We start from the raw sequence: 123,730 nt of genomic DNA, 5'->3' as shown, positions 1-123,730 counted from the left end.
TAGACTTAAAGATGACCTGGAGCCAGTGGGTCTGGCGACGAATATGTAGCATGGGCCAGCCGACTAGAGTATACAGGGCGCAGTGGTGGGTGGTATAAGGCGCTTTGGTAACAAAACGGATGGCACTGTGATAGACTACATCCAATTTGCTGAGTAGAGTATTGGAAGCTATTTTGTAGATGACATCGCCAAAGTCGATATGAGTCTGGAAGGAGAGTTTACAGTCGAGCCAGACATATACAGAGAAAAGAGTCGGCCCAAGAATTGAACCCTGTGGTACCCCCATAGAGACTGCCAGAGGTCCGGACAACAGGCCCTCCGATTTTACACACTGAACTCTGTCTGCGAAGTAGTTGGTGAACCAAGCGAGGCAGTCATTTGAGAAACCAAGGCTACTGAGTCTGCCGATAAGAATACGGTGATTGACAGAGTCGAAAGCCTTGGCCAGGTCGATGAAAACGGCTGCACAGTACTGTCTTTTATCGATGGCGGTTAGGATATCGTTTAGTACCTTGAGCGTGGCTGAGGTGCACCCGTGACCACCTCTGGTAATTGAACAGCCTGGTAATAGGGGTTGCAACAATGGTGGCGGATCATTTTAGAAAGAGAGGGTCCAGATTGTCCAGCACAGCTGATTTGTACAGGTCCAGGTTTTGCAGCTCTTTCAGAACATCTGCGATCTGGATTTGGATGAAGGAGAAGCTGGGGAGGCTCAGGCAAGTAGCTGCGGGGGTGCGGAGCTGTTGGCCGGGGTTAGGGTAACCAGGAGGAAAGCATGGCCAGCCGTAGAGAAATGCTTATTGAAATGTTCGATTATCATGGATTTCTCGGTGGTGACAGTGACGCCTAGCCTCAGTGCAGTGGGCAGCTGGGAGGAGGTGCTCTTGTTCTCCATGGACTTTACAGTGTCCCAATGACCAAGGCTGCACATTTTCTTGGATTAGGTCTTAGTTATGGAATCCATTGATAGTTTGAGTAACCCAGTCCACGTTGACCATGAGATGAACTTATTTGAAAGGACATGCTGACAGTAATAATAGCCCCTTCAATAGTAACAGATTATTGTTGTAGCTCATGGTCTTGTCTATATTTCTTAGTGGGGTATTTTCAGCGCAGCGGTCTAAGGCACTACATCTCAGAGCAAGAGGTGTCACTACAGTCCCTGGTTCGAATTCAGGCTGTATCATATCCGGCCGTGATTGGGAGTTCCATTGGGCGGCGCACAATTTGCCCAGTATCACTGGGGTAGGCCGTGATTGTAAATATGAACTTGTTCTTAACTGATATGCTTAGTTAAATAAAGGTTAATATATATATACTGTATATATATATATATATATATATATATATTTTTTTTTTAACTGACCATGTGAGTGTCAGCTCTGAGTGACAGTGTAGGGCCAAAAAGTATGTTCTCTTCGGAAAACCAAAATGTAATATACTTTCATAGAACACACTACAAGCAGGTATTTATTTTACCTTTATTTAACTAGGCAAGTCAGTTAAGAACAAATTCTTATTTTCAATGACGGCCCATTTATAAAACCACTCAACATATTTCTCATGTTTCTGTTTTGTTTTGATGAACAACATTTAAAAAGTTTAAAAAGTAAGACGATGATTTAGTTTGCAAAAGTCAATGAAATACAGTCCTGGAGACAAATTTTAGGTTAGAAACTGTATTATGTAATAAATATGTATGGGTAGGAACATTTCCATGGACGCAGGGTTCTTCATTAATGGGAGCAATTTGTAATTTACTGTATGCATTTGTGCATTTGGAAAGTAGTCAAACCCTTTGACTTTTTCCACATTTTTGTTACAGCCTTATTCAAAAATGGATAAAATAGGGTTTTTTTCTTCATCAAACTACACACAATACCCCGAAACGACAAAGCAAAAACCGGTTTTTAGAGATTTTTTGCAAATGTATAAAACTGAAATATCGCATTTACATAAGTATTCAGACCCTTTACTCAGTACTTTGTTGAAGCACCTTTGGCAGCGATTAAAGCCTCGGGTCTTCTTGGGTATGATGCTACAAGCTTGGCACACCTGTATTTAGGGAGTATCTCCCATTATTCTCTGAAGATCCTCTGAAGCTCTGTCAGGTTGGATGGGGAGCATTACTGCACAGCTATTTTCAGGTCTCTCCAGAGATGCTGGATCGGGTTCAAGTCCGGGCTCCGGCTGGGTCACTCAAGGACATTCAGAGACTTGTCCCAAAGCCACCCCTGCGTTGTCTTGGTTGAGGGCTTAGGGTCATTGTCCTGTTGGAAGGTGAACCTTCACCCCAATCTGAGGTCCTGAGCACTCTGGAGAATGTTTTCATCTGTACTTTGCTCCGTTCATCTTTCCCTCGATCCTGACTAGTCTCCTAGTCCCTGCCGCTGAAAAATATCCCCACAGCATGATGCTGCCACCACCATTATTCACCGTAGGGATGGTGCCATGTTTTCTCCAGACGTGACGCTTAGTATTCAGGCTAAAGAGTTCAATCTTGGTTTCATCAGACCAGAGAATCTTTTCTCATGGTCTGAGTCCTTTAGGTGCCTTTTGGCAAACTCCAAGCAGGCTGTCTTTCACTGAGGAGTGGCTTACATCTGGCCACTATACCATAAAGGCCTGATTGGTGGAGTGCTGCAGAGATGCTTGTCCTTCTGGAAGGTTCTCCCATCTACCACAGGGGAACTTTGAAGCTCTGTCAGAGTGACCATCGGGTTCTTGGTCACCTCCCTGACCAAGGCCCTTCTCCCCGATTGCTCAGTTTGGCCAGGCGGCCAGCTCTAGGAAGAGTCTGTTGTTCCAAATTTCTTCCATTTAAGAATGATGGAGGCCAATGTGTTTTTGGGGACATACTATGATGGAGAAACATTTTGGTACCCTTCCACCGATCTATGCCTCGACACAATCCTGTCTCAGAGCTCTACGGACAATTCCTTCGACCTCATGGCTTGGTTTTTGCTCTGACATATACTGTCAACTGTGGGACTTTATATAGACAGGTGTGTGACTTTCCAAATCATGTCAAATCAACTGAATTTACCACAGGTGTACTCCAATCAAGTTGGAGAAACATCAATGATGATCAATGGAAACAGGATGTACAGTTGAAGTCGGAAGTTTACATACACTGAGGTTGGAGTCATTAGAACTTGTTTTTCAACCATTCCACAAATTTCTTGTTAACAAACTAGAGTTTTGGCAAGTTAGTTAGGATATCTACTTTGTGGATGACACAAGTAATTTTTCCACCGTTTGTTTACAAACAGATTATTTCACATATAATACACTGTATCACAATTCCAGTGGGTCAGAAGTTTACATACTCTAAGTTGCTGCAGGAGGGACTGGTGCACTTCACAAAATAGAAAAATTTTGTGGATATATTGGAGCAACATCCCAAGACATCAGTCAGGAAGTTAAAGCTTGGTCGCAACTGGGTCTTCCAAATGGACAATGATCCCAAGCATACTTCCAAAGATGTGGCAAAATGGCTTAAGGACAAAAAAGTCAAGGTATTGGAGTGGCCATCACAAAGCCCTGAAAGCAATCCTATAGAAAATGTGTCTCTAGAACTAAAAAGGTGTTTGCGAGCAAGGTCTACAAACCTGACTCAGTTACACCAGCTCTGTAAGGAGAAATGGGCCAAAAATTCACCCAACTTATTGTGGGAAGCTTGTGGAAGGCTACCTGAAATGTTTGACCCAAGTTAAACAATTTAAAGGAAATGCTACCAAATACTAATTGAGTGCATGTAGACTTCTGACCCACTGGGAATGTGATGAAAGAAATAAAAGCTGAAATAAATCTCTCTATTATTCTGACATTTCACATTCTTAAAATAAAGTGGTGATGCTCACTGACCTAAGACAGGGAATTTTTACTCTGATTAAATGTCAGGAATTGTTAAAAACTGAGTTTAAGTGTATTTGGCTAAGGTGTATGTAAACTTCCGACTTCAACCTGAGTCTAATTTTGAGTCTCATAGCAAGTGGTCTGAATACCTGCGTAAATAAGGAGCACACTAGATATCTGTTTTTGCTTTGTCATTATTGGGTGTTGTGTGTGTAGATTGATGTTTTTGTTTATCCATTTTAGAATAAGGCTGTAACGTAACAAAATGTGGAAAAAGCCAAGGGGTCTGAATACTTTCCGAATGCACTATAACATAAACAACAAGCAATTGTCTGTGTAAACTGCCCTAGAGAAAGCTAAGGAGCTCCCAGTCATTAGAAACAGGGGACAAAAACAAAGTAAGACTGATGCTGTTTGATGAGACTACTGTATGACATTGAAGACAGAAAAACAAGATCCCTTTCACTTGCGTCCACAGTGGAGTGGAATCTGATCTATGAAGAGAATTATCAAACCACCCTACCCCTCAACCGTAAAGAGAGGAGAATGTAACCTAATAGCTGCAGAAGCTGCTGCCTCATGGATCAGAAGTGGGTCAAACGGTCCGCATAACCAACTTTTCACAGCTCCGACATTGGCACCGCCTGCTGCATCCCAGGGAGCAAATTGAAATGCAGCTGGTGAGGAGCAGTGTTGGAAAAAGTACCCAATTGTCATACTTGAGTAAAAGTGAAGATACCTTAATTGAAAATGACTCAAGTAAACGTATCAATAATTTCAAATTCCTTCTATTAAGCAAGCTAGACAGCACCCTTTTCTTGTTTTTTTTTTAATTTACAGATAGCCAGGGGCTATCTTCAACACAGACATCATTTACAAATTAAGCATTTGTGCTTAGTGAGTCCACCAGATCAAAGGCAGTAGGGATGACCAGGGATGTTCTCTTGATAAGTGTGTGAATTGAACCTTTTTCATGTCCTGCTAAAAGCATTCAAAATGTAAGTCCTTTTGGGAGTCAGGGAAAATGTATGGATTAAAAAGTACAATATTTGCATTAGGAATGTGGTGAAGTAAAAGCTGACAAAAAATATAAATAAAGTAAATATACCCCAAAAACAACTTAAGTATTTTTATACCACTGGTTAGGAGTGAAGCATGACGCAGGGAGGGTAACTGTGACAGTATGAAAAGTGAGAGGGAGAGCAGGCTCTCAAGTGCCAAGTAGCTCCGACAAAGGGCCTGTCTTTTCAAGAATAAGAGTGCAAGTTTTGTAAACAGCTTATATGTTAAGTTACAAAGGCAGGTGGAAAGAAATTGAACACATTGCTTGTGGAAGCCATTGAAGACCCATCTTTGATAGGCTATTTCTCTTCAGGCTTTTGACAGCCTTCAGGGTTGACTTTGTCAAGAGCCACAGGCTCAATCTGTCAACCCATAGATTATCTAACCAGCCTTCAGTTAGCAACATAATTCACAGAGGCCCGGCCACAGGATCTATGCAGTGCACATAGTTACTACACTCTAGTGGTGAAAATCTGAAAAATGATGACTAAAAGAACCTCAACTTTGATCAAGAAATAAAAGATGCACTCTCTACTCTAGAGTGCACAACTTTCACCTTTTCTTTAAGTCTAAATATTATAAAAAACAAATGAACAAAAGTTAACCGAAAATGTTTTATTTATTTACATGCGAGTGGTAATATTGTTACAACAATACATAGACAAGAAAACAGATATATCTAGAGCACAAAACAGAGCAACATTAGAAAGGGCCATGAGATATTTACTAGGGATGTGCAGCTCCCTAGTAAATTCGAGAGCCCATGTATCTAGATACGCATCTAGATACATAGACTCTGATATGATACAGGAACGATATGTTTTAGTCATACATTATTTGGTGTGATTAGCAGTGGTTCCCAAATGTTTTAAAGTCCCGTATCCCTTCAAATATTCAACCTCAAGCTGTGTACACCTTCTCGCACCAGGGTCAGCACATTCTCAATTTTGTTTTTTGCCACACACACACACTATAAGATACATTTATTAAACATAAGAACGAGTGCGTTTTTGTCACAACCCGGCTCGTGGGAAGTGACAAGGAGCTCTTAAGAACCAGAGCACAAATAATAATATAATAATCAATAATTTTGCTCTTTATTTAGACATCTGACATATAAAACTTAAATTGTTCATCGAAAATGGAGAATAACCCCCCACAGGTTAATGAGAAGGGTGTGCTTGAAAGGATGCACATAACTCTGCAATGTTGGGTGGTATTGGAGAGTCTCAGTCTAAAATCATTTTCCACACACAGTCTGTGCCTGTATTTAGTTGTCATGCTAGTGAGGGCCGAGAACCCACTCTCACATAGGTATGTGGTTGCAAAGGGCATCAGTGTCTTAATAGCGCGATTTGCTAAGGCAGGATCTCACATAGGTATGTGGTTGCAAAGGGCATCAGTGTCTTAATAGCGCGATTTGCTAAGGCAGGATACTCTGAGCACAGCCCAATCCAGAAATCTGGCAGTGGCTTCTGATTAAATAACATTTTCACAGAAATGTTTGTTGCAATTTCAATGAGGCTATCTTGTTCAGATATTGGTAAGTGGACTGGAGGCAGGGCATGAAAGGGATAATGAATCCAGTTGTTTGTGTCATCCATTTCGGGAAAGCACCTGCATAATGGCGCACCCAACTCACTCAGGTGCTTCGCTATATCACATTTGACATTGTTCGTGAGCTTAAGTTTGGGGTCCTGTGTGGCTCAGTCGGTAGAGCATGGCGCTTGCAACGCCAAGCGTCGTGGGTTCGATTCCCGCTGGGGCCACCCATATGTAAAAGTAGTGGCCCCAGCCGACTTGTAAGTCGCTTTGGACAAAAGCGTCTGCTAAATGGGATATATATATATATATATATTTTAAGACCTTTAAGTTAAAAACCATTGAGGTGCACAATAAATAAGAATAAAATAAGATAATAGGGTTGATCATGTTCCATATCAAAGGCATTGTTTGAGGACACATCAATGTTATGGCCTCCCGCAGCTGTAAGTCCCAATCACATTGTCCAGGTTGTCCACACTTCCTTTGTGGTTCTAGTCCAGGATGATGGCTGGCTTCCTGTCCCCACCATCACTGATCTCAGCTGTTTTGTGCAGTTGCTCAAAACTAGAGTGGTTGTGAAGGCAAACTTTGATGAGAAGGCCTCTCTCCCCCTTGTTGCGAGAAGTGCAGAGGGTAGCTCAGGCTTGTTCTTTTTAACTGTGCCAATCATGGTGATCTTCCTCTTCAAGAGCTGCTGGCTGAGTTCATAAGAGGTGAATAAATTGTCACACATGACATTGTACCCCTCAGTCCGTCTGTCACATCAAGCACAACCCTCATCCCCTGGTTCTCATTTGCACTAAAAAAATCATACAATGATGGAAAGACCTGTGTGTTGTCCTTGTTCATACAGACAGAGAATTGCGCCAACTTCTTAACCATAGCCTCAATTGTGTCCCGCACATTGAATAAAGTTGCGGATAGTCCCTGTAATCCTAGATTCAGATCATTCAGGCGAGAAAAAACATCACCCAGATAGGCCAGTCATGTGAGAAACGTCATCATCATGCAAGCGGTCAGACAAGTGAAAATTATAGCCAATAAAGAAAACTTTAAGCTTGTCTCTCAATTTCTTTTTTTTTTAAGTGTCAATACTTTGCCCCTTGATAACCAGCGCACTTCTTCTGTATGTTGTAAAAGCGTTACATGGTTGCTGCCCATGTCATTGCATAGTGCAGAAAACACGAGTTCAGGAGCCTTGCTTTAACAAAGTTAACCATTTTCACTGTAGTATCCAAAACGTATTTCAAGCTGTCAGGCATTCCTTTGGCTGCAAGAGCCTCTCAGTGGATGCTGCAGTGTAACCAAGTGTAGTCGGGAGCAACTGCTTGCACACACGTTACCATTCCACTATGTCTCCCTGTCATGGCTTTTGCGCCATCAGTACAGATACCAACACATCTTGACCACCAAAGTCCATTTGATGTCACAAAGCTGTCCAGCACTTAAAAGAAATCCTCATCTCCTGTGGCCTGGTTTCCAGTGGTTTGCAGAAGAGGATGTCTTCCTTAATTGACCCCCATAAATGTAATGGACATATACCAGGAGCTGTGCCAGGCTCGCCGTGTCTGTTGACTCATCCAGCTGTAACGCATAGAATTCACTGGCTTGCATGCGAAGAAATTGTTTCAAAACATCTCCTGCCATGTCACTGATGCATCGCGAAACAGTGTTTGATGAAGTCATTGTCTGTATAGTTTTTTGGGCCTTTTCCCCCAGCATTGTCCCAGCCATATCCACAGCAGCAGAAATAATTAAGTCCTCCACAATAGTATGGGGCTTGCCTGTCCTAGCCACTCGGTAGCTCACCAAATAAGACGCCAAATAAGCCCCTTCTTATTAATGGTATCTGCTGCTTTTATACATGTCTAACTACTCAAAAGTCATCTCAATTCTCGCTCAAAAACTCCCGTGGCTGATTTTACAAATTGGCATGTTTTGTTTCTAAATGTCAACAGTGAAGGTTTCATAGAGTAGTGAGATAGTACTTTTGCACACACAACACACTGTGGTTGAGGAAAGGCACTGCTCTAAATATAAGTGAACCCCAAATCAATGTAGTGCTCATCATATTTGCGCCTCTTCGATGGTCCAACGTCCCTGTCTGTTGTTCGGTGCTTTCCCGGGTAAGGGGGCAGTAGCTCTTCGGCTGCATCAAATTCACATCTGTCAGTGTCCATGCTAGCTGGGCTAACAACAAATTTAGAATTACTGATGGTAGCATTGGATGTACTCGTGGAAACAGAACAATTTGTGTCATCGACAGGTGCAGGTGTAGTACTGCTGGTAGTGGCAGTACTACCAGTAGAGCTGGTATGTGTCTATGTATGCGGGCCTTACTTCTTTAACCATTTATCAATATTTGAGCAAATGGAATGAGCAGCAGCTACGTTTGGCTACATACGGACAGTTAGTGGAATTCCCACGAGAGTGTAACGGTTAATGTGATTGGATGTTAATTATTTGACTGGGCTACCTGTATTTGACATTGTGTTGTTATTTCGCTGAATAGTAGACTGTTTAATTTTATTTTTGGCAGTGAAACAAGGCTACTCAGGTGAGAGAAAAACCTCAAATGGATTGTTTGAAAATGCAAAGAATTTTATATATATATATATATATATATATATATGTTTAATTAATTGTTGAAAATGTCAATCACATTTTTATTTGGCAAACCCCCAATGGCATTGTGCTTACTCCAGTTTAGGAATACCTGGATTAGGGAAATTAATTGATGGGATTCAGTTCTATACAGTATTTTTGTTGTTGTTGCATAAACATATCAAATTTTCCATTTTAAAGTCATATCTGATAATGATTGGAGCGCAGGAGCTGGGCCTCTGAGCTGACTTCTATAAACTGAGAGGCCCTCTGTTAGTGTCTGTGTGTCAATGGTATAGGCACATGAGCTGAGCCATAGGGCAGACATCTACCAACCCACTATCAGACTATTATCTGCAATCACCATTACCCACTCATTAACTTGTCATTTCGTCAGATAAAACATGTTGAGCAATAATTATCTTTACAAATTAGCATGGCATTTAATATAATGGCAATTATTGTATCATGCAGCATTGGATTTTATCCTACTCAAAAGCAAATGGTTTAGACCATTTAGAATTTTTCTGGAGCGCTTATGCTGCGCTCTGACCAATGAATGTGACCATGCGCATCCTTTATGAAAAGACTCTGTTCATGTATAAATGACCAAATACACTGATTGGGTAGTTTTTCTTTAAATAAACTATTTATTATGGGGACCCGAACAATCTAAATAAAATCAGAATGATTGAAAACCCCACTCAGCAGGTCGATGCGAGTTGTGTGCACCCCAGTAGACTACGCAACCCCAGTAAAAAAAACAATTCTACAGCACATTTGGTAACAATGACCCGGCAAATTGCATTGGTTGTCACTCAACTAATAAGACCCTACGATATGACACTGAGAAAGCCATTTTCAAAGCCTCTGAACGTTGAAGGTGCCGCGGTGATGTCCGAACAGCCCATTAAGAACATGGAGAGGCCTACTTCTAGTCAGCGCAAGCAGCTGTATCTACCTGACAGTCATATGCAGTTACACGCATAAAATTTCAATAGCCCACTGAACTGAAGGAGAGGACGCATCAACTCAGTCACACAACACACTGTGGTTGAGGAAAGTAGGGTAAAACTAACCTGTCTCACGACGGTCTAAACCCAGCTCACGTTCCCTATTCGTGGGTGAACAATCCAACGCTTGGTGAATTCTGCTTCACAATGATAGGAAGAGCCGACACCATAAGAGGTATTTTTGGAATAAAACAATGAGTGAAAAACTTTAGTGAACTGGCAATTGTAACATTTGAAATCGGTTTTCTGACCGATGCATGCTAAATTTGGATTGGTTTGGGGTCCTGCAGAACCATGCACTATCATCTTAAACATTTGAACCAGGATCAATGCACACTGAATTGTTAAATTCCTAATATTTACATATTAGAGGTAAGGGCGCCCCTTTGGTGACCATGGAGAGAAACAACCACTTCCTCGTTGTCAACTAGAGAAGATGGTCAGACGTACGGACTGGAGGAGAGGAACTCCAGCCACTCTGTCAGAGAGGGGGTCTTCTTGGGAGGCTGCAAATTCAAACATACATGTCTCACATTGTAACGGAACAGAATGTACAAATCAACATCACTTATATGGTTGTTTGTAGCTGTGGATTAGAAAATAAATAAAAAGAAGACCCCAGAGGGTAAATAATTTCAAGAACTAAATAATTAATGTTTAAGCGTAGATAATAACTTGAAGAACAAGGGCAGTGCTCCATCTTTGCATAAATAAAGTTTTTCCTAATACCATTTCAATGGGACTCAAATGCCTCAATATATCAATAAACAAGTACTGGCGATGAATGTTTTACCTGTAGGACAGCGTTGTCGACCAGTTTGCCATCCCTGCGTACAGAGATGAGTGTAGCTGTGCCTCTGGAAGGGTAGCCCTCCTCCACCTCCAGGTTGCACACCCTAGAGGCAGTCTTCAGGAACACTAGCAGTCTCTGGCCTGGACGCCAGTCTATAGCAAACCTACACACAGGGGAAATTGTCACCATGTGAAAAACAGGTGTTTAAGAACGCAAGCAGATTGGACGTTAGAAAACTTCATGTGTCATTGTGCTTGAAATATGAAAAAAGTCCACAGATATGAATAACCTCTCACACAGTGTAATTCTTGCTTAGAAGTGTTGGAGTATAAGCAACGTTATGAACATAAACAGTGTTCTCGTGTGATTGAGAATGCATGGGAAAGGTACTCAATATTTGTTGACAACTTCTACTCACCTTCAGTAGAACTGAGTAGTTCAGAAGTAATATTGTGAAGATATACTATCGGGGGTCATTAAAAACATTGTCTTTGATGGGTTCTCAGCTTAGCTAGTTATGGTTTTTGAGTGCTACTCCGCATGTTTTCGTTTGTAGAAATCTCTGTTGATCTGATCGACTGTATACAACTGTTTTACATAGATTTTTGTAAGTGTGTGTGTCTTAATGATCCCTCTCCAAAAGAGAGGCAGTGAGATATAGTCAGACGACTGCTTTCAATGCTTTAGATCACATGGTAAGGCAATTCAAACAGTTACTGGATTCAGTCTCAGAAAGAAACATCATTCTACTTCATCATTGAAGATCAAGGGTCTCACTTCTATCATCGCTGACTGATCTTTGTAGGCACTGTGTGTGTGTGTGTGTATATATATATACCTGGAGTGTAGGGCCTGGATCTCAGCCAGCATCTCTCCCTGGCTGATGTAGCACTGCAAGACCTCCAGCAGGGCAGCACTGAGGTGAGAAAGGCGACTCTTCATGGACTCCACTAACAGCCCTGTAGTACCCTGATACACCTTGAGAGAGGGACGGGGGACAAATTGGGGGTTGTGACTAATGGCGTCAAAATGTTGTTCTTTTCTCAATAGGTGCCAAAAACTGAGAAATATTGTATCGATATCTTACTTGGCTAAATCTAACAATGATTCCTATCTAGGAGACAGGGCCAGGTAAGCAGCTCAGAGGGAGCTAAAGAGAAGAGTTGTAGGAACTAGGATGGAACCGGACAAGGAGCTACGGAAAAGAGCTGTAGGGACCGGAAACCAAACCAGGAGTATATTCATTAGTCACTCACTGTAGCAAAGCGTTTTACAACGAAAACCGATTACACGAAGCGGAAAACTTTTTGCAACTAAAACGAGAGTTTTTATTGGAAAAATTCAGGAAGGTCCTTCCACATTTTGTTTGCTAGCGTTTGGTTCATAGTGAATAACACCCAGGTCAGAAGTCAGCTGTGTTGTTTACCTGGAGGTAGAAGTGGTCATCAGGGCTCCAAGTGACAGTCAGTCTGAGAGGCTCCAGCTGGCCAGAGGAGGAGGATCCACAGGAGCAGGGCCTCAGTTCCACACACAGCTCCGAGGACCCCACTGACAACAGCCTACACTGCATCACTCCTTGTGTCTCCTCCACATAGCCCTGCAGGCTGGGGAAGGGAGACAACAGGGGACAGAGGTGAGTATGGACTAGAGCAGGGCAGTCAGGTGCCCATCCTAATTTGGAATTACCAAGGGTCTAGGTTAGGGGTTCTGGGTTGATTTTAGACTGGGCAAATTTTCACCTCTCTCATGTTCATTATGAAATGGTAAATTGAATGAAAGTTCTAATACATGAGTCAACAACATGGAAGTGTGGTAGCTCAAGACTAAAGTCAGGGGAAATTAGTGGTGGTAGAGTAAAAATAGGACATGTCTCTGCAAGGATGTATGATTGGTGGATAGAGCTGCTTGTTACTCACGCATCTCTCAGGTGCTGCCAGTCAGCCGAGCGGGCCAGTGTGGCGCCGGTCTCCACCCTCAGCTGGGCCAGCTGCACCTCACATACACGCAAGGCATTGTGGGCCGTCTTGAGGGACTCCCCCATCTGCAGGCTGAGATCTTTCTATGGGAGAGATGTGGAAAGACATTACACATCCAAAACATGGCACAGGACTAATACAAAGTAACCATACGAAAGACCACATCCATCAAATGCCTGCAAATTGTGAGGACTGTTGCTCTCTTTTTCAAAAATGTGGAAAGTCACTGTACAGACTAAAGTGTATGTGTGTGTCCGTGAGTGTGCATCATGAGGGCGTGTGTGTATACCTTCTTCTCTAGTGCTATGACCAGGTTTGTCAGTCTGTCCCGTTTGTGGTGCAGTTTGTCCATCCTGTCCTGTAAGGTGCTAATAAGTGTCTCCACCTCCTGGACTCCCTCTTTATATTCACTCTTCAGGACCTTCCAGCGTCTGTGAGCATCGTTGCCTGAACACAGCAGACCAGTCATTTACAAAAGTACTACACTGGGGTAGACCTGACCCCTCCGAATATTATTACATGGTACTCGGAGGCCATGGAAGTAAGGATATCTTGAGTAACATGATAGCTGATTATGTGTTGGGATTGTCTCTGTGTGTTACCGGGGTTTGGGGGGCAGGGTTCATTAAACAGCTGGTCAGTTGTCTCCAGTCTCTCCAGAAGCTGCATCATGTCATCCAGCACAAACAACTGTCTGCACAAAATCTTCTGTTTGCTACGACTTTCCTGAACAACAACACAGATAGTACTTATAAAACGTAATTAATGCAATGCATATGTTTTCTTTGACCATCTCCAACATGTTGACGAGTTGTTTGGCCAAGCATTTCAAAGTGTCTAAAGTGGGTGAGGTGTTAACCTACTCACGGTTAGGTAGGGCACCATCAACTCCGCTCCCCCACCCTCCTGATGCTCTGCCACATCGTACAATTCCAAATGTAGATGGTCGCATCTTTCAAGTAACCTGAAAACGATGGTTCAGAGTCAAACTCCGAATTGCTATCTAACTAGCAGCTAGCTAGCTTGCTTGTCTAACCACTCACATCATCTTGACAGTTATTTTTAGGGATTTATAATTAACTAACATTAGGCTATTATATGAAGCCTAATTTAACGAAAGGCACGATATTATGGCATAAGGTTGAAATACATTGCATAAGAGTATTCCATTTGATATTAATGCTTAGGCAACTTACGCTTGAACAGCCTCAGTAGCCATTTTGGTTTTCAAAATTGAGCGGCCGCCGTGCAACGTGGAATGTGATTGGATAGATTATTGTCCAATTAGATTGAAAGTAGTCCGTGAGTGAAGGAAAAGGGAGCGGCTTCTCTCATAGCCATAAAAGGCAACATGTATAAGGAAGTCTATGTGAAAGTCAAGAAATGGTCTGATTTTTCATTTTCCAAATGTATTTATTACGAGCACAGGCTCCTGACTACCGAACTCAACAGTACTTTAGACATAAATACACACCACTGTGTTGGTCTTAAACAGGTATGATTAGTGACATTTCAATCAGGAAACTACCAAGCTAGAACATTTGGTTCCTTGGAAGCTGTGGGAATGTAAGTTTTCGGTTTCACATTGGTTCTGGGAACAAAGTCATACATTTCCTGACCGGTAAAATTGAAAGGTTTTAAACGTTGTGAGAACGTTCATTTTTAGGTTGCAGGTGGGTTCTGACAATGTTTTACATGGTTCCCTGAAAGTTTTCCTGGGAGGTTTTCTTAACGCTCTGAGAGTTGAAGCTATAGGTTATTTGGAGGTTTTAGAATAATTTCCTTAACTTTCAATAACACTGCTAGCTTAGTTTGGGTTAACTGTTTTGAACTCCAAGCACAGATAGGACACATGGAAATTATTTTGCTTAGGCATTAATCATGCAAAAATGTTCATTTTCAGTGATGCTCAAACCTATGATCTTCTGTTCTCTATCCATGGAATTAGTCCACAGCGCCACCAGGATGGAGCGAGCATGCTATGTGTATTCTAACATACCCCATTACAATGGAAACAAGCATTCATTAAGATCAGGTGTCACCAATTAGTGTGCTCAGCCAACACACGTAAACACACTTAATAAGACCGAGGATAGAGAGAGTTTTGTTGGAGCTGAGAATGGAATGTATATCTTTTTAAATAAAATTTTTAGAACTTCTTTTGAATGTTACTAATCTTTTCTTGTGTTTTTTATGGAAAGTGTTCTTAATGTTCTGAGAACATTAATTTCAAATAGAACCATGAGGAGAAAAGTTGAAATTCCCACTTAAGAAACCTATGGTTCTCAGAACGTTATGTGCTAGCTGGGTATCTTGTGCCCAGAAAGTTGTTGGAAGGCTGTATGCAAAATAACCATAGAACAAACATGCTCTCACCAAGCTCTAGGAAACGTATGGTTCTCAAAACGTTATGTGCTACCTGGGGATTTTTTAATAAGAGGGGGGCCAATAAGAGGGGGCACTGCTAAATTCATAAACTGTAAAACTAATTTAAAAAAAATATAGGATCTTGATCTAGCCAAGTGTGTACCCATGATACAATTATTCAGTGTCATTTCCTCAGAAAGTAAAGAATTTTGGTAAACTCCTGCTGAGTGTCTCCAGATATAGGCTTAAGTATATTTGTTAATACCAGTGTTTGAGGTTGCTTCTAAGAAATTTCAAGAAATTTCAATACCTAAAGTGCATCCTCTTTGCAAATATTTGCAGAAAATGCAGATATAGTCATGGAGTTCCTAGACTCATAATCAATATCTTTGATTGGAATTTCAAACTCTAGATCGAGGTATCTGATGTGACATGATACAGTGTTCCACTCATGGAAATATAATACATTATTCTAGTTCTGTGGATAAATTGTAGTTTTTCTGTAAAGACCACAGTGGGTGAAGAAGGCACTGTATAGAGTTAAAAGACAACACAGAAAACAAGACAGAAGCGGGTTCCGGTTTTCTCGTCTTTTAATAACACATATCTATGCTCTCTTTTGTTTACAAGGAGTTTAAAACAAGTCTTGATGAGAACTAAATAAACCAGGCAGGCAGAAGTTGAAAGGTCAAGGCCCCAGAGGTGGAGGAGGGCTGGCAGCAGAGCAGAGCCCGATAGATGGGCCTCTCGCTCTACATGTCCTCCTCCTCCAGCTCCTCCGGAGACTGACCAGCTAAACAGGTCCTTTCTTTTCAAATGAATCATTGAAAATTAAAATAAACAATTCAATCGTTTAGACATCATGCTGCTCTGAAAAGGATTCACTGAGTGTTATTGTGTTGCAGTTTACAGAGAGAGAATCCTAATGCATCCAAACACAAGAAATACAATCCTATGTCATTTGAAAAAGCAATCAGAAAATAAATCAAACAAAAAAAAGATGAAGAATTTTGAGGCTAAAAACATGTCTAATGAAGAACAAAAATGCAACTGGATAATTAAATCTTGTTTATCTTGTTTTTTGGAGAGAAAAAATACTTAAGTTTATCTCTCCCCTTGAATTTTTCCATTTCATAATCTTTTCAAAACAACTTCTAACAGAGAAAACAAAATCATCTTTGGAAGAATTTAAAGTTATTTTTCTTTAATAGACTGAACTGCAGTATATGGAGATGCTGCCACCTAGTTATTTATTCATTTACTTACTTTTTATTTCAGCATTTTCAAATGTTAACCTTTTGGTTCCTTTTTTAATTTGACCTTTTACCAATTTTTTTCTGAAGAGGTAGATCAATTCTTTTTTACAGGGTTACAGGTATCGTGCCCCTTGATTCTGGAAGTGAAGACAAAGGGAGAGATGGTGGAAGAGGGGCAGAGCTAGAGGAGGAGGGTGGGACACTGGGTCTCAGGGCCCCAAGGTGAGGGCCCATGGGGGAGCTCGTTATCCGAAGGGAACACGGAGAAATGTGGAACAGGCACAGAGTGTGGTGTATCTACTGAGGGACAGTGCCCTCAGGTTCTCATTCAAGAGAGGCCGAATAACCCTGCTCCACCAGAAGAGCCACAAAGGGTTTAGTTTCCCATGTATTCACTTTGTTCCAATCCTCAGTGCCCCCTTATCACTCAAACCAATATGTCCCAGGCCTTATGGGGATGCCCACAATAAACCCAGTCACTCCCCACACATAGTCCTCTCCCTCCCTGCTCCTGCACCCCACTTCACCCTCTGTATTTATTTTTTATTTTTACAGGCCCAACAATAAGCCAGAGAGGTAAAATGAAAATAAAAAAGTGAATGAAAGAAAATACTGTAACATGCACTGTTTGCTCTTGTCTGGTTGATAAAAAAAACAATCTTATGGCTAAGTCTTGAGGTAGCGTTCCCAGTTATGTGTGAGGTTTGTTTCATCTTTGTAGCACCCATCTATGATGTTTCGTTTAAGTGAAGACCAGAGTCTACCAATGAGGAAAAAACCATTGCGGTGTGCATCTTTGTTTCAATAATCATAGCCATCATTGAATCTGTCATCAATATGCGAAAGCTACAAGCTTTGATGGGAAGTTTCAAAAGAGTTTTGTCATATTGTTGTGGGTTTGTTTTGTAAGTGGATAATCAATAGTCCACATGCCAAATGTTGACCATGAATATAGCTTGTCAACATATCACTCAAATTGCATAAAAATGGACTTCAGTTCAGACATGAGAGGAATTTTGTTTGTGGACACAATCGTGAGCCATTCGCTTTGCCACAGACAACGAGCATGGATTTCATGTTATAGTGCTTCAAAGTGTGAGGGCTGAAGAGTAAGCCACTCAGTGAACAGACCAGGTGTCATCCATTACAGATAAAACCAAATTCTTATTCTTTCTCTTTTTGAGTACAAAAACTTGTGTTTGGCACAGTTATTACTTACATCATGTAATGCGTTACATGTTAGTATTTTGTATTTATTTAGTAGCTGTTTAAGAGTCCTGTGCATTAAAAAACATGATCAGAAAAAAATGTAATCAACAATTTTTCCAAACTAAAGCAACGGAAACAAATTGAAGAAAGTATATGTAATACATCTAGAAACGTCTGAACAAAAGTGAGAAAACGAACACAATCGAGGCCAGCGTAAGAGAGAGTGGAGGACTCTGTAGTTCCCCTCAACTCCCCAAAATTAAATGATTTTAAAAAAGGTCCTCCTAGTCCTGTGAAGTACAGAAAAGTACAAATAAAATCATGGTAGTAAGAGTGTGAGTAGAAGGATCTTAAAGCAGGGTGGTGAAACAGTGAAAGAAGACAAGAAGGGAGGTGGTTAAGTGTGTGATGTTAAGTCTACTTTGACTGGACTATGGTATACAGTTGCATTTCCAGTGACCAAACATAAATAGGCAATTCCTGTATGTCAAACAAGGGTACGCTATTTGTCTGTCAGTCTCTGACATGGTAGATAAGTCCCTCCCCCGCTTTTCACAAAATATTGGCCCATCTCCTGTTACTCGTCTACGCCTCCGTTACTAAATTGCATCAAGTTTTAAAAAGCCCTGGAGGTTCTCTGTCATTTCAATATTTAGTTGTTTACATTATTCAATTAGTGTAACAGTATTTAACCAGATGTCATGTCCAAATAAAGCTTGCTGAATACAAAAAAAAGATACAAAAAAAAAATGGCTGCAGTCTGAATAATCCAAAATAGTGTGTCTTGTTGTTTGTGAACAGAGCTCTATGGGTCGGAAAGAGACTGAAACTTCTGAGGAGCATTTGTACCCCACATGATGATGGAGTCATATGCTCGTTGCCAAGGAGACCTCTAAACATGTCAAGTCAGCTCTTGCCATGGCAAAACAAGAAGTTGCCCGTCTCTTGAAAAACAAAAATGGAAGCATAAACAGTAGAATAGACTTTCACCTGTCAATGGTAAGAAAGTATGTTTCAAAGCCGCTGGCCAGTCTACTGGATGTGTTAAATGAGTAGCTCAGGCTGTGGAAATTATGCTATCTGGCAGTGTCAATCAGTGACCTGGAAGTTTTTACTCTTCGGCTTTTCCATCATTCCTTCATCATTTTCCCTCCATAGTTATTTCAAAAAATACAAAAGTCTGGTGATCGGTTTCCTTTTACATCTTATGGACAGGTTGAATCTATTTATTTTATGCATTTTTTTCAACTTCCTTGTTTTTTGCTCCCATTTTTAAAAGGTTTTTGAACACCCCTCTGTCTGTTGAAAGACCAACCGAGTCCATAGGTTCTCTTTCTACTTTTTTCTGCTTTTTTTTTTTTACACCCCACCACTTCCCCCACAAAAAAATGTAACACTTAAAACCAATTAAAAAAAAAAAACACTAACACACCCAAACCCACACACGATCACACTCAAAGATCAAGATCATGAGAAATGGGGAGGGCTGAGGCTTATTGGTCAGTGCACAGAGCTAATAAATATTCACATTCAGTGTTTTCAGAGTAAGGGGACAGATCGAACGCCCTTCAGTCTTACATCAACATTTCTCTGGCACAGCACAAAAGATGGAGTGCAACATGTAAGTAAACATTCTGCGCATTAAGATGATGTCATCATGAAACAGACAAGAGGGCCTCGGATACACAGTGGTCAAAGTCATATCATGGGAATTCTGCCTCAAAAACCTGTCCTGTCATGCTGTCAGTATTCTAGTTCAGCAGTAAAACAAATGATAGCTTGTATGACAAACATATATAATCATAAATAACCTTTTGACCATGTCAAAAACATAATTACCGGGACCTGATCATAACCCACACCCATGGTGTGGTATGGACCAAAATGTGCCCAGAGACCCTCTTGACTAACAGCGCCATTCCCCATTGGCCAATACTCTGATTTTAAAGACTGAATGCTCCAATCATACTTCAGAAGAGCCAGAGGCTGCCCCCAAAGCAGGCATGACAACACATGACATGGTCCTCTATCACCTGGCCATTGTTGGCTGATTTCACTTTTTCTTCTGGGGCATCACCTCTGGGTCATTCTGATTTTCAAAATAAAAGTCACACAAAAAAAACAGAAAAAAATAACCAAAGCAACAAGACAAAACCTAAAAAAAAGTTTTTTTCTTTCCTTAAAAAAATAAAAAATATTCAGGACTATCAGCTTTATATAAAACACCAGCAAGCAAAAAAAAAAGAAGTTAGGAATACTGAGGTAACAATACCCTGAGGTAGGTTTTTATTTTTATTTCATTTTATCTAATCTTTTCTAGTAACGGTGAGAGCGCCCCATGCTTCTACCCCTCCTTCATTAGGTGGGGTCTGGAAGCGTCACCAGCAGGCCTTCAGCGGAGGGGAGAGAGAGCGAAAAGAAGCCATTCCCCACTAACTGTTATTACCTTTCCATCTAGAGGAAAGGACTGTGGTTCAACTCACCTGACCCATGCAGTCGTGGTCCTCAAAGGCCGCTGTGTGTACTGTTTTTGATTCCATCTGGTCTCCTAACTAGTTTGTGACCACAGTAAGTATGGGTTCAGTCCTGCTTGGTATCAAATTAACCAATGGATTTAGTTTTTGATGTTTTTTGTAGATCCAATAAAACAAAATCCAGAACACACAGGAGATTCCAAAGAACCGGTTTCGGTCTAAATTGGGTCTGAGCATGAAAAAGGCAATGAGCAAAATCAAATAAGACCTCTTCTCTGTCATTGCAGGACTGCTACATATCTGGCTCAACTGTCCACAGTATTTCTCCTTGCCCTCAATTCATTCTCCCGAGGGACCGGGTTAACTCACATATCATATATATATAATATATATAAAATATGCCGTTTAGGCGTGGGCCGCTCGCCAGCGAGCATGGCTAGCTAGTTAACGGTCGTTCTCGTCCGCGTCTCGGAGCTAAGCCTCTGCAATAGAACTGCAGGACTAGCCGCGGCCTCCACGCACTTACTGATCTCTCACTGCTCTGACCACCAGACGCCTATCGGGACCTTAGGAACAAACAGTGCCTCGGAAACGAGGCAGACCTGAGCCTCGAGGCGACCCCAAAAGGCAAGGTGATCGAGGGCAGCATTTCATTACATTTCATGAAGATTCTATTTACAACCTCATATTTTATTTTTTTTCCTTCGTAGTTTTCTACGAAGGAGTCAAAGAGCAGTGTTAACAACTGCGGCCCCTCTGCTGAACTATCATTGGCTGACGAAGGGTCACCTAATCCATGACCCCGCCCTCACTGCAATGGCTTCCCCGCCCCCTCTCCCGGTTCCCGATCACATCATTCTATTAATAATACCTCTGAATAAACATTTCTATACATATATCTTGATCTTTAAAAAAAAAAACACCCTTAAAATATAGGACTGGCTGGAGATGGTTAAGAGCTCAGTGTGGGTTTAGTATCAAGTAGGCTGGCACATCCAAGTGTGATCAGGGAGAGTAGTCGCTCTCCATATGAGGAGAACCAAATGCCCCCCATTGGTGTGAGAGAGACCCTCTCTGAAACACAAAAGGAGGCCTCTACATGCCACATCCTCCAAACAACTCACCATTCCTAGTCAGTCGCTCTGGCCTGGCATCTGGTCTCTGTTTTCTCTAAGTTTACTTTTCCCCTCTTTTTTCCCCTCTCTAAACTTTGTCATCTCTCAGGCGTTTCCTCTCTCCGACTCAGTTTGACTCGCATCTCTCCCTGTCTATCGCTGGGTCCGTGTGTCGCTCTCTTTTATCCGTCTGTTCATCTATCCCCGTCCGTTTTTCTGTCTGTCCGTCCGGTAAGGTCCCTCTGCCCCGTCACTTTCTCTGAGGCCGGGGCTCTTGTGCCAGTCCCTGGGAGGGCCCCATCTCAGACAAGACCGGGCCGGGGTGTGGCCCCTGGCGCTCCCCCTGGCGCTCCCCCATGCCTCCCTTCTGCTGCTGCCTGACCTGTGTAAGAATGTCCCTGATCTTCCTTTGGGCCAACTGCAAGAGAGACAACAACATATGAGCAAGTGAGGAGACGGAAGTGTACTGGAGAAACTGTTGATGGAAATGATGAGGAGAGGTTGGGGCCTCTTCAAATCTCGGTAGGTTCTATATCTATAGGCAGCTTATGAAAGAGAGTGAGGACTAGGAGATCCTCACCTGGCTTGCGTAGAAGTGGCCGATGATCTTGACAATAACCTGGTCATTCTCGTCGGGGGTCTGTTCGCGAGGGACCACCACCTCAGCTGCAGTGAGGTTCTGTAGCTCATTCACCTGAGGAATAAGAATGTTTTGTTAGTGATTTGCACTTAGTTCAAACTAACATGACTGTTTATAGCGAGTCGTGGTCCTATGCTCAGTTGTTCTAGCTCAGGAGAGGATAGCCACAAGGAAATATAGGAACAGAATTGACTGTAATAAAGGGTACAAGCTATGCCAAAAAGAGAACGGGATGGAACCAGAGAAGGACTCAGAGAAGACCCTCTACACTCACCGTCTTTCCGCCTTTCCCGATGACTCGGCCGGCAGCGGCAGCAGCTACCTTGATGTGCGTCTCCAGCTTCACTTCCTCCTTTGGCCCAAAGAAGTTTTCCTCCTTCAGTTTACCATAAATCCTGCCCTGAGCCTGAGGTGGTCGACAAAGAGTCAAACGTCAGTTTGACATCGAAAAGTAACTACACCCTATGGCTTGACATGTGACTTCAACAGGGATTTGGAGAGGAAGAAGGAGAGGAAGAGTGTAAGGCTAAAAGTAGGATAATACAGGTTGCAGAAGAGGAAATGGATGGAGGAAGAGAAGGCAGGACAGGCAATCAAATCAAATCAAATGTTATTTGTCACATACACATGGTTAGCAGATGTTAATGCGAGTGTAGCGAAATGCTTGTGCTTCTAGTTCCGACAATGCAGTAATAACCAACAAGTAATCTAACTAACAATTCCAAAACTACTGTCTTATACACACAAGTGAAAGGGGATAAAGAATATGTACATAAAGATATATGAATGAGTGATGGTACAGAGCAGCATAGGCAAGATACAGTAGATGGTATCGAGTACAGTATATACATATGAGATGAGTGTAAACAAAGTGGCATAGTTAAAGTGGCTAGTGATACATGTATTACATAAAGATGCAGTAGATGATATAGAGTACAGTATATACGTATACATGAGATTAATAATGTAGGGTATGTAAACATTATATTAGGTAGCATTGTTTAAAGTGGCTAGTGATATATTTTACATCATTTCCCATCAATTCCCATTATTAAAGTGGCTGGAGTTGAGTCAGTGTGTTGGCAGCAGCCACTCAATGTTAGTGGTTGCTGTTTAACAGTCTGATGGCATTGAGACTGAAAAACAGCTTCTGTCTCTCGGTCCCAGCTTTGATGCACCTGTACTGACCTCGCCTTCTGGATGATAGCGGGGTGAACAGGCAGTGGCTCGGGTGGTTGTTGTCCTTGATGATCTTTATGGCCTTCCGGTAACATCGGGTGGTGTAGGTGTCCTGGAGGGCAGGTAGTTTGCCCCCGGTGATGCGTTGTGCAGACCTCACTACCCTCTGGAGAGCCTTACGGTTGTGGGCGGAGCAGTTGCCGTACCAGGCGGTGATACAGCCCGCCAGGATGCTCTCAATTGTGCATCTGTAGAAGTTTGTGAGTGCTTTTGGTGACAAGCCAAATTTCTTCAGCCTCCTGAGGTTGAAGAGGCACTGCTGCACCTTCTTCACGATGCTGTCTGTGTGGGTGGACCAATTCAGTTTGTCTGTGATGTGTATGCCGAGGAACTTAAAACTTACTACCCTCTCCACTACTGTTCCATCGATGTGGATAGGGGGGTGTTCCCTCTGCAGTTTCCTGAAGTCCACAATCATCTCCTTAGTTTTGTTGACGTTGAGTGTGAGGTTATTTTCCTGACACCACACTCCGAGGGCCCTCACCTCCTCCCTGTAGGCCGTCTCGTCGTTGTTGGTAATCAAGCCTACCACTGTTGTGTCGTCCGCAAACTTGATGATTGAGTTGGAGGCGTGCGTGGCCAAACAGTCGTGGGTGAACAGGGAGTACAGGAGAGGGCTCAGAACGCACCCTTGTGGGGCCCCAGTGTTGAGGATCAGCGGGGTGGACATGTTGCTGCCTACCCTCACCACCTGGGGGCGGCACGTCAGGAAGTCCAGTACCCAGTTGCACAGGGCGGGGTCGAGACTCAGGGTCTCGAGCTTGATGACGAGCTTGGAGGGTACTATGGTGTTAAATGCCGAGCTGTAGTCGATGAACAGCATTCTCACATAGGTATTCCTCTTGTCCAGATGGGTTAGGGCAGTGTGCAGTGTGGTTGAGATTGCATCGTCTGTGGACCGATTTGGACGGTAAGCAAATTGGAGTGGGTCTAGGGTGTCAGGTAGGGTGGAGGTGATATGGTCCTTGACTAGTCTCTCAAAGCACTTCATGATGACAGAAGTGAGTGCTACGGGGCGGTAGTCGTTTAGCTCAGTTACCTTAGCTTTCTTGGGAACAGGAACAATGGTGGCCCTCTTGAAGCATGTGGGAACAGCAGACTGGTATAGTGATTGATTGAATATGTCCGTAAACACACCAGCCAGCTGGTCTGCGCATGCTCTGAGGGCGCGGCTGGGGATGCCGTCTGGGCCTGCAGCCTTGTGAGGGTTAACACGTTTAAATGTTTTACTCACCTCGGCTGCAGTGAAGGAGAGTCCGCATGTTTTCGTTGCAGGCCGTGTCAGTGGCACTGTATTGTCCTCAAAGAGGGCAAAAAAGTGATTTAGTCTGCATGGGAGCAAGACATCCTGGTCCGTGACTGGGCTGGTTTTCTTTTTGTAGTCCGTGATTGACTGTAGACCCTGCCACATACCTCTTGTGTCTGAGCCGTTGAATTGAGATTCTACTTTGTCTCTATACTGACGCTTAGCTTGTTTGATAGCCTTGTGGAGGGAATAGCTGCACTGTTTGCATTCGGTCATGTTTCCAGTCACCTTGCCCTGATTAAAAGCAGTGGTTCGCGCTTTCAGTTTCACGCGAATGCTGCCATCAATCCACGGTTTCTGGTTTGGGAATGTTTTAATCGTTGCTATGGGAATGACATCTTCAACGCACGTTCTAAAGAACTCGCACACCAAATCAGCGTATTCGTCAATGTTGTTGTCTGACGCAATACGAAACATATCCCAGTCCACGTGATGGAAGCAGTCTTGGAGTGTGGAATCAGCTTGGTCGGACCAGCGTTGGACAGACCTCAGCGTGGGAGCTTCTTGTTTTAGTTTCTGTCTGTATGTAACAGGGTTATATTGGTGATTCCCCTTGCCACTTTATTGTTAAGCCAATGGGTTTTTGGTTTGAGTTTGTCTTGCCTTCACCTACTCAACATGGCATCTTATTGGCTGGTTTGCATAGCTTGCTTACGAGGGGGGATGTTCCAGTTAGAATCGTCCCAGTGAACAAGCACCAGTGGAGATTGGGGATCGAGTATTGCTGGCTAACAAGGGGGAGCGGGGAAAGCGGAAGCTCGCTGACCGTTGGGAGGATACTGTCTACCTTGTCACTGGATTGAATGCTGACAGTCACACTTTTAAGATTCAGAACAGCTCCACTGGACGGGAGAAGACGGTACCTGATAATGCCAGTCAACTTTCTTCCTCTTCCCCATGCTGCTGTTGAGGAGGGAACAGACATGTCTGGATTAACAGAGTCTGAGGACATGAATGACAGCCTTGTGGTCTCAGCTGCCATGGACACTGCAGTGGATGATGGTGCTGAGTACAGAACCAGAGTGTGGGTGTCAGAGTTGTCTTCTGAAGGAACAGGTGACACAAGCCTGGAGGGTGATGTGCGATCCTTGGATGCTCAGAATATTCCACCTTTGGATTCTGTGGATGATATACTGCAGCTGGAAGGTATGCCTCGATCAGAGAGTCTTCAAGAATCTGACCGAGACTGTAACAGTGTAGTGAGTGAGCTAATTGACCAGTCTGCTTACGATATCCGTACTGACCTACCAAACGCGGACCATTCCTCACCTGATCAGTTACGTACTGACTGTGTTGACGGACACACTATTGCAACAGTACACAACACTGTTACCCCTTATGCAGTTGAAGGTAGTCGGGGGCATTTTAGGTCAAGGGCAGGAAGGCTATTTAAACCAGTGTCAAGACTGATTGAGATTAAGAATCAGCAGAAAGTTATCTCTTGAAGGTTAAATATGTGAATAGAGGGCCAATGGTATTGACATCTTTTATTTGTTTTGCTTTTACATCATTGTGACCATGATTAGAGGTTGCAGGATGGTAATGTGACGGATATGATAAAGTCTATGATGGTTTATTTTATTACTTGGATGTTTTAAAGTCACCGAGTGTACTTAACATGTGACAGGCATGTTTACCTATGAGGGCTAAGGGGATTGATCAACCGCTTTTCACTCTAATTCTCAAGGAGAATAGTCTAATGACTGGAATATTTAGTGACTGATTTAAAGCAGGGTTTGCATCCTTGATATACACAGCTTTACCTTTTAGTTCTCTCTATTAGGTAGTATTTTTTTTCTCTGGATTATTCTGTACATATGTTGAGTGTCTCTGTATCTGGTATGTTTGCACAGTGCCGTTTTGCATTTTGTTATTTTTCTTGGCAAGTGGAATTCAGTAGGGGGGAGTGTAACAGGGTTATATTGGTGATTCCCCTTGCCACTTTATTGTTAAGCCAATGGGCTTTTGGTTTGAGTTTGTCTTGCCTTCACCTACTCAACATGGCATCTTATTGGCTGGTTTGCGTAGCTTGCTTACGAGGGGGGATGTTCCAGTTAGAATCGTCCCAGTGAACAAGCACCAAACCAGCGTGCGTGAGTGCAGAGTTGGATGGTGAGACGTGCATCGCATGACATGCAATTTTGTGCCGTTCCTAACAGAATAAAGCTACATGACTGGTGCTACATATTGGAGTTCCATGTCGATGACTGATTGTACACAACGCAAGAAGAGTACTGTTACATGTAGGCAGGGATCAGCAAAATGGAGTCGTGGTCAGCTTTTCCGAAAGGAGGGTGGGGCAGGGCCTTATATGCATCGCGGAAGTTAGAATAACAATGATCCTAGGTTTTGCCAGCCCTGGTTGCGCAATCGATATGCCGATACAATTTAGGGAGTCTTGTTTTCAGATTAGCCTTGTTAAAATCCCCAGCTACAATGAATGCAGCCTCAGGATGTATGGATTCCAGTTTGCAAAGAGTCAAATAAAGTTTGTTCAGAGCCATCGATGTGTCTGCTTGGGGGTGGAATATATACGGCTGTGATTATAATCAAAGAGAATTCTCTTGGTAGATAATGCGGTCGACATTTGATTGTGAGGAATTCTAAATCAGGTGAACAGAAGGATTTGAGTTCCTGTATGTTTCTGTGATCACACCACGTCTCGTTAGCCATAAGGCATACGCCCCTGCCCCTCTTCTTACCAGAAAGATGTTTGTTTCTGTCGGCGCGATGCGTGGAGAAATCCGCTGGCTGCACCGACTCCGATAGCGTCTCTCCAGTGAGCCATGTTTCCGTGAAGCAAAGAACGTTACAGTCTCTGATGTCCCTCTGGAATGCTACCCTTGCTCGGATTTCATCAACCTTGTTGTCAAGAGACTGGACATTGGCGAGAAGAATGCTAGGGAGTGGTGCACGATGTGCCCGTCTCCGGAGTCTGACCAGAAGACCACCTCGTTTCCCTCTTTTACGGAGTCGTTTTTTGGGTCGCCGGCTGGGATCCATTCCTTTGTCCTGGGTGAAAGGCAGAACACAGGATCCGCTTCGCGAAAGTCATATTCTTGGTCGTACTGATGGTGAGTTGAAGCTGATCTTATATTCAGTAGTTCTTCTCGACTGTATGTAATGAAACCTAAGATGACTTGGGGTACTAATGTAAGAAATAACACGTAAAAAAAAAAAACTGCATAGTTTCCTAGGAACGCGAAACGAGGCGGCCATCTCTGTCGGCGCCGGAAGTAGAGTTAAGCAGAGACCACACACAAAGAAAGATGCAAACAACAAGAGGGCTCCCAGTTCTGAACACTGATATGAACACTATGACAAACAGGGGCTGAAAAAGAGATTGTCTGATCATGCTCCCATTCTACTGTACCTTGAACTGGGCCTCAGGTGGGCCAGTTACAATGACCATCCGCATCTTGGAGTCAGGAGCCTCCGCTGGGGCAATCTGATGGGGAAAAGATATGAAGGTCAACTTAAACCACATATATAGACGTCTTTGGCACATGGGGATGTGCGAAGCTTACTTCACATGGCGCCGACCGGCAAGACGTTTATAAGGAGGGCGGTCACGTGTGCTAGCGCAGCAGAGGTCCCTAGTTTGAGGCAGGTATGGGCCGAATCAGAAAGAAGTGGTACTCGCTAAGCAAGCAGTGTGACGTCCTTTACAGAGACATGATATGTACAAGTATAGGTGTCTCAGAAAAGTCATTGTTTTTCTCGAATCAGTTTCAGAGCGGTGATGAAATGCACTATTTATATCCCGCTCGGTGCATTATCTTTCCTCATTGACCAATTTCCGTGTGTGAGTGAATGTCTGTGTGTACCAGTAAATCTCTCACCTTGATTGATGCTCCAGCGAAGCGGCTCAGCTGTTTTATATGCTGTCCCTTCTTGCCAATAATAGCTCCTACCGCCTGGGCCGGGATGTACACATGGACTGTCTCCTGCTCAGGGGCCTGTAGGGTGACATGAAACAGTTACAACTGTGTCACTACATGACCACAGCCCAACCAATATCTGAACCCGCTGATCTAGAGGTTATTACCACACCACAACGCAACCCTGAGGCAGACCGAGGTCATGTTTGTGAAAGCTAGCATCAGCGTTTGCAAACACAGCTAACTCAACTAAAGCTCACTGACTGGAACCTAACGGGCTTAGATAGAAGCCTGTGCACTTACCCCAAAAGAGCCGTAGGGGGATGCAGAGTTGCCTGATGGGGGAGGGGGCATGGAACCGGAAGGGGGGAAAAGTCCAAGCGCTCCAAGGTTCAGTCCGGGAATCAGATGAGTCTGTTGCTGGAGACAAGAAGCAGGTAAGTGCCAAAGGAACTGATCTGAGAGTGCATGATAGTTTGAGTGCATGTGACAATTACTGCATGTGCGTTTCTCCCTACGAAAGTCAACAGATACAGGTGGAAACCTAAAGTGCCAGGGGCAGGAAAAAGATCTGTGAGAGACCATTGTGTTTTCAAGAGAATTGGAGGCCAGTAACTTTATTGAGCATTGACTCACATTCATGGCGGCCATGTCATTGTCATAGGCCTCGCGCACTTTCTTCATGATCTCTGTTTCGGCCAGACAACAGGCCTCGATGGGTCCCTTCACTGTGATGGTCCTCTCTGGGTTGTACACAGTCAGGTCCTGGAGTCTTCAGACAGGAGTGGAGGGAAGGAAGAGACAGATTGGGAGAGGTGAAAGAGAAGAATAGGAAAGAGGGAGAGGTCAGGTGGAAAAGGAGAACGATAAGAAACAGGAAGAGCAGGTAGAATGAGAAATAAGAAGCAGAAAGGTGATGGGGAGAGGAGCAGAGGGAGAAAAATAACAAGGAACGTTGTTAATCAACCACAGTTGATCACTGGAGACTACAATAATGAAGAAACAAGTCAGTACATTTAATCAGTCATTGGCTATAGTCATATGTTTCCATCACCACGGTGCATGATCTTTCCTAATTGACCATGGCAGCTCTACATAAACATACCCAGGGACCTGGGACCTGTGTGTTTCATGATGAGTGTTGAGTGTTTGTATGTTTTTAGATGTGTGTGACTGACGGGGAGATTGTGATCTTGGTGTCGGTGTCCTGCTCCACTTTCTTCAGGTTGCGCCCCTCCTTGCCGATCAGTCGGCCGACAAAGTTATTGTGAGCCAGGATCTTCAGGGGTACTTCTTCAGCACTTGAGAGGACAAGGAGAACACAGTATGAGATTAAACACAGAAGAAAATCAAATGTACCGTTTCCTAACTGCATGCTTAAACGTCCACCCCTAGCACAATAGGAGATACCGTTTTTCTTTATGGGAAAAGTTACGAAATAGCTGGAGGGTCACTTTAAAGTTTGACAGCTGCTTCATGGACACTGCACTCACGTCTTGGTGTCCTTAGCCTCCTGTTGCATGATATCCAGGATCAAACGGCAGGCAGAGGAGCAGCCCTCGGGGGTGGAGTGGATGCTGATTGGCTTCTCAGCTGCGCCGGCATTCTCTTTGCGATGGACGTCGATTCTAGCAGCAGGGACAGAAAACTCAGGAAAGTCCTTTTGGCCATACAGTGTTGTGTTCACAATCAGGTGGGCTGGGCACTTTTGGTTTGTTCAAATTCAATCGAAAGCCCTTTGGGTTGTGCAACGCTCCCAGTACATTTTCATAATCACTTTCAAAGCCTTAATAACAAAGATGGGATGTAGTAAAGCTTCATTTCAGTAATGGCTTTGCTCTGTCTATTCTTGCAACAAGTCACCAGTATGGCCTGACTTGCACTCACTTGATCTGGTTCACTGGCACTGTTACTACTATATTGGTCAACTCATATTGGTACTTACTTGCTCTGGGTTTGTTTGGTGATGTTGCGGATGGTGGCACCCTCCTTGCCGATGATGGCCCCCACGTATTGGGTGGGCACCAGGAGTCGGAGGGGGATGTCGGCGTGCTGGTGTTTTGAGGGCATGCCTGAACCCGGGGAACCGCCACGGGGGCCGCGGGGCCCGTAACCGGGGCGACGACTATTGTCTGGGCCGTGTTGGGAGTCGACATCCGACGTCTCATCTGGGATGTAGGAGACACGCAAGGAATTGTTCTCAAACTCGTAGCCGTTCAGCTTCTGGATAGCCCTGGGAGAAACGGGTAGATGTTAGATTTCACATTTAATTATACATCGACAATATCAGAAAAACTAGAAATGGTCATTTGTAAGGATGACGAAAGAGAAGAAAAGAGTTCCCGTGGTTTGTGTCTTTCACCCATGAGGTTTTCTGAATAGCTTTCTATAATGATTATCTGTTTTTACTCCCCAAATGTTTTTTAACTGGACCTCGAAAGCCAAATGTCTCAAAACAATGCTTTTATTAAGGGAAATCTTCTACTACGGCCAAATTCATCGGCTGCATGTGTGTAAGTTCATCTTTAATATCTTTGATCATTTTTCATGTTGCAGGGCAGAGCAATCCCCAACTGCAGTCCTACTATCATACCACTAGAGGTCAAGCGAGTGATATACACACTATATATACAAAAGTATGTAGACACCCCTTCAAATGAGTGGATTTCAGACACACCCGTTGCTGACAGGTGTATAAAATCAAGCATACAGCCATGCTATTGCCATAGACAAACATTGCCTGTAGAATGGCTTCACTGAAGAGCTCAGTGACTTTTAACGTGGTACCGTCATAGGATGCCACATTTCCAACAAGTCAGTTCTGCCCCGCTTTAGCTGCCCTGGTCAACTGTAATTCTGTATTTTTTTTTATTTTACCCTTATTTTACCAGGTAAGTTGACTGAGAATACTTATTCATTTACAGTAACGACCTGGGTAATAGTTAGGGGAGAGGAGGGGGGATGAATGAGCCAATTATAAGCTGGGGATGATTATCTTTCTATTCTGGTTAGAGACAGTTTGCACTGTTCTGTGAAGGGAGTTGTACAGTGTTGTACGAGATCTTCCGTTTCTTGGCAATTTCTCACATGGGATAGCCTTAATTTCTCAGAACAAGAATAGACTGATGACTTTCAGAAGAAAGTTCTTTGTTTCTAGCCATTTTGAGCCTGTAATCAAACCCACAAATTCCGAGGCTCCAGATACTCAACTAGTCTAAATAAGGCCAGTTTTATTGCTTCTTTAAGCAGCACAACAATTTTCAGCTGTGCTAACATAATTGCAAAAGGGGTTTCTAATGATCAATTAGCCTTTTAAAATTATGCACTTGGATTAGCTAACACAACGTGCAATGCCGGGATAGTGGGTTTGATTTCTGGGACCAGCCCTTTGTAAAATGTATGCACTCATGACTGTCCCTTTGGATAATTGAGTCTGCTTAATGGCAATCCATTATATGGACACAAACACATCCAGATAAGCAAGGTGTGAAAGGATATGGACTGGGTACATTTGGAAGTAGAGATGTAGAAAAGATCATGCACTATGGGAGACTTACTGTCTGGCATGTTCCCGAGTTCCATATGTGACGTTGACCACAGCAGTCTCACTGTCTGTGTTCACTAAGAAAAGGAGCCAGAGTGAGAGGAGAGGAGAGGAGGGAGAGAGAGATAGAGAGAGAGGGAGGAGGGGAGATTGCATAAGTCAGAGGATATAAACCCACCTCCTTGTCAGACCCATTTCCTGAGAGTTAATGATATTGATTGACCTACGACAGAGCATGGGATATCCCATTGATCAAATCTGATTCGCTGACAGAGAAGGACTGAGAAGCAGCGATTTACCACTGACATAAAGACTTCACTCTTGCAGGGTGTCCTGTAGACTGGTATACTCAAGCTATTTCTTAATGAGCTGCATTCACAAAGGGAGGTGCTTGGACGACAGAAGGACTCTCAGAACTCTGACCACGCCCCTTATTCATAAAGCGCCTCAGAGTAGGAGTGCTGATCTAAAATCAGTTTTGCCTCTTAATGATTAAGATTACCTGGACAGGTAGGACCTGATCCTAGATCAGCACTCCTATTTTGAGACGCTTTATGAATATGCTTTTGTTTTGTAGCTCAGATGGATAGGGAAAGCAGATCCGGTCAGGACTCGATAGAAAAGAGAAAGTGACATTTTTGTAGTGCAAAAACATTGTGCCAAGTGCAAAGAATACTGTGAATCTCCTTATAATCTTTCCCAGTGAGTGTGTAAAGGAAGCCTTATCATTGGATTTGTAGATCAGATGTTCAGAGCGAAGTCTGACCGGCTATGAATAGAACAGAATAACTTTATTTTTTCCCCAAAGGTAACTTCAGTATCTTACCTTGTTCGCAGTTCTCAACGGTCCCATATTGGGCCAGCAGACCATCCAGCACCTAGGGTGGGGAGAACACAATTTCATTATAGTTGTGTTCCGACATTTCCACCTAAACTGAGTTTCTCCAATGTTCTCCTATTTGTCTCACTTCCTACATCAGTCTGCATCATTTCAACCTCCCACTTCATTGATTAGTGCTACTGACTGGAGAGAGACATTTCCCTGGTCTAAATCAGACACTGATGTCCTGTGTGGCTCAGTTGGTAGAGAGCATGGTGCTTGCAATGCCAGGATAGTGGATTTGATTCCCGGGACCACCATATGTATAATTTATGCACTGGTATGACGCTTGGATAAAAGGCATATCTGGCCATCCAGAAGCTTGGTTTGACTGCTCTGATGTAATGAGTCTTCAACATGGTTTCTTAGTCTGACATTGGGTCTATTTTTTTTTAAACTCCTTCTGGCTCATGTTTAAGGCTATAACATGGATGGAGAAACGTTACCCTCGTGTGGCCAGCTAGGGAAGGACATACTGCTATGCACGCGAGCACTGGCAGGATAGAGTGGAGAGCGAGAGAGAAAGCGAAAGAGCCCCCCGCCTTAGCAGAGACATGTGGCCCGTCTTCGTCCAGCTGTCAGCGGTAGCGTGCGCCGCTCAACACCCACCATTTATTTTTAAACCTTTATTTAACTAGGCAAGTCAGTTAAGAACAAATTCTTATTTACAATGACGGCCTTGGAACAGTGGGTTAACTGACTTGTTCAGGGGCAGAACAACAGATTTTTACCTTGTCAGCTCGAGGATTCAATCTAGCAGCCTTTTGGTTACTAGCCCAATGCTCTAACCACTAGGCTACCTGCCGCCCCCAAAATAAAGCCGCCCCACAATAAAGACACAAATACACATACGAACACACACAATCATGTCCGCAGCCATAGTCAATCTAAATGCCTTTTTACTCCCCTAACTCACTCAAATCTCAGATGGCTACACAGAACATCATGTTCTGAACAGATTTGTCCTGATTACTTACCTATGCTGTAGCACGGACTAACCTATGCTTTTCCATCTAAAACAGATTGAGAGACACTAACGGACCCATTGATACATTTTCATATGGTGAAACTATGCTATGGTCAAACCTGGGGCACTCACCTCCCACTGCAGGTGTGGAGGAATGTTTCTGATCTGGAGTTTCCTGGTCCTAAAAGAGAGTGAAAGAGAGAAATAGAGAAATACTATTTGAAAATATTAAACTCAAACATGGACGTAAAACATTCACATACTTCATGCAGTCAAATGGATTTGGTCCAACTATTGCCTGGTGTGTGGGTCTAATCCTGAATGCTGATTGGTTAAAACCGCATCCCAGCCGGTGTCTATTCCACAAGTTACCACTGGCTAAATCTATGATGTTAAACTGCCTACTTACTCTGTTCCATCTGACTGTGCAATACACTGTCTCATCTCCCCAGTCAGGCAATTTATAAACTTGGATCTCCACTATAAAAAGCATCTAGACATTACCTCACATTTCTTTTAGACTAACATTTAGTTTTCAACAGCGGACAAGACAGACAAGCAGGCAGCGTTTCTCAGCCAGTCGAAATCATGAATCGGCTGGCATCATTTTGATGGATATAAACAACCGTCAATTGAAATAAGGTCAAATGAAGTGCAGCTGGTTTGCAGTCTTTACAGTTTGAAGTGATTGTGTTAGCTGTGTTGTTGTCTAGCTCCGCTGAACAACAGTGTCCTGACGAGTGAACACGTTTTTTTTAATGCCAGGCGAAATCGTGCCTCATTAGCACATTGCTATGGATGTATCCAAACAACTGTCACTCGAAAACAGCTTAAACAAATGCAAATGCAGTTACTTTGCTGTAGTAGTCGGCTAGCTAGCAAGCACGGGATGAGAACGTTGCCAGCCAGTATGGCAATGGCATATTTAGAACGAATGGCTGGGTTGCGTCTCCCGCAACCGAACCACCAGCCGGCTTGAGTAACAACCCCAGATTTGTGTCGGGACTATATCTTGTGGAAGTATGAAATAGTATGACTAAATTCATCAAAATAATGTTTTTATGGAAAATATGTAAATCATTATTTGAATGTGTTGGTAACCCATTGTATAAAAGTGATAGTACCCTCAAAGCCGGTGTTTGGAGGATATATTGGTAATAACAACACCCGTGCCAATATAGCCTCCAAACACCAGCTTCTCGGGCATTATCACTTAATTAACCATCCAATTCTGATTTTTTTTTATTGTAAACCTACATGGAAATTTACCAAATATTTTTTGGTCAAACCTCATTCTTTATTTCATTGAATCAGAAGCATGATTGGGTTCTCTGGTTCGCGGTTTAGCATCGTAAAATACCAGTGTATCTCAGAGTTTGCCTGCAGCGACTGTGAGAGGAAAGAGCATCGGTGTCACTACTCCATATGTTTTATACTAGTTCACAAGTACAACTCCAATACTTTGAGCCTCTCAACTGAGAATTCTGTGACCATAAAAAAAACGATGAGCTCCATTGTACTGACCGCCAATGCACCATTGAAAGTTATGACAAGCTGTCAGAGACAGACAGACACACACACACACACTCACACGGTTGGCAGTCTTGTGTTTCAGGTCTTAACATCCTGGTTCAGTACACATGAGCGACGCTGAAAGTGTGCGTGTGTGTGTGTGTGTGTGTGTGTCTCAGCTCATCAGCATCTGCCAGCTTGCATATCCCGCTGCCTGTTGCTGGCTTGGACTCAGAGAGAGAGAGAGCGAGAGAGCGAGAGTGTTTGTGTGGGTTGGATGGACTGAGGGGTGTGTAGGGAGAAAGAATGGGTATATTGAAACCGGACACTGACGACAGATTTAGTACTCTGCCAGCTGCCCTGGAACGTTCCCAACACATGGGCACAGAGAGAGAAAGAGAGAGCGAAAGAAAGAGAAAGAGAGAGAAAAACTATGAGGGAGTATAGTAGAGGGAGAGAGCGTGTGAGGTTGGCATTAAGCGAGAGAGAGTTGACTGCAGGGGAACGCATGCGAGAAAGGGACAGAGTGTGACAGAGCGCAAACAGGAGCGAGAGAGAAAGAACTGCAGCAGGGGGAGGACAATCTCCATAACAACATCAAGGTTCCCCAAAATACAAGAATAAACAAACAAGCTGAATAACTTGTATATTGAACCACACAGTACCAAAGTAGTATTTACAGATTTATTCAAAGATTTGGCCACAGAGAAGGCAAAGTGGAGGAGATCAGGGGAACATAGTGAGGAGATAAAAGAGGACAAGGAGGGGTAGCAGGTAGGTAATAGTAGCCTATCAAATTTTCCTGCTTCAACCCCTTGGAATCTCTGACTGGGAGTAGAATGACGTCGCCCCTAGATGTACGGTCAGTTTTCACATTTTACACCAGATTTTAGAGGGTAAGCTGATGCTAGATCTGTGTGCCTAAGGGCAACTGAAACACAGAGCTGGCAATTGGTTGCCAGCATCCTGATTGAAACTCTAGAGGGAGCTCTAATGATCTAAGTGAGAGGTGAGGTGTGTGTGTGTGTGTGTGTGTGTGTGTGTGTGTGTGTGTGTGTGTGTGTGTGTGTGTGTGTGTGTGTGTGTGTGTGTGTGTGTGTGTGTGTGTGTGTGTGTGTGTGTGTGTGTGTGTGTGTGTGTTGGAGAAAACGGGCGCCAGGGATCATAAGGGAGGGGCAGCTCACAGCTCTGCTGGTTTGTAAAGGGTTAATATGTTGGAATCCCCTTGTGACCTCTGAACCTAAGTTTCTACACCCAGGAGAGACACAACCCAATAAAAATTCCCTGCCTCGCCTCTTGGGCTCTGTGCAACAAAACATATGGAAGGACCAATGTAAGCTCATGGGCATCAGGGAAATGACATTATACACATATATTACCATAAAGCAACCCAATACAATCATGGCACATGTTGTTTTCCAGAGCAGAAACATTCCGAAAGGTTTCAGGGCTTTTTGATGATGAGGCTAAGAGGTTACTGTTTCCTGTGCCACACCGTTGGATGGTAGTTCAGCAACGTGTTGAATGTGCTGTAACAATTAAAGCACTACTGACTATTTAGTCACATAGAATGGTTCAGTTACTCGAAGGTCACCACAGTCTTGAAAACAAATGATTTTGTCCGTTTTTGGGGAAACTTGTGCAAGCCACCAAATTAACAGTCAACATCATGGCCGTGCTTCAGGCTTCACCACCCACGGTAGGCTATTTGTGAGGGGAGCACGTGAGGGGGACAGGTGGGCCTTTGAACTGGTACTTCTCCTCCTCGGACGAAAACCCTTCTTCATTCATCAAAGTCTCTGTCCCGCAAATCAATACATCAATAGAAGTAACCATCCACCCAACCCCCACATCTACATAGCCCCCCACCCAACACTTAACTCACATTTGCTCCTTCAACCCCCCTCAACCATCAGCCCCACACCCACACCAACTGTGAAATTAAATTAACCTAGACAACACTGAACGCCGACTCCCAGGCATCTCATTGGCTGACGCCATGACGACGGGGGAGGGGAGGGGAAGATGGATGAGTGGTGAGGAGACAATATGGTTGCACCCGTTCATATGTTGTTGTTCTTCCCTTCAGGGGTGGTCTTCCCTCCACATGCTCCTAACCTCACATAGCAAATACTCCAAAATGAACAAACATTTAAAATTCCTGAAAAACGAATCTCAGCTGAAGCTTAATGAATGTTTATGTCTGTGTTACTGACTTTGTCTTTGAGGTAGCATCTAACGTACATAGCTTGTGTTGGTACCAACAGGACAATGGGAGAAAGAAGAGGGGCCGGAATGCTTAGAAGCCTCAAGCCTACAGCTTTATGCTGGTGGGGTCAAAAGCAAATGTCTTTAGTCTGATCAGGAGACTCCATTGGGGGTGAGACCATAGCATTGTCACATAGGAGGGGCATGCAGGTGCTAGCTTACCATGTGAAAGAATTGAAGAGAGAGAGAGAGAGAGAGAGAGAGAGAGAGAGAGAGAGAGAGAGAGAGAGAGAGAGAGAGAGAGAGAGAGAGAGAGAGAGAGAGAGAGAGAGAGAGAGAGAGAGATCCATATACATGGTTGAAAATGAGGAAGAGGGAAAATGAGGAAGAGGGTAAGTGTGAGGGAGCATGTTTGCGCAGACCTGTGAATGAGAACGAAGGTGTGTTTGTATGTATGTAAGTGTGTATATGTTGTACAGACACTGGTTGGTTATATAAGGGAAAATTGACTTGAAGGAGGTTTCGAAAGGTCCTAACTGAATGGCTTGACCCTCTGTCCCCCATTATACTCATGTCCTCAATTTCGGTTCCACTGTACTACCTCTCCTTTGAAGATCTCTCCCGCAACATTTCACTCAAGGATAGGCCTCCACGGCAGGGGTACCCAATTACATTCAGCTGTGGGCTGATTTTTCAGTGGATGGTCAAGGGGCCGGAACATAGTTATAAATAATTGTACACTGCAAATTGGTCCGCAAAAATCCTAAACAGACTTTGGGATATAATCACATATCCCTCTATTTATTTATGGGAATATTTGGGAACACATTTCCTAAATTATAATCACTTTGAGCTCACTACTCACAAGTTGTTCTGGATAAGCGCGTGTCCTAAATTACTCAAATGTAAATGTAAATTCAATATAATTTCCTGAAATTGTATATCCAATAACGAAAATTACATAATATATACTATACACACTACCTGTCAAATGTTTTCGAATACCTACTCATATCAAGGGTTTTTCTTTATTTTCACAATTTTCTACATTGTAGAATAATAGTGAAGTCATCAAAACTTTGAAATAACACATATGGAATCATGTAGTAACCATAAAAGGGTTAAACAAATCAACGTGTATTTTATATTTGAGATTCTTCAAAGTAGCCACCCTTTGCCTTGATGACAGCTTTCCACACATTCTCTCAACCAGCTACACCTGGAATGCTTTTCCAACAGTTTTGAAGGAGTTCCCACATATGCTGAGCACTTGTTGGCTGCTTTTCCTTCACTCCCTGGTCCAACTCATCCCAAACCATCTCAATTGGGTTGAGGTCAGGGGATTGTGGAGGCCAGGTCGTCTGATGCAGCACTCCATCACGCTCCTTCTTGGTAAAATAGCCCTTACACAGCCTGGGTGTGTTGGGTCATTGTCCTGTTGAAAAACAAATGATAGTCCCACTAAGCCCAAACCAGATAGGATGGCGTATTTCTGCAGAATGCTGTGGTAGCCATGCTAGTTAAGTGTGCCTTGAATTCTAAATAAATCACAGACAGTGTCACCAACAAAGAACCACCACACCATAACACCTCATCCTCCATGCTTTATTTGAGCTGTTCTTGCCATAAAATGGACTTGGTCTTTTACCAAATAGGGCTATCTTCTATATACCGCCCCCCCCCACACACACACACACACACAGTTCCACAAATGAACTTTTAAAAAGGCCCACCTGTTAATTGAAATGCATTCCAGGTGATTACCTCATGAAGCTGGTTGAGAGAATGCCAAGAGTGTGCAAAGCTGTCATCAAGGCAAAGGGTAGCTTTGCATGTTGATTTGTTTAACCCTTTTTTGGTTACTACATGATTCCATATGTGTTATTTCATAGTTTTGATGTCTTCACTATGATGTAGAAAATAGTAGAAATAAAGGAAAACCCTTGAATGAGTAGGTGTGTCCACACTTTTGACTGGTACTGTATATTTATTTATTATATTTTTATTTTGCTCAGAAACCTTAGGGGCAAAAATAAAATCACCTGTGGGTCGCTTATTGGAGAACTCTGCTCTACAGTGTCATCTCACCATTTACTAAACAAACACAACCACAATACTAAAACCTTCACACTGAACCACAAATGTATAAAAAAAAGCCTGTTCCATGCCAAAATCAGGCCCAATTGCATAGCACACACACCCTCAGGTAATTTTACATGGGGGTAAGATGTACACAACCACACACACGCATACACAGAGGAGGTGCAATTTTCACAGTGAGCTGTTACACAGGCATGCATGTCGCCCTGAGTGGCTCGCCTCCCCTTCCCATCAGACCATCTGTTTAGCATTGGAAAGGTCCCTAGAGCGCCCCCCACCGGTGGCTCACCGATGCATGACGGGCCAGTCTCAGCCGCGCTGGAGGACTCGGGTGTCCTCCCGGTGGAAGGAAAAACAATGAGAAGCATTCCATAGCCCATAATCATAAACACACACCCAGACGCCCACACAAAACACACCAAGTCACACACCCTCCAAGCAGATTAAAAACAAGCACACACACACTCGTCCACACATGTACACATTTGAACATACATCAGAATGAGTATTGTAAAAAATAAAAAATATATGTTAAGTACAAATTAACAGCCACATAATCACTTAGGCGCCACACATTCACGTTTGAACACACAAACGCACACTTTGTGTTCTGAAAACACCAACACACCCACACCACACGCACCAAGTGCATACAGACTTTGTAGATGCCCCTTGATTTACAAAATACAGTCAAAAACAAACAAAGGCACACCATAAATGTAGGTCCAAACACACTAGCGAAAATAAAAGGGCACATAGACAAAATACTCATGATCATACTAACATACTGTAAACACCTACCAACACAAATACACACATACAAACTGTGACTATGTCATTCACTTTTAAACTTAAGTCAGTGGGTGGTTGACCTAAGTAACCCTTACTGTCCTTTTCATTTGAGAGTATAACTACAACAGACCATGGAGGTTTGAAAATGGAGGCCAAAATTAGTTTTAGGGAAGATGGCGTAGCCGTAGAATAATGACAATAACACAACAGCATTACATATACAGTCTACTACACAAAGGGGCCCACGACAACTCAACCCACTCAGCAGAATGAAAGAAGTACACACACACGCTAACACACATACACACACACACACACACACACACCAGGGTAGCTGCAGACTCCCAAATCCCACCAAATGAACTATGTGTGGCCCATTGCGAGGTGAAAGGTCAAGCAGGAAATGGAGAACACAGGAAGTCTCAGTCATGTAGCCCCACTTTGCATTTTCTTTTTATCCAGAGCTACTTCCTGTCTAATTTCACCCTGTCGGTGGCTTGGCCAATCAGCAACCAAGCTCTGAGGATGATGGGGGAGTGGGGAATGAAATGCAGAGAGAGAGATAGAGAGAGAATAAAAAACTATAGGCTTCAAAGACAGCAGCATGCATTCTCTCTCTCTCTGTGCACTGCGCCCCTCCCCCACATGCACACACCCCCACTCAAAGCTAACTTCCTCTCAATGCATGTGGAGAGCAGAGGAGAGGGGCGAGAGATGGAGGAAGGGAAAGGGGTGGGGACTTCAAAAAGGTGCCTCTTAAAAAAAAAACAGGCTACTGATTAACGGCTCCTATGTACACTCTTTTTGGTTCTAGGCAGAACTCTTTTGGGTTCCATGTAGAACCTTCTGGGGAAAGGGTTCTACCTGGATCCAAAAGGGTTCTACCAGGAACCAAAAAGGGTTCTTCAAAGGGTTCTCCTATCGGGACAGCCGACAAACCCTTTAGGTTCTAGATAGGACCTTTTTTTCTAAGCGTGTATAGAGCAGTTGGGTAAGGAGATTAAGCAGCGAACTGCCAAAGCCCTTCAGTCAAAATGTTAACGTCTTCTTCCTACAGCTGTGATGGACCTTATGCGTTTAGACAACATAACGCATAGACTTTATCCGGGTTTTTTTTACAATCAGATGCTTATTTCATTGCAACTATCAGGTGAATTTGACAATAAAACATTACTATGATTATTCAAATAAAAAGTAAAAATGTATTATGAATTCGTGTTTTGATTTCACATTAAAAAAAAGACCCGCCTGGCAACATTGACATTGAGAAATTATTTCAACACACAATTATTAGGGCTGTACCCATAACCAGTGTGTTCGAAACGGTGTATTCTACAAACGGTGCATTCAGAATGCCTACCGTTTCAATATAGGCATCAAACGTTAAATTCAATTCTGTGTTTGTTTTGAGCGATCGTTCAACATTTCAGCTTAGCTGAATACACCTCACATCCCTAATAGCCATTCTCTGATGCCTACGCCCTTCAAAAGAGGTAGCAGTGTTTCACAGGGATGCAAACAGAACTCTAGCCTGAATTTCAACCCTAAAAGAAACCAAATCCACTCTCACCATACAAAGCTCAAAGACTCAAGATAATAACTATTACAACAAGGCCATACAATAGCAAAGGATGTAGCCTGGCAGCACCATAGCTTGTGCTCAGAGAGAACGATAGTGCTAATTGTGAATTGCAATCACTTAATTGAAAAGCTAAGCTAATTCCCATAATTGACCTCAGTAATGTTAGGTTGTCATAGAACGTACACCCTAAAGCTCCACACTCATCCTTCAATTGTCCCACATTACATCAATTTGGTTGGTGGACACAGTTGTTGCACCTTCATTATGATCATTTTACACAAAAATACCAACAACTTGTTAATAGTAATGGAATAGTAAGACAGATGCAGATATGGCTTATTACACAATCATACCTTGAGATTTGGTAGTATTGATAGGGATACAAACAAATATCTATTTAAAAAAATACTTCAAATCATTCATCTCTCATCTCTTATTTCAGCAAAATTAACAAAGTTCAACATGTTAAAGGAATGTTTTTGATTTCATGCTGTTTCTCCAAAGTGTAGTGATTGATTTAGCAGGCCTCAGGAAAGCCCTACAGATGTAGGATCTTAATTTGGTCACCATGTTGCTGGAGAACCTTCCTGCAATGCAGGACATTTTAAACGTTGAGTGCATTTGAGGTTTAAGTCTCCAGAAGTTTGTCATTTCCACTTTGAAATGTCAGACTTGAAAAGGCATCAACCCCTACAAAAATGTCCTTTAATTATAATCCACATAATAATTCACATATCCCGTTGCTGCAGGATTATTTTCATTCTGTAACAAACTGGATCAAATTAAGATCCTGTATACACTATACACTATACGGTCAACAGCCTATCCATCCTGGGAATGGTGGTCAAGAAAGCTGATTGTGTGTGTGTGTTTTGTGTGCTGTGTGCTGTGTGTTGTGTGTTGTGTTTATGGGGTGGGCTGGGAATCTGCAGGATAGCAGGCCAATGGTTAAGTTCTAAGCTGATTATACCGAATGAGGTAGAGAGAGAAAGAGAGAGAGAGATTATGAGCGGACTACAGAAGTAAATGAAAACCACAACACAAAGCCTAGTTAAGAAATTGGATCAGTGTCCACCTTGCTGTTGGTGAAGATGGGAATAGGCGAGCGACACCACAAAAACAACCACCTTTACACACACACACACACACTCACAAACACACATACACACACACACACACACACACACACACACACACACACACACACACACACACACACACACACACACACACACACACACACACACACACACACACACACACACACACAGACACACACACAAATCAAAATGTATTGGTCGCGTACACAGATTTGCAGATGGTATCACAGGTGCAGCGAAATGCTTGTATTTCTAGCTTGAACAGTGCAGTAATACCTAGAAATTTAAAAAGAAAACGATAGAAGCTGCTTCTCAGTCTCTCGGCCCCAGATTTGATGTACCTCTACTGCCTCCTCCTTCTAGATGGTAGCGGGTGGCAGTTGTGGATGGTGCAATTGCCATATGGCTCTCATTGGTCCTGTCTTGTGAACTGCCTTCCAGGAGTCATGGGCACCAACAACATCCTGGTATGGACCTCATGGAATCGTCGTCAAGATGGTGCCGACAGACACGGTTGCACTGTTTCCTGCTCCTAGCCAACTTTTCAGTATATATATCGCCATCTTGACGACAATTCCATGAGGTCCATACCAGGATGTTGTTGGTGCCCATGACTCCAGGAAGGCAGTTCACAAGACAGGACCAATGAGAACCATGGAGCTAAGTACTCAGAAAAAGGTAGTGGATGTGTGTTTATCACAATTCTTTGTGACAAAAAAAGCTTACTACCACCCAAGAAGCTCTCAAGATAGCATGGAGGCTAAATGACTACATCAACATAAAGTGCAAGCAATGAGCACTGACACGAGACAAGAGTGTGGTAATCTGAGCCATTTTCTATATTTAGTATCACTCTGTCAAGCAAAATATAGTATTCTTTCTAACAAAGATATCTACATATATTTCAGTGTGGTGGGTATCCTTGGAAATGATCAGAATTCATGTAAACATTACAGTTTTAAAAACATAGCTTGTCCAAAAAAGTGGTCTCTTGGCACAACTTACCCTGGGAATGGGGTAAGTTGATCCACAGAACAGAGTAAGCTAAGCCGCCTACAAATTTCTGTACTGAATGAAATATTATCACTACTTTTTTTAAACCATGACAATCTTTATTTCCCAAACACAATTCAACACAATCACAATCACTTTTTTTGTCTTTTAATCATTATATGCATCTTTTAACACAGGCTTAAAACCTAACAAACACTTTCTACTTTTTAAAATCACTTTTAACATTGGCCAGGCTCTGTTGTTACCTCATATCCCATAGATAAGGCCTTGCATTACACCTGGGAAGAAAACACTTCAATTTGGTTAACTTGCCGTTGGCTCACCCATTGGCTCAACTTACCGGAAGGCAAAAACGTGGACTATATTAGCACACACATCTACAAGGATGTACTTTCATGCTAGGTTAAGGACCTCATATTGAAGCTTATAGAGACCCCAACCGAACAGTCTTAGAATTATCTACTTTGATATCTTGCTTACCACTTTTTCCATGTGGTTTCTTTCTTCATAGACTCCATGAAATGATGACGTCTTCCCAAATATTTGGACAAGTTTTTTATTTTGTTTATGGTTTCCTAGAAACAAGGATGGCTTAATTTACCCCTTTGGCTCAACTTACCCCAGTCTCCCCTACACCATATATTTACAACCCTTCCTCCCCCTCCCTCTCCCCCCACTTGACCCCCCTTCCCCCCTCCCCCCTTAGAATACCTGATAGCTGCCCCCACCTTCCCTTTTTCCCCCCTCATCTCTTTGCTCCGCGCCTTGCCCTACAACGGGGTGAAAGGTCACTCCGCTAGCCAGGCAATCAGGAGGCGCCGATGCAACATTAACCCCAAATGTGCAATGGACTCTGATGGGGAAGAGCCACCACATACACAAGGAGTCGGACCTTTCTGAAGCTATAGCAGGCTGTCTATGTCACTGCCTACTCCTGCCTACTGCTCGTATTCACCTAAATCTACAGCAGACCCTACTACTAGAACATAAAGCTATACTCTTTTAATCACTCGTCTCTCTTTCTCCTCGCTTGACTGCAAGTTGCTGTGAGGGGGAAGAAATCTGTTCTTCCATTTCATCATTTCTTAGAAATCCTTCAAATAGCAACCTATAGGGATTTGAGTCATATGGAAATGCCCAAAACCTGACATGCTAACAAAAAACAAACACAGGGAGATCTTGCATAAGTAGGTAGTCTGTTGCATGAAGAGAGAACAGAGAGCTGGTGGAAAGACTGCCGCTGTCGATACGATTACAATCTTCACCTGGTGCATTACACTTCAAAAACAGCCGTCATGGAAAAGAGGCTCCAAATTTGCCCGTGTGGAGAGAATTGCAGAACAACAAAAGGGGGAGAAATAGCATGCAGCAGTCTTATTTTCTCAGGGTGCTCTAACGGTACTTATATAGAACGTATTGAAAAAACTACCGAGTGGGAAGACTTAGGGAAATGGTTAATCATCCCAAACGCTACAACTGTGAACTGTAGTAGGCCTATATGAATAAAAGGAGAAAGTACCCACCGGGCAGAAATTGGTTGAATCAACGTGGGTTTTAGCGTAATTTGTCAACGTATTGGGACGTGGAACCTACGTGGAAAATACATTGGATTTGCAAAAAGTCATCAACTTATGTTTGGGGGTGAAATTTCAACCACAGAATTATGTCATCATGGTAACCAATTATCAACATAGACAAACCTTATATAAAACATTTGTACAATTTGTACATGAAACAGCGTCAGATCTTCAACGTTGTATCCACTATAAGAAAGAAAAACTAAGCTGGGCAGCAACTCCTACTGGAGAGTTGATCTAACTACAGCTAGGAATTTGGTTTCCCATCTAGGCTTTTAACCAAGCCCAGCCTTGCTTAACTTTGATATTCATCACTAACTACTACCAATGTGCTATCATGATAATGATTCATTAGATATCTCTTAATAACCAAATAGATTCACTGTTGCTATCGAAGTCATTCCAAAGGGAAGGTTTAACAGAGCAAATAAAACGTAACCATACTCTTTATAAGTCATATGTCATCAATGATACTATTTAGGCCTATACACACTGAACAAAAGTATAAAATGCAACATGCAACTTTTTCAAAGATTTTACTGAGTTACAGTTCATATAAGGAAGTCAGTCAGTTAAAATAAATAAACAACGCTCTAATTTATGGATTTCACATGACTGGAAATACAGATACGCATTTGTTGGTCACAAATAACTTAAAAAGAAGGTAGGGGCTTCTTTTTCAGAAAACCAGTCAGTATTTGGTCTGACACCCATTTGCCTCATGCAGATATCCTTCACATAGAGTTGATCAGAGTGTTGATTGTCGCATGTGGAATGTTGTCCCACTCCTCTTCAAAGGCTGTGCGAAGCTGCTGGATATTGGTGGGAACTGGAACACGCTGTCGTACACGTCGATCCAGAGCATCTCAAACATACTCAATGGGTGACATGTCTGATGAGTATGCAGGCCGTGGAAGAACTGGGACATTTTCAGCTTCCAGGAATTGTGTACAGACGCTTGCGACATGGGGCCGTACATTATCAGGCTGGAACATGAGGTGATGGCGGCGGATAAATGGCACAACCTTTGGGCCTGAGGATCTCGTCATGGTATCTCTGTGCATTCAAATTGCCATAGATAAAATGTAATTGTATTCGTTGTGCGTAGCTTATGCCTGCCCATAACCTTAACCCGCCCGCCACAACGGGGCACTCTGTTCACAACGTTGACATCAGTAAACTGCACATTTTAGAGATGCCTTTTTATTGTCCCCAGCACAAGGTGCACCTGTGTAATGATCATGCTTTTAATCAGCTTGTTGTCATGCCACACCTGTCAGGTGGATCGATTATCTTGGCAAAGGAGAAATGCTCACTAACAGGGATGTAAACAAATTTGTGCACAACATTTTAGAGAAATAAGCTTTTTGTGGGTATGGAAAATTTCTGGGATCTTTTAATTTAAACTCATGAAACATGGGACCAACACTACATTCATATTTTTATTCAGTGTAGCATTTGCAAAATCATCAACAGCTATTGTTTCAATTCAACCCAGGGTTCAACTAAAAATAGACAATAAATAGGCCTAGGATTTCAAGCTTCGTTTGATGTCAAATGTAATCTTCAAGTTAATAATGAATATGTTGGATTCTCATCTCCAATTCAACCAAAAATCAAAGTTAATGAATAGGACTAAATCAAACCAAACTTTATTTGAAGTGCATTTAACGTTTGATTTGATTTGATTTAGTCCTATTCTTTAACTTTAACTTTTGCTTGAGATTGGGAATGTGAATCCAATATATCAATTATTCATTTGTATACAAACTGGAATTAAAGTCAGACTAAGTCAGTGGCACAAAATATACATCTCCTTCAAATGCAAATATTTGGTTGTGTTGAAAACAAAACGCAATTCTGAATCAGTTTTGCTATTATGTAAATAGCCTATTAACTTGTCGACAAGTTAACAAATTATATGTTGTTTTCACGTCTCCAACGTAACCAAAATGTTAAAGAACAGGATTAAGCCAGTGGCTCAGATGGAACTATGTAAGCATTACATAAATCTCCTTTAAATGTTTATATTTGCGTTGTCAACCTAACACAATTCGAAATGACTTTTGTAACACAGTAAATAGCCTCAAGTTAAGGCTATCTTACAAACTAATGTAACCGTTTGTATTCAACCTTAAATGAGTGAATCATCCATGGCCACGTTTTAAGGTTACTGTAACTATAAAAGTATCTACGGAACCACAGAAGATATGCATGTCCAAGACAGCATGCAAAGGTCGCAGGATCTGTGGAGATTTTCACAATATAAATATCTGTGCGGAATCATGAACAGCATTGATCACTTGCACTATGTACTTTTAATGTAATCTCAACTACAATCCAGGTCATTTGGTTGTGCTATTAGATGAAGCGCGGTGATAACACATTAAGTTGTTGTATAAATACAAAATATCTGAGAGTGTATTCCTATTTCAACTTTGTTGTGCTTTGAAATGGTTGAAAGTGCCCTTAGATGACAACTAAACCAAAAATGAGACATTCTTTTTTTTTTGGAACTTAGTTGTGCTTTTAGATAGTTGAGAGCATAGTGATAACATATTGGGAATTGAACACACGTCTGGCTCTCTTTTTGAGTGGGTGAATAAGGGTTGAAATGTCATTGATTAATGTCTCAACCAAACATGTCCCACATTTCCACGTTGAAATGACATGCTGTGCCCAGTGGGTTGTGTCAGTTCAAAAGTATCTTCACACTATGCCCAAAAGGAAGGAGATGGGCACTTTCCAGGTATGAATCAAAGAAAATCGAAAGTCGGAAGTCGGAAAGCGAAACCCGAAAATCGTCCATCATCTCTAGGCACTCAAACACAATAAATGGTTGGCTTTCGTTGAAATATGCACGTCGTCAACAGTCGGTTTCTATCTACAAGCCATCAGACTGCTGAACAGTCAAACTGGACTGACCACCTGCTCTGATTCTTCGCACCATAGCACACATGCGCTCACTCACGTACACACCCACACATACAAACACACACATACAGTACATATACATTCATGCTACACACACACACACACACACACACACACATCACAACTGCTGCTACCATACTGTTATTAAACTGCGAAATTCATACACATACCCACTTTCCCCAATACACATGTAAATATTGGACTATAAATTGTGCCTTCCTGTATTATACTTATGCAAAAATGTATGATGTATGATATTCTACTGCCATTTACTTTACGTTTGTCTTCTTATATTTGATTATGTGTTATATGTCTTGCATTGTGGAGAAGGAACCTGCAAGTAAGCATTTAATTGGATTTGTACCACGCACTTCCTTACACAAAACTCGTAACTGAAACGCACTATTTGAAAATCCTATTTGAGGATGCAATCTCAAATTCAAACAACGTACAGAGCAAAAACAATGGCACTAAGAGATGATTGGAGCTCTGTGCTCATCAGTGACAGATAGGCTACACGAATGTCAGAGGAGCTGACAACTGTTTTGATAAATGATTGATAGAAATGCATCACATGAATTGCAATGTAGAATTATTTGCATAACAAACCAGGGATTGTACAGAAGCGAGATCACACTTCCAATATGGCTCCACAGCAACGTTGTTAACCGACTGAAAACTACACTTGCATGGATTGGTTATGCTCGTTGAAATGTTTCTTACTAAGACGCTAACTCACATTTTTCAAAGAGCAGAGAACAGAGTGAGGGAGAAACTAAAGCAAAAAAAGGCAGCTTGCAAGTACACATATTGAAAAATATGAAAGACCCACAATGTCTGCTACAGGAGCAGCTATTACGTATGAGAGACAAGAAGATAAGTAAATATTTAATGGGGACTATCTAGCAAGCATAAAATCAGAGATGAATATTTCATTGTTAATGTGAAGGTGCAAAGGCAACCAAATATCGTGACAGTGTACGCTGGTTCGACTGATCTAGCTGCTAGAGCCTGAAGTGACAATATTCCTCAGTGTGTCATTCAAAGACAGACACATGAACCCTTCTGTGGATGTAATACTGTACTTCATGCTTTAAATAGCTAGGGTGTGCAAGAGAGGGAGGGAGAGAGGGAGGGGGTTGTGAACGAGAGAGGGGGTGGAGAAGAGCGCAAAGAAACAGTGGTAGGGGAGAGGAAAATCTCACAAGCACTTGGTGAGATTTCTTGAAGTCAACTGGCAGCAGGCAGTCAACTGGCAGCAGGCAGTCAGCTGGCAGTATGCAGTTAACTGGCAGCAGGCAGTCAGCTGGCAGTATGCAGTCAACTGGCAGTATGCAGTCAACTGGCAGCAGGCAGTCAGCTGGCAGTATGCAGTCAGCTGGCAGTATGCAGTCAGCTGGCAGTATGCAGTCAACTGGCAGCAGGCAGTCAGCTGGCAGTATGCAGTTAACTGGCAGTATGCAGTCGTCAACTGGCAGCAGGCAGTCAACTGGCAGCAGGCAGTCAGCTGGCAGTATGCAGTCAGCTGGCAGTATGCAGTTAACTGGCAGTATGCAGTTAACTGGCAGCAGGCAGTCAGCTGGCAGTATGCAGTCAACTGGCAGTATGCAGTCGTCAACTGGCAGCATGGATGACATGTTCTTTAGACACGCTGAGCTTCAGTCTGCTTGGGGATACCACTGCTTGGTATTAAATAGTACTAATTTCAGGTACTGGAGTCAGATTTTCGAGTCAATATTCTACAGAGTTTGAGTCTAAATTCAAGGTCCTGGTACTCACGACAAGTGCACACCTACCCAGCCCAAAGCAAGTGGATAAGTATTACGTAATGAAAAGACAATGAATCATTGCCTTACAAAGACACTACAGTAGCAAGAATCGCCGGGGGAGTTCAAAGACTCGGGCAACCTCATTGGCCCGAGAAAACCAACTGAGAGGGATGAATCTCTTCTAATCAAAAATGTATTGATATGTCACAACACATTTCCTCTGTGGTTGTATAGTATCGGTGGATGGGCTGACAAGGCTACTGTGATGAGCAGTGGTTGAAGGTAGAGGATTGATTCCCCTGGTACTGGCCTGGTCCTGCTCCCTTCGCATATGAGTATTTCATGATTCACGATTAAAGACGGATCAAAAACAAACAAAACAACGTATTTTGTTTGTTTGAATATACGGTGCCTTGCGAAAGTATTCAGACCCCTTGGATTTCATTGTGTTCTATTGTGTTCAAAAGTGGGATTAAAATAGATGTAATTGTCCTTTTTTTCTGTGTGTCAACAATCTACACAAAATACTCTGTAAAGTCAAATTGGAAGAAATATTATTTCAAAAATGTTTTAATCAACTTAAAGGTCTTAAAATATAGTCATTCAATAAGTATTCAGCCCCTTTGTTCAGACAAGCCTAAATTAGTTCAGGAGTAAAAATGTGGCTTTAACAAATCACATAATAAGTTACATGGACTCACTCTGTGTGAAATAATAGTGATTGACATGATTTTTGAAGGACTAACCCTTCCTCTGTTCCCCAAACATACAACATCTGTCTGGTCCCTCAGTCAAGCGTTGAATTTCAAGCACAGATTCAACTACAAAGATAAAGGACCTTTTAGAAAGCTTCAAATAAGGGCAGTGATTGGTAGATGGGCAACAATAACAAATCAGACATTGAATATCTCTTTAAGCATGGTCAAGTTAACAATTAAATTATGCGGTGAATTATATACTAAAGCACCCAGACACATCAAAGATACAGTTGTAAGATACATCAAAGATACAGTACACTTCTGAACTGAGCTGCAGGACAGGAATGAACCTGCGCAGGGATGTTACCTTGAGGCCAATGATTATTTTAAAACAGATACAGAGTTCTGTGATGGTAGAAAACAGAGGATGGATGAACAATATTGTAGAGACTCCACAATAATGACCTAAATGACAGAGTGAAAAAAATGAAAACAAATAAATATACAGATGTATGCAACAAGGCACAAGTAATACTGAAAAAAAAATAGCAAAGGAATACATTTTTTAACCAGGCAAGTCAGTTAAGAACAAATTCTTATTTTCAATGACGGCCTGGAAACAGTGGGTTAACTGCCTGTTCAGGGGCAGAACGACAGATTTTGTACCTTGTCAGCTCGGGGGTTTGAACTCTCAACCTTGCGGTTACTAGTCCAACGCTCTAACCACTAGGCTACACTGCTGCCCCATTGTTTGGCCTAAATGCAAAGCAGTATGTTTGGGGCATATCTATCAAACACATCACTGAGTAACTGCCTCCTTATTTTCAAGCATGATGGTGGCTGCATCATGGCATGGGTATGCTTGTCATCAACAAATACTGGGGAGGTTTTCAAGATAAAACAAAGTGTGATGTAGCAAAGCACAGGCAGAATCCTCAAGGAACATTTGCTTCAGTCTGCTTTACACCAGAGAATGGGAGAGAAATTCACCTTCCAACAGGAAAATAAACCTACAACAGAAGACCAAATCTAGACTGGAGTTGCTTACCGAGAAGACAGTAAAAGCTCCTGAGTGACCAAGCTACAGCTTTGACTTAAATCTGCTTGAAAATCTATGGCAAGATTTTAAAAATAGCTGTCTAGCCATGATACCCAACATTTTGACAGAGCTTGAAGAACTGTGGAAAGAATCATGGGCAATCCAGGTGTGCAAAGCTCTTATAGACTTACCCAAGAACACTCACAGCTGTAATCGCTGCCAAAGGTGTTTCTAATATCTATTGACTCAGGGAGCTGAATACTTATGCAACAACTATATTCTAGTTATTTCATTTCTATTAATCTTTGAAAAAAATGTTTCTTCCACTTTTACGTTAGGCTACAGGGTATTTTCTGTCGATTGTTGACAACAACAAAAAAGTACAATTAAATACATTTTATTACCACTTTGTAACAAAATCAATTGTGAATAAATCCAAGGGGTCTGAATACTTTTGCAATGCACTGTACTTGTAAGGCACTGTAGCTTCCTCTTCTCTGGAGATCCCAAATATGCCATGGCATGATAAGATTTGTTTCTAACCAGGATTTTATCGAAACAAAACTCAATCAATTCCAGAAAATGACCAAATCTTAACTCGGGTAAAGGATACTATTTTCTTTGCAATCAAGCACCCAATGCCATTCTAGGTTTTTTTAAATCGCTTGATTGAATTTGTTGATTTGTTCCAGTACACAACAAGACCTTCAATCTAATCAATCATGTTATCTTCGAGTCCCATATATTTCAGAATCATAAAAGCTCCTCATCTTTGGCAACCATGATTTTGACAATGCCATAAAAAACAAATGGACTAATAACACATTCATAATACATTCAGCACTAAAGGAACAGGACAGTTACAGGGATACAATAATAAACATATTATTACTCAGATACAGCATGAACATTCTATTAGGCATTAATAGCCTAACACTTCATGACAAGGACAATTATTAATGACCAATGGTAGGTTTATAATTAAGCAATAAGGCACGAGGGGGTGTGGTATATGGCCAATATACCACAGCTAAAAGGGCTGTAGGCACGGCACAAGTGCCAGGACACAGCCCTTAGTCGTGGTATATTGGCCATATACCACAAATCCCGAGGTGCGTTATTGCTATTATAAACTGGTTACCAGCCTAATTAGGGCAGTAGAAATACATGTTTTGTCAAACCTGTGGAATATGGTCCGATATACCACAGCTGTCTGCCAATCAGCATTCAGGCTCGAACCACCCAGTTATTAATGTTGCCTATACACTTTTACAATATGATTTAAACTAGTGTACATTACTGTTGAGGTAAATTATGTAACTTAACCATTAAATAATATGCCTACTTAAATTAAACTCTATGCAGCTGTTTATTATCATGTGTATTTACTGCTTATGAGTCAACTTTGGATGTTTTCTAAATATAGTCAAGGTAAGGTGTTACTGACTATTAAGCTGCTGTAAACAATAAAGCCTGGTCATCAACATTTGTGTATATATCTGTTGTGTGTGTGTGTGTGTGTGTGTGTGTGTGTGTGTGTGTGTGTGTGTGTGTGTGTGTGTGTGTGTGTGTGTGTGTGTGTGTGTGTGTGTGTGTGTGTGTGTGAGGAGAGGTCAGTCCTGACAGTTTGAGGCCCCTGGAAGCCTCTGTGTTTTTGGTGTCATCTCTCTCACGCATCACAGTTCTGCACCTCACACGCACACACACGGATGGACTGAGGAGAAAAAAAGCTCTGCTCAACTGAGGAATGTGGGGCTTCTGCCATGGCAACCAGCAGGGGTGGGCACATAGGTCATCTCCTGCATTATCACGTTAGGAGCCCCACCTTCTTCCCTCCTCCTTTCCTCCCTATATCCCTCCTCTCACTCACTCACTCCTCCCTCTCCCAAACGCCGAATTCCACAGTTCCCGAGCCCAAAACAAATCTGGTTAGGTTTTCGATCCTAGCTCATTCCATCGCAGCAATGGCGGTTTGACCCGAACCATACACCGCAACCCTTGACTCCGGAGTGGTTATGGAAAGCTGTAGTGTAAGAGTTTAGGAGGGGCCAGAGGGCTGGCATGGTCAGGGGGTAGCACTAGCAGTAAAAAATTGTACTGTTCGAAGGGACCGCAGCTTCAGCTGAGGTACAGCCGCCATAGCGGGGGATGGGCTTCCCCTGACTTAAAATAGCCCGCGCAGGGTATGTGGAACACCATCAGACAGTCAGCTGCACACTAAGGCTCATTTTTCACACGGCTGCCTCTGGCACTCCTCTTACATGACATCATATATATTAATAGGCTATACATGGATATCATATTTGAGATTTTACGTAATTGCTTGAATCAAAATACCACACAAAAAAAACACACCTCAACCAACAATCGCCCGAAAGCGTGAGATGGATAGCATCTGATATGCAGGCGTTTTGTTGCATTTTCAGAGTAATTGAGTCCCATTTGTGCGTTCGCCACTTTATTACAGAGTTGTGGCTTGCATACACTAATCCTATTCTATTGCAAAATGTTGAAGTACAGATGTAGGATTTGATCACTGGTTTGATGCTGAGAATTTTCCTGCATAGCAGGAAATGCAAACTTATAGTCTATTTGAGTTTTAAAAATGTTCTTGAACGTTTGAAATTTCCATTTATAAATTTCAGATTCGATTTGCCCTAACGAAAAATGTATTAGTCCCTACAAAAATGGCCATTATTATAATCCTCATAATAATTAACATTTCCCGTTGCTGCTCAAATTAAGATCCTACATATGTTAATACACTGTGCACATGAATCAATGATGGGAATCGCAGCCAAGGACCTTCTCCTTCACTGTTGAGTCTGCTCTACAGGTCTGGCCTACACAGTAGAGAGCGCATTCGCGCCATCGCCTGGAATACGTGGGGTGGTCGTTGCGGTGGCTGGTATTGGGAGAAGAAGCTGAACCTGCGAGGACAACAACTCTGGAGTTAATTTAGCAGTGGAGTCGGAGAGACGTGCCTTCAGTCTGGCTCAAAGTTCATGCTTTTCTCCACAATGACCCGTTCGCCATGAGACGATGGCAGCCGCAAGATCTCCATTTTGTGTGGCACAGTAGCCTAACAGTGCGTAATCTCCACGTTGTAGGCGAGACATTGATCACCATCGAGTACATTTAGCCACTGTCACTTTATTAACACGTAACTTATGAATATCTATTTTCTGTTATACCATTCCGATTACTAAAAAACACTTATATAGCCTATATTTCCATTCTGATAAGAGCAAGGTTGAGAGAATCTACCCATCTACCTACTACGCATGCAGGGCGATGAGTGCCTTTATTTGTTTCCAACATACGATATGGAATAATAAATCAATATTTATGCATGACACAGTTGTTAATACTATTCCAATGCATGTTGTCTTTACACTGTAGATGTGCTACTGGAGTCTGGTCACTTTATGCCCTGTGCATATGGTCAGTAGGTTGAGTGGAAAAACGGTGAACATAGGCCACTTTTTAGGAGAACGGAGAGTGAACCTACTGTAGCACACTACGTAGTACAGCTATGCCTTGATGCTGTCTGCGCCTCTCGCTCACCACTCCCTCGTGCGCCATTTTGTGCGCAACAGTAGCCTACATTTTATGCACTGCATGGGTTCGAGAGAAAGTCATGTCCACTTCACGGCATGTAAAGTAAATTATTAACTTTGATTGAAATGATTCCATATACTATATCTCAAGAATAGTCTATAAGCTACTCGTTTAATTACTTACAGTTTGATCATTAGAAAAAAGGTGTCACTCAGATTTGGGTTGACGTTATTAAGAAGAGGAGGGTCAAATGTATTAAAATGTATTCATTTTGGTAGGAGCAGGCTACCGAGGTGGATGACCTTGCATTTATTTATCTTTCAAAGCGTTGTCCCTTTCTCGGTAACCCACCCAATTTGACAGGCTCCGCCATATCACCTGAGGCCCTTATGCCCATATAGACCTATTGATTTGATATTTCTATGCAATATTAATGCCCAAATGATTGCCAATTAATTTATATTGATCTAAAAATCAACAAAAAAACACTGCTATAAGGTTTAAAATGTATATTCGTTCAACAGTTGATTCAGTCAATTGATGGTCTAAAGACAAACGTCTTTAGAAACCTGTATCCAGTTTTCGCATAGGCACAGGACTACTTGTCGCCAACAATAATCTCGAGTGTCCAAAAAGCAATAGAGAGATTTAAGGCTGCTTGACTGAGGCCGTAGGCCTAAACATTCCTAATTCATTAGGCTACATGGTCTATAAACTCATAATCAGAACCGACGGCTATTTGCCTTATTTGACTCTCTGTCCATATTCCATATTTGCCATGCAAGAACCCAGCGGGTAAACATCTGAATCAGACAGATATTGGGATGAATTCGCGGTCACTTGGTTAATGAGAATGCATATGTTTAGAATATAAACACAACCACAAGACTGCATATAATTTGCGGCGGTGGCAGTTCATAAACACTTACAGGGCTCTTAGACACACACATGTCGGTAAAGCCGGATTTTCTAGTTCACTGCGAATGACACCACCCTGGATAAGTCTGAACCATGTGAGCCAGCAAGTTGGCAGCCATTTTTATTTGACAACGCCCAATTACCACAATGAAAAACAGTCACATGTGGCAGAGCAGAATATACCAGAACACTTAGAAACATCAGTGACAGCAGCGCAATTCATGTGGGCGTCACCTTTTGAAAAAATGTATATGGATGAGTGTCACGTTAAGAATTCGTGGCTAGGTTCCTGTATGGGTAAAACAAACGCTTATAAAGATAAGATATTATTAATAACGTACACTAAAAAAAAACAAACAGCTGACATTGTATCACTGTTGTTTAAAGGTTAAACAATAGCAGTTTTATAGGCTATGCAACCATATTCGAAGGCATGCACAACATTGTAAATCTACATATTATGAATGCACGTCTGGCTATATTTCATTCGAAAGCAAGGACTGTCTATTACATTCTACTGGGGATGCAAACACTCCTGCTCCTCTCTCTGCCTGCCGGTGCCGTGGCTACACCCCCCCCCCCCCCCCCCCCCCCATCGCTCAGCTGCTAGCGCTCGCTCTACAGCCTAGCGCTGCTGTTAGGAGGAAAACCTGCCTTCATTCATAAAGTCTGTAAACTACTCGAGAGTACTACAGCATCGTGGAAGAGGCGGTTCTCCGAGAAGCTGCACCGCCCACATAGAGAAGAGAAAGGGAGGGGAGGGGGAGAAGATATAGAAGCAGTCATTGGATAGAAGAAAGGAGGGAGAGTGTGGCTACAATGTATGCCAGAGAGCACGCCTGACGCACACAGGGGGTATATAGCAAGGGTTTGGCTATGCTGGTGATATCGAGCAGTGACACATTTCTGATACATGTGAATTGTTTTCGACGAGTGCCAGATGAATCGTTGCTACAGTTGCCGTGGACGATTTGATTCTCGTCGCTGCACTGTTCAGGAGAAGCCAAGCCTAATAGCGTGCAGAATAGAACCACGTAGGCTACTTTGCTATAACGTTTGACATGACTCATGAAGCAGAAACCTAACCGCACATCCTTACATTCGCTTTTAATTTGATGTCGACATGACTGCTGGTTCTAAAGAGATCGAGATTAAGGGAGTGTTTAAATGGTTAGCCTAGATTTTATATGCATTATAGCCTATACATTAATTATCAAAGCCTCATGGGTCCTCATAAATGTGCAAAATGTTTTTCTTAATTGCAACCATAACGTAGCATAAATATGACAACAATATGTTCCATCTGAATCCAAACTTTAGATCTATGTTGTCAAAAGTTAGAGCATTCATATGGGAATCGCACTCATTTTGCATGCAAGCATCATGCCAATGATCGCAAACAAATAATTAAATACTAAGGGAGAATGCCTACCTGTTGAACGAATTCTAGTTAACATCAGTATTATATAAACCCAAATAAAGTGCAACAATTCTCAAGTTTATCCACATTGTTTTGCCAGAGTAACAACTTTAGTGTAGTCAACTCATTGCTATCTAATCTACACTATGAACAGAACTTCTAAATCTTTGAATTCTCTAATGAGAAATGTACATATTTCCAAACAAAATTATTTAAGATAAACAATTCTTCCCCACTAATAATATAAAGCATTACACCGAAGAAACAATTACATGACGAAAACACTGGTGAACATTTGTATATTTGCTCACTCTACCTAGTTGTATTTATTTTATTTTTTTCCTTTATTTTACTAGGCAAGTCAGTTAAGAACAAATTCTTATTTTCAATGACGGCCTAGGAACAGTGGGTTAACTGCCTGTTCAGGGGCAGAACGACAGATTTGTACCTTGTCAGCAACCTTTCGGTTACTAGTCCAACGCTCTAGTCTAACCACTAGGCTACCCTGCCGCCCCAATGTACAGTACGTAAACGTTGTCTAAACTCAGATTTCTGTATTCTGTCTCTAAATGCTGTCAATCACTAGTAGCACCATATCACCAAGTAACATTCCGAGTATGTGTAAATGTACTTGGAGAATGAAGGTGATTCAGATTCTGAGAGAACTTATATACACCTAGGCCTACTGCTATAAATCTGATATCAATCACTGATAATTGTCTGAACTTAAATTTTTAAAAATTAACTTTGAAAACTGAACAGCACTAAAGTTGATGTAACGTCAAATGGTCATTTTGTTGCTTTATTATACATCAAGATACATTATATTCTTGGCTTAACTCTGAAGTAAAACAACTATCAGAGTAACTTTAGGATGCACAGTGAATAACATGAATATATGTGAGAATAGAGAGTGAGAGGAGACAAACATTACTCCTAAATTAGAAAAATGAAAACATTATGAAAAGCCAGTTGTCTTAAATCTGATAGTGTTAAAGCATTGTGCCCACACCCTAATGAAATCACAATGTTAGCACTGCAATGTTCCGAATTCAAAACCACTCCTTTACATCTCAATTAAGCCCAGAAACATTTACAACTAATTAACATATCATACTCAAAAAAGTTATTACATATCTTTACACATAAATTAAATTAATTGAATAACAAATTCAGATCCATAGAGTAATAACAGACATTCTATTGTATTATACTCAATTCTACAGTAATATTTCCAGTTCAATTTATAGGACCCTGTCCAAACGGTCAGCATTGGGGTAAAGCCTGCCCATTGCCAGAATGTCATTTTCTATCAAGTACACGTCGTGGTAAGTGACATCCAATTGACCACAAAGTTCTATGCCAACAACACCATCATCTTTAGTTAACTATAAACTTGGTCCAACCAGAAGCCTTCTGTGAGTTCCACTTTAGAAGAATAGAGAAATTATTCTTCCAATTTACCTTTAAAAAGGCAAATAAGGATTTGGACTAAATAAGATTTTCCTACTTTCAGAGAATTTAGAGTCCTGGATCAAATTGGAACACTTCAAAAGGAACAACGTGTGAGGTAATCACTGACTACAATGCTCATGTACCTCTGTTTTTCCCAGTCACATATCAACAGATGAACAAAAATAAACACTTCAAATCTGCCTCTAAAAACATCGACCAAAATATCCATATTCATCAATATGACCACAAACAGTTCTCATAATCTTACTTGAAAAATCTGCTAAATGTAACAAGCATCTCCAACTTCAAAGTTCACTTTGAGAGATTAAGAGAGAAAGGGAGAGAGAGAGAGAGAGAGAGAGAGAGAGAGAGAGAGAGAGAGAGAGAGAGAGAGAAAGAGAGAAAGAGAGAGAGAGAGCAAACTCGAGCCACAATGTTCTTGTGTTTCAAAAACAAGAGGGTGGTTTCTTCCTCGGGGGGTGTGACGTCAACCCCGACTTTGTTTTGAATCAATGAACCCCAAGTACCTATAGAACGTCCAGAATGTGGGGGCCAGTCCACCCTATATGCAACTGACTCCTTGGAACAGCCAAGGCGCCCCACCCCCGCCCGTCCTTCCTCTGTTTTGTCCCCTCCTCATGTGCAACTTCTAACACACAGCACAACGCTATGGCTGCTGCCCAAAACATTGATAGAGGAATGTCAGGTAATGATCATTGCTGATCAACATGGCAAAGATATTTGGGCTCTGGATTCTAGTAAAAAAAATATTCTTTTTAAGAAGCACTAGAGCTCAACTCTGTTAACTATTTGTTATGTTTGGTACAGTCCACATAGCATTAGAGGAGAGAAATAACGAGTTGAAACTAATACAACTAAACTAGTTATAAACTAGTTGACAAATAACATTTATGTCAAGCATTTTGCTCAATACTTGAACATTGACGCAAGGTCACACTGCGTCATAATTCCATTGCATGGTTTCAAGTAGATTGCAAATCTTTCTTTCACATTTACTTGAGGTATCAGAAGTCCTTCTAAGAAATGATACAAACTGCAGGGAGTCTCTGTACATGTGTGTTTAATCAACGTTCAACGAATCTATCAAATTCCCAGACTCAAAATATTAACATTTACATTTTAGTCAATCAAGCAGACGCACTTATCCAGAAGGACTTACATTTAGTGCATTCATCTTAAGATAGCTAGGTGAGTCAACCACATATCACAGTCATAGTAAGTACATTTTCCTCAATAAAGTAGCTATCAACAAAGTCTTGTAACAGAATTATTACTAGAAGTGAAGAGGAATTGAAACACATTCAAACTCACTATGCAGAGATCAATCAACACCTTGGTTAACAAACCTACAGGTAACTGCCAAAATAAAGAAAACACCAACATAAAGCGTCTCAATAAGGTGTTGGCAACTTGTGGTGGCCCCAACACCCTATTCAGACACTTTATGTTGGTGTTTCCTTTATTTTGTGATTTGAAATGTGTTTCAATTCCTCTTCACTTCTAGTAATACTTCTGTTCCAAGACTTTGTGGATAGTTACTTTATTGAGGAAAATGTACTTACTATGACTGTGATATGTGGTTGACTCACCTAGCTATCTTAAGATGAATGCACTAAATATAAGTCCTTCTGGATAAGTGCGTCGACTGAATGACTAAAATGTAAATGTTAATATTTTGGTGTTTTGTTGATGGTGGTGGAAAACACTGTCTCAGCTGACGCTCCAGAATCTCCCATAAGTGTTCAATTGGGTTGAGATGTGGTGACTGAGATGGCCATGGCAAATGGTTTACACCATTTTCATGCTCATCAAACCATTCAGTGACCTCGTGCCCCGTGGATGGGGGCATTGTCATCCTGGAAGAGGCCACTCCCATCAGGATAGAAGTGCTTCACCATAGGTTGAAGTTGATCACACAGAAGGGCTGTGTATTTATTGGTGTTTACCTTTCCCTCTAAGGGGATGAGAGGACCTAAACCATGTCAGGAAAATGCACCCCACTCCACAACCAAGCCGCCAGAACCCTCATTTACTCAAGTGTTTCCTTTATTTTGGGAGTTATCTGTATATGGATAATGAAGACAAGGATTAAATGTTGACCCAATGGCATCCCAACATGCCAGTCATTTTAATTAGACCCTTAACTGAAAACCCTACAAAAACAAGTTTTATTCATAACATCGGTCAGTGTGTTCAACCTCATCCTTTTTCGTATGAGACTGAAATGACGCCTGCGACCACAACTGGGGAGGAAAAATACAGTCGTGCATTCTCAAATAGCAAAGCAACCAAACATGTTTGCTGGACAAAATCAAATCAATATGGAACATATTTCAATAGATCTAGATCTCATCGCTCCTCGATCTATGTGCTCAGCAACTCAGTAAATACATCTCAATCACGAAATCCAACACCACACTCACATCCATGTGAGTATGTGTCCTGTGTGTGACATGGCACACACTCCCAGTATGATGAAGTGACTAGTATGAGGTGGCTCACTCAGGGTTTGGGGGAGGGGGGTTGAATAAGGGTGTAGGTTTGTAAGCTGCCCTCGCTCCCTCTGCCTTGTAGTGTGTGTGTGTGTGTGTGTGTGTGTGTGTGTGTGTGTGTGTGTGTGTGCGCAAGTGCGTGCGCAAGTGCGCACGCAAGGATATAGCATGGCCGTACCAGCACATGCCTGTTTGGCAGACATGTGACCTGGAGGCTCCATTTTAACTGATTCCGAGTCAGAGCTGTGAGACTGAGGGAAAGAGCGAGAACGAGAAAGAGGGAGAAGAAGCGATAGAGGGGAAAAGAATGGAGGGGAGAAAATGGGTCTTCACTGGGCTCTGTAAGGCCTCATAAGAGAATAATAATAATAATAAAATACTTACATATCATTTGACACACCCACTTCTTACCACCTTATATCCACATTTGAATTGCAGCAGAGACATGTCTATATCAATTTATCCAAACACTTATCTTCATACATCTAAAGTAATCATCCTCACTGATATTAGACTATTTCTATCTTTCTCCATTGATGTTGCCCTCTAATTAAACACATTTTAAAGCTTGACATAGGCTTATTTTTGTATATATTCAAGTATTTCCTTAATACTGCAGTAGGCTAAATCAGGGTCACACAGAGTGTTTCTTGGTAGTCTTAAACAAACATAACCACCTCATACACATGGCTATGGGCTTAAAAAAAGAAGAAGACCTGTACAATTTCAGTTCCTGTCTTGAAGTGTATAACATTGTATAACCGTTTGCATCCCAATGTTTCACTTTATATACATTACAGAAGACTGAAATAAAAGAAAAGCGTTTGACATAGAAACATTGGATTTTTGGAGGAAAAAAAAAAAGTGTATTAATTATGAAGTTATTACAAATGTTAATAACATTCCACCCATGAGGCCACTAGGTCTTTAGACTGCAGGAAAGGGCTACAAAAAAACTCTTAACTGTCACCAAGGTCCATGGATCTGGTTAAGGAAACCACATTAACACATCACTGTTAACAAATATCAAGCCATCCTTGCACATCACAACCTTCTTAACTGTATGGGAAGGTTTATATGAAGTAGTCTGGTCATTCAGTAACTAGTTGAGTTGTGAAAATGGTGATGACTTCTATGCACTGATAGAACATGGCAATACCGAGAGTGTTGACCTGTGAACGACAGAGCTATTTGGTCACTAAGACATACTTTAAAATATAGATAAATGACCCGTAACCCTATACTCAGTTCAGTCACAATTATTTTCGTTGTCTCAATAATTGGCCATTTTGGATGTCTAAAATAACAACGCTTTCTCACCTGTGATGCAGCAAAATAATTAGTTTATAAACCATAGTTTAGTAAGGTTCAGTAACACTTTTATATGTGATGTCATATTACATACTTTAAAGACATGTTTTATTTTTCAATTCAATACTATGAAAAATGTCGTTAATATTTCCTTCATTCATTTGAAGACAGTTTTCAAAAAGTACCAACAACTTCTCCATTGAGCGCAAACATGTTACCAGCATTAGATCATTACTCATATGAAAACAATATTTCATAAATCAATAGTTATTCATTACAAAAAGGTAAACATTCCGATTAGAATCCAAGAACCCCATTGTAAGTTAATATAAGAACATAAACACAATTATGAATATTTGGCCTACACAACTCCACAATCCTTAGATCTTGCTTCTACGGCCACTACCATGAATCCTATCACGTTCCCACTTCAAACTGCAGACAGTCTTTCAATAACTTCATTGAGCTATTCAAAATGTATTATGAAAATGGAACAAATTCTCAACAGTCCATTAACTTAGAAAATGTAGAAATCAACTTGCCAAAGGACATGCTGTCCACAAAAGCTTTATCTTCCTCAGCTCTTTAATGACCTTGTACAGTACATACAAGATGTGCACTGGAATTTAATCTGTTGCTTGTCCTTAACACATTTTACAGCACCTATGCTTTCCACACCTGGGATCTGCAAACCCCCTTGTGAGTCAATGATGAGAGCAAGGCTCTGAGTGGGAATCCACTCATATGAAACAGGATTTGGATGTTAAGACATACAAACTATGGTTTTTGATGTCGTTGAAAATGTATAGCAATTGGCTGACAATATAGAGCTCCTCTACTATGGAACCCATGGTCTACACCACTGAGAAGTGGGCCACGGATTTCTGAAGACAAGCAAAAAATACCCTCTCTCTCCCGAACGAAACCTTCCACATCTCCGGCACTGTGACACCCGCAGAAAGGAGATGGGAAAACAGTTGCTAAATCCACACGAGGAGACGCAACACCTCTTAAAGCAGAGCAGAACAGCAAGGGGACTGACTGGGGAAGCTCCGCCCACTAGGCTCTCTGCTCATTGGTGTCCAAGTGTACAGGGAGCACTCTGGAACAAAATGGCTGCCCTGGCTGATCAACCAGGTGGATGATGAAGCACATTCATGACAAACAACATTTGGGTCCTTTATGAGAAGAGGCGATTAAATGCAACAGAGCTACTGAAAAGGGACTCTTCTCCTGCTGTGAACCAAATCTAAGGAGAGGAAGATCGTTGACACTACACAAATTGTCAACATCGTTGGCTATGAAATGAATAATCAACATCTTGGCATTTAATATTTATCCATTCAAAATGTGGAAACACATTCAAACGTATTTGTGAACTAATGAACATATACTCAAGCAAAAAAACTACACAAATAATCAACACCAGAATAGCCCAGGAAGGGCCCCCTGAGTGGCGCAGTGGTCTAAGGCGGCAGGGTAGCCTAGTGGTTAGAGCGTTGGACTAGTAACCGGAAGGTTGCAAGTTCAAACCTCAAAGCTGACAAGGTACAAATCTGTCGTTCTGCCCCTGAACAGGCAGTTAACCCACAGAATTAGTTCTTAACTGACTGTTAAATAAAGGTAAAAAAAAAGGCACTTGTATCGCAGTGCTAGCTGTGACACTAGAGATTCTGGGTTCAACGGGAGACCCATGTGGCGGCGCACAATTGGCCCAGCGTCGTCCGGGTTTGGCCGGCAGGGATGTACTTGTCCCATTGCACACTAGTGACTCCTGTGGTGGGCTGGGTGCAATGCACGCTGACACGGTTGCCAGGTGTATGGTGTTTCCTACGACGCATTGGTGCAGCTGGCTTCCGGGTTAAGTGGACATTGGGTCAAGAAGCAGTGCAGCTTGGTTGGGTTGTGTTTCAGAGGACGTATGGCTCTTGAACTTCGCTTCTCCTAAGTCCGTATGGGAGTTGTAGTGATGAGACAAGACTGTAACTACCAATTGGATACCATGAAAAAGTGGGAAAAAAATAGAAGAATAGCTTGGTCACTTTGAAAGGAATAATGAACATCTTGGCATACAACATTTATCCATTCAAACTGTGAAGTAATTCATGCTTAAATTCAACTGTTAAGATAAATTAAGAGCAACGTTTTGAGAGAATAAATGCTATGATGTCATGTAAATTTTCAAGCAAAACAAGTGTTTCTGTCTACAACGTGGGCCATGAACGTAACGTGAATTACATGTGAAAAAAATCCAGCAATCTTTTGATGATGCCCAAATGTGACTACATTAAAACTCTCTGCAGCACATGAAGTGGTAAAAACATGGTAATAAGATTTTAACAAGATATTAGTTTCTCCCCAATGAAAACATTACTTCAATATCCTTTGATTTAATAAACAGAACTAAAGATAAAACCAGTCACACCTTTTGTAATAATGTATCCAGTTGGAATTTTCACACGGTGAAATGAAACAAGACACGTGGCAATGGATGCAAATTATGACTGTCTATCAGTCCAATGGATGCAAATTATGACTGTCTATCAGTCGTTTGTTCTGACTGTGGCCAAAGGTGCTGAGAGATGCGGAGTACTGTATGCCGTTTAGAGCTGCAACCCGGAGGCTTATCTTAGCTTCCTTTGGGTTTGCAGATGCAGAATAATACAGAGGCTCTTCCCTGTTCCCTCTGGCCTTGCTTTTTTCCCATATCTTCTCGGAAGGATACAAAGGAACAGGCGTGATAGACATAGCACTGATAGACAATTTCATAACAAGCCATCATAACAAGGCAACAAGACAAGCTTGTCTGCATTGAGTTTGGGAAGCCAAAGTCTAGGAGAAATCCAATAAGGATGTTTGACCTCCAGACGGATTCAATTTGATGAGTCAAACTCACAAAAATGAAGGAGATTGCACAAGATGCACACCCATAACGCTATTCATCTTTTAATTTTCTCCACATTTAGAGGGGAGATGGTATTCAGTGTTAAAGGAGCCTTTGTCCTTGAATACATTTTTACAGTTTGGTCATTTAGCAGACACTGTTATCCAGAGAGACTTACAGTCACTGCATTCAACTAGGTAAGACAACCACATATGGGTCTTTCCACAGACCACAGCAAACGTACTGATAGTGTAATACATTTTAATACAAAGTTACTAAATACGAGGATGTCAGTCGGATCTAGCTGTTACTGTGTCAGGTTAACTTATTTACAAAAAGCTGCATCATATTGGAGCAGAAGCTATATGTTACAACTTAAAGAGAGGACATCTCCCAACCGCAACAGTTTATATGATAGAAAGAATATTTCAGAAAAATGTGCCTTTGACAATGTGCCCTTGGTACACATATTTCCTGTGAAGTTTGCAAAAACTCTAAAAAAGCAACAACAAAAAAACGATAGAGCACTGTGACATTTGTACAGCAGTCAACTTCAGGTTTGAAAAGATCCACATGGATAGCAAGAGAGGGACTTCAATTACACAGAATAACTCTGCCACAAGAACCACTGACATAAAAAAAACTATAGCTCCTTGATCTTACATTTCTCCCATTGCAAAATATATTTTTAAGTAATTAGGTCTAAGGGGCAGTGCCTGCCGTCTCCCTACCCCTTCATGAACACACACCCCTCCCCTCCTCCGCTTTGCCCCGGGGGAAACTTTGGGAGTGTTTACTGTGTTCCTCAACCATCCGAGCCTCCAGGGAGGCCAGTTCACAAGGCACACAAAGAAAGGTCAGGGGTGAGGGGGCAGGAGGCCCCTAACACAGGGAAGCACTTTTTTGTGTGTGGGTGGGGGGGGGGGGGGGGGGGGGCGTTCTGCTAGACTGAGCGAGGCTGAAGACTTTGTATTCCAGGAACAGTGAGGTAAGTAAGTAAACATCCGCTGACTGTGTTACGCAGAGTAAATAAATGTGATAACTAAAAACAAATCAACAAACGCCCCTTAGTCGTGTAAGCTCTTCAGATTCAGGCCAGACATCACAAAAGGCACGCTTACTTTCAGTTCTACTCCATTCATAAATGTTCTATATGGCATTTATTTAACTCTACGTTGATGTTTTTATTCAAACCAAACTGTCTGTATAATATCATAAAGGAGAGTAAAGGACCGGATTTAACTTAACAAAGTACTTTAAAGTGTATGGGCACAACCTAAAGCATGAATCAGACTGAATTGTATCACTGTGGGAGGCCGTTCCTTCTCTTGCTCGGACATAACTGGTACCTGCTTCGTGCCGACCCGGTAGCAATGAACCTGTCGTTTCTACTTGTAGAATCGTAATGCTCATCAGTGGCCAACAACTTGACTTTAAGCCAATCAGAGAGCATAAACCCCCACGTGAGGAAGCCAACCGGAGTGACAACAAAAAGGGAAAAAATAGGGCATTTTACATCCACGGTTAAATGTCATGAGCCAATCACACTTCATATGCAATGTAGCTTATGGGACGGTAACTAGCGAAGTGCACTAGTGCAATGCACACAACACAAAACACTTCCTCCAAGCTAGATAACTAGTATAGACACTGTAATTAAACCACAATGGATTTGTTTACATGAAACAGCTGCCTGTGTTAGCTGCCGTGATAGGTCAGTCTGCTTAACTAGCTATGCTGTGCTAGCTAGAGACTATGTTAACATTATCTAGCTAAATATTTGGCTATGGGCTGGCACTGGCAGTAGGGGATTATGATCTTATCATCTTGTTAGGTAGTTATCTAGCTATGGTTTCTATAAAATAGTAACATTAGCGCAGCTAGCTATATAGCTAGCTAACATTGGAATCTAGACCATAAAAGAAGCAACACACACGGACATGTATTGCCAAACAGCGCTACTGCCACCTTCTGGTTTGGAGTATTTTAACACGGCTGAGTGGCTGACGACTTCAAGGTCTTTGCTGGATGAACACAAAAGTGATTGACTGGCAACACTGTTCAGAGGTGCTAATTACTGTCTGAAGGCAAATGTTTGACAAGCCTACCACAGTGTCTGAACTATAAGTGTCAACCCGTCTACTAAATCCATGAAAAACACATTTAAAAAATGCATCATAAATGCCCACTCAATTTGTTATTATAGTTAACCTGTGCATTCTGTGCTTATCTGCCCCGTCAACTGCCCTTTCTATGCAGCTGTTTGGTGCAGAGCCACCCCTGGAGAAATACACTCTCAAGGAGGCTCCTTCTGGGTGACGTGCCCTTGGATGGGTGGGATGGAGTGGAGTGGGACGGTGAGACGAGCCTCCGTCCGTCTACACAGGGACAACTCAACTCTACCCCGGGGCATCCCTGCTGTGTGTGTGTGTGTGTGTGTGTGTGTGTGTGTGTGTGTGTGTGTGTGTGTGTGTGTGTGCGTGTGTGAGAAGGGTGGGAAGGGTTGGTTTCCCTTGCATTTCAATTGTAGCTCGGGAAAAGCCTGACTCTCACACATGGAGACAAATCCATTTTGGCTGCACACTGACCCCAGCCGAGGGGATCGCTCCTTTCCTTGCTCCACCGCCATATAGGCTCTCCCATTCAACACAAAACCCAAAGATATCCTATTTTTTTCTGTCCTCTCCCTCTGCCTTTCTTTCTTTTCACCCTTGGCTTCATCCAGGTCAACGGTTCACATTTTTACCAAGATTTATGAGACACGTTGCCAAACCCCCTGCATTTTTTCCACAGCAGCCATGGTTGGTTGATGTGTGTGTGTTGAGAGGGGGACAGGGTTGGGGTGGATTTAGAGGCTAGTGGTGTCCATGGCAAGTCCAAAGCTGCGAGAAGATCTGAAGGGAGTAGGACTCAACCCCTTTAAAAACAGGACAGATGGTCCAAACCAGAGAGGGGGAAGAAGACACATTAGCAAGGGGTTTGGGGGTTTCTTAAAGGGACGGTGCACATTTTCCCTCAGCTAGACCCCTCCAACAGATTCCCTTCCCTCTTTCCAATACATGCACACAGAAATGGACACGTCTCTCTCGCCATCTCCACAACCCACACAAACCCCCACTGGATTGTCTTTCCTTCTGAAAGCCCATAAGGAAGTCCTTCCATGCAGCGTCCCTGCCTTTCCTCCCTCCACTATAATCGGCAACTGATGCCCCGGAAAGAGAGCGAGCAGCTAATCATATGACCCTGTAGAGGAGCGCGCGTTCATGTATGCGACAGCTCTCTTTCTTTGTCTCACTTTTTCTCATTCACTCACTCACTCAGATGATTGCACGCACTCTTTCTCTCATTCTGCCTGGCTGGCAAAAAGTTGTGTATCCGGAATGTAATAGAGTGCAGAACATGTCTTTCTACTCTGGGTGTGTGAGAGGTTGGGGTGTGTGTGCCAGCTGTGAGTGGATGTGTGTGTGTGAGAAAGAGCAAGAGAGAAGGAAAGGGAGGGAGCGAGGGACTGCCTTTTTGTGTGCTGCAGCGTCAACGGCCTCTCGGCGCTGCACACAGGTGTTCCAGCCAGCTGATTGGTCGCACCCCCTCTCTCCCAACGCCCCCGCCTTTGGTAGTAGAACAATCGTAAGAGGAAGAAACAGTGAGTTTGCTGGTTGCTGGCTTGAGACAGGCAATGGGAGCAATACTACAGCACTACTAGGGGTTTGATTGATGCAGATCAAGGACATTTCATACGTGACACATATTTCAAGGAAGTTTGTTTGCAACGCGGGAAAGAAAAGAAAAACAATAGGACCTGTTTTTTTTTTACATCTTTCAATGTACATTTCAAAGTATTTTCAAACATTTTCAATTAAACTTTGTGAAACATTATTTGAATAATCATATACTGCACTTTTCCCTCATAATAAAATCACCCTTGTAACCTTCCCCCCCCCCCCCCATTTAACCCTATATATAACAACAAAGACCACCACCCAACTTTAAAACTGTAAATATGCAAATATGTTTCTTGCAACCAATAAGAGGACGAACACAACTAATACATTCAGTTCCAAATCTATAAAACCCAGAGGACAACGTCTTTTGTTCACATAAGCGCAACAGTAACAGAAAGCCATACTGGATGGATAGGAGGCAAATGGGAAGATAATTACGGAATAGTTAAAAATATACATATATATTTACAGTAATGAACGCAATAAGGAGTACAGGGGGTATGCTTTCTTTTTCACAAAGCACTCCAGCAACTACCCTGCTCCCCAAATACAGATGTGCCCAAAGCGTTCAATTGCCAATCGCTGCATCCCACTGGGCATAGACAAGTGGCCTGGAGGCCAGCAAACACTGGTCATGATGTCACAATAGGACACCAACCTTTCTTTTTTTTGGTTTCAGGTTCTCTCAGGGTGGTGATTGGTGATACTAAAGGGGGGTGCGATGTGGGAGAAGTAGTAGGCTATTTTTTTTACCAGCACCTGGCATTTAAGAGGGGGTCTGGAACGTCCCTTTGTTTCAACGTCTCTCAGAAGTGTAGGCACATCATAATAGGCCCACCACATCATTGCAAACGGCCATGCTCGAGCTAATTTAGCATTCCTCATTAAGCTTAAAGCAGTGAAGCAGGGCCATGAGTTTGTGTGCAAGTGTGAGTGGAAGAGGTGTTGTGCACACAAAAGCTGTACACACCCACATTAAAAGAGTAGTTCACTATTTTGCAACTTCAGCTAACACAAGTGACGCTTTTATCCAAAGTGACTAACAGTCATGCTGGTATACATTTTACATATGGGTGGTTCCGGGAATCAACCCCACTATCCTGCCATTGCAAGCACCATGCTCTACCAATTGAGCTACAAATGGCCATGTGAACATGTTTTTCTTAAAAGTATTTGCAAATCACCTGAAATCAGTTCAAATCAACTCCATACTTGGTTTGATGTTCCTTAAAGGTGATTTGGCCATTTAAAAATGCTCACATCCTCCTATCCCTTCCATTGATTGTTAGCTTGGGGTGGCTAAAGTTAGCTGAAGTTTGTAGTGTCTGTTTAATAAAGAGAACTGAACCGTGGATTACAGTTTCTCCTGGCCCATAGACTACTTCCAGGGTGTGGAAGTATCTAACACCAAGTTGTAAAATAGTGAACTACTCCTTTAAATCTGAAAATTCACAACAACAAAAAAACATAATGTTCCACAGTTGCTTTTAAGAGTTGTGGCAAACTATGCCAAAAATAGATAACATTTAAAGCTGCAATATGTAACTTTTTGGGTGACCCGACCAAATTCACATAGAAATGTGAGTAACAGATCGGTCATTCTCACTGAAAGCAAGTCTAAGAAGCGGTAGATTTGTTCCATGTGCGCTATTTCTATGCTTCCCGTTCTTAAGTTTAATTTTTGGGTTGTTTACTTTCTGTTTTGTACACCAGCTTCAAACAGCTTAAAATACAATATTGTTTGCTATTGAAAATATATTTATTAGCGGTTTAGATGGTACAATGATTCTCCACACTTGCTTGTTTTGTCTCATAAACTGAAATCAGATGAATTATTAGAATTTTAGCCACCAGGAAATGGCGGAGCGATTTCTACATATTACACTTTTAACTTCGTCTCAAACAATGTCTCCAATTTTTACTTAAAACATCAGATACAAACTAGGAGTTGTCACAACAGCTTAATTATCATAGTGAGTAAGCATTTCACTGTGAATCTACACCTGTTGTTTACGAAGCATCTGACAAATAACATTTGATTTGGTAGGACATTTCAACGTAAATACATTTCTAATTTATAGTGTATGTACTTATGTCAGGAGGGACAGAGTGATGTCTGAAGATCCTTCCTCTATCACCCCTCCCCCTCTCACCTTTCTCTCTCGCTCCCTCTCTCTCTGACACACAAACACAACTCTACATCGTACTCTAGGTTCTACGTCACTCGCGGGCTTTAGCCCACCTCAATACTTAGGACGCTGCAGAACACGACTTGTGAAGATATATATTTGTGTTAATCAACAAGGGTGGCAACGTAAGCCAACACAAAGAAACAATCGTAAATACACAATCTAGCTTGAATATTTGAGAGTAGTCTAATTTAAGCACCAGTATGCAGAAAACAAACGAGATCAAGATAATATGTTAAAGTGACTTCAAATAGCCCTATTTGTCCAAATTAGTGTTTTTACAGTAGGCGAAATAAGGTGGAACAATGAGTTGGTGTTGCACTCAAGTCACGTGGTTGCTCTAGAAGAGGACTGAGCCAAATGAGCAGAGTTTTAACCATTTTCTAATACCTCGTAAAATGACCACTTTCTTCAAATGATGTTTGTCATTAAAGCTCCCATGCCCGGGCTTCTCATCAAAATCAAATGAGGCTTTGCGTAGCATATTCACTGGAAATCTAAAACAACACAACTCGGCATAAGCTACTGCAGTAGCGTTTACATAATTACCAAATAATTGATAGGCCTATTTATATGTTCGGGTGACAATGAGGGAACTATAAATATGTATTTGCCTGAATTTAAATTCCTAATGCTTGTTTTAACAGAATTTGGCCACCGCTAGTTGAGTTGTTGCGGCCATTTTGAGAGTCAGCAAGATATTAGGCCTCGTCGGAACATTCATTTTAAGCTTATGTTTAACTTCATGGTAAAGCCTACAGATGCCCAAGATCATCAGACTAGAAAACGTAAACAGTTTTGCTACATTCATAGAGAGGAGTGAGTGCTTTGCAGCTGTGAATGAACGAACGAAAGAAAAAGGGCACCCATTCACGATGAGGTTCGCCATTTTTCCCACTCAAGTGACGTTGGGTGACTTCTCTCAGTGGGGGTGACCACGTGTTGTGTATCACCAAAGGTAGGCCTCTCCAGTAACACTGAAATGTAGGGTATTTCATGGGCGAAAACCTCAACACAACTATATTTATCTATGCCATTTAAGGTTGGTAACTTAGGACATATAGCCTCGTTCAAATTGCCCATAGGCCTATGCATTTGTTATTCAGACAAAGGTTATACGATTCCTATAGGCATCAATTAGTGTAATAATTGTTTTTCACTTAAAGGCAAAAAAATCCACCAATGAATGACACTTGAATGGTAGGTTATAAAACATATTTATATTATTATTGCAATACAGCCATGACTTTTCCTTGTCAGGGCTACCGTCTATTACAGACTTGTATGTAGTCTATACGTTTACATCAGCCTACATACATAGCACTTTTACTGATAGGGCCTAACATATGTTTGAATATATTTAGTAGATCAAAATAAATTGCCTTTGATTAAATGTCGTTTATTAAAACAAAAGGCACAAAAAGGTACCCCTACACCTGAATTAAAAACGGTTAGCCAAACCTCACAACTGTTAGAGCCTAATCTCAAACCCGCTCTTTCCTAGACTAATAATTTAAAAAATAACCTAAGTGTGTTAAATGTAAATGTGTTAAAAGGTTAATGGTAGTGAATATTTTTGAAACTAAGCTAAACTTTCGTAATATGTAACTGGGTCAACTGTAATGGAGGGAGGGCTCAATGTCCCCATTTTGTTATAGCGTCTAAATAGATAGGATAAATAACCTAGGCTACTGAAATTATTTTTGATCGAACGGTCCATTGAATTATTGTGAGTATTGCATTACATTTCAGCACAATATGTGTTTACTTCCATACACACATACACATGTATGTTTAATGTCAAAATACGAATTGGACCAGAGCAAGAATAGGCATTGCCTATGCATGTACATATAACCATGTATTTTCTACAGGCCTACTTCGTGATTAGAAACAGTCTTTTTCACATTTCTAACCTAGAGACCAAATTTATTGGTGATTCGACATAATAAAACATCGCCCAGACAACACCAAAACAACGTTCGTGTGCAATAAAAGCAAAAACGTAATTAAAAGACTTCACTCTTCATAATGAATAATCGCTGTGCAACAAATTACTGAAGTTTCAGTAGTTGCCGTGACGTGAATTAAACACATTTCAATCCCACATATTGACATAGCAAATCGATTGTCTCTAGGCTGTGCATGAAAATAAAGTACCAACATACACAATGTAATCACGTAACTAATGCCACTAAACTCCAGAACATGACACTTAAAATGTGAAAAGTAGCTATGGCCTACACATATAAATAAATAATTATTCACACAGGAAGGCCTAGGCCTATGACAAGGCCTTCGGGAAGTAAAATGAACATGAGGTATTTAAGTGATGACGTTGCAATCAATATGAAATTCTCTGTGACAAATAAGTGTCCCAATAGTTAATGGGCATTCATCATTTTGGTTTTAAGAGTAGCCTTTAGTGCATACGTAGACAAGACTCGTGACACCACATACTCCACACATGAGTAGGCCACACCGTTCACAGCAATATAATTAAAGAGTAGCCTAAATACAAAAACTTCATTCAAATATTGGATTTGCGAGTCTTAATACTACACCTACACACCAGGCATATATAACTCGACATCTAATGCGTGGATTAATTTAAATAGCAACATGTCCCTTCTGCTGCAAAATCCATACATTACCAGATGCAACAATTGAAGTGTTATTGGGAAGGGTGCTAAATACCTTTGCTTCTTAGGGACAGAGTGTTCGACCTCAATATGTTTCCCATGGAGCTCCACTTTACCTGTAAAATAAATGTTTATGTTGAAAAAACGAGGCCATGTCCTCCATTCAGAGTGTAGAAAATGTATTGTATTTATTTGCCATATGGAAACAATATTTACCATGTGACTGAGTTGTGTGTTCCTTAATTGTGTCTCATGCTGTCTAATGTGCACGAATAGATGTTCAAGATTAGTAGTCTAATAACGCAATAGGCCTGTCATTCAAAGATGATGGGCAAGAAGTTACCCTCCTGGCTCAACTGGAAAGCCATTCAAAAATTGCGTTGTGTATTAACTCATCAACTCCTATATCACATACACACATTGTTGATCTTTTACAACTCATTCATACACAGTAAAACAGAACACGTATAACTTAATAGTCCATTTGAAAAGGACATAGTCAAGCATTTATTAAAAGCTGAAGATACACGTTTGCGTGTTCTTAGTGATCAATTGCAGGCTTAACACACGAGCAGCATGGCGTCCTTCGTGCTATATAGAACACACATCACATGCTACATATGTAGGAAATCATGAAGATACATTTAAGGAAATCAAGCACGTTCGTGACTTGTGAGAAGAATGGGAGAGTAATTTGGCAATGTAATGGTCAAGGCAATCAAAGCCATTAATCTATGAAAGAATAGTTTCGATGTATGCTTTTAAACTACACCTACAATCGCTATAGTGGCCTATTCGCCAAAAGGGGGAGGTGGAAGATTTAATTCTATAGCTCTACCGAGTACACCGAACCTAGTCATACAAGGCACCAGAGAGCAAGGCTTCGGCAAGTACAATAAAAGCGTGTGGCCATAAGGCCGAAATATAGGTATCTGGCTATCATATCCAGGACTAAACATGGGTTTTAGTGTATGTAAATTGACCTAAAATAGAATACGATTCGAGAAATCGGGATATCTTGATGTTCACATTCAAATAGGTAGGCCTATGTGATGGGCCCCCTCTCCCTGTAAAAGTTGAGTATCTTGTTGTTCGGATAAGCACTTCATAAACCTTTCGTCGATTATTATAGGCCCATGGAATATATTTTCTTCGAAGTGTCTCTTAATTCTGTCATACCTTCTACTGGACATTAACATTGGGACGCGTGAGGGGAGTGGGCAAGCCCTTGTATATTTGAGCCTTGGTGGTTTCCCTATTGAATTAAATTACATAAAGGTAAGACGCTATTGAAGCGCTCATTTACGTTCAATTACTTACCAGAAAATGCTTCAATGGCTTTCATAGCCCATTGGTCGTCCGGACAATCAACAAACGCGTAGCCAGTTTTCATAAGAAACTGCCCAGAGTATGGAATCTTGTTGTCATCAAAGGTTTTAACCAAGTCCTCCGCAGTCACGTTTTCATTGAGATTTCCAATGTATAGCTTGTTCATGTTGAAAAATAGAGGTCCTCCAATTGAAATAAAAAAATCAGAGCAACAAAACTTTTTTTTCTTTGAAAACGCAACAAGATAGATCTACCCAGGATGATCACAGGTTGAAAACACTTGCAAATGTCCACAAGCAGTAAAATAAAACGAAAGACATTTATTTTCAAAGTAAAACTAAAGAAAGAGGAAAAAGTTGAAAGTAATGGTAATGTTGGAGTCTGATTAAGTCCAATACTGAAGTGGAGAAACCTTGACTGCAGCAACGCAAGCGAATGTATCGCACAATGTAGAAATGTATCAATTTGAATTAATTTGATATTGGTTATGGTGGAATAGTGGTAGAAGTATGGCGGGATCGGGAGAAATGTTTTCCTCTCTCTGCCCCTCAACCTCGAGTTGTACTCTGCACTGTCACAGATCCTTCTGCCTGGCGATGGCACCGCCTCTTAACCGACTCGAATTCACATTTTTTTTGTTTGCAGCGAGGAAACCACGTGGTATTCGAGTAGCTAGAGAAAGGGCCAGCCTCCTGGCCGCGTAGCCTCCCAGAGTGTACGCAGCGAGCCTTCGTGCTATGCCACCGTGTTGTGTGCGTATAGGCTTTATGCATACGTAGCCCACACATGCGCGAGTGTGCTGGGCTTGTGTGCGGAATATCAGTCACCGGGAGGGGAGACTTCCCTCAAGATGCGGATGTGTGTTTTGTCCTTTACAAATATATAAATAATTCGCAGGTTCTAGATAGGAACACAATGTATAACTATGGTGGCGGACGTGTGCGAGTTGTGGTCTCCGTAGTTTTAATATCAGCTTTTAGCTCATATACCATTTGGTCATGACATTCTCTCTTCAGCCCAGCTCCAAAAGTCATCCCGCCTCTCCAATAAATATGTATTGTGGTAAAGAATTTGGTCGCCAGGAGGATGTTACATAAATGTAAAATCATGTTACATAAATGTAAAATCATGAGCTTTAAGTCATTTTCGAAAAGGCTCTAACAAAAGGTTGTGACATAGGCAACGAAGCCAACAGCCGTCAAACGCAAGATACATTGTAACAAACTGCCGCGTGGGAGGAAATTGTTTGGGTTCATTGTAGCACTCGTAACATTGTTGCATTCGTCTGAAACTAGAAGGCCTCGCTGGAGCAACGAGTCCTTAGTTTGAGGTTATTCTTTGGCCATTTAGACAGCCTTACAAGTGGGTGAATGACAATAGTCATGGTATGCAAATACGCCCAAGCCTCTTGGGTAACACAACTCGGCGAAATAGGCCATCAAAGCCAAAGAAAATCTATGTTTCTTCTGTTCTCATCATAGGGCTTTGGGGAAACTGACAGCACGCAAAATGGAGGATCCAGTGTTGCAGGCCCAAAAAGCGCAAAGAGCAGCTTTTCATTGGAAGTGGAAATTGTAGAGCTTCTGAGGCAGTCAGTGTGCGTCGTGTGCTCCATCGAAAGTCGTGTACTTCATCATGAACAGTCACGAACTTACGTTATAGTAAGTGAAGTGTGTTTAATATAATCATGTAATTATCTCTACAGACAGAACGCTTACTTTGAATAAATCATGCGACAATGAAGCTGCATTGAGCCATTAGGTTGACTACTGAGACTGCAGCGTGGCATATAGGCATGCTGTATCGCTTAGTTGTAAAATGGCTCGCCTACAGACGTTGGAGGGTTAAAAACTCAAAATCTTCCAACAATTTTATTATCTGTAACACATGGCAACGACTCACGTTATAACACATGTGTTATGGAACTGACAATAATGTCACAGTAATTAATGCTATACGAAACATGCAAGTCGTGGGCTTGAGAACCAACAGCAAAATTATTTGTATGCTAATTGATTGTTTATTTTTATTAATTACAAATTAAGACAAAACCTAAGTTTCACTTACATACTCTAGAACCTGTTAGATATTAATAACATAATCTATAGCCTATTCCTCTTCGGCTTCACACAGTAGCTGCAGATAGAACAATGGCCGACTTGTACTGAAAGGAAACTGACCAGATTCTGTTTCAAATTAGCCACGAGTAAGCCTATAGAATAGGTACTGCATAGTTATTATACCAAGACCTTGAAATTCCATGTAACCACATGATATATGTTCACTTTTTATCTTTTAAAAAACGTTTTACAAACACACATATGCACATAATAAAAGTCAGCTATAAGATTTAAAAAAACAAACTGTAAAAGGCAAAAGGAACATACATTGTGAACGTGCATATGGCCAAAACATACCATAACATTAGAGGAAAAACATAGGCAAACACTTACAATAATACCTAAAACAATAGAATAATGAACACTTTGGGCTAATTGAGTTGATAATGAGGACTTGGACTTCACACCAGGTTATAAAGATTCACAAAGACCAATGTAGGGAGGAACTGTCTCAGCCTTTGGCCCACCCTATATAATGTTTTAGCAACACTGTAATAGTATATACACTGTGTATGTTGAAAGCTATGACCAATGGCACCAGTCACTCAAAAAAACTAATGGTAGATGTCACTCAATATTGAGTCAACCCACAAATAACAAGTGCATGTTTCGTGTTGTTTCGTTGATGTAATTTGTTGGGTGCAAAAAGTATTACATTCTAGAACAAACTGTCACATCAAAGGTTAATTGGTTCCTATACTATCACACTTTTAAAGTACATTTTTACCTTTATTTAACTAGGCAAGTCAGTTAACAACAAACTCTTATTTACAACGACGGCCAAACCCGGACGACGCTGGGCCAATTGTGCGCCGCTCTATGGGACTCCCAATCACGGCCGGCTGTGATCCAGCCTGGATACGAACCAGGTACTATAATGCACTATAATGCTCTGAGATGCAGAGTCTTAGACCATTGCCCACTGTAAACAGGCTATTCAGTCTGGCACAGTGTGGAAGTATTAGTCACTAGGGAACTGAAGTTGTAACCCGGGAGGTTGCTAGGTCAAATTACAAGATACTTAACATCAATTGCAGAAAATACCCTGAGGACAACAAAATGAATAACTCTAAATACTTGTAATGGTCTAAATGGAAAGGTTACAAAGTCATGCTTTTTTGCTTATGTCTTACATTGTGTTTTGTATCAATGTGTTGCACTCACTACAAAGATCAATAGAGTTATTATGGAGACCCACACACAACTGTGTTTGATAGGGAACTGGTATGTACAGATGCAGGGTCTTAATTTGATCACTCTATTGCAGGAGGTTTAAAAAGGCTTTTGAAGTTTGCCACTGAAATTTCAGACTTGATTTTCCCTTAAGAAAAATGTATTAACCTCTATAAAAATGTCCATTAATTATAATCCACATAATAATTCACATTTCCTGTTGCTGCAGTATAATTCTTCTGCTGTACCAAAATGGCTCAAATTAAGATTCTACATCTGTATGGGATCACTGGTATGTAAAACACACACTGGTAATGGCATACGTTGAACCTAGCTAAAAGGTTTGATAACTTTATGAAACAAATGAGGTTCTGATAACTTCATCATCAAATCAAATTGTATTTGTCACGTGCCAAATACAAGAGGTGTAGACTTTACAGTGAAATGCTTACTTACGAGCGCTTTCCCAACAACACAGAGTTAAAAAGTAAGACAAATAAATAAAACATTTGCAAATAAGAAAAAAAGCTAACAATAAAATAACAATAACGAGGCTATATGCAAGGAATAGCAGGACCGAGTCAATGTGCAGGTGTAGGAGGTAGTTGAGGTAATATGTAGGGTGATGTGGGAAAACTATCCCCTTGGGGTCGATACATAATCCACTTGTTTAGAGATACAAATTGTAATCAGATTTTAACAAACCAGTCAAATTTAAGGTAAGTGTGTTGAGGCTAACTGGCCCACTCCACAATAGGGCAACTTGTCCCCCCGGCAATCCAATGCAAGTCAATGGTACCTAAATTAGCATTTTCTAAATAATGGAAATGATGTGATGCAAAAATGAAAAGAGGGATCTTATATCAAACCTCATCTTAGTGAAAATATTAATAGTGAGATGTGCAATGCCATTATGTTTCAATGTTTTGATTTTAGACTTTAGCTTTTAAGAGTTAAATTACAACAACAAAAAAATCGAAATAAAATGTATAAAATCGTTTTTACACACTAATCTTCGGGGGAACCAGTACCTCCGGACTTTGGAAAACATTTAATTAAATAATAAAAAATATTGTAAACAGTAGCCACTTATTTCCCTTCATCGCTTGTTTGCCTTAGCATGCACATCATTCACATACCTAACATTTACCAAACATTGCTTTTGCTTTCGAATGCCAAGCCAGTCAAGATCCTCTGGATTATGTAGCCAACATATTGAAAATCAAGATAATTTTATTGTCCATTGTCCACGAATGTTCAACCAAAAAATGTGTGTTGTACATTATCCCAACCCCTTTCGAAAGACACCAATAGCCTACACACACAGAGGGTGGCGAAGTTAAAGCAGAGGGTCGGCCATAGTAGTTAAGGGTGTAAGTGCCTTGCTCAAGAGCACAACTGCAGGAGGCGGCATCTAGGATACAGGAGCACCGGTGCTTTTGATGTACAGAATCCCCTATTTGTGCTTTTCAACCAACTCTCTGCTGCTATATGAGTGAGGAGGATACTGACGATAACTTTGTTATAGAGGTAACAACAGAGAATGCTGTTCAATCAGTGCTATGCAATGTCAATTACTAACTCTGGCACCCCAATGAAAGGTTTTTCCACATACAAAAACAGTTATGTCAGTTGATGTCTGATGGCACATCATAAGGGCGTCCATTGTTGTGTGTTCCAAAGCCTCATTCTTCATCTTTGCTAGCTCACTGGTCTACCAGCAACATTAATGTCTGTGTAACAACAGCAGGTAGCCTAGCAGTTAGAGGGTTGGGCCAGTAACCGAAAAGTATTTGGTTTGAATATTTGAACCAACAAGGTGACAAAAAATCTGTAGATGTGCCCTTGAGCAAGGCCCTTAACCCTAATTTGTTCCAGGGGCGCTGTACTACTATGGCTGATCCTGTAAAAACAACACATTTCACCACATCTATGTGTCAATGCAACATATACATTTTGTATATATACAGGACCAGTCAAAAGTTCAAAAGTTTGGACTCGCCTACTCATTCAAGGGTTTTTCTTTATTTGTACTATTTTCTACATTGGAGAATAATATCGAAGACATAAAACTATGAAATAACACATATGGAATCATGTAGTTACCAAAAAAGAATTAAACAAATCAAAATATATTTTATGTTTGAGATTCTTCAAATAGCCACCCTTTGCCTTCATGACAGCTTTGTACACTCTTGGAATTCTCTCAACCAGCTTCATGATGTAGTCACATTCAAATAACAGGTGTGCCTTGTTAAAAGTTAATTTGTGGAATTTATTATGCATTTAATGCATTTGAGCCAATCAGTTGTTTTGTGACAAGGTAGGGGTGGTATAGAGAAGATAGCCCTATTTGGTAAAAGACCAAGTACATATTATGTCAAGAATAGCTCAAATAAGCAAAGAGAAATAGTCCATCATGACTTTAAGACATGAAGGTGAATCCATCCGGAGAATTTCAAGAACTTTGAAAGTTTCTTTCAAGTGCAGTCGCAAAAACCATCAAGATGATGAAACTGGCTCTCATGAGGACAGCCGCAGGAAAGGAGGACTCAGCATTACTTCTCAAAATAAATGCTTCACAGAGTTCAAGTAACAGACACATCTCAACATCAACTGTTCAGAGGAGACTGCTTGAATCAGACCTTCATGGTCTAATTGCTGCAAAGAAACTACTAAATGAAACCAATAACAATAAGAGACTTGCTTGGGCCAAGAAACACAAACAATGGACATTAGACCCGGAGGAAATCTGTCCTTTGGTCTGATGAGTCCAAATTTGCAATTTTTGGTTCCAACCGGCATATCTTTGTGAGACGCAGAGTCGGTGAACGGATGATCTCAGCATTTGTGTTTCCCACATTGAAGCATGGAGGAGGAGGTGTGATGGTGTGGGGGTGCTTTGCTGGTGAAACTGTCTGTGATTTATATAGAATTCAAGGCATACTTAACCAACATGTCTAGCAAAGCATTCTGCAGCATTACGCCATCCCACCTGGTTTTCACTTAGTGGGGTTATCATATCATCACACCTCCAGGCTGTGTACGGGCTATTTGACCAAGAGGGAGCGGGATGGTGCTGCATCAGATGACCTGGCCTCCACAATCACCCTAACCTCAACTCAATTGGGATGGCTTGGACCACAGAGTGAAGGAAAAGCAGTCAACAAGTGCTCAGCATATGTGAGAACTCCTTCAAGACTGTTGAAAAAGCAATACTCATGAAGCTGGTTGAGAGAATCCTAAGAGTGTGCAAAGCTGTCATCAAGGCAAAGGGTGGCCACTTTTAATAACTTTTTTGGTTACTACATGATTCCATGTGTGTTATTTCATAGTTTTAATGTCTTCACTATGTTCCTACAATGTAGAAAATAGTACAAATAAAGAAAAACCCTTGAATCAGTAGGTGTGTCCATACTTTTGACTGGTACTGTATATATGGAATTTGAAGGGTGGTGTGTGGGTTGCTGTTTACTTTACATTGTGGGTTGAAAACTACACATATGGGAGAGTTATGGACATGCTGTGCAAACCAAAAGACAAAAAAACACCCACTTCCTACTTTGACTTTCACCAACTCAGCTCACCTCCCCTTCTTCACTGGTAGTGGTGGTTGTGTGTGTATGTTGTTGGGGGAGGTGCAAAGAAGGAGGTCAAGAGGTTAGGATAAGCAGGGGTTATATTGGGCGGGAATGCAGAAGTAGAAGAATAGGGTCTCACCAACTTTTGCCTGATGGAACACCAGACTGCTTAAAAAAAATAGAGCCACTAGTTAGGTTGTCTGCTATACCATCAAAATACCATGGAATGATTAGGTGTACCAACCTCAAAAAAATCATGGTGGAATACCCTCAGAATATCAAGTCTCTGTGAATTTGCAATACAAACTTAATGTTGTTGAGTTAAAAAAAGGGTGAGACTCCCATTTCCAAGTTACAGTGCCTAACACACAACATATTTGTAGGGATAACTTTGTGGGTGGAAAGAACACCTTGAGCAACATTGATGGAGCAATGGAGATGAAAGAAAGTACAACTGTATAGATCTAACATGGCAGCTAGTTTCTAACCTGAACTAACTTTATTCTCTTCACTCCACCTGTCTTGAAAAGTGATGTAGTCTCAACCCCTTTCTGTGGACACTGCTGATTTCTCTGTATTCTCCATTTGATATCTGAGTGATACAGACATGTATGTAGGGAACTAAAACCGAAGCTGCATGAAATATACTCAGTGGATCAAGCGACAAGGAAGGGTGTATGGAGTTCAGCAATCGTACAAGGTCTTACCGAGTTCCCACCCTTACACTGGTATAATGGCGTCAATGGTACACGAGTAATAATGTTTCCATGTAATTATGTTTCTATTCAATGATTAAATGATGTTGGTGATATGCTATTTACCAAGATGTTCTCTCTTTTTCTTGTTACATTTCATGAAAATATAGCTTCATAAGCTACAGCATAAACCTTTGGGCTCACATAACCTCAGTGGTGTAAGGTTCTTAAGTAAAAATACTTGAAAGTACTACTTAAGTAGTTTTTTTGGGTATCTGTACTTTACTTTAGTACTTATATATATTTTTTACAACTAACTTTTACTCCACTACTTTCCTAAAGAAAATATGTACTTTCTACTCCCATACATATTCCCTGACACACAAAAGAATGTAACAAATATCTGCGCATTAGTTACATTCCGAATGCTCAGACAAAACAGCGATATGGTCCAATTCATGCACCTATCGATATAACATGTCATCCCTACTGCCTCTGATCTGGCAGACTCACTAGACACAAAGTGAGTGTTGGAGTGAGCTCCTTGCTGTCCGTAAATAATTTTAAAAAACAAGAAAAGTGTGCCATCTGGTATGCTTATTATAAGAAATTTGATGTACAGCATTTACTTTTATAATTTTACTCAAAAATGACTATTGAGTACTTTTTCCACCACTGAACTTAAGTACATTTAAAACCAGATCGTTAATAATTCTACTCAAGTACTATTTTACTGGGTGACTTTCTCTTTTACTCGAGTCATTTCCTATTAAGGTATCATTACTTTTACTCAAGTATGACAACTTAGTACTTTTTATCACCACTGCATAACCTCTGCATAAAACAGTTCAAAGTACCGTTTTCAGTGGCATCAAAACACAAGGTGATAGTAGTAGTTAATGAAAATGAAGTGAAAGAAGATGTGATGAAGTTAACAAAGATAAGGTTTAGAAGAATGATAGAACAGTTTAGTTATGAGCAATTCCAGTAAAGTGATAGTTGTAATGATATCTATAATGTCGGGCCACTGAAAGCAGCGGCAGCGACCATATTGCTGTTTGCCTGAGCATTCGAAAAAGAATGTGTACTTTTGGGGTGGCAGGTAGCCTAGTGGTTAGAGCATTGGGCCAGTAACCAAAAGGTATCTGGATCATGTCCCCAAACTGACAAGGTAAAAATCTGTTGTTCTGCCCCTGAGCAGGGCAGTTAACCCACTGTTTCCCGGTAGGCCGTCATTGTAAATAAGAATTTATTCTTAACTGACTTGCCTAGTTAAAGAAAGGATCAAATGTAAAAATGGTTTACTACTGAGTTAAAAAAAAAACACAGCTCAAGAGAACTCCAATGCAATTTTCTCAATGAAGATGAGACTGCATGCCAACAACGACACTCGGCTACATTTCTGCTGCTCTACCAAAAAGGCAATACCGGACGGCCGCACAAAACTGTTCGGCAGTTTGTCTTCAGATTTTGTTCTACACTTTTGTTTTAGTGGCATAATCGTAACAAGAGATTGATACCTAGAAGGAGAAAAGAGACGTGTAGTGAACATAGTGAATGAAGCATTATTGTAAATAGCCACGAGGGACTATTGTTGACATGCAAGATACAATCAAGAGCCGGAAGGTTAGTGGCATACTGCAAACATGGTATTACATTTTAGAATGTACAGTACTGTGTGCAATTTAGGCGGAACACCTGAGGGGAGAACATATTGATTCTGCATCTATCCAATATCGTCACAGAACACATCATCTTGTATTTATCGTTTCCACCTTTGGAGAAGATACATGAAACATCCAATGAGAATGTGCCATATCTACCATCAGAGTGATGGCTGTTTATGATACCAGTAGGTTGACTGACTGACTTTGGAGGTGGAGTGTTTGCATGATGGCATTGCCTACACAGCCAAAATATTCCAAGATAAAAAGAAAACTTCATTCGTACCGTCTTACTGGCATTGTAACCCTGGATTTTCATATACGCTCTCAACTACGATAGATACATACGACTAAGGATTCCAAAGGTAGTTTAGACAGTGCTGGACTGTAGACATCCGGTCTATGTCTGTGAATTGGTTCGATCTGCACAAGGTATTGAGGATGTTCATCTCTCTCAGTTGGCATCACAGTCTTGGGATATGTCCCAAATATTCCCACATATTGCACTACTTTTGACCAGAGCCATATAGGTCCTGGCCAAAAGTAGTGTACTGTATAGGGAATAGGGTGCCATTTAGAATGGAATAGTGTGCCATTCTGCTGCCTGCATAGATATGACATAATCTGTTATATTGAGGACCCCCATCCTAATCTAGATGTACTTATCTCAGGGGACAGTAGGACTCGTTAAGAGTCCTAAAGTGTGCTACCTTTTCAGAGGCTTGTATAGGATATCAGTGGGTCAGGGTGCTGTTTGTTAAGTGTTGTTTCTTGTTTGTGTTTTCTTCTGGTTGTCAGTCACTCTTACTTCTGAGGTTGTGTGGTACTACACACTTCCTAAAGTAAAGGTTGGCGACATGAATGTAATATGAATACATGGTAGTGTGCTTTCAACAACATTTCTAGTGCAGTTTACATTTCCAAGCTGACTTACCTTTCTACCCATTTAGATAATTACAGGGTTAAGTGAGAATGTAGCCAGATTTAGTACATGGCATTTTTTCCCCCAGAATTGAATGTAACACAATAAATCAAATCAAACTGGAAGTGAGAATACTGTTCTAAAAAGTAATCAGCTTTAAAGTATTGAACCAAACTTGTAATGTTACAAAGTAGTTATGGCTAAAAGGGTATACATTCCTGTTCTTCAATAAGCCGGAAACAGGTGTGGGTGTATAAACACAATTGCTCAAAAGTTTGTCTTACTTGATACAACATTTGTGGAACTAAAACATAAAACTATATACTACCGGTTAAAAGTTTTAGAACCCCTACTCATTCAAGGGTTTTCATTCAAGGGAGTTCCCACATATGCTGAGCACTTGTTGGCTGCTTTTCCTTCACTCTGCGGTCCGACTCATCCCAAACCATCTCAATTTGGTTGAGGTCAAGGGGATTGTGGAGGCCAGGTCATCTTATGCAGCACTTCACCACTCACCTTCTTGGTAAAATCGCGCTTACACAGACTGGAGGTGTGCTGAGTCATTGTCCTGTTGAAAAACAGATGATAGTCCGACTAAGCCCAAACCAGATGGGATGGCATATCGCTGCAGAATGCTGTGGTACCCATGCTGGTTAAGTGCGACTTGAATTCTAAATAAATCACAGACAGTGTCACCAGCAAAGCACCCCCACACCATTACACCTCATCCTCCTTGCTTTACGGTGGGAAATACACATGCGGGGATCATCCGTTCACCCACACCGCATCTCACAAAGACACGGCGGCTGGAACCAATAATCTCCAATTTGGACTCCAGAGCAAAGGACAAATTTCCACTGGTCTAATGTCCATTGCTCATGTTTCTTGGCCCAAGCAAGTCTCTTCTTCTTATTGGTGTCCTTTAGTAGTGGTTTCTTTGCAACAATTCGAACTTGAAGGTCTGATTCACACAGTCTCCTCTGAACAGTTGATGTTGAGATGTGTCTGTTACTTGAACTCTGTGAAGCATTTATTTGGGCTGCAATTTCTTAGGCTGGTAACTCTAATAAACGTATCCTCTGCAGCAGAGGTAACTCTGAGTCTTCCATTCTGTGGCGGTCCTCATGAGAGACAGTTTCATCATAGCACTTAATGGTTTTTGCAACTGCACTTGAAGAAACTTACAAAGTTCTTGAAATGTTCTGTATTGACTGACCTTCATGTTTAAAAGTAAAGATGGACTGTCGTTTGTCTTTGATTATTTGAGCTGTTTTTGCCATAATATGGACTTGGTCTTTTAACAAATGGGGCTATCTTCTATATACCCCCCATACCTTGTCACAACACAACTGATTGGTTCAAACGCATTAAGAAGGAAAGAAATTCCATAAATTAACTTTTAAGAAGGCACACCTGTTAATGAAATGCATTCCAGGTGACTACCTCATGAAGCTGTTTGAGAGAATACCAAGAGTGTGCAAAGCTGTCATCAAGGCAAAGGGTGGCAATTTAAATGTCTTCAGTATTATTTTAAGATGTAGAAAATAGTAAAAAATAAAGAAACACCCTTGAATGAGTAGATGTTCTAAAACTTTTGACCGGTAGTGTATATATTTTGCAATGCACATATTTAGGCAAATAAGTGCAAGAAGTTCACAGTAAATTCAGACAGAAGTTGAACAACAATAACAACAACAACATTATGAAGGTAAAGCTTCCTGCTTGACACATTGATTCTTAGGCTATAAAACATTTACAACAACATTTTTGTGAAAACGTTTAAGTCAACCTCAATTTCATGACAGGAAAAACTGTAAAAACTCTAAAACCATTTCAGTCAATTTGGCCCATGTTTGTAACAAAAATACAGAAAAACAAATACTTATTTATGATACTTCATAATTCTGTTAATTTCAGAAAGAAAAAAAACTTTGTCAGATAAACAGTTACTAAAAAAGTTTTTTGAAACATTAAGGGATGTATTTTGTAATTGAATTGTATTCAAAATAATCATGTTCGAGACTTTATAGGTTATATACTGGATATTACTATTCACCAAATAAATTCTTACATAATTTATAAATATCAAAACATTTTTTGAGGTTATTGTTTTCTCTATGAGAGATGTTAGTCAGTGATCAAAACATTGTTATATGATCTTTTTTGGAAGAAAGACAAGTTAGAAATTAATACGTTTGCTCAAAGGCTACGAAACAGGTCACGAAACAGACCCGCGCCCAAATAAAGTAAATGAAACGTTTAAAAAAATGTACTTATTGAAAATCTTAGTAATTCTTACCATTGACTTGTTCAGAAATGGCTCATGTGTCGTTCTCTGACACGATAGTTTCTGTTGTTTCAGTCAATGCTCAAAATGGAGAGAGTGAAAGAGGGAGGGAGGGAGGGAGGGGGAGGGAGGGAGGGAGGGAGGGAGGGAGGGAGGGGGAGGGAGGGAGGGAGGGAGGGAGGGAGGGAGGGAGGGAGGGAGGGAGGGAGGGAGAGGAGGGGGGAGAGAGCGAAGTTATTTCCGACGAGAAAAGCGCCAACAGGAACGGAAAAAAATATACCGCTGAAGAGGATACTGAGTTATTCCAGGAACGAATATTAAAATAAATAAACAGTGTTCAGTTTTTTTATTTTATTATCCCCACGTTTTATGTAGCCTAATTGCAATAGCTACTTTCAATCAATTTTGAACTTTCTGAAATATTTAATTGAAAATCACAAATAGTTTTGATTTAGGATTTTTGTGCATGTGATTTTGATTGCTACTTCATCAATAACTTAGTGTTGGTTTGTCATAGTATCTAGCAATATCAGTACATCTCCCAAGATTTCGTTCACTAATCAATTACTACAGAAGACCTGTGAGAGAACATAAAACAGTTCTGTGTTCAGAAGAATGATTGATTAAGAGGTGGTCCTAGACGTTTCACCCACCAAGATTGTTCTGCTCGTAGCTACTCCCACCAAGTGGACACGTTGAGATAACGCATCGCATGTGCACATACATGAACTAAAATGGTTCATGTATGTTCCCACCATGAACATTAGTTTTTATGTTGAATTATCCTTCATTAAACTGTAATCCGCTAACAGGCCTGTAAGGGAAATTATAAAATAATCATAGAATGCTACACTTAATTTTCAAATTAAGATTATTTTTGTTTATACTGAATGCAGGCTGCTGTAGCGAAGTAAACATTTTAAATACAATAACCTACCAAACAATATAAAATCAAATATATACAATGCATGCACATATAGGCTACATTGTTACATATGCTGGCTAAAGCCAAACTAGGATTTCTTCAGCATGTCGAAGCAGCCTGAATTTGATCAAACATGACAAGAGGCATGCCTGGTGACTGCAATGATGTTAGCTTATTTTCACGTGAACATTTGACAACAAATTTAAGAATGAACTGTAGCGAACTAAATCCCTTTGTCTTTTAAATGTTAAATGTGTTCAATTTTTTGAAGCTATTATCCAGAATCTTGTTTGAGTAATCGTTAATTATTGTGTAATAAAATTGTTAACTCGTGTTTTGGAGCGATAGAACAATTCTTCGGATTTCTCATCAAAAGTTCTACTGAAAGCACAAACGAAAAGCTCTCGAAAAGGTATATAATTACAAATCAACGCTCACCTTAAACGAAATCAGACCGTCACAATGGCAAAACATTATATGAAATAGCTTTCCAGGTGTAAATGTGAACATGTCATTGAATACACCTTTGTTTTCCTATTGTATAAATTGTGTAGTAATAATAATGATAATAATATGAAAAATAGGATACAAATAATATGAATTATATAGGTTACAATAGACATCTGAATGGGTGTCAATACTGCCTACTAACTTAACGATGAATGTTTGCAGTAAATATTCCGTTGAAAATTCAACACACTTGACATATGAATAATTACAAAACCTCTCAAGAGACTCGATCAGTTACTACATCGAAAAAAACAACTAACTATATGGAGCATATAGTTAGTTTTTTTTTCGATGTAGTAACTGATCAAGTCTCTTGAGAGGTTTTGTAATTATTCATATGTCAAGTGTGTTGAATTTTAAACGGAATATTTATCTCGAAGTTATGCTTTGGAAAACCATCAGTCATATTGAATCTTGTACAATTTCGAAATGACAAAAACATACTGGCTCCCTGTATTAAAAATGACTAAATTCTTTCAATAGTTTGTATTTCATACCAATTCTCTAAATTGTTGTCGGTTGGGATGCAGCTACCTGTTGAGTTGAAAGAAAGCGTGTCCCGCCCATCTCAATCATAGGCTGTGTTTGAGGCAGGGTCGATAAAATGAAGCTATTTGGACCGTCAGATAGTAAGTAGGAGCGTTTACTAAATCAACATTGGGAATATTGAACAATAATACTCTATAAAACGTATGTCAAAAAGTCGTTTTAAAATGTATAAATTATATAGGCCTTATAGAACAATAACAAAATGTTATTCGTCGACGAGACAACTGGAGAGAATTGTCTCACATTAATTAAGCTGTCACCAACTAATGTCCCCGCTGAAGATAGTAGCATATAAATCACAAATGTTTCATCATGAAGTACTGGCTTTCTATATAGTTTCATCAATAATTGAGATCAATAGTCCTATTTTTTTCTCTGAATTAAATGTTTTCACCCTCCTTTAAACTGTTAATATAACTACAAAGAAAAACATAATTCGAATGAATCAATAAATTAAATCAATAAAATCTGTCAAACCCTTACAGATGAAAGCCTTACTGCCTATGCCTGACAAGCACACAACATTGACCAAAGTCTGAGAAAGAAAATGATGCATCCATAAAACGTAGGTTACCCTCAGAATAGACAACATTTCAACATTGTTCCAGTAGTCCCTTATCTCACATGATGGAATGCTCTTATTTTAGTCAAGTAAGTCTCACATGTAGCATAGATGAATGTAATTCCGGTGTATTGATATACAAAGGGAAGTTAAAGAGTGGTGTGATTTAGGTTTAGCACTGTCAGGGGTTCTAGGCAAACAGTCACTGTTGCATTTCTAATGCCAAACAGCGCCGCAACCTTGGTTTTATTAGTGGTGGTGGGGAAACATAAAAATAATAATAATGTTTTATCCAGTCGGATAAACACTCCAAACAGCCTACCCGACCGCTCGGAGGTGTCAGCATGGTCCTAAAGCACACCGCAGCCACGTTTTGTATCATATTGCAATGATAAAACTGGGGGGGGATGATTGGCAACCTTGATAAAGATTAGCAAAAAAGACTGCATAAAATAAACCGAGCTACTGTATTTTGTATGCAAAAAAAATGTATATATTATGTTAGCTTATACTAATACAATTGTTCAGATAAAGATATTGTTTAACAAGTAATACTGTTTTCAGTACCTTTCAATACCTCACCTTGCAAGGATAACGGCACTGAGCCTTTAAAACAATGTTTTATGAGATTAGAGAACACATTGGGAGGGAGCTTAGACCATTCTTCCATACAGAATCTTTCCAGATCATTGATATCCTTCTTCTGCTCATATGGACTGCCCTCTTTAATTCACACCACACGTTTTCTTGGTGTTCAAGTCCGGAGACTAAGATGGCCATGGCACAATTAAGATTTTGTAGTCAATTAACAATTGATTTGTAGATTTTGTGTGCTTGGGGTTATTGTGTTGCTGGAAGATCCACTTGCGGGCAAGTATGAGTCTCCTGGCAAAGGCACTCTTGCCTGACGACTCAAACTGATTTCTTACGCTGCTTTATGATCGCGAAACATTTGTGGGCGTGGCTAGGCGTTTGCCCAGAGCAATGTGGTTGGCTAGCCAGGCAAGGTTGCCTCTGTCGGGAGGCTGAAACTTGACTTAAAAGTGGATCTTCCAGCAAAGACAATAACCACAAGCACCAATCAAAATCCACAAAGAAATTGTTAATTGACCACAAAATTCAACATTTTGCAATGGCCTTCTCAATCTCCAGAGGTCAGTGCATAAAATCCCTCCAATCTCAAAACATTTTAGAAAAAGGCTCAGTGCCTCTTTATCCTGGCAAGGTGAGGTACAGAAAGGTATTGAAAACAGGGGTGCCAATACTTTTTACCCCTATGTTTTTGATAGAATAAATATTGTTAAACAATGTCTCTTTATCTGAGAAATTGTATCAATATAAAATATAATTTCCCAATTTTCTAGCATAAAATATAGCTCAGTATTAGTATTATTATTTTATAGTCTTTTTTGCTAATCTTTATCAAGGGTGCCAATAATTTTGGAACTGATAATATATGGTCCTTATGGTCCTCCTTGGCATTACCAACAGAAAGGTGGCTGGGCTGAAGCCCTCAACTGAATGCCTATAAAATTGACACGATTAACAATATAACACTTGCACTGAAACAGAATGCCACAGATGAAAATAGCCATTGGTATATTTTATTATACATTTTTTTTTACATACACAATATAATGAAAACAGAGATGAAGTCAGATGAAAATAGTCTTGCATAAACTTGGCAGTGATAGTCCTGGGACTAATGCCTTGGCCTGGAACGTTGAGTCAAGGCCTAAAATGAGTCCCACCTCTTCTGTCAACTCAAAAAGTGTAAACCATTCACTTACCCTTGACTGAGAATGAATGGCCATTAGAGTGTTGAGCACCCCTGTGGGAATGTACTGCTAGGCCAGGGTTTCTCCAAACACGGTCCTAGGGGCACGTATTTTTTTTATTTTTTTGCCCCAGCACTACACAGCTGATTCAAATAATCAAAGCTTGATGAGTTGGTTATTTAAATCATCTGTGTAGTGCTGGGGCAAAAAACATCATGTGCACCAAGGGGGGAGAGGCCCAGGACCGTGTTGGGGAAACCCTGTCGTAGAGCAACAGCTCTATGTGGCAGCTAGTTTTAGCAGCCCTGTACATTGCTGGTAGCTAGCTAAGAAGCAATGTGGACTACTCTACACCATCCCAAGTCCTAATTCAATCTTGATGAAAAGATGCAGTATATTTTAGTATCACTCATAAAAAAAAATGACAGACTGAAGGTCAGGAGATACTGAGACATCTAACGCAATGGGCCTCAATACAAATGTTACTTAACTCATTGAGATCGATGAGCTCTCCCTGTTTTTTCCCGTTTTTTTTTTTCAATTATGCCCATGGCCTTGCCAACATTTATTCTAGAAGTTTCTATGCTTTACATACTTCACTTCCTGAAAACACCTAAATGCAAATACCATTACCGATTGAAGATGCTTTAGTAAAAGGAATTCCGATCGATACTCTGGGTTGGGGGCACAAACCATCAGACAAGGGACACAATAGAAGGGTCCCATCAGAATGATACAGGAATATACACACCAAACCATAACAAGGCTTCCAACTGACTGGTCGCTATATTTAGCACGAAGTGTCATCTCACACCTACTCATTTGCAGTGGAGCTGGCCAGTAGGATATTTGCTTGAATTGTTTCATTTGCAGTAGATTCATACATTAAACATTTTTTTTTTCATACTTCGCAAACAAAGTTAGCAGTATTATCTCAAACATGAGATTCATTAAATCCAACATTATTTCCTGTGAGAGGAAGTCCCAATCAACTGAGAGAACTGAGAAGAAATACACCCAGATGGGAGGGAATAGAAAAACATGTCCATGAGAGGAAAAGAAGGGTGTGGTCCAGTCCTGTTTTGGGTGCCAATCTTTACTGGAGCTGGCCCCCTCAATTAAGACAGTAGATTGTGGTCCAGACAGTCCATTACAAAGCAAGAGGTTTTGTTGTATCCTGAGTGCGTAGTTTCAAAATGTAATAAGGACTGAAGACAAAGGTATAATTCTTTGCACCTTGCTAGATAGGATTACTAACCAAGTGACACAGTAGAGGCGTTCAGCCCCCTATACCTTTAAGCAGTTTTGATAAAACCAGAAAGATGAAGAGCCTTTGAGGCCTCAGTAGAGGTTATTGGTGAGCTGCACTGGCTGATAGGCACAAAGTTTCGTGACACTTTGAAGGGGGACGATTCAAAAGACAAACGATTGTGGTTCGGGCAGAAGTCTCGAAAGGGGATCTGACTTTGTCTTTCAAAGCAAGAATAACAACTCCACATCAATATGAAAAAAATAAGATCTACCCCTTACAGCAGACAAGACCACTGGTTCTAACGGGTCATACGGTTCACCGTAAAAACATTTATCCTCCTTGGTCACCCGAAGTCCATTTTTCGTTTGTGTTGTCAATCTTACTGCCAGGTTAGGTTTATATAGAACTTTTACCTTAGACTGTGTCAACCTGTGGATCGCACTTCTGACACCATATATGTAAGCCAACATAAAACATGTTCGTGCTTAAAAATGGCCAAAACCGACATAAGATCATTCTACAAACCAATCTACAGAAACCCATCGCAGGCGAAAACTCTAAAATAAAGTTCACACGGCCTTGAAGCAGGTGTCCGGTATTTCTTGCTACCATCATAAAACATTTCCCGTGGCTCGTTTGAAATCCTGGCGGTGGCTTTCAGATGACTGAAAAGGTGACAGAGGTCTAACATGTCTGTGACTGTTTGGTAACGGCCGACTCTGCTAAATGGAGTTGAAGAGGCACCAGTCCACTGCCTCCCAATGACAAATGCAATGGAAAACGTTGCATTGGTTTAATGGGACAGGTCAAATGACAAATCTGGCTTTCCTATTAGTCTCTACCAGCATTTTAGCATCAGAGAAGAAAACCATCTCTTGAAAGTTTAACCCACAACACTATAGCTCAATGATAATCATACACATCAAACATTGATTCAGAGAGCATTGTTGTCATGCATAGGGGAGAAAAAAAAAACCTTCCCATGCAGGCTGTAGCATTCAGTCAACAGAAAATGATTTGAAGACACTGCCCACAGACCATAATAAAATCTCTCGCTGTGCGCACATATACATATATACACACACACAAATATATTGGCACCCTTGAACGATTCACTATTTTCTTATCAAATAAGTTCACACCTATATTTGTTCGATTTACATCTGCACAGGACCAAGACATGTTATCAAAACTGACATTTTGATTTTAAAGTCAAAATATGGCCTGGGTGACATTGGAATTCTAATAAATTTGGTTGGAGGCAAGTGATGTGTAATTTTTCCTCACTTGTCATAAATTGCAAGTGCCTACAGGGTAAAAACAATAGCCACTCAACCAGTTTTGAAAATAAGAAATATTAAAGGGAAAGTGGGATACCTTGTCAGTTGTACAACTGAGATGTGTCTCCCCCATTTAACCCAACCCCTCTGAATCAGAGAGGTGTGTGTGTGTGGGGGGGGGGTGACAGATTTTTACCTTGTCAGCTCGGGATTCGATCCAGCAACCTTTCAGTTACTGGCCTCAAAGCTCTAACCACTAGTACAATCTGTTCCACTGTAAAGTGCAAAGGTGCCTACATATTTTGTACTAGGCATTAATGGAGTTTAAAAAAAATTTTTTTTAAACAAATGCAATTCATTATGAATTCATAACGTAATTATGACTGTTCATAGTTGTATTAAGTACTGTTCAGATTAAGGAAAGAGCATAAGAGACAATGGGACTTTAGAAGTGGATAGTCTGAGGTGTATGTACCGATGTATGAAAGAATAGAAGTTGGTGATCTGATTTATACGATCAATGTGGTTGTACAGACTGAATATTGAGAATGGGCAATCTCAGATTTCCCCTCTACTTCCTAATCCAATCAGGTGTGGGAAAACAAAAAACTAAAAGGCAGAATGACAAATTGCTTTCAAAACAACTAGTGTCCATTTCTACAAGCCAAACTCCCCCAACACTAGCATTGTTTACTTAAAACAGTTGAAAAATAAAAACAAATAATTAAATCCAAAGGCACTTATGATTGCAGGGGAAGGAAAAAGAACCAATCAAAACAGTCATTAGCTATCCCCTGCCTTTCTATCATAAGTGCTTCCTGATATCAAGCCTTCCCCCCCCCTCCAACATCTCACTTGTGCCAAAACCATCCTGCAAAAACAGCAAGGGAGAATCAGAAAAATATAGGTAGTGTGGCGCCATCTGGTGGCTAAGGCTGGGAGCTGCCCTGGCTATCTGGGTCTGTGCCTGAGGAGCTGGTGTCCGAGTCCGAGTGCTCATCGTTGTCCTCCGGTGGGCACTTCTCCCGTATGCGCCTCTGGGTGGCACTCAAGCGTGCCAGTAGGCCCTGGTAATCGAAGCGACCCCTCTTCTCTCCAAAAGGGTCCTGGACGTATGTAAGGAGAGAAAGAGTGTGGGATATGCAGCTCATATTTCAACATCTCATATTTTCCACTGTGGTGGAGGTTTAAAGCATGTGGGAGAAGTATATACTGTGTTTGAATTTATTTTGTATAAGTGTACACATCATTTATTTATACATGTGTAGAGAACCGTCTGTAAATAAACCGGGACAAATTACTTTGGCAATGAAGAGTCAAATTAACTTGTGGCATGCAGTCATGGAGGCCAGGCTTCCCAAAATAATTGACCAAGAAAAATATTATTATCTTGTTTGTGTTTCATAAATTTGCTTCAAATCAAATTTTATTTGCCACATGCGCCAAATACAACAGGTACCAATGAAACGCTTACTTTCAAGCCCTTAACCAACAATACAGTTAAGAAAAGTTAAGAAAAAAAAGTAACAATAAAATAACAATGAGGCTGTATACAGTGGGCACCGGTACAGAATCAATGTGCAGCGGTACAGATTAGTCGAGGTAATTTGTACATGTAGATAAGGGTAAATTGACTATGCATAGATAATAAACAGTGAGTAATAGCAGTGTTACTCAGGAAACTAAAAAGATTTGGCATGAGATCCTCAAAAGGTTTTTCAGCTGCAACATCAACAGCATGGTTGCATCACTGCCTGGTACGGGAAGTGCTCGGCCTCTGACCGCAGGGCGCTGGAGGGCAGTGCGTACGGCCTAGTAAATCACTGGGGCTAAGCTGCCTGCCATCCAGGGTCTCTATACCAGGCGGTGTCAGAGGAAGGCCTAAAAAAATGTCAAAGACCCCAACCACCCCAGTCATATACTCTCTCTACTACTGCATGGCAAGTGGTACCAGAGTGCCAAGTCTAGGACAAAAAGGCTTCTCAACAGTTTTTACCCCCAAGCCATAAGACTCCTGAACAGGTAATCAAATGGCTACCCGGACTATTTACATTGTGCACCCCCCCAACCCCTCTTTTATGCTGCTGCTACTACTCTGTTTATCATATATGCAGTCCCTTTAACTATACATTCATGTACATACTACCTCAATTGGGCCAACCAACAAGTGCTCCCGCACATTGGCTAACCAGGGTATCTGCATTGTGTGCCCTTCCCCCAACCCCTCTTTATGCTACTGCTACTGGCTGTTCCATCATATATGCATAGACACTAACCACATCTACATGTACATGTACATACTACCTCAATCAGCCTGACTAACCGGTGTCTGTATGTAGCCTATATTTCATAGTCTTGCTACTGTTTTTCACTGGTTTTAATTCTTTACTTACCCATTGTTCACCCAATACCTTTTTTGCACTACTGGTTAGAGCCTGTAAGTAAGCATTTCACTAAGGTCTATACCTGTTGTATTCGGTGCACATGACAAATAAAGTCCGGGTGGCCATTTGATTAATTGTTCAGCAGTCTTATGGCTTGGGGGGGTAGAAGCTGTTAAGGAGCCTTTTGAACCTAGACTTGGCGCTCCGGCACTGCTTGCCGTGCGGTAGTAGAGAGAACAGTCTATGACTTGGGTGACTGGGGTCTTTGACAATTATTTTGGCCTTCCTCTTACACCGCCTATATATTATATATTGGTCCTGGATGGCAGGAAGCTTGGCCCCCGTGATGTAATGGGCTGTACGCACTACCCTCTGTAGCAGCTTACATGCTGACCAGAACAGACACGTCGCGTGCATGAGCGTTGCAAAATAAAATGTAGAATTGAATGTTATTCAATTATTGCACCCACACTGCTTGCGTGCGCCTGCGTTGCCAAGGGCTAAAATAGAAGTCGTTCCTATTTTTGACGCAGATCGCACTGCAAGTCCTGCCTCTCCCATCTCCTCATTGGTTATACCCACGTGGGTGATTAAAATAAAAACTTTTGCCGGTCGTCGTGGTAATACTATGAAAGTTCAGATGCCAATCACCATATAAGTTCAAAGATGAAAAAGCCTGGAAGGAGGAGAGATGACTAGAAACGATTCGGTTGACCGTTTATGTGTGGATTAATTGTCAGAGTAGAGGACCTTGTGCATTTCAGGTAAAATAACTCAATGTTTATATCCCAGGACAAATTAGCTAGTAACAGAAAGCTAGCTAACTAGGACAAATCAGCTACCAGGTGAAAGCTAGCAAGCTAAATTGCCATACATGTTTAATGCTTTTCGACCTGTCCCCAAATGAATGTAATTGGTTCAGAGTTTGTTTTGATATTTTAACCTGCGTGTCATGATCGCGTTTGGTGAGGGTGGCCAAAATAAATTGAAGCACGATGGCGCACGCGGTCAGTTTGAGTTCCGTGTTACGGTCGGATGCCGAGCAGTTGCCATACCAGGCGGTGATGCAACCGGTCAGGAAGCTCTCAATGGTGCAACTTGAAACTCTCGACCCACTCTACTAGAGCCTCGTCAATGTGAATGGGGGCCTGTTCGGCCCTTCTCATCCTGTAGTCCACGATCATCTCCTTTGTCTTGCTCACGTTGAGGGAGAGGTTGTTGTCCTGGCAGTCTGACGACCTTCCTAAAGGCTGTCTCATCATTGTCAGTGATCAGGCCTACCACTGTTGTGTTGTCAGAAAACTTAATGGCGTTGGAGTTGTGCTTGGCCAAGCGGTCGTGGCTGAACAAGGAGTACAGGAGGGGACTGAGCACACACCCCTGAGGGGCCACCATGTTGAGGATCAGCGTGGCAGATGTGTTGTTGCTTACACTTACGACCTGTGGGCAGCCCATCAGGAAATCCAGGATCCAGTTGCAGAGGGCGGTGTTAGGTTCCAGGGTCCTTAGCTTAGTGATGAGCTTTGTGGGCACTATGGCGTTTAACACTAAGCTGTAGTCAATGAACAGCATTCTCACCTAGGTGTTTCTTTTGTCCAGGTGGGAAAGGGCAGTGTGGAGTGCGATTGAGACATCTGTAAAATTCACAAGAGGCGCAATGTACCTCACCGGAGAAAGCATCTGAGCGAGCAAAACAGCACCCCTCTGTCTCTGTATGCTGTCTGGTCCAAAAGAGTATGACATTGTTGCAGTCCGTATCATTGAATGCAAGGGAAGCCAGTGAGCATTTGGCCGCCCTTGATAAAAATAATAAATAAAATTAAAATTATAAAATAGCCAATCAGCATTAAGCTAAACTGAGTGAGCTCAATTGTGAATGGTCCTGGCAGACAGACAAAAAAAAAAAAAAAAGTGTCAATGGAAGCCAGTTTGCATTTTGCAGAACTTCTATCAAATCCCATCAAGAGCACACATCACTGATAGAAACAACTTAAATTGCATTTGTTGTGCTCCTCCGGCGGCTAGCTAGCAAAAATCGTGTCTTTCCTAAATTAGCCATGGATGGAGATAGGGATTTGGACTTGTGGTTTTACTTAATTCTCCTTACTGGCCAATGATTATAACAGTGATTCTAATCCAACCATTAATTAACCATATATTGTTGTGCCCCTGGCCTGAGAGTTCAATAAGTAGAAGGCTAATGTTAACTAACGTTGCCTACGAAAGGAAGTTAAACTAGCGAGCGAGCAAGCATTTTTGCCAGGTCGTCTAGGACAACAACATAAAATTGGCGGGTGAGTCAATGTTTTTCTCTTCTTCTACTTGCACGTACACAAATCAGAACCACGAACAGCCATAACCATGGACAGTCACAGGATTTGTTTTTGGTATCTTTTAGTTGTCACCGTATTAGACTAAGCATGGGTGATTTGATGACGTTGAAATGGTGGTGGTACAGTGGAGGCAGCTCCTGTTTTCTTTGCGACTTGCGGTAACTGTGGTTCTAAATCAATAGTTGTTTAGTAGTCCAAAAATGTTGGAAGGTGCAGTGCATTAGTCATCAGGATGTGTGATGCATTATTACCCAGGTGTTCTGCTTCTCCAAGGTGCATAGAAGAAGCATGTACACACAGAGAGAAACACAGCGGGAATGAAGTCTCTGGCAATACCTGCATGTTCTGTCCCTGTTGGTGTAGTCTCTCTCTGCAGACCCCCTCGTAGAAGTCATAGTACTCCAGGAATGATTTCTCCATCACACTCCTGCAACACAGGAACATTCATGAGGTTAATTAACCACCAACAAGTGCTGAAACGACTACAAATTAAAATGACTCGCCATTGAAAGCAGTGTTTGTTCTAAAAATGCATTGTGGGTCAGTGGCTTTGAACATGTCTCTTGTAATCCAATCTGTTAAGAAGGTTCAACAATATGCCTCATGTACAATAAGGAGATTACCGTAAACGTGGCCTGTAGCCTTAATTTGGAGTTCAGGCATATACAGTCCCTTCAGAAAGTATTCACACCTCTTGACTTTTTCCACATTTTGTTGTGTTACATAGTGGGATTGAAATGGATTACATTTTCAGTTTTGAACACAATCTACACAAAATGCTAAATATTAATGGAAAATAAAACTATTTTTTGATTAGATAAGTATTCAATCCCCAGAGTCAACACATTAGTCACCTCTGGCAGCGATTATTGCTGTGAGTGTCTGGGTAAGTCGAAGAGCTTGGAAAACCTGGATTGTACAATATTTCCCATTATTCTTTTTTAAATTCTTCAAACTCTCAAGTTAGACAGCCATTTTCAAGTATTGCCATAGATTCTCTAGACAATTTAAGTTAAAACTGCAACTAGGCCACTCAGGAACACACAATGTAATCTTGGTAAGTAACTCGTGTACATTTGGCCTGGCATTCACAATGTTTTCCCTCTAGGATTTCACCTGTGTTTAGCTTTTTTTGCCCCCCCCCCCCAAAAAACCCTAGTCCCTGCAGATAAGCATACGCATAACATGATGCAGCCACCACCATGCTTGAAGATATGAAGTGGTACTCAGTGATGTGTTGACCTTTCCCCAAACATAATGCTATGTATGCAGTATTACTTTAGTGCCTTATGCAAACAGGATGCATGTTGGGGAATATTTTTATTATGTACAGGCTTGCTTCTTCTCATGCCATCATTTGGGTTAGCATTGTGGAGTACCTACAATGTTGTTGATTCATATCACAGCCATTTAAACGCCAACTGCTTTAAAATTACCATTGGCCTCATGGTGATGAACTCCCTAAGGGGTTTCCTTCCTCTCAGTCAACCGAGCTTGGACGCCTGTATCATTGTAGTGACTGGGTGTATCGATACACCATCCAAAGTGTCATTAATAACTACACCATTCAAAAGGCATATTCAATGTCTGCTTTTTTAAAATGATTTATACACACCTACCAATAGGTGCCCTTTGCGAGGCAGCGTAAAAATGGGGGTGGGGGGAACAATGCAAATAGTCCGGGTAGCCATTTGAGTAGCTGTTCAGGAGTCTTATGGCTTGGGGGGGGGGAGCTGTTAGATGTGGCACTCCAGGTTGTCATGACGTTGGCCTGGGGGAAGGTTTATGACAGTCATAAATACCTCTTCCCCCCTTTTTCCTCTCTACCCTACTGATGTTACATTTGAAAACCCCTGGGTTAACATAGAGATTCTGGGAACACCAGAAGGTGGGGGGAAATGAACTATATTCTGCTAAACTATATTCTGGTAATCCAACCAATGGTACTTAATGAATATGATGTCAGTTCGGTTGTCATCTGAGACATTCATCCATTTCTTTATTTCACCTTTATTTAACCTTACAATTGCGACCTGGCCAAGATAAAGCAAAGCAGTTCGACACGAACAACAGAATTACACATGGAGTAAAACAAACATACAGTCAATAATACAGTAGAAAAATGAGTATATGCAATGTGAGCAAATGAGGTGAGGTGAGATAAGGGAGGAAGGTGGGATAAGGGAGGTAAAAGCAAGAAAAGGCCATGGTGGCAAAGTAAATACAATATAGCAAGTAAGTAACACAATCAATGATAAGATGACAAACTCTACAGTGGAAAGTCTATACAGTTATCGGATTCACATGGAATTGTTGTTCAATTTAAATGTTTGAACATGAAATTATTTGTGATGGGAGAAATGTGATTTTAGCTTCTAAAATGTGTTTTCATAAGTTTAGGGCTCTGCTCAGTCAGTGGCCCGCCCCTGTGAAGGAACATGGGCTATAAAACTTTTCAAACACGCCCTCCTCTCCCTTCCTATATAAAGCCTTGACGACAATATAACCTCATGTTCCGAGGATGATGGTCCGATGTCTGAATGGTTCAGATAATAACTACAGAATGAAGCCAACATCAGCGTTGGTTGCGATTGGTATAAACTTTGAACTCTTATTCACTACAGAAGTGATACCTCCTAGCCGTTGAGTTAGAAACAGCCGCTGCAAACGAGGGTTAGGAAGGAACAGAGAGTATCCAGTCTCACACAACAACGTTACTGCAACGTATCCAATTGACCACCAGAGACATTCTTCAAAGGACTCGGTTTGGCAACACGGCCTTCCAACTACCACCAACCTACTGAAGCGCAGCTCAGAGTAAATATTTATTGCATTTTCTTTTTCCAAATGGGCGGTAATTTAGAATGCATAAAATACTGTATTTACGATAGCACAGCTTCGCCCTTTGTTCCTCAGTCTTCCAGCTCTTTCACTCAAACCCAGGACCATGATAGTTTGTTGGTGATGTGGACACCAAGGAACTTGAAGCTCTCAACCTGCTCCACTACAGCCCTGTCGATGAGAATGGGGGCGTGCTCTGTCGGGGTGGTATGCAAATTGGAGTGGGTCTAGGGTTTCTGGGATAAAGGTGTTGTGAGCCATGACCAGCCTTTCAAAGTACTTCATGGCTACAGACGTTGAGTGCTATGGGTCGGGAGTCATTTAGGCAGGTTACCTTGGCGTCCCCGGGCACAGGGACTTGAAACATTATTACAGACATGGTCAGGGACAGGTTGAAAATGTCAATGAAGACACATGCCAGTTGATCAGCGCATGCTCAGAGTTCAAGTCTTTGTAATCCATCTGGGCCTGCGGCCTTGTGAATGTTGACCTGCTTAAAGGTCTTACATCTGCTACGGAGAGCATGATCACACAGTCATCCGGAACAGCTGATGCTCTCATACATGCTTCAGTGTTGCTTGCCTCAAAGCAAGTATAGAAGTTATTCAGCTCGTCTGGTAGGCTCGTGTCACTGGGCAGCTTGCGGCTGTGCTTCCCTTAGTAGTCCGTAATAGTTTGCAAACCCTGCCACATCAGATGAGCATCAGAGCCGGTGAAGTACGATTCAATCTTAGTCCTGTATTGCCTGTTTGATGGTTCATCGGAGGGCAGAGCAGGATTTCTTATAAGTGTCCAGGTTAGAGGCCCGCTTCTTGAAAGTGGCAGCTCTACCCTTTAGCTCTGTGAGGATGTTGCCTGTAATCCATGGCTTCTGGTTGGGGTATGCATGTACGGTCACTGTAGGGATGATGTCATCGATTAACTTATTGATGAAGCCAGTAACTGATATGGTGTACTCTTCAATGCCATCAGAAGAATCCAGGAAAATATTCCAGTCTGTGCTAGCAAAACAGTCCTGTAGCTTAGCATCTGTGTCATCAATCATGTTAAAACAATTATTGCACACAGAATTAGTCCATTCAACTTATTTTCTGACTTGTTCAGCGAATTCTTACTCCTGAAGTTATTTAGGCTTACCATAACAAAAGGGGTTGAATACTTAGACTCAAAATATTTCAGCTTTTCATTTGTTATTAATTTCTAAAAACATAATTGCACTTTGACATTAAGGGGTTTTGTGTGTAGACCAGTGACAAAATGACAATGTAATCAATTTTAACATCAGGCTGTAAACAAAATGTGGAAAAAGTCAAGGTGTGTGAATACTTTCTGAAGCCATTGTAGTTGGATCTAAACAATAAATGCCATGGAACCTTGACTCATCTCGACATCAGTCCACTTTAGAGTTTTCAAAAGGGCCTCAAACTTTTCTTTTGGAGTGAACAATCCAAGACGAACTCACCACAGGGCTTCTGGACAGGGCACCTTCCCATCCAGCATGTCACATACAGCCACGCGCATGGTCTCATGGCGGATGCACTCATTGTAGTTCTTGCTGTCCCCCGGGTGCCTCTCCTGACAAGGGGAGTGTCAGAGGGAGCAGGTGTAAAGGGGACAATTCTCAAGACACAAAAAGTGACACATTCCACACTGGTATGGTCAGTCTGTAGCTGTTGACAGAAAAAAACACTTTTCACACACACACACACACACATTTACACAAACTTCTACAAATGGGGAAGAAATGGCAAACGTACTAAATAGACAAATAGAACACCGGCTGAAGACTTCTGTAAGTCAGACAGTTATATTACGTCACAATATCATATGCCAAAAAAACAGTAGCTTGATCAAAATGGGTGCATTCCCCATAAGGCTGTAGGATTTAAACTGCATTCTGGGGATTGTGGTTTGGCTTGCCTGCTAAATTAGAGGCCAACTTACCAGTGGGCTATAGGCTTACCTGTTCAAAGCCTGGCTCATTGTGGTAAGGGTTCTCAGTCATCAAAGACTGGATGGAGATTAGAACTGAGGAGATGCTTTGGGCCGGGCTCCATGCTGGCCCTGTCCAAGTCCTACACAACAACACAGAACAAAGAAGTTTAAAGCACAAAAGATTCACGTCAGGAGCCCGCGCACTAAGCAAAATATTAATTTTAAGTTGTATATGCACTACGGGGCTTCAACCAAAATGTTACTGAAGACTGAATAGTAGCTCAATTTTATTCTTCGGAGTGCAAGCTTTTGAACTCCCTGTAGGTTTGAGACTGACCAACACTACTATAAAGAGAACAAGAGGAAGTACTTCAAAGCTGAGTCAAAGAGCCATAGGTGCAAAATAGCATTACGATACATGGGCACGTTATTCCAAGAAAAATACAAATGTATTCTATTTAAAGCAGGAGAATGATGGCATCACATCCTCTGGGCCAAAGTCACCTACACATCAACAGTGAGAGGGAGATCTGGACCAAGTCTGGGAGGATGTGCTGACATGCAAGAAATTATCTGCGTCTCTACACAGAGAGCTGCCATAAATGAGCATGTTCGGCCAAAGAATGGCCGCTACCTGAATCTACCCCTTACAGTTGTGGTCAGACCAGGTCAGGCATTAATAATACAGACTGACTTGCAACTATTGGGCACAACTGTCTGCTGTTTTTCCATGCTCTTGTGTGTAATTAGGTGGAATCATGATATTGATTGCAGGTCTCATCACACAGTGTCCCAAGTATATCATTTGTAAGAGATACTATTCTATGGGCCTGGGTTTAATAGGTAGACTTATGAATGCCCTGTCCCATTTTGACCCCTAGTCACCCCATCCCCTAGTTAGAAAGGGAACTGGGCATATAAGTATGGGTTGCTCAGGTGCAGCAGGTTTCCCCTGAGCTGCAGGACCCTGGCTTACCCGAGGATGCTGAGGCATACTTTGCCGTTGCGGTAAAAGTTGGGGTTGAAGCGCACAGTGTTTTGGCCAGTGGTGATGAGCTTGACCCGTGGGGGGTGGATGGGGTAGTCCGGGGGGCAGCGGAACAGAAAGAGGAAGAAGCCTCCCTCGTAGGGCGTGTCGAAGGGTCCTGTGATGAGGGCATGGATCTGGGGAGGGAAGACTAGAGTCAGGACTAATATATAGGGAGGGTTTCGATGCGTTGAATATCTCCATAATTCGCATGGTTGCCATAATCCTCATAATAGTTGTGCAGAAGATCAATTCCAAGATGGCTGTTGTTACTCTTGCCACAGCAACAGTTCTTCAAGGCTGTAATTTTTTGTTTAGTAAGTCCAATTTCATTTTTCTTTTGACTTAGTACAAACATTGAGTCTGTGGGTTATAATTTGGAAGACAAACAAGGGTAAATTACCTGATAAATACTTAAGTAAATTGTGGCCTGACTAAATTATGTTAACTTTCTTTCAAGAAGGATCCTCCCAACCACAACTTGAGCCAGGGATAGGAGTTGTTGGGGGAAGGCGCCTGGCTAGCTCAATGTACAACAGTAAGGTGGTCTGGACAGACCCCGTAGACCTAGGTTCTGGAAGTCTGTGAGCTTTACCTTAGTCATGTCGTGAGGGTCAGGAACTACAAACATACCCGGGGGAGGCTCCTTGTAGATGGACATTATATCCCTGAGGAAAGAGTAAGAAGAGAAACTTAAGAAAATATGCAAATACACAAGGATAGTAGCCTGATCCCAGATCTGTTTGTGCTCTTGCCAACTTGGCATAACATTTAAAAAATGCTTAACCTTCATTTAACTAGGCAAGTCAGTTAAGAACAAATTGTTATTTTCAATGACGGCCTAGGAACTGCCTCGTTCAGGGGCAGAACGACATACGCTTTTACCTCGTCTGCTCGGGGATTCGACCTTGCAACCATTCGGTTACTAGTCCAACGCTCTAACCACTAGGCCACCTGCCGCTCATGAAAGCACAAGCAGACTGGCACTCGGGCACCTTTTATGTCAACAATGTAATGTGGACAAAGTTGTGTTCTTATGTTTCATAAGGTCATTATATGAATTGAGTCACATCATACGCAAATGGATTTACACATTATGATATCAGTAACTGACCAATTAATACAAACAATTGGCCTAACTTGTAGCCTAAGTAACCATTTTCTTAGGGCACATTTTCCTACAGGATTTACCCCCGTGTTTCACCAAAAAGGCTTAAACTTTTCTTTTTCCATCTATGCGGGCCAGCACCAGTGTCTCACTGGGTCATAGTGCTGATGGACTCGCTCTCGCTTGGAACCAAAGGCAAGCCTCTGGTACTTTTCAGCTGGAATTTACACCTCACAAAGCAACCGTTTTGATTATGCAGAGGTTGTCGACTCTGCTCTTCACAAATCCTGTCAGTCCTAGCTCTCCAACTCTAGGCGGCATGCTGCCTTCTCCCTAGTTTTCAGCAATCAGCTTCGCCCAAAACGACATATTTTGAACTACAATCCTGACGCTGTTTTAACGTTTAGAAACGTCATTAATCCACGTTTGCGACAGGGCTTTCGAAACATACCGCCCCCATCTTTCATCAACGGGAAAGAATCCTTAAAGAGAAAGAAAGATACAGTTATGGGTGCCTCCATCCAAAGAAACTACACTTCTGCTACACTTTCCGAGTTATGCTTAGACACAGGTGTTCGGAACATGCTAGATTAAACAATCACTCTGTAACATGGAGATATGGACGTGTGGGAACACTAACCCTATGAAGGTGTATCAATTATTTTTTGAAATGTGAAAATTATTTCCCCCTGATATGAAAGGTGCTTCCAAAACCATACTGCAAGCGACGAGTGTTAACGTTCAGATTGAGCGTCAGGGTTCTTAAACAAAACTCCAATACAGAAAACGCCTTTCGTCCAATGACTCATGTGCATGGTCAAGGATTGAGTCACGATCAAGGACTACGTCTAGCCATATAAACACAGTAGTGCAACACTGGTGTTTGTAGAAAAGTCGCGTTTATATTCACAGAAATACACGTGTGGTGTGGTTCTTTCGTTTTCAGACAGCATTGAAGTTGGAACCACATCCCATATGTTGTAACAGGCAAGCCCACTAGTGTATATCTGCATACTCAAATTATTACCTTTTGATTCGGAGAATGCATTGCTGGGACGTCTTCTCGTTGTCCCAGTCGGTACTTAGTGTTGGGTCCCAGGACGTTGCGTGAATCTGGGACAAGAGGCCCGCTCCGGCCACCCCCAAACCGATACCGCCCGGCAGAGCATTGGTGGCCGAGTAGGTGGGTATTGGAATGGCAGAGCCCACTACCGCGCTAAGAGCACCTGCAAACCCGCTCCCAGTCCCCATGGTTGAGGTAGTTGCGGCTCCAGGGGCCATGACGGCTAGGCCAGTCTCCGCAGCCGCTGTTGGGGATGGCGAGACCGGGTTACCTCCACTCGACGAGTGGCCCGGCAGAGAATTACCCAAACTCTGTAACAGCGGAGCTCCATTTCCCTGACTACCAACACCTAACCCAATTTCACCATTAGCAACCTCTCCTACACTATCCGCCATTGTAAATTAGCACGTGTTCAGGTTATAGCTAGCTTCAGTTATCGATACAGTAGTTTCTTGTTTTGAGTTCGTCCTCACGCAGTCGGTAAATGAGGAAGAGCAAGGAGAGGCGAAGATGACAAAAAGCGCTCCCACGGCATTGTGCCTTTCATCTCGCCTCCAAACGTAGCTAATAGTGTTTAGCTATGTCTTAAGAACCTACAAACTGTCCGTCGAAAAGTTCATGCTATAATATATTACCCGTCACATTCTCAGTTTTACCAGTCACCAACGCAGTTTGCTGTTTATCCTTAGCTTTTTTCTTCGGTTTTCAATAACCACTTCCTCTCCACAGCACAAAAATACATTTACTGCCACCTGGCGGCGATCTTCAGCATTGTAGTTACTGCGTCCACACCCGATTAGAGAACATTCACCCCATTAAAAAAAATGTGGAAATCTCAAAGTAGCCACACAACAGTAGGCCTAGTCAGTAGTTTACATTTTCGTTAGAACACCATACCTTGATTTACAACCTAAATAAAGTTGACTAGTAACTTGTAGAAGACTGCTTTAGTTTAACTCAGGGTTATAGAACATCCTGGGTGTCCACTTGTATTTAAGTTGAATTCAGGTCGTCACTTTTTCCATTAATGATTTACGTTGTACATCACCACCAGTATAGTGAATACACAGCATTTTTACTTGGGAGCACTAGTGCAGATCTCAATACATTACATTGCTACATATGTATGGTTGGTGTGTGTGTGTGTGTAACCTTTCCTTTAACTAGCCAAGTCAGTAAAGAACAAATTCTTATTTACAATGACTGCCTTCCCTGGCCAAACCCGGACGATGCTGGGTCAATTGTGCGCCGCCCTATGGGACTCCGAATTACAGCCGGACGAGATACAGCTTTAAAATCGAACCAGTGACTGTAGTGACGCCTCTTGCACTGAGAAGCAGTGCCTTAGAACGCCGTTTCCAGTGTGCTCAGAAAGTTGTTACATTTGTATTTGTATAATTTTACTTTGTAAAAACCATCAGCAAAGGCAAGTCTGATTAGGTTAAATCAGAAACATTTATTAATATGGTTGGGCTAAGCTATAGAACAGCGGCTGCCATAGAAACAAACGGAGCATTACTTTGTCTGTGGTTGCGCCTTTAAAATGCAGAAAACCGCTCTGTAGCCCAAACCGTTCAAAACTAAAGACCTACATTAACGGAGCTAAACATGTAAATAAATCTGGCCCAGATTGGTGCGATGCACTTAAAAAGGCTACACACAAATGAACCATGAGTAAGGAACTATCAGAACTATGAATATTTGTAATAAACCCTTCTTAATCTATAAACAAATGTTTGTCACAGAAAATCGATAATTGCAGTATGAATCAGATGGAGGTCATTACCACTAAACACATTCACAGGGACATTTAAGTGCCTAACAGAATTTTATAGCCCGTCAAATTGTGCCACAGTTCAAAATAAATTTTGAACTACTGACCTAGCGAATAAAAACTCCTCCCCTCCGAATTTGTGGACCGTGAAGCTACAAGTTTGAATTTGGCGCTATACTCCAGCATTCTGGATTTGAGCTCAAATGTTCAGGCAACAGTACATGACGTCACATTATATTTGAGTATTTTCATGTTTCACCGTTTAGAATATGAAAGCACTTCATGCATCTAGTACCCCCATTTGAAGGTGTCATTTAGTATTTGGAAAAACTCAATGTATTAAAGTAGTCAAAAAGTTTAGTATTTGGTGTCATATTCCTAGCACGCAATGACTAAATCAAGCTTGTGACTAATTTTAGATGCATTTGCCGTTCTTTGGATTATGCCAGAAATTAAAATGGTAAATATCGCATTAATGTGGATACTACCATGATTACTGATAATCATGAATAACGAGAGACGGTTAAGCACACAGATCATAGCCCTAAAAACATGCTAACCTCAAATATTTCACAATTTATTATCTTTAATCATGGCAGCATCCGCATGAATGTAGAAGTGTTCAAAAGCATATTCTATTCACAATAAGTGTCAATACATTATTTCCCATTCATTTCTATGGGGCACATATAATCCGAAACCACCAAAACAAACTGCCAACACTAGTTCAAGGCTTAAATCAGAACGGTGATATCCTTAAGTGTAATTCTGGATTGTTGCTGCATATGAAACATTTGAAACATTCAAATCCAAAATATAAAGTGAAATTACACATTTCACGTTCACCGTCCAAACAAACGAGGGGCGTGTACAGCCAATTTAAAATACTTAATTTCAAGTGCTCAAAGATGTGGTTCACCCATAGTTGTCCAGAAACGACGCAGACTTCAGTGCTGAATTCCTATTCTCCCTCCAAAGTGCCCATTGGCTCCCCCTCATGCGTTCAAAAGCAATTGACAGGTCGGTGTAAGTGGGAAGTACCTATAGTCCGTGACTAAACCAAGGGTGAAGTCCTTTGATTACTTGCATCCCCCATTCTATCCTCTTCCAACTCAAAATGTCTGAGGGATTGCATCGTTGACCACTAGACTGAGGGAAGTTAAACTTGCAAAGAATCTTGGGAAACCTGATGATTCAAAAGCTGATTTGGGAAATTAAGTCAAAAGTAATTGTGGCACACAATCCTGTATATCAACATTGTGCAGACATATTACATTGAATATACACCAAATGTACAAAGCATGCTTTTTCTATGACCGACTGACCAGATGAAACCTCTCCATGTACTGTTAAATCCACTTCAGTGTCGATAAAAGGTGACATGTTAAATAGACGAAAGCCTCAAGACTGTGCCATTGAGGATAAATGGGCAAGACAAAAGACTTAAGTGCCTTTGAACGTGGTATGGTAGGTGCCAGGCGCACCGATTTGAGTGTGTTTGCAACATTACTGGGTTTCCCCACTCCGTTTCCCCATGTGTATCAAGAAAGGTCCACCACCCAAAGATCATCCAGCGAACTGTGGGAAGCATTGGCGTCAACATGGGCCAAAACACTTGACACCTAGTCGATGCCCTGACAAATTCAGGCCGTCCTGCGGGTAAAACTAATTAGGAAGGTGTTCCGAATGTTCTTACCACAGTATAAACTAACAGGGATGGACAACTTTAATTGGGGCGGGGGCCACAAAAAAAAAAAAAAAAAAAAAAAAACTGAACTCATCACGAGGGGCCGCAATGACTCGTGTCTGACAGCGCAGACAAAAAGTTATTTCCTGAAATTCTACACATTGCCATAGGGTGGAGGCAAATGCTTAAAGTTAAAACAAAAAAATAACCACCATCTCAGGACCCTGTATTTCAAAAATAAACATAATTTCCCACACTTGTTCAATGAACCATAAATTAATGAACATTCACCTGTGGAACAGCGGTTAAGACGAACAACTTAGACGGTAGGCAATTAAGGTCAGTTCTGAAAACCTAGGACACTAAAAAGAGGCCTTTCTACGGCCTGAGGAACACCAAAAGAATGATGCCCAGGGTCCCTGCGTGAACGTGCCTTAGGCATGCAGATGTGGCCAGGGCAATAAATTGCAACGTCCGTACTGAGAGACGCCTAAGGCAGCGCTCCAGGACGGACAGCTGATCGTCCTCGCAGTGGCAGACCACGTGTAACACCTGCACAGCCGAACATCACACCTGTGGGACAGGATGGCAACAACTGCCTGAGTTACACCAGGAACGCACAATCCCTCCATCAGTGCTCAGACTGTTCGCAATAGGCTGGACTGAGGGCTTGTAGGCCTGTTGTAAGGCAGGTCCTCAGACAGGCAACAACGGCATCTATGGGTACAAACTCACTGTCGCTGGACCAGACAGGACTGGCAAAAGTGCGCTTCACTGACCAGTCGCGGTTGTGTCTCACCAGGGGTGAAGGTCGGATTCGTGTTTATCGTCATAGGAATGAGCGTTACACCAAGGCCTGTACTCTGGAGCGGGATTGATTTGGAGGTGGAGGGTCCGTCGTGGTCTGGGGCAGAGGGTCACCGCATCATCTGACTGCCTGCAGTGACAAGCTCAATCCCAACACTGTGCATTACAGGGAAGACATCCTCCTCCCTCATGAGGTTCCCTTCCTGCAGGCTCATCCTGACATGACCCTCCAGCATGACAATGCTACCAGCCGTACTGCTCGTTCTGTGCGTGATTTCCTGCAAGCCAGGAATGTGTGTTCTGTAATGGCCAGCGAAGATCCTGGATCTCAAACCCATTGAGCACATCTGGGATCTGTTGGATTGGAGGGTGAGGGCTAGGGCCATTCCCTCCCAGAAATGTCCAGGAACTTGCAAGTGCCACGGTGGAGGAGCAGGATAACATTTCACAGCAAGAACTCGCAAATCTGGTGCAGACAATGAGATGCACTGCAGTACTTAATGCAGCTGGTGGCCACACCAAATACTGTTACTTTTGACCGCCTCTTTGCTCAGGGAGTCATTCCATTTCTGTTAGTCTCATGTCTGTGGAACGTGTTCAGTTTGTCTCAGTTGTTGAATCTTATGTTCACACAAATATTTACATGTTAAGTTTGCTGAAACTGAACAGTTGACAGAGGACGTTTCTTTTTTTGCTGAGTTTATGATAACTGATGATCAACTGGGCCCCACCCCGGTCGGCAATGCAAACATGCTTACATAGCTGGTCCCCAGACTAATTTACCAATCTAAAACTGCTTTGCTGACATCGGCTGAATTGGGTCACATCTGATGCACACCTACATTATGAAATTTAACCTTGTGTATTCTATTAATTCTAATGGCAAGTTGATACCCAGACTTAATTGCTAAAAAAATCCACATCCCTGTCCTAGTACATTTAGCTTATATTGCATTCAATGTGATAAGGTAACTAGTACTTTTAGTTTCCCCATCTTTAAGTCCAGCATCCAAACACTGAAAATAAAGACTGACAAGTTGTGTTATCCCAACCATTTATTCAGACAGACCGTCTAAACCAAAGTGAGCTCTTACGTGAAACTTCAGAAAAAAAAGGGGAACATAAAAAGGCAGGATTTGTAGTCGTAGATTTCGTTTGGAATGGCGGTGCCACAGCCTCATGAGCTTCGATTCCCTGGGAGAAAGGTGACGGAGCAGGGATGGGAACAGGGTGTGTGACTAAATTACATAGCGAACAGGATGAGGAACGCCACCATGAGACAGAAGAGCCCCATGGCCTCGGACAAAGCAAAGCCCAGGATGGCATAGGAGAAGAGCTGCTGCTTCAGGGAGGGGTTCCTGTCAACAAGAGAACTGGAAGTTAAGCTTTGGCTGGACGACAGTACCAGAAGCAAATTGTTAGTTAATTATATGAACAGGCTCACACATTTCAACAATACTCTTGCGGTAAACCGTTAGCATTTCTCTACCACCCACATAATCACAACTATTATTTTTCATCAAGTTTTGCTTCTGAATCTGCTCACTCCCACAAAGGGTTGAATTCCTTTTCGTTCATCAGTTACCTGGCATAGCCGATGATCAAGCTGCCGAACACAGTTCCAATTCCAGCCCCTGATCCAGCCACTCCCACTGTGGCGGCTCCAGCGCCGATGAACTTGGCAGCCGTGTCGATGTCTCTGGAGACAGCGCTGGTCTGGAACCCCCGGGTTAGAAGAGAGGCCTCACCAACAGGCAATAGGGTCTGGGGAAGATGCAGGGGCAGAGCAGTCAAAATCAGAACATAGAGAAGCTTGAGAATGACATGGAACTGAGACAACCTGAAAGGTGTAGATCGTATAAACACCTATCCCTCAAGTTTAAAAATCTAGGCGCACTATGAAAAATCTCAGGTAATAAAGCTAAAAACCCTTAATTTCTCTTCGCACACTGGTGCTCCCAAATTTAAATTCCATGTTGCACAGAAAAATATTGAAGGCGGATAAAGTGGTCACACTGGAGTCCTGAAGAGACCCGTGGAAATGGTCACAAGGAGACATAAGCACGGGTCACGTTAGTATTTCACCAGACAAGGATTCAAAATGGTCTGGTGTTCAGGATAAATACAACTGACAAGAAAATAATGGTTACTGAGGTGTTGAAAAACAAACCTTATGAACAAGTGGCCTTAACACAAAAAGGGGCAATTGGCAAAAGGCTTTACACAAACCTAAGCACAGAATTGTGAGCAATGTTAGTCACAGGGTTTCATTTTGGTTTGAAGAGAGGCTCACCTGCTGCTCACTTCTGGCTTCAGGTCTGTTGAAGACTGAGACCGAGACTGGCCGGGCGAGGACTCTGGACCCCCCACGCAGCTGCAAGAGACAACTACACATTAGACTCATAGACAGACTTAGAAGCTTGTAACAAGCTCTACTTAAGTCATTACTATCAGACTGCCAAATGTAGATTACCCTGAGGTGAGTTCTGGAGCACACCAAGATTAGGACCCTACAGAGTTGCATCTAATAGTCTTAACGTCTAGGAAGATAGCGGCATCAAGACTGTTAGAATGGCAATATCACGATTAGGGTTGCAAAGGGTCAAAAACTCAGGTGAATTTCCATGGGAAGGTAAGCCTGGGAATTTTGCTTAAATTCATCAAAAAAGTTGAGTTAACAGTGAACCTTTTGTGAGACATGCAATTCCATTGAATTGGAGATAGTTAAACCAGAACTTGCCACACGACCTAGACTTACAACCCTCTGTATGCACAGTGCATTTTCTCCCCCCCATCACATGTACAGCTGATTCTCAAGATCTTGCCCACTAATGAGATGCTATTGAGCCCACACAACGACACTGAGCCAAGGACTACATGCTTAAAATACTGGGTGGGGTGAATTTTATATGACAATTTTTTGTTAACTGGTAAATAGTAGCCTACAGCAAACTGGTTAAATAATTTCTAACAATTTCTGCTAGTTAGTTTTAGCTTGCTTGAGCCTGCTAACTGAGTTGTTAAGTCACCTGTTTCCATACAGGTTTAATTTTAAAACATCTTACAAAGAGTTAAGCAGTTAATTTATTTATTTTTTTACTCTTTCCTAATCTTTACAGGAAAATGCCACGGGCACTGTGTGATGGAGATATTTCACTGCAGTTAATGTTGAAGGAAAAGCGGTGTACATTTGCAAATACTGTGCCAAATCATGTGAAGAAAACAAATGCAGAATCTGGCCAGGTGCATAAAGTTCCCTCAGCGCTCACAACCACTGACAAAAGTCCCTCTACTTCTATGTGAGGTGAAAATTATGAATAGACAATCGATCGCAACAGCTCATGGTCCTCCTGGAATCAGAAGTTTTGTTTGATGCAATGGAGGAACGTAGTCAGAAATGCTGATGAAGGTCTTGCTCGAGCTGTGCACGCAACTGGTTCACCTCTGACGCTCACAGGCAATGTGTATTGGAAGAGATTTCTGGACGATCTTCGCCCAGCATACACCCCTCCAACCAGACATGCTTTATCTACTCATTTGCTGGGTGCAGAGTTCAAGTGAAGGTCAAGCAAATCAGAGAAAGCAGACTATTGCAATCATCTCTGATGGGTGGTCAAATGTTCATGGGCAAGGAATAATTAACTACAGCATCTCCACCCCTCAACCAGTATTCTACGAGAGCAGACACACTGGTCTCTTCAGTGCAGATGCGCTGAAGGCAGTCAATGACCTTGGACCATCGAAGGTATTTGCACTGGTGATAGACAATGCTGCAAACTTGAAGGCTGCTTGGACTAAAGAGTCCTACCCTCACATCACACCCATTGGCTGTGCTGCTCATGCATTAAATCTGTTCCTCAAGGACATCATTGCACTGAACATAATGGATACACTCTACAAGAGAGCTAAGGAAATGTTGGGTATGTGAAGAGTCATCAAGTTATAGCAATCTATGTCACCAAGCAAAGTGAGAGGAATAAGGGCACCACATTGAAGCTGCCCAGCAACACCCATTGGGGTGGTGTTGTCATCATGTTTGACAGTCTCCTGGAAGGGAAGGAGTCTAAGAAATGACCATAAGTCTGCCAATACAAACAGCCCCCATCAAGAGGATCCTACTGGATGATGCATTTTGGAAGAGAGTGGTAAGCAGCCTGTAGCAGTAGCCATTGCCATGAGGGCAAGGTTCTTGGCAGTCTGGCGACATACACTTCCAAGCAAGGGCTTTGGGATGGATACATTATGGCAGTCGTGCCAACGTCTCAGCCACCTGGTGGAAGGGACTTTGTGGATTTGACGCGCTTTCCCGTTACCTCCATGGGTCTTCCAAATGGACAATGACCCAAAGCATACTTCAAAAGATGTGGCAAATGGCTTAAGGACAACAAAGTCAAGGTATTGGAGTGGCCATCACAAAGCCCTGACACCAATCCTATAGAAAACATGGGCAGAACTGAAAAAGCATGTGCGAGCAAGGAGGCCTACAAACCTGACTCAGTTACACCAGCTCTGTCAGGAGGAATGGGCCAAAATTCACCTAACTTATCGTGGGAAGCTTGTGGAAGACCCGAAACATTTGTCCCAAGTTAAACAATTGAAAGGCAATGCTACCAAATACTAATTCAGTGCATGTAAACTTCCAACCTACTGGGAATTAAATAAATAATTTGACTTATTCTGACATTTCATATTTTTAAAATAAAGTGGTGATCCTTACTGACATGACAGGGAATTTTTACTAGGATTCAATGTCAAGAATTGTGAAAAACAGTTTAATGTATTTGGCTAAGGTGTATGTAAACTTCAACTGTATGTTTACAACATTTTTTGGGAGATTCGATGGATCATTGGGGACTATTCAATATTCCCTTTTGTTCAGTGAAATCATCCTGTGACGAGTCAACTCAATTAAAGTTGCATTCATAAAAAACAATTTAGTTATATTTCTATTGGAATGATTTAATCATTTGCAATTATGTCTACTTATGATAAGGTACAAGGTTGGTTTGTTATGGTAAACATACCCAATGTCAAAAAACATCACATTGAAATGGTATTAATATAAATGGCATACATTGCCATTAATTCCCAGCTTTGAATATCCCAAAATGTGCAAACCTTTATGATCATTCCACATTTTGTCCTTAAAGACTAAGTACTATATGGTTTGATTAGCCTACAAGGTGAGAGGCTAATCACCTACATAGTGAGAGGCCAACGCCGTGCAGGAAGTTTGGTATTTGCCAGAGAACGCCAAGATTGGCAAATTCACCACTGGCCCTCTGTGCTCTTCACAGATGAAAGCAGGTTCACATTGAGCACATGTGACAGTCTGGAGACGCCGTAGAGAACGTGCTGCTGCCTGCAACATCCTTCAGCATGACCGGTTTGGCGGTGGGTCAGTCATGGTGTGGGGTGGCATTTCTTTGCGTAGCTACACAGCCCTCCATGTGCCCGCCGGAGGTAGCCTGACTGCCATTAGGTACCGAGATGAGATCCTCAGACACCTTGTGAGACCATATGCTGGTGCGGTTGACCCTGGGTTCCTCCTAATGCAAGACAATGCTAGACCTCATGTGGCTGGAGTGTGTCAGCAGTTCCTGCAAGAGGAAGGCATTGATGCTATGGACTGGCCCGCCCGTTCCCTAGACCTGAATCCAATTGAGCACATCATGTCTCGCTCCATCCACCAACCTCACGTTGCACCACAGACTGTCCAGGAGTTAGCTCCCTTTATTTTTTTGAGCTATATATAATATATATATATATCAGGCGGTGTCAGAGGGAGGCTTTAAAAATGGTCAAAGACTCCAGCCACCCTAGTCAGACTTCTCTGCTACCGCAAAACAAGCAGTATCGGAGCACCAAGTCTAGGTCCAAAAGGTTCCTTAAGAGCTTCTACTCCCAAGCCATAAGATGCTTGAACAGATAATAAAATGGCTACCCAGACTATTTGCATTGTCTCCCCACCTCCCTTTTGACACTGCTGCTACTCTGTTGATTATCTATGCAGTCACTTTAACCCTACCTACATGTACCTATTACCTCAACTAACCTGTAGCCCCACACATTGACTCTGTACCGGTACCCCCTGTATATAGCCTCGCTACTGTTACTTTACTGCTGCTCTTTAATTATTTTTTTTACTTAACATTTATTCTTCTTAAAACTGCATAGTTAATTAAGAGCTTTTAAGCAAGCATTTCACTGACCTGTCTGACACATGTGACAAATAAGTGATATTCCTTACCAATGACTTATTTGCTGTGCCTCTTTTAGCTAAACAAGTTTGTGTGTACATGCTAGATCTAGACTGATAAGGCACAACTGGCAGAGCATCAAACAGGTGACACTGTAGTTTCAAAGAATACATACCACAGCAGGTGAGGTGACAAACTTAGCACAGGCGTACATGGCTGGTGCCTGTGAAGAGAGATGAGAAATTACATTTTTGAACGGCTAATTCTGACCTTTTTTTTTTTACAATGGACGGCATGCACAATTCTTAGCTACAGCCCACCACCTAAACCAGCTATACACTGCTAAAGGTAGAGTAAAGGTGACCTAAGCTGTAAGTGTAACCAGTCAAGCATTTGACCATGTGCATCAGGGAAGAGGATTTGCAAAAAGCAGACTGAAGTCCTGTAGTAAAATCTGACTGTATAAACGCGAGGTTACAACGCTGCACAAATATAGTGTCAAGTTAAAATCTTCACACCCAGGCCATAAGTCTTTTTGATTAAGTGAAATTCCATGAAAAATAGCAAGGCTTGTTTGAATGCGGCAAGACGGCAATGAAGCATTACATTTAAAAAATCTTTCAAAACACTAAATTGGGTGCTGAACTATGATCAACTTCGACATCCAGAGATGTCTAAAGCTAATTAATCCAATTGCGTTGGTAGCGAGGACGTGTATTAGTGCCTACGCGCACAAGGCCTAGACAGGCAAGCTAGCCTTCAAGCTACGAATGAATAAAAATCGAACTAGCTAAATGCAGTGTAAAAGATAACATACTTTTAGTGCAGTACACCCCCGTCACCATTCCGCCCCTGGGCCGGCAACGTTAACATTAGCACAAAATACAAATGAAGGATTCACCATGGGGAAACCTAAACTATGCCAAATCAAATGTCCATGTGCGAATTGGGCTTATTAAACCCATGTCACATGCAGTGAGGGTAGCAGCGATTTGCAAAAATGACGAAAGCATGAAACACTAGTTGACTGACCTGGGTAACGTTAGCCAGTTTAATATATTTCAGGCGGACACTGCTAACGTTAACAGATAGGTGGGAGCAGTTGGCTAGCCAGCTCCAGACGTGAAGGTCAAAAATGTCCCAGACACCAATACAGGATTTAAAGACAAGGACGCGGCATTTGGTACAGGACACAAACTATAGCATTTGATAGAAATTGTTAAACGTCCTTCGCAATCCTCAGGGACATGAATCCATAATGACCGAAAACATGCACTGGTTCACTAGGCCCAGATATGGACGAGCAAGTCAGACATTTTGCAGAAGCTTCACCTCATCTTAGAATCGGTTGTACTCCAATGCATGCTTTCGCAAGTTAACATTTGCATGTTTATTTCCCAACAGTATACGCGGCCGCCCATGTAGACACTTCTCTGGTAAGAATTCAACAGCACGAATACAGTCACTGTAAAATGTCATTCTTGGGGGAAAAAAAAAAAATCATTGAATGGCGGTCAACTTCACCTACAATGCATGGATAACGTTAGCTAGCTAGCATGCTAACAATTTCTATTCGTCCCAGCAATGCAGACAGGACATTTCAAAATATTCACAACGCGATTATAAGCTTTGCGAAATGACAAAATATGTCACACTGAAACCCTGAACTACTAACTCACCTTAATGTTACAGTACACACGGGGTCCTCGATTACTAGCTCTCGCTCACAGCAGCAGTCAATGTGCACTCTGACAACTGTCACCTTGTTATTTATAAGCTTAGTGCATACGTCCTAAACGTCCATTGGACAAAAGGAAACCTCTTTCGACTGTGATTTCCTTTTTATCTTGTCACTACTTTTAACCTAGCCTATAATGGAGCTTTCATTGAACTACAATAATTGCAATTGGTTGACAGTATTTTTGGGCGGCTGGGGGACTCGAACGCTAAGGTATAGTAAGAATGGACTCGAATCCTATTCCCTTTCCCCATTGGACCATATTTCCGTTAACCTTTCAAACTACATCCAGTGTCCTCGATTTCTATAGGACAGTGTATAGGACGTCCCGCCTACTTCCAAAATCTTAGGAGTAAAGGAAATTATGTCTGCTTTAAATGACGTGCTGCTTGTAAAGGCTTCATACAATCATCTATAACCATATGTTATACTTTATAAAGGGTTCATAAGTGTGGCATTAATGTGTGACATAACCACCAATGTCAAATATGACATAAACATGTGCTTTATAAAGGGTGGCAAAAGCAACGCTTAATAATGGCCTTATAAATCATTCAATTGAGGCGTCACAAAGCATGCATCTTGGTAGAGCATTGCAATGCCAGGATATTGGGTTCAATTCTTGGGACCACCCAACCATATAAAAATGTATTCATGTATGACTGAATGTCGCTTTGGATAAAAGTGTCTGCTAAATTTGATATATTATATTATATTTCCCAAAAACATTTCTAGGATGGCCAAACATTTTCCCTCTTGGGTGTATAGTCAATATGGGACCTGACCTTAACTTCCCCAAAAACGTTGTGCTGCAGGATGACACACTTTAAAATGCAGTCATGCAAAGCCAAAACCGTTGGTATGGCTCTTTTAAAATCCATAAAATAGTTTTACCTACTTCTGTTTTTTCCAAAAATCAGTTCTTTTGATTTTGTTTTTCCAGGTTTCACAATTTTTTTCTGATTTTCCACAGTTAACACTTTTTTAATAGAAAAACAACAAAATTGGATTTTCTGTGTTCACAACAATTCTTAAACCAGGAGATGAGGGGATGACATTTGAGGTCTGGGAAAAATCTAAGAAATTCAATTTTTTTTTAATGTTGTTGCCCTTTAATTCAGTGAGCATGCCATTGTTGTTTGGTCAGTGGTTTTCTTTAGTGCAGTAAGCGCACGTGTAAAGTGAACACCATATTATTCAGAGTCCCATGAAATGACACCGTATACAGTGCCTTCGGAAAGTATTCGGACACCTTGACATTTTCCACATTTTGTTACTTTACAGCCTTATTCTAATATGTATTAAATAAAAACAATTCCTCACCAATCTACTACACACAATACCCCATAATGACAAAGCAAAAACAAGGTTTTAGACATTTTAGCAAATTTCTATTAATTTTTATTTATTTTTTAATCATATTTACATAACCATTCAGACCCTTTGCTATAAGACTGGAAATTGAGCTCAGGTCCATCCTGTTTCCTTTGATCATCCTTGAGATGTTTCTACAACTTGATTGGAGTCCACCTGTGGTAAATTAAATTGATTGGACATGATTTGGAAAGGCACACACCTGCCTATAAAGGTCCCACAGTTGACAGTGCATGTCAGAGCAAAAACCAAGCCATGAGGTCGAAGGAATTGTCCTTAGCACGCAGAGACAGGAGTCGGTCAAGGCACAGTTCTGGGGAAGGGTACCAAAAAATGTCTGCAGCATTGAAGATCCCCAAGAACACAATGGAATCCATCATTCTTAGATGGAAGAAGTTTAGAACCACCAAGACTCTTCCTAGAGCTGGTCGCCTGGCCAAACTGAGCAATCGGGGGAGAAGGGCCTTGGTCAGGGAGGTGACCAAGAACCCAATGGTCACTCTGACAGAGCTCCAGAGTTCCTCTGTGGCGATGGTTGTCCTTCTGGAAGGTTCTCCCATCTCTGCAGCACTCCACCTATCAGGCCTTTATGGTAGAATGGCCAGACGGAAGCCACTCCTCAGTAAAAGGCAAAGACTCCCAGACCATGAGAAACAAGATAATCTGGTCTGATGAAACTAATATTGAACTCTTTGGCCTGAATGCCAAGCTTCACATCTGGAGGAAACCTGGCACCATCCCTACGGTGAAGCATGGTGATGGCAGCATCATGCTGTGGGGATGTTTTTCAGCGGCACGGACTTGGAGACTAGAATCGAGGCAAAGTTGAACAGAGCAAATTACATTGATCCTTCATGAATACCTGCTCCAGAGCGCTCAGGACCTCAGACTGGGGCGAAGGTTCACCTTCCAACAGGACAACAGCCCTAAGCACACAGCCAAGACAATGTAGGGGTGGCTTTGCAAAAACATTCTTTAAACCTATTTTCACTTTGTCATTATGTGTTACTGTGTGTAGATTGATGAGGATGTAATACATTTTACAATAAGACTGTAATGTAACAAAATGTGGAAAAAGGGAATTGGTCTGAATACTTCCCGAATGCACTGTATAAGCCTGGGATATATGGGATATTGATTCAAAGTTCGCCTTAGTGGGAGTGACCATAGGATTGACCTTACTGAGGAAAGTATTTCTCATCACTATTTAACAGTCAAAAAGTCATAATTATTTCTAGACCTGCCTATTTCCACAATTTAACTAATTAAAATTTGATTTGAAACTTAACCCTAACTAATGAAGAACAAGTTTGATGCGTTGGCCCACCATAACTTTTGCACCTTTGGGCAGAAGTGACTGGGAATGAGATTGGGTGTAATGCGACCAACATGACATCACTTTAGAGCATATGCCATCATTCAGCAGAACATGTCACCCTTTATAAAGCATATTCTTCATAGTGGGTTATGTCACATTTGACATTGGTGATTATGTCACACAGTTATGTCACATTTATGAACCCTTTATAAAACATGACATATGGTTATAGATGCTTTGTAACCCATTTATGTAGTGCTTATGAAGGCCTTTTGAAGCCTTTATAAAATTAAAGTCGTTTAAAGCGGGATCTAAAATTCAACAGCAAATTCCGCTGCATACAAATACATAGGCCTTATATATCAAAATATATCAAAGAATGCATGATTATTTAGTTAATTTCAGCAGACCAAATATGGAAGGTATATAGCCAACAGAATAGCCTACCTCTTAGCAATATCAGGTGTGCCTCACCTTGTCATGGGATGATAAGGGGGTCTCTGGATCCCCTGGAACAGGTGATCCAGGGGTATGTGCAATGCGGTTGGGGGGTACGCCAAATAATAATGTGTATTCACTTTTTTTAAATAAAAAAATTCTTCACATTTTCATACAGTCCATTTATATTTTCATACCAGCTCTGCTGGTAGTACTGCTGCTAGTACTGCTACTACCAGCAGTACTACACCTGCACCTGTCGATGACACAAATTGTTCTGCTTCCACGGGCGCATCCAATGCTACCGTCAGTAATTCTACATTTGTTGTTAGCCCAGCGAGCATGGACACTGACAGATGTGAATCTGATGCAGCCGAAGAGCTACTGCCCCCTTCCCCGGGAAAGCA

The 123,730-nt window shown here is 41.6% G+C and overlaps 4 protein-coding genes across 7 annotated transcripts; all 4 read right to left on the bottom strand.

The window, feature by feature from the left end:
• Positions 1–9,696: 9,696 nt before the first annotated feature.
• On the bottom strand, positions 9,697–14,083 carry LOC135553676 (uncharacterized). The gene is made up of 9 exons (XM_064985631.1): positions 14,048–14,083; positions 13,719–13,815; positions 13,454–13,577; positions 13,141–13,298; positions 12,792–12,934; positions 12,302–12,479; positions 11,714–11,853; positions 10,876–11,038; positions 9,697–10,588 (listed from the first exon to the last, which is right to left on the bottom strand). The coding sequence occupies exons 1-9, from the start codon at positions 14,068–14,070 to the stop codon at positions 10,523–10,525; spliced, it is 1,092 nt and encodes a 363-aa protein (XP_064841703.1). The 5' UTR covers positions 14,071–14,083; the 3' UTR covers positions 9,697–10,522.
• Positions 14,084–15,793: 1,710 nt separating this feature from the next.
• On the bottom strand, positions 15,794–76,575 carry LOC135553967 (insulin-like growth factor 2 mRNA-binding protein 1). 3 transcript variants are annotated; one of them, XM_064985937.1, is made up of 15 exons: positions 75,990–76,575; positions 74,725–74,785; positions 33,862–33,910; positions 32,709–32,760; positions 31,896–31,959; positions 30,284–30,571; positions 29,832–29,966; positions 29,517–29,639; positions 28,975–29,110; positions 28,642–28,758; positions 28,300–28,416; positions 27,831–27,905; positions 22,187–22,318; positions 21,853–21,966; positions 15,794–21,690 (listed from the first exon to the last, which is right to left on the bottom strand). In XM_064985937.1, exons 1-15 carry the CDS (start codon positions 76,162–76,164, stop codon positions 21,523–21,525), a joined length of 1,806 nt encoding a protein of 601 aa, XP_064842009.1. In that variant the 5' UTR covers positions 76,165–76,575; the 3' UTR covers positions 15,794–21,522. The 3 variants fall into 3 exon arrangements, with proteins under 3 accessions (XP_064842009.1, XP_064842010.1, XP_064842011.1); XM_064985938.1 differs by having other exon boundaries at positions 28,642–28,752; XM_064985939.1 differs by having other exon boundaries at positions 31,896–31,950.
• Positions 76,576–92,568: 15,993 nt separating this feature from the next.
• Positions 92,569–108,700, bottom strand: ube2z (ubiquitin-conjugating enzyme E2Z). 2 transcript variants are annotated; one of them, XM_064985935.1, is made up of 7 exons: positions 107,952–108,700; positions 106,412–106,484; positions 105,766–105,953; positions 104,818–104,929; positions 104,317–104,429; positions 100,350–100,440; positions 92,569–96,402 (listed from the first exon to the last, which is right to left on the bottom strand). In XM_064985935.1, exons 1-7 carry the CDS (start codon positions 108,380–108,382, stop codon positions 96,226–96,228), a joined length of 1,185 nt encoding a protein of 394 aa, XP_064842007.1. In that variant the 5' UTR covers positions 108,383–108,700; the 3' UTR covers positions 92,569–96,225. The 2 variants fall into 2 exon arrangements, with proteins under 2 accessions (XP_064842007.1, XP_064842008.1); XM_064985936.1 differs by lacking the exon at positions 92,569–96,402 and having other exon boundaries at positions 100,351–100,440; positions 104,317–104,524.
• A 4,592-nt stretch (positions 108,701–113,292) lies between these two features.
• LOC135553965 (ATP synthase F(0) complex subunit C3, mitochondrial-like) lies at positions 113,293–120,291 on the bottom strand. The gene is made up of 5 exons (XM_064985934.1): positions 120,135–120,291; positions 118,631–118,678; positions 114,549–114,629; positions 113,841–114,019; positions 113,293–113,613 (listed from the first exon to the last, which is right to left on the bottom strand). Exons 2-5 carry the CDS (start codon positions 118,667–118,669, stop codon positions 113,499–113,501), a joined length of 414 nt encoding a protein of 137 aa, XP_064842006.1. The 5' UTR covers positions 118,670–118,678; positions 120,135–120,291; the 3' UTR covers positions 113,293–113,498.
• Between the last annotated feature and the right edge of the window lie 3,439 nt (positions 120,292–123,730).

This window comes from Oncorhynchus masou, chromosome 14, assembly GCF_036934945.1.
Source record: "Oncorhynchus masou masou isolate Uvic2021 chromosome 14, UVic_Omas_1.1, whole genome shotgun sequence".
Lineage (NCBI taxonomy): Eukaryota > Metazoa > Chordata > Actinopteri > Salmoniformes > Salmonidae > Oncorhynchus > Oncorhynchus masou.
The sequence above is the reverse complement of the archived record's forward strand: the minus strand, read 5'-3'. Positions and strand labels throughout refer to the sequence as shown.

Bases quoted from the DNA above. Each gene is read 5' to 3' on its own strand.
- LOC135553676 (XM_064985631.1), bottom strand. From the start codon at position 14,070: ATGGCTACTGAGGCTGTTCAAGC. The intron at 13,578-13,718 runs GTGAGTAGGTTA...GTTGTTGTTCAG, and splicing joins TGATGGTGCCCTACCTAACC to GAAAGTCGTAGCAAACAGAA. The intron at 12,480-12,791 runs GTGAGTAACAAG...TCCCTTCCCCAG, and splicing joins TGGCAGCACCTGAGAGATGC to CCTGCAGGGCTATGTGGAGG.
- LOC135553967 (XM_064985937.1), bottom strand. From the start codon at position 76,164: ATGAACAAGCTATACATTGGAAATCTCAATGAAAACGTGACTGCGGAG. The intron at 29,967-30,283 runs GTAAGTACCAAT...CCCTGCTGCTAG, and splicing joins ACCAAACAAACCCAGAGCAA to AATCGACGTCCATCGCAAAG. The intron at 28,759-28,974 runs GTGAGTCAATGC...TCTTGTCTCCAG, and splicing joins ATGACATGGCCGCCATGAAT to CAACAGACTCATCTGATTCC.
- ube2z (XM_064985935.1), bottom strand. From the start codon at position 108,382: ATGGCGGATAGTGTAGGAGAGGTTGCTAATGGTGAAATTGGGTTAGGT. The intron at 104,430-104,817 runs GTAAGCCTATAG...TCCCCTTGTCAG, and splicing joins ATGAGCCAGGCTTTGAACAG to GAGAGGCACCCGGGGGACAG. The intron at 100,441-104,316 runs GTGAGTTCGTCT...CCTGTGTTGCAG, and splicing joins CCCTGTCCAGAAGCCCTGTG to GAGTGTGATGGAGAAATCAT.
- LOC135553965 (XM_064985934.1), bottom strand. From the start codon at position 118,669: ATGTACGCCTGTGCTAAGTTTGTCACCTCACCTGCTGTG. The intron at 114,020-114,548 runs GTGAGCCTCTCT...CATCTTCCCCAG, and splicing joins AAGCCAGAAGTGAGCAGCAG to ACCCTATTGCCTGTTGGTGA. The intron at 113,614-113,840 runs GTAACTGATGAA...TCTTGTTGACAG, and splicing joins TTGATCATCGGCTATGCCAG to GAACCCCTCCCTGAAGCAGC.